At 61.8% G+C, this 122041-nt stretch overlaps 3 protein-coding genes across 7 annotated transcripts; all 3 read right to left on the bottom strand.

Annotated features, from left to right (window-relative positions):
• Positions 1-16905: 16905 nt before the first annotated feature.
• On the bottom strand, positions 16906-54499 carry LOC125443211 (meckelin-like). 5 transcript variants are annotated; one of them, XM_048515154.1, is made up of 24 exons: positions 54240-54499; positions 52586-52650; positions 52385-52450; positions 50543-50643; positions 49690-49768; positions 49099-49176; positions 48323-48388; positions 47413-47557; positions 45454-45571; positions 43184-43274; positions 41713-41769; positions 40207-40305; positions 39070-39168; positions 38677-38775; positions 37483-37585; positions 32814-32947; positions 25756-25896; positions 24541-24621; positions 23399-23515; positions 22453-22569; positions 20754-20849; positions 19656-19758; positions 18696-18838; positions 16906-17567 (listed from the first exon to the last, which is right to left on the bottom strand). In XM_048515154.1, exons 1-24 carry the CDS (start codon positions 54445-54447, stop codon positions 17487-17489), a joined length of 2487 nt encoding a protein of 828 aa, XP_048371111.1. In that variant the 5' UTR covers positions 54448-54499; the 3' UTR covers positions 16906-17486. The 5 variants fall into 5 exon arrangements, with proteins under 5 accessions (XP_048371111.1, XP_048371112.1, XP_048371113.1 ...); XM_048515155.1 differs by lacking the exon at positions 38677-38775; XM_048515156.1 differs by lacking the exon at positions 22453-22569.
• A 3511-nt stretch (positions 54500-58010) lies between these two features.
• KIAA0513 (KIAA0513 ortholog) lies at positions 58011-77997 on the bottom strand. Its single transcript, XM_048515314.1, has 12 exons — positions 77918-77997; positions 77143-77242; positions 76617-76690; positions 75487-75557; positions 74075-74276; positions 72678-72718; positions 72312-72396; positions 70684-70761; positions 69100-69129; positions 63768-63848; positions 63206-63300; positions 58011-61160 (listed from the first exon to the last, which is right to left on the bottom strand). Exons 1-12 carry the CDS (start codon positions 77995-77997, stop codon positions 61111-61113), a joined length of 987 nt encoding a protein of 328 aa, XP_048371271.1. The 3' UTR covers positions 58011-61110.
• A 9291-nt stretch (positions 77998-87288) lies between these two features.
• Positions 87289-98628, bottom strand: LOC125443479 (basic proline-rich protein-like; the record flags this gene model as incomplete). The annotated part of the gene is made up of 2 exons (XM_048515624.1): positions 87289-88270; positions 98426-98628. Coding segments are annotated over 2 exons (1185 nt in total), but the record flags the coding sequence as incomplete, so codon positions are not given.
• Positions 98629-122041: the final 23413 nt, after the last annotated feature.

Raw genomic sequence — 122041 nt, forward strand, 5'->3', positions numbered from 1 at the left:
TGGGGGGGGGGGGGGGTGGGGGGGGGGGGGGGTGGGGGGGGGGGGGGGTGGGGGGGGGGGGGGGTGGGGGGGGGGGGGGGTGGGGGGGGGGGGGGGTGGGGGGGGGGGGGGGTGGGGGGGGGGGGGGGTGGGGGGGGGGGGGGGTGGGGGGGGGGGGGGGTGGGGGGGGGGGGGGGTGGGGGGGGGGGGGGGTGGGGGGGGGGGGGGGTGGGGGGGGGGGGGGGTGGGGGGGGGGGGGGGTGGGGGGGGGGGGGGGTGGGGGGGGGGGGGGGTGGGGGGGGGGGGGGGTGGGGGGGGGGGGGGGTGGGGGGGGGGGGGGGTGGGGGGGGGGGGGGGTGGGGGGGGGGGGGGGTGGGGGGGGGGGGGGGTGGGGGGGGGGGGGGGTGGGGGGGGGGGGGGGTGGGGGGGGGGGGGGGTGGGGGGGGGGGGGGGTGGGGGGGGGGGGGGGTGGGGGGGGGGGGGGGTGGGGGGGGGGGGGGGTGGGGGGGGGGGGGGGTGGGGGGGGGGGGGGGTGGGGGGGGGGGGGGGTGGGGGGGGGGGGGGGTGGGGGGGGGGGGGGGTGGGGGGGGGGGGGGGTGGGGGGGGGGGGGGGTGGGGGGGGGGGGGGGTGGGGGGGGGGGGGGGTGGGGGGGGGGGGGGGTGGGGGGGGGGGGGGGTGGGGGGGGGGGGGGGTGGGGGGGGGGGGGGGTGGGGGGGGGGGGGGGTGGGGGGGGGGGGGGGTGGGGGGGGGGGGGGGTGGGGGGGGGGGGGGGTGGGGGGGGGGGGGGGTGGGGGGGGGGGGGGGTGGGGGGGGGGGGGGGTGGGGGGGGGGGGGGGTGGGGGGGGGGGGGGGTGGGGGGGGGGGGGGGTGGGGGGGGGGGGGGGTGGGGGGGGGGGGGGGTGGGGGGGGGGGGGGGTGGGGGGGGGGGGGGGTGGGGGGGGGGGGGGGTGGGGGGGGGGGGGGGTGGGGGGGGGGGGGGGTGGGGGGGGGGGGGGGTGGGGGGGGGGGGGGGTGGGGGGGGGGGGGGGTGGGGGGGGGGGGGGGTGGGGGGGGGGGGGGGTGGGGGGGGGGGGGGGTGGGGGGGGGGGGGGGTGGGGGGGGGGGGGGGTGGGGGGGGGGGGGGGTGGGGGGGGGGGGGGGTGGGGGGGGGGGGGGGTGGGGGGGGGGGGGGGTGGGGGGGGGGGGGGGTGGGGGGGGGGGGGGGTGGGGGGGGGGGGGGGTGGGGGGGGGGGGGGGTGGGGGGGGGGGGGGGTGGGGGGGGGGGGGGGTGGGGGGGGGGGGGGGTGGGGGGGGGGGGGGGTGGGGGGGGGGGGGGGTGGGGGGGGGGGGGGGTGGGGGGGGGGGGGGGTGGGGGGGGGGGGGGGTGGGGGGGGGGGGGGGTGGGGGGGGGGGGGGGTGGGGGGGGGGGGGGGTGGGGGGGGGGGGGGGTGGGGGGGGGGGGGGGTGGGGGGGGGGGGGGGTGGGGGGGGGGGGGGGTGGGGGGGGGGGGGGGTGGGGGGGGGGGGGGGTGGGGGGGGGGGGGGGTGGGGGGGGGGGGGGGTGGGGGGGGGGGGGGGTGGGGGGGGGGGGGGGTGGGGGGGGGGGGGGGTGGGGGGGGGGGGGGGTGGGGGGGGGGGGGGGTGGGGGGGGGGGGGGGTGGGGGGGGGGGGGGGTGGGGGGGGGGGGGGGTGGGGGGGGGGGGGGGTGGGGGGGGGGGGGGGTGGGGGGGGGGGGGGGTGGGGGGGGGGGGGGGTGGGGGGGGGGGGGGGTGGGGGGGGGGGGGGGTGGGGGGGGGGGGGGGTGGGGGGGGGGGGGGGTGGGGGGGGGGGGGGGTGGGGGGGGGGGGGGGTGGGGGGGGGGGGGGGTGGGGGGGGGGGGGGGTGGGGGGGGGGGGGGGTGGGGGGGGGGGGGGGTGGGGGGGGGGGGGGGTGGGGGGGGGGGGGGGTGGGGGGGGGGGGGGGTGGGGGGGGGGGGGGGTGGGGGGGGGGGGGGGTGGGGGGGGGGGGGGGTGGGGGGGGGGGGGGGTGGGGGGGGGGGGGGGTGGGGGGGGGGGGGGGTGGGGGGGGGGGGGGGTGGGGGGGGGGGGGGGTGGGGGGGGGGGGGGGTGGGGGGGGGGGGGGGTGGGGGGGGGGGGGGGTGGGGGGGGGGGGGGGTGGGGGGGGGGGGGGGTGGGGGGGGGGGGGGGTGGGGGGGGGGGGGGGTGGGGGGGGGGGGGGGTGGGGGGGGGGGGGGGTGGGGGGGGGGGGGGGTGGGGGGGGGGGGGGGTGGGGGGGGGGGGGGGTGGGGGGGGGGGGGGGTGGGGGGGGGGGGGGGTGGGGGGGGGGGGGGGTGGGGGGGGGGGGGGGTGGGGGGGGGGGGGGGTGGGGGGGGGGGGGGGTGGGGGGGGGGGGGGGTGGGGGGGGGGGGGGGTGGGGGGGGGGGGGGGTGGGGGGGGGGGGGGGTGGGGGGGGGGGGGGGTGGGGGGGGGGGGGGGTGGGGGGGGGGGGGGGTGGGGGGGGGGGGGGGTGGGGGGGGGGGGGGGTGGGGGGGGGGGGGGGTGGGGGGGGGGGGGGGTGGGGGGGGGGGGGGGTGGGGGGGGGGGGGGGTGGGGGGGGGGGGGGGTGGGGGGGGGGGGGGGTGGGGGGGGGGGGGGGTGGGGGGGGGGGGGGGTGGGGGGGGGGGGGGGTGGGGGGGGGGGGGGGTGGGGGGGGGGGGGGGTGGGGGGGGGGGGGGGTGGGGGGGGGGGGGGGTGGGGGGGGGGGGGGGTGGGGGGGGGGGGGGGTGGGGGGGGGGGGGGGTGGGGGGGGGGGGGGGTGGGGGGGGGGGGGGGTGGGGGGGGGGGGGGGTGGGGGGGGGGGGGGGTGGGGGGGGGGGGGGGTGGGGGGGGGGGGGGGTGGGGGGGGGGGGGGGTGGGGGGGGGGGGGGGTGGGGGGGGGGGGGGGTGGGGGGGGGGGGGGGTGGGGGGGGGGGGGGGTGGGGGGGGGGGGGGGTGGGGGGGGGGGGGGGTGGGGGGGGGGGGGGGTGGGGGGGGGGGGGGGTGGGGGGGGGGGGGGGTGGGGGGGGGGGGGGGTGGGGGGGGGGGGGGGTGGGGGGGGGGGGGGGTGGGGGGGGGGGGGGGTGGGGGGGGGGGGGGGTGGGGGGGGGGGGGGGTGGGGGGGGGGGGGGGTGGGGGGGGGGGGGGGTGGGGGGGGGGGGGGGTGGGGGGGGGGGGGGGTGGGGGGGGGGGGGGGTGGGGGGGGGGGGGGGTGGGGGGGGGGGGGGGTGGGGGGGGGGGGGGGTGGGGGGGGGGGGGGGTGGGGGGGGGGGGGGGTGGGGGGGGGGGGGGGTGGGGGGGGGGGGGGGTGGGGGGGGGGGGGGGTGGGGGGGGGGGGGGGTGGGGGGGGGGGGGGGTGGGGGGGGGGGGGGGTGGGGGGGGGGGGGGGTGGGGGGGGGGGGGGGTGGGGGGGGGGGGGGGTGGGGGGGGGGGGGGGTGGGGGGGGGGGGGGGTGGGGGGGGGGGGGGGTGGGGGGGGGGGGGGGTGGGGGGGGGGGGGGGTGGGGGGGGGGGGGGGTGGGGGGGGGGGGGGGTGGGGGGGGGGGGGGGTGGGGGGGGGGGGGGGTGGGGGGGGGGGGGGGTGGGGGGGGGGGGGGGTGGGGGGGGGGGGGGGTGGGGGGGGGGGGGGGTGGGGGGGGGGGGGGGTGGGGGGGGGGGGGGGTGGGGGGGGGGGGGGGTGGGGGGGGGGGGGGGTGGGGGGGGGGGGGGGTGGGGGGGGGGGGGGGTGGGGGGGGGGGGGGGTGGGGGGGGGGGGGGGTGGGGGGGGGGGGGGGTGGGGGGGGGGGGGGGTGGGGGGGGGGGGGGGTGGGGGGGGGGGGGGGTGGGGGGGGGGGGGGGTGGGGGGGGGGGGGGGTGGGGGGGGGGGGGGGTGGGGGGGGGGGGGGGTGGGGGGGGGGGGGGGTGGGGGGGGGGGGGGGTGGGGGGGGGGGGGGGTGGGGGGGGGGGGGGGTGGGGGGGGGGGGGGGTGGGGGGGGGGGGGGGTGGGGGGGGGGGGGGGTGGGGGGGGGGGGGGGTGGGGGGGGGGGGGGGTGGGGGGGGGGGGGGGTGGGGGGGGGGGGGGGTGGGGGGGGGGGGGGGTGGGGGGGGGGGGGGGTGGGGGGGGGGGGGGGTGGGGGGGGGGGGGGGTGGGGGGGGGGGGGGGTGGGGGGGGGGGGGGGTGGGGGGGGGGGGGGGTGGGGGGGGGGGGGGGTGGGGGGGGGGGGGGGTGGGGGGGGGGGGGGGTGGGGGGGGGGGGGGGTGGGGGGGGGGGGGGGTGGGGGGGGGGGGGGGTGGGGGGGGGGGGGGGTGGGGGGGGGGGGGGGTGGGGGGGGGGGGGGGTGGGGGGGGGGGGGGGTGGGGGGGGGGGGGGGTGGGGGGGGGGGGGGGTGGGGGGGGGGGGGGGTGGGGGGGGGGGGGGGTGGGGGGGGGGGGGGGTGGGGGGGGGGGGGGGTGGGGGGGGGGGGGGGTGGGGGGGGGGGGGGGTGGGGGGGGGGGGGGGTGGGGGGGGGGGGGGGTGGGGGGGGGGGGGGGTGGGGGGGGGGGGGGGTGGGGGGGGGGGGGGGTGGGGGGGGGGGGGGGTGGGGGGGGGGGGGGGTGGGGGGGGGGGGGGGTGGGGGGGGGGGGGGGTGGGGGGGGGGGGGGGTGGGGGGGGGGGGGGGTGGGGGGGGGGGGGGGTGGGGGGGGGGGGGGGTGGGGGGGGGGGGGGGTGGGGGGGGGGGGGGGTGGGGGGGGGGGGGGGTGGGGGGGGGGGGGGGTGGGGGGGGGGGGGGGTGGGGGGGGGGGGGGGTGGGGGGGGGGGGGGGTGGGGGGGGGGGGGGGTGGGGGGGGGGGGGGGTGGGGGGGGGGGGGGGTGGGGGGGGGGGGGGGTGGGGGGGGGGGGGGGTGGGGGGGGGGGGGGGTGGGGGGGGGGGGGGGTGGGGGGGGGGGGGGGTGGGGGGGGGGGGGGGTGGGGGGGGGGGGGGGTGGGGGGGGGGGGGGGTGGGGGGGGGGGGGGGTGGGGGGGGGGGGGGGTGGGGGGGGGGGGGGGTGGGGGGGGGGGGGGGTGGGGGGGGGGGGGGGTGGGGGGGGGGGGGGGTGGGGGGGGGGGGGGGTGGGGGGGGGGGGGGGTGGGGGGGGGGGGGGGTGGGGGGGGGGGGGGGTGGGGGGGGGGGGGGGTGGGGGGGGGGGGGGGTGGGGGGGGGGGGGGGTGGGGGGGGGGGGGGGTGGGGGGGGGGGGGGGTGGGGGGGGGGGGGGGTGGGGGGGGGGGGGGGTGGGGGGGGGGGGGGGTGGGGGGGGGGGGGGGTGGGGGGGGGGGGGGGTGGGGGGGGGGGGGGGTGGGGGGGGGGGGGGGTGGGGGGGGGGGGGGGTGGGGGGGGGGGGGGGTGGGGGGGGGGGGGGGTGGGGGGGGGGGGGGGTGGGGGGGGGGGGGGGTGGGGGGGGGGGGGGGTGGGGGGGGGGGGGGGTGGGGGGGGGGGGGGGTGGGGGGGGGGGGGGGTGGGGGGGGGGGGGGGTGGGGGGGGGGGGGGGTGGGGGGGGGGGGGGGTGGGGGGGGGGGGGGGTGGGGGGGGGGGGGGGTGGGGGGGGGGGGGGGTGGGGGGGGGGGGGGGTGGGGGGGGGGGGGGGTGGGGGGGGGGGGGGGTGGGGGGGGGGGGGGGTGGGGGGGGGGGGGGGTGGGGGGGGGGGGGGGTGGGGGGGGGGGGGGGTGGGGGGGGGGGGGGGTGGGGGGGGGGGGGGGTGGGGGGGGGGGGGGGTGGGGGGGGGGGGGGGTGGGGGGGGGGGGGGGTGGGGGGGGGGGGGGGTGGGGGGGGGGGGGGGTGGGGGGGGGGGGGGGTGGGGGGGGGGGGGGGTGGGGGGGGGGGGGGGTGGGGGGGGGGGGGGGTGGGGGGGGGGGGGGGTGGGGGGGGGGGGGGGTGGGGGGGGGGGGGGGTGGGGGGGGGGGGGGGTGGGGGGGGGGGGGGGTGGGGGGGGGGGGGGGTGGGGGGGGGGGGGGGTGGGGGGGGGGGGGGGTGGGGGGGGGGGGGGGTGGGGGGGGGGGGGGGTGGGGGGGGGGGGGGGTGGGGGGGGGGGGGGGTGGGGGGGGGGGGGGGTGGGGGGGGGGGGGGGTGGGGGGGGGGGGGGGTGGGGGGGGGGGGGGGTGGGGGGGGGGGGGGGTGGGGGGGGGGGGGGGTGGGGGGGGGGGGGGGTGGGGGGGGGGGGGGGTGGGGGGGGGGGGGGGTGGGGGGGGGGGGGGGTGGGGGGGGGGGGGGGTGGGGGGGGGGGGGGGTGGGGGGGGGGGGGGGTGGGGGGGGGGGGGGGTGGGGGGGGGGGGGGGTGGGGGGGGGGGGGGGTGGGGGGGGGGGGGGGTGGGGGGGGGGGGGGGTGGGGGGGGGGGGGGGTGGGGGGGGGGGGGGGTGGGGGGGGGGGGGGGTGGGGGGGGGGGGGGGTGGGGGGGGGGGGGGGTGGGGGGGGGGGGGGGTGGGGGGGGGGGGGGGTGGGGGGGGGGGGGGGTGGGGGGGGGGGGGGGTGGGGGGGGGGGGGGGTGGGGGGGGGGGGGGGTGGGGGGGGGGGGGGGTGGGGGGGGGGGGGGGTGGGGGGGGGGGGGGGTGGGGGGGGGGGGGGGTGGGGGGGGGGGGGGGTGGGGGGGGGGGGGGGTGGGGGGGGGGGGGGGTGGGGGGGGGGGGGGGTGGGGGGGGGGGGGGGTGGGGGGGGGGGGGGGTGGGGGGGGGGGGGGGTGGGGGGGGGGGGGGGTGGGGGGGGGGGGGGGTGGGGGGGGGGGGGGGTGGGGGGGGGGGGGGGTGGGGGGGGGGGGGGGTGGGGGGGGGGGGGGGTGGGGGGGGGGGGGGGTGGGGGGGGGGGGGGGTGGGGGGGGGGGGGGGTGGGGGGGGGGGGGGGTGGGGGGGGGGGGGGGTGGGGGGGGGGGGGGGTGGGGGGGGGGGGGGGTGGGGGGGGGGGGGGGTGGGGGGGGGGGGGGGTGGGGGGGGGGGGGGGTGGGGGGGGGGGGGGGTGGGGGGGGGGGGGGGTGGGGGGGGGGGGGGGTGGGGGGGGGGGGGGGTGGGGGGGGGGGGGGGTGGGGGGGGGGGGGGGTGGGGGGGGGGGGGGGTGGGGGGGGGGGGGGGTGGGGGGGGGGGGGGGTGGGGGGGGGGGGGGGTGGGGGGGGGGGGGGGTGGGGGGGGGGGGGGGTGGGGGGGGGGGGGGGTGGGGGGGGGGGGGGGTGGGGGGGGGGGGGGGTGGGGGGGGGGGGGGGTGGGGGGGGGGGGGGGTGGGGGGGGGGGGGGGTGGGGGGGGGGGGGGGTGGGGGGGGGGGGGGGTGGGGGGGGGGGGGGGTGGGGGGGGGGGGGGGTGGGGGGGGGGGGGGGTGGGGGGGGGGGGGGGTGGGGGGGGGGGGGGGTGGGGGGGGGGGGGGGTGGGGGGGGGGGGGGGTGGGGGGGGGGGGGGGTGGGGGGGGGGGGGGGTGGGGGGGGGGGGGGGTGGGGGGGGGGGGGGGTGGGGGGGGGGGGGGGTGGGGGGGGGGGGGGGTGGGGGGGGGGGGGGGTGGGGGGGGGGGGGGGTGGGGGGGGGGGGGGGTGGGGGGGGGGGGGGGTGGGGGGGGGGGGGGGTGGGGGGGGGGGGGGGTGGGGGGGGGGGGGGGTGGGGGGGGGGGGGGGTGGGGGGGGGGGGGGGTGGGGGGGGGGGGGGGTGGGGGGGGGGGGGGGTGGGGGGGGGGGGGGGTGGGGGGGGGGGGGGGTGGGGGGGGGGGGGGGTGGGGGGGGGGGGGGGTGGGGGGGGGGGGGGGTGGGGGGGGGGGGGGGTGGGGGGGGGGGGGGGTGGGGGGGGGGGGGGGTGGGGGGGGGGGGGGGTGGGGGGGGGGGGGGGTGGGGGGGGGGGGGGGTGGGGGGGGGGGGGGGTGGGGGGGGGGGGGGGTGGGGGGGGGGGGGGGTGGGGGGGGGGGGGGGTGGGGGGGGGGGGGGGTGGGGGGGGGGGGGGGTGGGGGGGGGGGGGGGTGGGGGGGGGGGGGGGTGGGGGGGGGGGGGGGTGGGGGGGGGGGGGGGTGGGGGGGGGGGGGGGTGGGGGGGGGGGGGGGTGGGGGGGGGGGGGGGTGGGGGGGGGGGGGGGTGGGGGGGGGGGGGGGTGGGGGGGGGGGGGGGTGGGGGGGGGGGGGGGTGGGGGGGGGGGGGGGTGGGGGGGGGGGGGGGTGGGGGGGGGGGGGGGTGGGGGGGGGGGGGGGTGGGGGGGGGGGGGGGTGGGGGGGGGGGGGGGTGGGGGGGGGGGGGGGTGGGGGGGGGGGGGGGTGGGGGGGGGGGGGGGTGGGGGGGGGGGGGGGTGGGGGGGGGGGGGGGTGGGGGGGGGGGGGGGTGGGGGGGGGGGGGGGTGGGGGGGGGGGGGGGTGGGGGGGGGGGGGGGTGGGGGGGGGGGGGGGTGGGGGGGGGGGGGGGTGGGGGGGGGGGGGGGTGGGGGGGGGGGGGGGTGGGGGGGGGGGGGGGTGGGGGGGGGGGGGGGTGGGGGGGGGGGGGGGTGGGGGGGGGGGGGGGTGGGGGGGGGGGGGGGTGGGGGGGGGGGGGGGTGGGGGGGGGGGGGGGTGGGGGGGGGGGGGGGTGGGGGGGGGGGGGGGTGGGGGGGGGGGGGGGTGGGGGGGGGGGGGGGTGGGGGGGGGGGGGGGTGGGGGGGGGGGGGGGTGGGGGGGGGGGGGGGTGGGGGGGGGGGGGGGTGGGGGGGGGGGGGGGTGGGGGGGGGGGGGGGTGGGGGGGGGGGGGGGTGGGGGGGGGGGGGGGTGGGGGGGGGGGGGGGTGGGGGGGGGGGGGGGTGGGGGGGGGGGGGGGTGGGGGGGGGGGGGGGTGGGGGGGGGGGGGGGTGGGGGGGGGGGGGGGTGGGGGGGGGGGGGGGTGGGGGGGGGGGGGGGTGGGGGGGGGGGGGGGTGGGGGGGGGGGGGGGTGGGGGGGGGGGGGGGTGGGGGGGGGGGGGGGTGGGGGGGGGGGGGGGTGGGGGGGGGGGGGGGTGGGGGGGGGGGGGGGTGGGGGGGGGGGGGGGTGGGGGGGGGGGGGGGTGGGGGGGGGGGGGGGTGGGGGGGGGGGGGGGTGGGGGGGGGGGGGGGTGGGGGGGGGGGGGGGTGGGGGGGGGGGGGGGTGGGGGGGGGGGGGGGTGGGGGGGGGGGGGGGTGGGGGGGGGGGGGGGTGGGGGGGGGGGGGGGTGGGGGGGGGGGGGGGTGGGGGGGGGGGGGGGTGGGGGGGGGGGGGGGTGGGGGGGGGGGGGGGTGGGGGGGGGGGGGGGTGGGGGGGGGGGGGGGTGGGGGGGGGGGGGGGTGGGGGGGGGGGGGGGTGGGGGGGGGGGGGGGTGGGGGGGGGGGGGGGTGGGGGGGGGGGGGGGTGGGGGGGGGGGGGGGTGGGGGGGGGGGGGGGTGGGGGGGGGGGGGGGTGGGGGGGGGGGGGGGTGGGGGGGGGGGGGGGTGGGGGGGGGGGGGGGTGGGGGGGGGGGGGGGTGGGGGGGGGGGGGGGTGGGGGGGGGGGGGGGTGGGGGGGGGGGGGGGTGGGGGGGGGGGGGGGTGGGGGGGGGGGGGGGTGGGGGGGGGGGGGGGTGGGGGGGGGGGGGGGTGGGGGGGGGGGGGGGTGGGGGGGGGGGGGGGTGGGGGGGGGGGGGGGTGGGGGGGGGGGGGGGTGGGGGGGGGGGGGGGTGGGGGGGGGGGGGGGTGGGGGGGGGGGGGGGTGGGGGGGGGGGGGGGTGGGGGGGGGGGGGGGTGGGGGGGGGGGGGGGTGGGGGGGGGGGGGGGTGGGGGGGGGGGGGGGTGGGGGGGGGGGGGGGTGGGGGGGGGGGGGGGTGGGGGGGGGGGGGGGTGGGGGGGGGGGGGGGTGGGGGGGGGGGGGGGTGGGGGGGGGGGGGGGTGGGGGGGGGGGGGGGTGGGGGGGGGGGGGGGTGGGGGGGGGGGGGGGTGGGGGGGGGGGGGGGTGGGGGGGGGGGGGGGTGGGGGGGGGGGGGGGTGGGGGGGGGGGGGGGTGGGGGGGGGGGGGGGTGGGGGGGGGGGGGGGTGGGGGGGGGGGGGGGTGGGGGGGGGGGGGGGTGGGGGGGGGGGGGGGTGGGGGGGGGGGGGGGTGGGGGGGGGGGGGGGTGGGGGGGGGGGGGGGTGGGGGGGGGGGGGGGTGGGGGGGGGGGGGGGTGGGGGGGGGGGGGGGTGGGGGGGGGGGGGGGTGGGGGGGGGGGGGGGTGGGGGGGGGGGGGGGTGGGGGGGGGGGGGGGTGGGGGGGGGGGGGGGTGGGGGGGGGGGGGGGTGGGGGGGGGGGGGGGTGGGGGGGGGGGGGGGTGGGGGGGGGGGGGGGTGGGGGGGGGGGGGGGTGGGGGGGGGGGGGGGTGGGGGGGGGGGGGGGTGGGGGGGGGGGGGGGTGGGGGGGGGGGGGGGTGGGGGGGGGGGGGGGTGGGGGGGGGGGGGGGTGGGGGGGGGGGGGGGTGGGGGGGGGGGGGGGTGGGGGGGGGGGGGGGTGGGGGGGGGGGGGGGTGGGGGGGGGGGGGGGTGGGGGGGGGGGGGGGTGGGGGGGGGGGGGGGTGGGGGGGGGGGGGGGTGGGGGGGGGGGGGGGTGGGGGGGGGGGGGGGTGGGGGGGGGGGGGGGTGGGGGGGGGGGGGGGTGGGGGGGGGGGGGGGTGGGGGGGGGGGGGGGTGGGGGGGGGGGGGGGTGGGGGGGGGGGGGGGTGGGGGGGGGGGGGGGTGGGGGGGGGGGGGGGTGGGGGGGGGGGGGGGTGGGGGGGGGGGGGGGTGGGGGGGGGGGGGGGTGGGGGGGGGGGGGGGTGGGGGGGGGGGGGGGTGGGGGGGGGGGGGGGTGGGGGGGGGGGGGGGTGGGGGGGGGGGGGGGTGGGGGGGGGGGGGGGTGGGGGGGGGGGGGGGTGGGGGGGGGGGGGGGTGGGGGGGGGGGGGGGTGGGGGGGGGGGGGGGTGGGGGGGGGGGGGGGTGGGGGGGGGGGGGGGTGGGGGGGGGGGGGGGTGGGGGGGGGGGGGGGTGGGGGGGGGGGGGGGTGGGGGGGGGGGGGGGTGGGGGGGGGGGGGGGTGGGGGGGGGGGGGGGTGGGGGGGGGGGGGGGTGGGGGGGGGGGGGGGTGGGGGGGGGGGGGGGTGGGGGGGGGGGGGGGTGGGGGGGGGGGGGGGTGGGGGGGGGGGGGGGTGGGGGGGGGGGGGGGTGGGGGGGGGGGGGGGTGGGGGGGGGGGGGGGTGGGGGGGGGGGGGGGTGGGGGGGGGGGGGGGTGGGGGGGGGGGGGGGTGGGGGGGGGGGGGGGTGGGGGGGGGGGGGGGTGGGGGGGGGGGGGGGTGGGGGGGGGGGGGGGTGGGGGGGGGGGGGGGTGGGGGGGGGGGGGGGTGGGGGGGGGGGGGGGTGGGGGGGGGGGGGGGTGGGGGGGGGGGGGGGTGGGGGGGGGGGGGGGTGGGGGGGGGGGGGGGTGGGGGGGGGGGGGGGTGGGGGGGGGGGGGGGTGGGGGGGGGGGGGGGTGGGGGGGGGGGGGGGTGGGGGGGGGGGGGGGTGGGGGGGGGGGGGGGTGGGGGGGGGGGGGGGTGGGGGGGGGGGGGGGTGGGGGGGGGGGGGGGTGGGGGGGGGGGGGGGTGGGGGGGGGGGGGGGTGGGGGGGGGGGGGGGTGGGGGGGGGGGGGGGTGGGGGGGGGGGGGGGTGGGGGGGGGGGGGGGTGGGGGGGGGGGGGGGTGGGGGGGGGGGGGGGTGGGGGGGGGGGGGGGTGGGGGGGGGGGGGGGTGGGGGGGGGGGGGGGTGGGGGGGGGGGGGGGTGGGGGGGGGGGGGGGTGGGGGGGGGGGGGGGTGGGGGGGGGGGGGGGTGGGGGGGGGGGGGGGTGGGGGGGGGGGGGGGTGGGGGGGGGGGGGGGTGGGGGGGGGGGGGGGTGGGGGGGGGGGGGGGTGGGGGGGGGGGGGGGTGGGGGGGGGGGGGGGTGGGGGGGGGGGGGGGTGGGGGGGGGGGGGGGTGGGGGGGGGGGGGGGTGGGGGGGGGGGGGGGTGGGGGGGGGGGGGGGTGGGGGGGGGGGGGGGTGGGGGGGGGGGGGGGTGGGGGGGGGGGGGGGTGGGGGGGGGGGGGGGTGGGGGGGGGGGGGGGTGGGGGGGGGGGGGGGTGGGGGGGGGGGGGGGTGGGGGGGGGGGGGGGTGGGGGGGGGGGGGGGTGGGGGGGGGGGGGGGTGGGGGGGGGGGGGGGTGGGGGGGGGGGGGGGTGGGGGGGGGGGGGGGTGGGGGGGGGGGGGGGTGGGGGGGGGGGGGGGTGGGGGGGGGGGGGGGTGGGGGGGGGGGGGGGTGGGGGGGGGGGGGGGTGGGGGGGGGGGGGGGTGGGGGGGGGGGGGGGTGGGGGGGGGGGGGGGTGGGGGGGGGGGGGGGTGGGGGGGGGGGGGGGTGGGGGGGGGGGGGGGTGGGGGGGGGGGGGGGTGGGGGGGGGGGGGGGTGGGGGGGGGGGGGGGTGGGGGGGGGGGGGGGTGGGGGGGGGGGGGGGTGGGGGGGGGGGGGGGTGGGGGGGGGGGGGGGTGGGGGGGGGGGGGGGTGGGGGGGGGGGGGGGTGGGGGGGGGGGGGGGTGGGGGGGGGGGGGGGTGGGGGGGGGGGGGGGTGGGGGGGGGGGGGGGTGGGGGGGGGGGGGGGTGGGGGGGGGGGGGGGTGGGGGGGGGGGGGGGTGGGGGGGGGGGGGGGTGGGGGGGGGGGGGGGTGGGGGGGGGGGGGGGTGGGGGGGGGGGGGGGTGGGGGGGGGGGGGGGTGGGGGGGGGGGGGGGTGGGGGGGGGGGGGGGTGGGGGGGGGGGGGGGTGGGGGGGGGGGGGGGTGGGGGGGGGGGGGGGTGGGGGGGGGGGGGGGTGGGGGGGGGGGGGGGTGGGGGGGGGGGGGGGTGGGGGGGGGGGGGGGTGGGGGGGGGGGGGGGTGGGGGGGGGGGGGGGTGGGGGGGGGGGGGGGTGGGGGGGGGGGGGGGTGGGGGGGGGGGGGGGTGGGGGGGGGGGGGGGTGGGGGGGGGGGGGGGTGGGGGGGGGGGGGGGTGGGGGGGGGGGGGGGTGGGGGGGGGGGGGGGTGGGGGGGGGGGGGGGTGGGGGGGGGGGGGGGTGGGGGGGGGGGGGGGTGGGGGGGGGGGGGGGTGGGGGGGGGGGGGGGTGGGGGGGGGGGGGGGTGGGGGGGGGGGGGGGTGGGGGGGGGGGGGGGTGGGGGGGGGGGGGGGTGGGGGGGGGGGGGGGTGGGGGGGGGGGGGGGTGGGGGGGGGGGGGGGTGGGGGGGGGGGGGGGTGGGGGGGGGGGGGGGTGGGGGGGGGGGGGGGTGGGGGGGGGGGGGGGTGGGGGGGGGGGGGGGTGGGGGGGGGGGGGGGTGGGGGGGGGGGGGGGTGGGGGGGGGGGGGGGTGGGGGGGGGGGGGGGTGGGGGGGGGGGGGGGTGGGGGGGGGGGGGGGTGGGGGGGGGGGGGGGTGGGGGGGGGGGGGGGTGGGGGGGGGGGGGGGTGGGGGGGGGGGGGGGTGGGGGGGGGGGGGGGTGGGGGGGGGGGGGGGTGGGGGGGGGGGGGGGTGGGGGGGGGGGGGGGTGGGGGGGGGGGGGGGTGGGGGGGGGGGGGGGTGGGGGGGGGGGGGGGTGGGGGGGGGGGGGGGTGGGGGGGGGGGGGGGTGGGGGGGGGGGGGGGTGGGGGGGGGGGGGGGTGGGGGGGGGGGGGGGTGGGGGGGGGGGGGGGTGGGGGGGGGGGGGGGTGGGGGGGGGGGGGGGTGGGGGGGGGGGGGGGTGGGGGGGGGGGGGGGTGGGGGGGGGGGGGGGTGGGGGGGGGGGGGGGTGGGGGGGGGGGGGGGTGGGGGGGGGGGGGGGTGGGGGGGGGGGGGGGTGGGGGGGGGGGGGGGTGGGGGGGGGGGGGGGTGGGGGGGGGGGGGGGTGGGGGGGGGGGGGGGTGGGGGGGGGGGGGGGTGGGGGGGGGGGGGGGTGGGGGGGGGGGGGGGTGGGGGGGGGGGGGGGTGGGGGGGGGGGGGGGTGGGGGGGGGGGGGGGTGGGGGGGGGGGGGGGTGGGGGGGGGGGGGGGTGGGGGGGGGGGGGGGTGGGGGGGGGGGGGGGTGGGGGGGGGGGGGGGTGGGGGGGGGGGGGGGTGGGGGGGGGGGGGGGTGGGGGGGGGGGGGGGTGGGGGGGGGGGGGGGTGGGGGGGGGGGGGGGTGGGGGGGGGGGGGGGTGGGGGGGGGGGGGGGTGGGGGGGGGGGGGGGTGGGGGGGGGGGGGGGTGGGGGGGGGGGGGGGTGGGGGGGGGGGGGGGTGGGGGGGGGGGGGGGTGGGGGGGGGGGGGGGTGGGGGGGGGGGGGGGTGGGGGGGGGGGGGGGTGGGGGGGGGGGGGGGTGGGGGGGGGGGGGGGTGGGGGGGGGGGGGGGTGGGGGGGGGGGGGGGTGGGGGGGGGGGGGGGTGGGGGGGGGGGGGGGTGGGGGGGGGGGGGGGTGGGGGGGGGGGGGGGTGGGGGGGGGGGGGGGTGGGGGGGGGGGGGGGTGGGGGGGGGGGGGGGTGGGGGGGGGGGGGGGTGGGGGGGGGGGGGGGTGGGGGGGGGGGGGGGTGGGGGGGGGGGGGGGTGGGGGGGGGGGGGGGTGGGGGGGGGGGGGGGTGGGGGGGGGGGGGGGTGGGGGGGGGGGGGGGTGGGGGGGGGGGGGGGTGGGGGGGGGGGGGGGTGGGGGGGGGGGGGGGTGGGGGGGGGGGGGGGTGGGGGGGGGGGGGGGTGGGGGGGGGGGGGGGTGGGGGGGGGGGGGGGTGGGGGGGGGGGGGGGTGGGGGGGGGGGGGGGTGGGGGGGGGGGGGGGTGGGGGGGGGGGGGGGTGGGGGGGGGGGGGGGTGGGGGGGGGGGGGGGTGGGGGGGGGGGGGGGTGGGGGGGGGGGGGGGTGGGGGGGGGGGGGGGTGGGGGGGGGGGGGGGTGGGGGGGGGGGGGGGTGGGGGGGGGGGGGGGTGGGGGGGGGGGGGGGTGGGGGGGGGGGGGGGTGGGGGGGGGGGGGGGTGGGGGGGGGGGGGGGTGGGGGGGGGGGGGGGTGGGGGGGGGGGGGGGTGGGGGGGGGGGGGGGTGGGGGGGGGGGGGGGTGGGGGGGGGGGGGGGTGGGGGGGGGGGGGGGTGGGGGGGGGGGGGGGTGGGGGGGGGGGGGGGTGGGGGGGGGGGGGGGTGGGGGGGGGGGGGGGTGGGGGGGGGGGGGGGTGGGGGGGGGGGGGGGTGGGGGGGGGGGGGGGTGGGGGGGGGGGGGGGTGGGGGGGGGGGGGGGTGGGGGGGGGGGGGGGTGGGGGGGGGGGGGGGTGGGGGGGGGGGGGGGTGGGGGGGGGGGGGGGTGGGGGGGGGGGGGGGTGGGGGGGGGGGGGGGTGGGGGGGGGGGGGGGTGGGGGGGGGGGGGGGTGGGGGGGGGGGGGGGTGGGGGGGGGGGGGGGTGGGGGGGGGGGGGGGTGGGGGGGGGGGGGGGTGGGGGGGGGGGGGGGTGGGGGGGGGGGGGGGTGGGGGGGGGGGGGGGTGGGGGGGGGGGGGGGTGGGGGGGGGGGGGGGTGGGGGGGGGGGGGGGTGGGGGGGGGGGGGGGTGGGGGGGGGGGGGGGTGGGGGGGGGGGGGGGTGGGGGGGGGGGGGGGTGGGGGGGGGGGGGGGTGGGGGGGGGGGGGGGTGGGGGGGGGGGGGGGTGGGGGGGGGGGGGGGTGGGGGGGGGGGGGGGTGGGGGGGGGGGGGGGTGGGGGGGGGGGGGGGTGGGGGGGGGGGGGGGTGGGGGGGGGGGGGGGTGGGGGGGGGGGGGGGTGGGGGGGGGGGGGGGTGGGGGGGGGGGGGGGTGGGGGGGGGGGGGGGTGGGGGGGGGGGGGGGTGGGGGGGGGGGGGGGTGGGGGGGGGGGGGGGTGGGGGGGGGGGGGGGTGGGGGGGGGGGGGGGTGGGGGGGGGGGGGGGTGGGGGGGGGGGGGGGTGGGGGGGGGGGGGGGTGGGGGGGGGGGGGGGTGGGGGGGGGGGGGGGTGGGGGGGGGGGGGGGTGGGGGGGGGGGGGGGTGGGGGGGGGGGGGGGTGGGGGGGGGGGGGGGTGGGGGGGGGGGGGGGTGGGGGGGGGGGGGGGTGGGGGGGGGGGGGGGTGGGGGGGGGGGGGGGTGGGGGGGGGGGGGGGTGGGGGGGGGGGGGGGTGGGGGGGGGGGGGGGTGGGGGGGGGGGGGGGTGGGGGGGGGGGGGGGTGGGGGGGGGGGGGGGTGGGGGGGGGGGGGGGTGGGGGGGGGGGGGGGTGGGGGGGGGGGGGGGTGGGGGGGGGGGGGGGTGGGGGGGGGGGGGGGTGGGGGGGGGGGGGGGTGGGGGGGGGGGGGGGTGGGGGGGGGGGGGGGTGGGGGGGGGGGGGGGTGGGGGGGGGGGGGGGTGGGGGGGGGGGGGGGTGGGGGGGGGGGGGGGTGGGGGGGGGGGGGGGTGGGGGGGGGGGGGGGTGGGGGGGGGGGGGGGTGGGGGGGGGGGGGGGTGGGGGGGGGGGGGGGTGGGGGGGGGGGGGGGTGGGGGGGGGGGGGGGTGGGGGGGGGGGGGGGTGGGGGGGGGGGGGGGTGGGGGGGGGGGGGGGTGGGGGGGGGGGGGGGTGGGGGGGGGGGGGGGTGGGGGGGGGGGGGGGTGGGGGGGGGGGGGGGTGGGGGGGGGGGGGGGTGGGGGGGGGGGGGGGTGGGGGGGGGGGGGGGTGGGGGGGGGGGGGGGTGGGGGGGGGGGGGGGTGGGGGGGGGGGGGGGTGGGGGGGGGGGGGGGTGGGGGGGGGGGGGGGTGGGGGGGGGGGGGGGTGGGGGGGGGGGGGGGTGGGGGGGGGGGGGGGTGGGGGGGGGGGGGGGTGGGGGGGGGGGGGGGTGGCTGATGGGAATTGTAGTCCATAACATTTGGAGTGCCAAAGGTTCGCCACCACTGCCCTATAGGGGGGGCATAAATTGGCAGCAATTTGACGTTACCTGATGCACGGACCAAAACAAACAAGGCTGATGACGTGGTTAACGCATTCTCTTTTTCCCACCCTGACTTTTCTCCCAAAACTGGGGATAGGACTGGCTACAGATTTTAATATCTTGAAGCAGACGGGCATTTAGGTAGTTTTGAGACTTGCCTGTTGGGGAAATTCTCAGAGGGGTGCAATCTTTTATTAACTTATTTATTTTTACATTTTTATCCCACCCTTTTCACAAGGAGCTCAGCAGATACGTCTCTCCGACAATATTTGGTCTTGACAATAAACCCTGTGAGTCTGTTGAGATGCAGAGATAATTGCGTCCAAAGATCAGCCAAGGAATGTCATGATGGAACAGGGGAGCCGGGTCTTCACCCCGCCATCTCAAAATCCACACAGATGAAAAGCAAATCCCTCGTTGTCGAGTCCAACAAAGAGCAAACTTTCAGTCCCATCTCATGCCACCACCCCCCACCCCAAGATGACAGATCTCACTTAATCGCAAGTATGTGAAAGCTGGCTGCTACCATTCACTCCTGCTCTGGAGAAAGTACTTGGCACATGGTCAGAGGCACTAAAGCATCAACAACTTCATGTAGTTAAAGACCGGGTCTTGGCAGCTTCCAGGGCGGGTCTGGACCACCTCACATGCCACAATCAAAGGGATGACAAGATTGAAAGTCCCCAGTGGCTCACAGCAAGGGCCACGTTTAATAACCCAGCACAGCTCCAATCCATTTGCTTGCTGTTTGGTTCTAGATCAAGAACTGTTTCTCCACCAGGGTTTTCTCAGCCAGGTTCCTCTTTCCGAGCACCCCACGTAGAATTTGCGCAAGCTGCAGAGATCAAAACACAGACTGTCTGAGGGGTATCATTAGTCAACGCTCTTCCTCTCGTCTTGGTAAGATTCCCGCCCCTAGCCCCCAACAATGCAGAACTGTTTTTAGGGGATTTTCTTTAACCAACCCCACCCCACCCCCAATTTTCAAAATGACAGAGAGGTTTTGAAATAACTAAGACCCCTTCAGCCCTGACCTGGCTATCCGAGTCTCATCAGATCTAAGAAGCTAAGTAGTGTCAGACCTGGTTCCTGGATGGAAGACGTTCACCAAGGAAGTTATACAGAGGCAGGCAATGGCAAATCACCTCTGTACATCTCTTGATTGCAAAAACCCCTCTGGGGTTGCCATAAACCAGCTGTGACTTGACGGCACGTTCCACAATCAATTCCATAAGGAACCTGCAGGCTTTAGCGCAGTGATGGCGAACCTATGGCACGGGTGCCAGAGGTGGCACTCGGAGCCCTCTCTGTGGGCACGCGCACACAGAGTTTGTCATGTGGGGGCTGGAAAATCACACACACACACCCCCCACACACACACATCTAGACTGGCCTGGGCCACTGAGCACGACATGCGCGCACCGCAGTGAGCAGGGAGGACTTGGCTGGCAGGCCTGGTGCTTGTGCTCCGGGTGGCTGCTGCCCAAAGGGTGGGGCACAGAGGAGGCAGAGATGCTAGAGAGGCACAGAGCAGTGCACAAGGGACTTGCTGGAGGCTAGAGCAGGCTGGCCCCTGCTGGAGCGGGTGGGGCAGGGGAAGAGGTTGCCAACTGTTTTTTTCTAAACTAGAGCCTCAGCATTCAGGTTAAATTGCTGGGTTGGCACTTTGCAATAAATAAGTGGGGTTTGGGTTGCAATTTGGGCACTTGGTCTCAAAAAGGTTCGCCATCACTGCTTTAGCAGCTCCCGCAGTGTCACATGGGAGCAAAGAACTCACGCAACTGAGACGCTCAGCTTCCATGCAGAGGGAGAGCTATCTTTCCAAAGCCTCTCCTCAGCTTGGATCTGCAGCGGCTACACCCATTCCCTTCTCCCGTGCATCACTGCTCTCATGAGCAGACCCTCGGCAGAACTGCAAACGGCACAGGTCGGAGGCAGCACCTTCTCCGTCAAGTCCCTTTACCTTTTGCACAACTAAGGTGACAAGAGCCCCTAGCACGAAATCCTGCGCCCCCAGATCCACCGAACAGAAGACCAGGGTTTCAAAGATGAGCAGCGTGAGCTCATGATTGTAGAAAAGAACTCTGCCAAACAAAGCATTTTCATCTGGAGGAAGAGGAAGAGGAAAGGACGTGTTCTCAAGACAGCTTTCCCCACTTGTTTCCACCTGTTCCTGGTTTCAAATCCCCACAATGATGCGGCTGGCCTCCACGCGGGCCAGGGCCTTTACGGCTCTGGCCCCGGCCTGGTGGAACACTCTTCCTCCAGCCGTCCGGGCCCTGCGGGACCTTGTCGAGTTCCGCAGGGCCTGTAAGATGGAGTTGTTCTGCCGGGCCTTTGGAGGGACCAGCTGCTGAAGGTGCCCCCCCCTTTTAGCTCTTAACATCTGGGTCCTCCCATCTAATGGGACTCGCCGTTCTCTCCCTCTTGGGGAGGATTTAAAATTAGGGTTTCTTGGACGCCTCTTACTATCTTACTGCTGTTTTTAAAGGTTTTAACTATATTTATTTGTATCGAGATTTGTGTTGTACACCGCCCAGAGCCCCTCGGTATAAAAGATTAGGATGGATGGATGGATGGATGGATGGATGGATGGATGGATGGATGGATGGATGGATGGATGGATGGATGGATGGATGGATGGATGGATGGATGGATGGATGGATGGATGGATGATGGATGATGGATGATGGATGATGGAAGATAGATAGATAGATAGATAGATAGATAGATAGATAGATAGATAGATAGATAGATAGATAGATAGATAGATAGATAGATAGATAGATAGATAGATAGATAGATAGATAGATACTGCTTAGCTTCTGAGTTGTTTGCACCCCAAAGCGGCGTCTGTCTTACATGCATCGGCCGGTACAAGGCAACAAACAAATTTGCACAAGAAGAAGAGTAAAAAAAATACCATTGTACAGAACAGACACCTCTCCTGGCTCTTGGAATTCCACATCCAGGATCCGTTCCAGCAAAAACTTGTTTTTCACCACATAGTCCATATCTTTGTACCTCTGGTTTGAGACAGAAAAAATAAAAAAGGTGTTTAAATTCTCCCTATTCTTTGGCCAGTCATATACCTTCAGCCTAACCTACCCCACAGGGTTGTTGTGAGGATAAAAGGGAAGAGAACAGTGGCCCTTTCCCCACTTACCTTAAGCCCCGCGCTATTCTCCTCAAGTAGCGTGGGGTCCAGCTGCACTCCCCACTTCAGGGGCGGCGAGAACGCAGCCGCCCTGACGCTGCCTCTCTCGCGCCCCCTCAGTGCGCGTAATTCCTGGCGCCTTTTAAAATGGCGCCTTTTGATGACCCTGCGCAGAGCGCAGGATCATGGGGAAGCCAGGGGGCGCGCCAGGAATTGCGCGCGCTGGGAATTGCGGGCAGCAACCCTCGGAGAAAGGTGAGTGGGGAAAGGACCTGCAAGGGCTTTCTGCACAGGTAGTTTCCCATCCAAATGCTAACTGATTTTGCTTCGCTTCTGAGATTGGGCCAGTTTCGACCATACAGGTATGGTCAACTTCAGTGGGTTCCAATACAAAATATTATATGATTTGTTTTGGGACCAGAAACTCTGGTTTACATTAACCACAGTTTAGAATTGTTTGGGTTTCCTAAGCATCGATGAGCCACAGTTTAAAAGTAATAAAACTATCATTGAAGGCTTTCATGGCCGGAATCGCTACGGCATTGCGGGTTTTCCAGGTTGTATGGCCGTGTTCCAGTAGCATTTTTTCCTAATGTTTTGCCCGCAGTAGAAAAAAAGGCTACTGGAACACGGCCACACAACCCAGAAAACCCACAACACCCCAATAAAAATATCCCCTGACATCAGTTGCTGGAAAGTGCACTGCTGTGATTATGGGGACCTGCAGCCCCGTTCACCTGGGATTGCACTATCCACAATCTGTGGATGGTTTTGCCAGCTATCTTATGTTAAGGACTTCATCAGAGAGACAAACCCCAACCACACGACATGCATGTGTTTAGATCAAGGCATCCCAAGTCTCACGTGCTCCAGGAAAGAGGTCAGAAAGCGATTCAAGGCATGGTAGCTTCTCAATCTCTGGTCGTGGATGTCAGACCGGATCTGTGTCCCTCTTGGAGCCTGCCACACAGGAAGAGTTTGCAAAAAAAGTTTCATAAATCCAGGCCAGTTATTCTACAGAGACACGACGGAGGCAGAGAATCTGAAAAGTGTGCATGCGTGTTTGTTAGCTCAGATTTTCACACTGGCAGCAGGCAGCATTTCGGCTCAATTTTCACCTGCTGCTCCGGAGCCCTCAGCTCCACAGACAAACCGACTTGTCAATTAGGAGGGTGGGGAGAGAGAGAAAGGAAATGCCCCTAACATTCATTATTCCCTGGAAGGACAGAACTAGGTGCTATGGTGAGCTTCCAAACAAGGTGCAGAAAAGAATCTGAGGCGCCTCCGATTCTTTTGGCAGAAGATATATTGGTAACTTTGCAGGTCAGAATCTGCTAATAACCACCTTTTAAAATTTCTTCCTCCAGCAGCGTCTGGATGCGATGTAGCAGCTTGCCTCGCTTCAAGGCCTCGGATCTTGCTGCGACTGCAAACGCACCCACGTTTGCAGACGCGTCACGGAAGCCAAGTGTTGGCTTCTCCTCTTGTGCATGTCTGCAGACTGGCAGCTCCAGAAGTAAAACTTGGCCCAACTTGACCAATATCTTTGCCCAGCAATCAGCATACCACAAACACAGCTAGAACCAGGCTTTCTCCAAGTTTTTCTATCATCATCATCATCATCATCATCATCATCATCATCATCATCATCATCATCATCATCATCATCATCATCATTATTATTATTATTATTATTATTATTATTATTATTATTATTATTATTATTATTATTATTATTATTTAATTTTAATAGACCGCCCTACCCCCGAAGGGCTCAGGGCGATTTACAAAACAATCAACATTTGAATGCAGCAAATAGTTTCAATTAAAACAATAAATAAATCAAACATTAAATAAATTAAACATTAAAACACTAGCAGCAGTGATCTTCCACAATTAAAATAAGTAGATGATGTCCGGCATTTACCGAAAATAACCAAGCTATTCAGTAGAGTCAAATAGTCCTGGTGTCAAAAAAGCCAAATATGAGCTTTTGGGGGGTGCTTTTTGGCTTTTAGACTAGAGCTCGGTGCTGGAGTTTGACATTCAGTTGACGCTTTCCCCGCTGCCGATTCGCAGATCTGTACGAACTTGGGAAACAGCAGCAGCGGAGTAGAGTGGTTAGAGCTTTGACTGAATCCACACAGACTCAGGGAAACAGTAGTGGGGCGGGGAGGGGGGAGAATTTTTAAATTAGATAAATTTTGGGCTCGGGTTCTAACACTTCAAAATGTTTAGTAAAAAAGTCGAATTGCCGAAAGAGGCGGTGGCATGCTCGCTCTGGGAAAAGCCGTCTTTAGACCCTATGGATTTGGCCAACTACCACCCAGTTTTGAACTTCTTGTTTCTGGGAAAGGTAGCTGAGAAAACCACTGCAGCCATTTCCGGAAGACTCGTTGGTTCTGGATCCCTTCCAGTCCTGTGAGTATTGGCTTTATTTGGCTGTACCAAAAAATTCTGGGTTTTTAATAACCTGAAATTTACAAAATTTAAAAAGAATGTGCTCACCCCTAATTAGAACAGAAAAGTGCACCGATATCAGAAACGGGACAAGGGATCGTACCTCCGCTAAGGGCAGATTTATTTTGTCATAGAGTGCGCGGGTTCTGTCAGTGAGAAGCACTTCAAACGTCTGGATGTCTGAGTTGGCCTCCAGGCCTCTGAGGGGGCAAAGATTCTCCTGCGGGGGGGGGGGGGGGCAAAGTGACAACACAGTTATGCTGAAGAGCTTTCCTTATTACGTGGTCCCCCTCACTTTCTACCACCTGCTATGCGATCCTTTAAACTGGAGATCAAGCCTGGGGATCAAACCTGGGACTTTCTGCAGGCCACGCAGATGATCCCCCACTGAGCTGTGGCCCCTCCCTTTCTCCTAGGACTTTAAGCCAACCTATAGCATCCTCTTTCATTTTATACTCACAACATAGTGTCCTGTGAGGTAGGACATACTGAGAAAGAGAAAGAGTGAGGTAGGGGATACTGAGAAAGAGAAAGCTCACATGGCCCCCAGTGAGTTTCATGACAATGGCTGGGAAAACAAAAAGGAGGGAGGCGGAATGGAGATACTTGCAGACTGAAGGCAGAGCTAGCGTGGTGTTGTGCTTAAGAGCAGGTGGACTCTAATTTGTAGAACCGGGTTCGATTCTCCACTCCTCCACATGAGTGGCAGACTCCAATCTGGTGAACTGGATTTGTTTCCCAACTCCTACACATGAAACCTGCTGGGTGACCTTGGGCTACTCACAGTTCTCTCTGAACTCTCTCAGCCCCACCTGCCTCACAAGGTGTCTGTAGTGGGGAGAGGAAGGGAAGGAGTTTGTAAGCCCCTTTGAGAATCCTTAAGGTTGAAAAAGCAGGGTATAAATTCAGACTCTTCTTCTATAGCTTGTCTCCTGCCAGACTCACTCGATAAAGGCAAACCTAACAGGTAAAGGACTTGTCTATGTTGCAGCCACAGTTGCTAGCAACTGGGAGGGTGGCAGGGAAGCTGAGCAAACATCCCAGCTTACCTCCTCCTTCTGGAGGTAAGAGTGCATAGTGTCCATGTCGACATCGGCGTGGCCGTGGACGCTTCTTCCGTGGATGTAGAAACCGTAGCACCTGTGCATCAAGATGAACACAGACACCTGCAGGTATAAAGAGAAGAAGTACATGAAGCCCAAATTCATGTGGCAACTGAACACAACAGTTTCTGAAGCTCATGCAACATAAGGCTTAAAAATTTGCGCATCACAGCAGGTAAACGCCTACCCATGGCCAAATGCCCAACGCTTCAGAAATTGTGGTATACATCTTGGATAGCCTACAGAGCTCTGCATTTGTCCACAAGGTGATGGGTCAGATGTCAAGCAAAATAAAATACCACTGAGATATCACAGCCCTGCAAGACTACTGTGGCCCCTGGTGAATCATAAGAACATAAGAACTAGCCAGCTGGATCAGACCAGAGTCCATCTAGTCCAGCACTCTGCTACTCGCAGTGGCCCACCAGGTGCCTTTGGGAGCTCACGTGCAGGATGTGAAAGCAATGGCCTTCTGCTGCTGCTGCTGCTCCCGAGCACCTGATCTGCTAAGGCATTTGCAATCTCAGATCAAGGAGGATAAAGATTGGTAGCCATAGATCAACTTCTCCTCCATAAATCTGTCCAAGCCCTTTTTAAAGCTATCCAGGTTAGTGGCCATCACCCCCTCCTGTGGCAGCATATTCCAAACACCAATCACACGTTGCGTGAAGAAGTGTTTCCTTTTATTAGTCCTAATTCTTCCCCCCAGCATTTTCAATGAATGCCCCCTGGTTCTAGTATTGTGAGAAAGAGAGAGAAATTTCTCTCTGTCAACATTTTCTACCCCATGCATAATTTTATAGACTTCAATCCTATCCCCCCTCAGATGTCTCCTCTCCAAACTAAAGAGTCCCAAACGCTGCAGCCTCTCCTCATAAGGAAGGTGCTCCAGTCCCTCAATCATCCTCGTTGCCCATCTCTGCGCTTTTTCTATCTCTTCGATATCCTTTTTGAGATGTGGCGACCAGAACTGGACACAGTACTCCAAGTGCGGTCGCACCACGGCTTTATATAAGGGCATGACAATCCTTGCAGTTTTATTATCAATCGCTGGCCCATTTCCTTCTTCCTGCAGAGTCCTGACTCACATTGCTCAAGGAACAAAGGTCGGCGAACTGCTGGATCTTGTTCCCCACAAAACGCTCACATAGCCCCACTGAAATCAGCACCTGCAAGAAAACAGCATTGCATGAGGTGGCACGCAAGGATACTCCAAAGTTTCTTCCACCTCTCCAGCAGGGTGTTGTGGTTAAGAGCAGGTGGATTTTAATCTGGAGAACTGGGTTTGGATTCCCCACTCCTCCACCTGAGTGGCAGAAGCTTATCCGGTGAACCAGATGTGTTTCTGCACTCCTACATTCCTGCTGGGTGACCTTGGGCTAGTCACAGTTCGTCAGAGCTCTCTGTTGTGGGGAGAGGAAGGGAAAGGGGCTTGTAAGCCACCTTGAGGAGAGAAAGGTGGGATATAAATCCAAACTCTTCTCTTCTTCTTCTACTTCTTCTTCCATCCCTCTTCTGTCCCTCCATGGTTCAGGCTCTAGCTGCTAAATACCATGCAGCCTTGACTCCAGATATCCAACAAAGGCATCACACCCTGCCCAGAAGAATCCAGGGGTAACTTCTCAGATCAGCTGAGATATAAAAGCTGCTTCTCGCTGGCTGGGCCCTTCGCCCTGAACCGCTCCATCAGTAAGAACATAATAACATAAGAACAAGCCAGCTGGATCAGACCAGAGTCCATCTAGTTCAGCTCTCTGCTACTCGCAGTGGCCCACCAGGTGCCTTTGGGAGCTCGCATGCAGGATGTGAAAGCAATGGCCTTCTGTGGTTGTTGCTCCCGATCACCTGGTCTGTTAAGGCATTTGCAATCTCAGATCAAAGAGGATCAAGATTGGTAGCCATAAATCGACTTCTCCTCCATAAATCTGTCCAAGTCCCTTTTAAAGCTATCCAGGTTAGTGGCCATCACCACCTCCTGTGGCAGCATATTCCAAACACCAATCACACGTTGCGTGAAGAAGTGTTTCCTTTTATTAGTCCTAATTCTTCCCCCCAGCATTTTCAATGGATGCCCCCTGGTTCTAGTATTGTGAGTAATGAAAAGAGTGCTCAGCAATTTATAGGAAGCTATGAAATCTGCTTCCTTTATCTCTGAAGGCAACAAAGTGCCTCTCCAAAGATGCCCAGGCTCTCCTCCCCGTCACGTCACGCAACCTGAACCCTGTCCCCAAACCAGCATCTCTCTGTGGATATTTGGCCTCATCCAGACGGTCAGTTCTTATGTTCTGAGAGCACAAAAGGACCTGCACGATCCCGATGGCCAGCCGAACTGAAGCAGCTATTCCAAAGCGAAGGATGGGGCTCCACGGAGCCAGGGGGGCATCTGAGCCCGGGTACAGATTCACATTCAGGTCTCTTGAGGCCAGGTTCTTCAGTCCCACCACCTAGAAAACAGAAGCAACCAACGTGGCTCCCTCAGTTGGATACCGTTGCTCTTTTTTTTTTTTAATTTTTTGATTTTATTAACTTTATACCAAAAGCAATAAAATAACAATTTCATTTCCCATTGTACAGTAATGTAATCCAATAATAAAACAATATATAGAATATTAAAACATAAAAACAAAAAATAGAAAAGAAAGAAAAAAGAGAGGAATTAGAGAGAAAAGTTTAGGGGGGAAAATAAAAAGAGCATGAACATTTTTTTGAAAAAAGTTCATCTTGTTATAAAAATACTGATGTTTAGAATTTGAGTTTCTTCAAAGTCTTCTCCTTCTATGCTTCAACGAGATAGATTCTTTCCTTAGGTCTTTATGCGAAGTATTTCAATTTCTAGTCACTATTTATTATTTACCTATAGATGACTCTGAGTTCATAACATCTTAATATAATAAGTAAATAATATAAATCTTATGTGCCCTCTATCAACAAATTTACATCTTTACATAAATTTACATACTCTGGTTTCTCTTCAGATACCGTTGCTCTTGAGCCTAGGAGGCATGGGTTCGAATCTCTCTTTAGTTACGACCTAGGTGGGTGTCCATGGACAAGGAATTATTTGCCCTCCCTTGCCTTCTTTGTAAAATCTCAGGACTTACAGGACTGAGCTACAAGCATGAAAGAGGATCAGGTAGACTTCACCTGGCCAAAGCTGAACATCATAATCATGATCTGGTCTATTTATGGCATTCCAGTAACATGTATGTTTTGTTTCTTTCACATGGGTCGATTCTGCACTTGAGTTATCGATCTAAGTTCGAGCTGCATTCGACCTAAGTGCTCCGCACAACCAGTGGGATTGACGTGGTTTTGTACCAGCTTCGCCCCGTGTAATGGTCAAATTTCTGACTCCAGTTGGGAACTACTACTTTTTCAGGGAACCACGCTCCAACTCAGCTCGATTCCAGGAAAGTGCGGAATCTCTGGTGCCAGGAGTCCCCCATTCAGCCAATCACAGCTGAGTGTTTTGGGCGTGCGTACAGCTGGCCAATCAAAAAATGCCACCTTCGTCCCTCCATTCCTGTAGCAGTTTTTTTTATAACGTGTGTGGGGATAGATGGAACATGGCCGTAGAACAGTAGCCAATCGGAACGGAGCGGCGAAGAGGCACAGGATGATTCCAGCCCTCGAGGCTGGGATCAGAAGCTGGTTGCAGTGAGGGAACAACAATGAAAGCCGACCCTAGGTCAGTACCCTTCTCAGGGAACTGGGTCGAACCTATTTTACTCATGTGCGGAATCGCCCATGGTCAGACATGAAAGCATAAGCATAAGCATAAGCATAAGCATTTTATTGTCATTGTGCGCTGTGAAATTTACAGCAGCATTCCTCGATGCACACAATTTCAGACTCATACAATTTCAGACTCATGCAATTTCAGACTCATACATCATCATCCTCCACCCATCCCTACATAGCCCCAAATACATCAATATGGGCTTAGCGGATTTTAGCATAGCCTGGCTCTAGAGTAGAAGCTGTCTCACAGCCTCTTTGTCCCTAGTTCTGGAGGGCCCTGTATGCGTCTGCCAGATGGTAGCAGTTTAAAAAAAAAAATTAGTAGCTGGATGGGGCCAGGTCCCGCCAGAGAATAATTTTGGGCTTTATTTAGACTTCGAACATTATAGATTTCTTCCAAGGAGGGTGGCCGATAATCCTTTGTGCAGTATTGATCACCCTTTGGAGCACCTTCCTATCCGCCACTGTGCAACTGGAGAACCATACACAGATGCAGTAGGTTAGGACACTCTCTATAGCACAGCGGTAAAAGGACACCAGAAGTTTTCCATCTAGTTGTTGCTTCCTTAAAAGTCTCAGAAAGTACAGTCTTTGCTGGGCTTTCTTAACCACCCTTGATGATCTGTACTCCCCAGGTCAAATCCTCTTTAATCATAACGCCCAGGAATTTAAAACTAGCCACCCGCTCCACTTGATCTCCATTTATAGTCAAGGGCTGAATTTCTGAGCTATTCCTTCTATAGTCCACTATGAGCTCCTTTGTCTTGTTAGTGTTAAGAACCAGGTTATTTTCCCTGCACCATGAGAGCAGTCGGTCCACTTCATTCCGATAGGCATGAACCTGCATTGCACTGAATGACCCAAATTCAGCCCATTAAACACACACAATTACAATTAGCTAGCTTAAAACATTAACGAATTACAATAAAACATAATAAAACAATAAGATGGTGATTGGTCGGGTATCCAAAGACTCCAATACAGCCTAAAATCCCACATACCATGTCTTGTTATCCTGCCCTCCCTACTATAAAGTGTTAAATAAATGAAATTTTAAAAACAGGTTATATTGTGAATGTAAACTGTGAAATCTGATCAGACTGGCCTGCAGGTAAACTGAATTATGAATCTTGCAAATGGAAGGGCCAGGGAGCCAAAGTTGAACGGTGCTTAAGGCATCAATCGAATTTAATCTGGCTCTGGGAAGGGAAGAAAAGGGGACTGTAAGCCGCTTAGAGACAATGCTAGAAAAAAAGTGTGATATAAATCCAAACTCTTCTTCTACCCTGTGGCGTCTGCTGCAGAGCAGGGGGCCAGGTGGGTTTCACAAACAACAAACGCGCTGCATCAACCGCTACTTTATCAATTGCGCTAAGCCCACATATAAAGTGCAATACATAAAGTGCAACCAGTGAAAAGTGCAAACAACATCAGAGCCTAGACTCTTACAGTACTACACATATCACATCACCCTACAACATATACTGCATTCCATTGCAGTATATGCAGCTATTGATAAGTGATTGATTATCTTCAAAGAAGAGGTCCTGATCAGAAAGTACCTATCACAGTTGAACCTTAGGACCAGTGAAAGAAGACATTGTTTAGTCACCTTGACTATGTTGTAGGGTGATGTGATATGTGTAGTAGCCACGGCGCTAAGCAGTGAAGTAGCCACGGCGCTAAGCAGTGAGGCCTTTGAGTCCAAAAGGCTGAATATAATAAACTCAGAGCTAAGTGTGATGGAAGAATATGATGAGATAATCAATGGCCTCAAACCGATACTTGTTTACTCTAATGCTCCAACACAATATAAGCCTGCCCATAAGGGCTGGTTTGACCAGGAGTGCAGAGCACTAAAGAGGAGATAAATAATAATTTAAAACTTTTACGGCATGACAGGGATATAGACAGAAATTCCCAAATACTCATACTAAGATCTGGTATAAAGCTTTTAATTAGGCAGAAGAAAAAAGCATATTCTAGATGCCAATGGGAAACACTGTAGCCCAAACCGTGACCACGAAGAGAAAAGCGAAGCATTTTGGGCTCTGGTCTCATCTGGGATGGGTTCATGTTTCACTGTTTTATTTGCACAGATACCTGGTGATATTTGGTTTAAGCATTTCTCCCAAATTTTGATTCCTCCTTGATCCCTAAGTTACTTCCAGACTTAACAAGAAGGGTGCCCTTAGTGACTAGCCTATCTCCAAATTGGCCTCAGGAAGGGAGAAAGAAATAGAGAACTTGATCAGTTCTATGAGCAGGGAAGGCTCCTGGTGAGATACGATTCGAATGATGTGTTCAAAACATTTCCATCTTGGTGGGTACCAATTCTTGCCAAACTTTTCCTCAGATTAACAATACTGGCAGTTTCCCAGTGGATGGAAAACCAGCATAATTGTCCCTATACATAAAAAAAGGACAAAAATGACCCAAAGAACTATGCGTAATAAGCCTGTGAACACTGCCTCCTAAAATATATGGTAAATATCTCCTTGGAAAATTAGAAGATTGGGAAATTGAGAATCACATATTACACCCACAACAGGCGGGATTTAGGAAGGGACCAAGCTACAGTTGACCACTGCCTTGTACTATATCAATTAGCTCATTCAGCCATATAAGAGGCCAACGAAGCCTTATATATATCTGACATTGTTGGTTGGCCTCTACTTTTGATTCAGTATGTAGAGAAAGACTCTGGTGGAAATTGCTGAACACAAATATGGATAAGCAACACTTTCCTTATTAAGAGAGCTGCGAGGATACATGGATTAAAGTCAGAGTAAATACATCCAGGCTCTCTAACAGATGGGTTTTAGAGCAGGGAAAGGAGTCAAAGCAGGGCTGTTTACTTGCACCCCCATTTTATTCAATCTTTATATTAATGATGAATTCCTAAGCTGACTGGCCATGAATTTTATTTGCCCCTAAACTGGGAAAACAGAAATTTCAATTCTGCTTTATGCAGATGATATGGTCCTAGTTTCACTTACAAGGAATAGTTTATGGAGACTCCCTATATAGTTTGGGTGAGTACTGCAGAGGAGGCCCTCTCCATAAAACTATTCCAAACTAAAGGTAATGGTGTTCAAGAAAAGACCAAGAAAATACAGTTGGAACATCCATAATATTCCTATAGAGCAATGCAATTATTTTTAAATATTTAGGTGTTACATTCAGCCCCTTCACTAAATTGGAATGCCCATAGCAGTGGTCAAAGCAGCTACTTAAAAAATCTGTTGGGGCAATATTGAGATTTTATCATACAAAGGAGGTCATTTAGTCGATCCAGCCCTAAAAATCCTTAAACCTAACGTTAGATCTATGTTACTGTATGCCACAGAGATTTGGGGATGGAATGTCCAAGTCCTACATAAAATACAGAAACTATTCAAAGAACTCCTTCCTTAAACCGTTCTCCTACTCCCTAAAGGGCATGTAGCCCTCCTTAGAGACTGAACTACGGTTGCCTTCTATTAAAGCTTCGAGCTGAATTGGCAATTTTGAAATACGTTAAAAGGTTCACTAAAACCGACTTAGTTTGGAATCAAAGTCTGCAGATATTACTAAAGGCCTCAAAATTACATAATACCTCCCTAAATAATATATTGCTCCAGTTATTCATTTCCAGATCATTTATTCTCTTCACCAATTTTAAATCCGACCCAACCGGGACTGGATATTCAAAAGGAGATAACTGTATGGACAGAGATGTAATTTTACATTCAAGTTTGCTCCCTGGTATAGTCACCTTAAAAGGATCATCAATAGAGCCTCCTATCTTGCTGGCATTACTCAGTTTAAGATGAAGGCTATGACAGCAATACGATTTCAAACAATGCCAACAAATTATTTAGAAGGCAGATATGCCAAAATACCAGTTGAACTTGAATTTGTATCTGCAAACAGAGTAAGAGGATTTACCTCATTATGTTCTAGACGCTAGCCCCCTGTGCACTTAGAGCCTAGGGCTAAGTTTCTGAATAGTTTCCTTATCCTATCCCAGGTATATTATAGGAGTCCAGACAAATTATACCTTCTCCTTAGCAGTTTGGATCTATATATCCTATAGGGTTATTTCTTGCCATGCTTAGCCTTCCCTAAGATTCGCTCCAACAACGTAATAAAGTAAATGATCAAACCTAAATTGGTATAAGTTAGGTGGGAATACAATCTAGACATACTGTAGGGGGGAAAGTGAAAGACTTAGTGTTCACATGATGGATTTTTAGTGAATTTTTTTTTCTTTTTCTTACCTGTTGGAATAACAAGTTGGCTCAGAAGTTTTAATGTAATAATATTGTAATATTGTAATGGCCTATGGCTTTCAATAAAGTTGATTGATTGATTGATTGATTGAATTGCACTTTATATGTGGGCTTAGCGCAATTGATAAAGTAGCAGTTGATGCAGCACGTTTGTTGTTTGTGGAGTTGTTAACGTTGCATCCATTGATAAATTGGCCAGGTGGGTTTCCCAAATGCCACTTCCTGCAGGAAAGCTTCTCAATTTGGGCCATGATTTCCACACAGGATCGAGCCACGGTCCCTCTCAAAGTAACATTTCTTGGAGGGACTATAGTGCAAACAGGAGAGCTGTCCGTCTCTTCTTCTTTTCAAGCTGGCCTCGAGAGAGAGTCTGGCTGGCTTCCAGATTTGTACCATTGACTGTCTATACAGAGGGTCACGTCAACTCTTAAACTTGCCTGTCTCTCACTCAAGGTCACAGATCCAGAGATTACTTGGTGGGACTTTACATCTAATCAAGTTCAAGTTCAATAAGCCTTCATTGGCATATACACAATAATATAAAAATACAGTTCCAGTTAAAAAGTGAATAGTAAAAAACTCTGCGTTTGTCATACATTCAGTTTACAAACTTCTGACAAAAACTTTGCCACTATAAGGCAACAATGAAAATCCTGACAATTTAAAAGCATAACTACTTTATCTGATTCAGTATAATCAATCATAGGGTCTATAGCTTGGGATAGCAGGCTGGATCGGAGTTCTTGGTATAACACGCAGTTCAGGAGAATGTGTGGGATGGAATCCAGCTGTCCTATGCTACAGGTACAGAACCTCTTATCGCTTGGAAGACCTTTAAGTCTTCCTCTATGTAGCGGAGATGGCATGATGTTAAATCTAGCCAGGGTATAGGCTCTCCGGTGTATGGGATTTGTGAGCGCTGTAATATATATATATATTACATCTAATCACAGTGGATAACCTCCCCTTCCCTCAGAGGCGTATTTAGGGGAAATGGAGCCTGGGGTCAAAATCTGGGGAAAAACCCACCCACCCAGCAGCCAGGTCTACTGCTCGGCACCAGCACCTAGGTCCGTGGTGGCGAACCTTTGGCACTCCAGATGTTATGGACTACAATTCCCATCAGCCCCTGCGGTGGTGCGAGGTGGGAGTGCTCAATCCCATAACATCTGGAGATGCCAAAGGACCACCACCACTGATTAGAGTCTACCACCGAACCGATCCAGCTTGAGGCCCAAGGCCAGCATCCCCCGTGATTAGATGCCGTCAGCCCATGGACATGCTTGATTACCCGTGTCCACCTCTAGCGAGATGCAGCCTCTGCCTTTCCTCCATCTCTCACTCACCTCCAGAAGCAGCAAAGTGGCAAAAAGCTGAAAGAAAGGATTTGCTTTCCGGTGGGTCTGAAGCTCATTCCACTCATTAGCTATCAGGAAAGTTCTCCAGGCGCTCACCGAAGAAGCCGCTCTCTGATCTCCTCCTGGAGCAAGAGAGGGCATGGAAAAAAACCAAAACCGAACACAACGAAGCAGAAACAATTGGCTTTATGTGAAAACTCCAGTCGAGCTTATCGGATTCTTGGCAAACTGCAAAGCTCAATGGCCCTGAACTGCCCCTTGCTTATGTTGGTTTACTCTCCCGATGTAAATCATTACCTGTAGCCGAGGGCAGTGACTTCCCGGAACAAGCCCGCTGATTTCCCAGAAGTTACCGAAGGGTCTTGAAGTGATTTACCAACGCTAATTAAACAAGAGGATATCGCATAACAGCTGTGCGGGCCTGCTAGAGGCAACGTTGCCCTCACTTTTTTTTGAGAGCCCGAGATTTTTGATCTTCAAAAGCACTCTCTGCTTGTGACAATAGTTTCAGGTTCCGTTCCGCCAAGCGCAGGGAGACTTTGCTCGATTCTGCTCAAAAGCTAAATCGCACCTTAAACTCAAGGCCTGAGCAAGACCCTCATGCAGGGGGTGTGAACGTCATGGCGGGACATCCCAACCTATCAGGGGCTTCTGGGGAGAACCCCGATTGGTTTGCTGCCTCGGCAGTGCTGAGCCTGAAGTAGAACCTTCTTTACATCTTGATCCTAACTGAAGTCCCGTTTGTCAAAACGTTTCTCATGGATACGAGATCTACATGCATATATTTCATATTATTCCATGCCTCAACAGGGAGCAGCAGTGGCGTAGGAGGTTAAGAGCTCGTGTATCTGATCTGGAGGAACCGGGTTTGATTCCCAGCTCTGCCGCCTGAGCTGTGGAGGCTTATCTGGGGAATTCAGATTAGCCTGTACACTCCCACACACGCCAGCTGGGTGACCTTGGGCTAGTCACAGCTTCTTGGAGCTCTCAGCCAAACTGCTTACCTCACAAGAGGGCATTTGTTGTGGCTGTGAGGAAGGGGCAAAAGGAGATTGTAAGCCCCTTTGATCTCCTGCAGGAGAGAAAGTGGGGATATAAATCCAAACTACTACTACTCCCCCTCCCCCTCCTCCTCCTCCTCTGTTGGAAAAAGTGAGCGATAAACTGAAAAAAAATACTTTAATGGCAATTGCCCTACGAGGAGAGACTTTGGGAGCTGGAGATGTTTAGTTTGGTGAAGAGAAGGTGAAGAGGTGACATGATAGCCATGTTTAGATATTTGAAGGGATGCCATTTTGGTGAGGGAGCAAGCTTGTTTTCTGTGGCTCCAGAGACTAGGGCAGTGATGGCGAACCTATGGCACGGGTGCCAGAGGTGGCACTCAGAGCCCTCTCTGTGGGCACACACAGAGTCACCTCCACCCACCCCCCACATCTAAGCTGGCCTGGGCTGCTGGGCTTGGTTATTTATTTATTTATTTATTTATTTATTTATTTATTTATTTATTTGTTTGTTTGTTTGTTTGTTTGTTTGTTTGTTTGTTTGTTTGTTTGTTTGTTTGTTTGTTTATTTATTTATTTATTCCACTTTTATACCGCCCTCCCCCAAAGGGCTCAGGGCGGTTTACATCACAATATAAACAAGCGGATAACAAAATAGAATACTAAAAATTCATGTCAGTTAAAAGCAGCTCTTAATTTATAATCAGTTAAAACGAGATGAAAGTTTCAGCCACTGGCTCCAACTCCCCACAAGAACAAGCGGATCTTAGTTGTTAATGGGCACCTATCAGCAGCTGGCCTCCCAAAGCCAGTGAACCAACTCAGTCTTACAGGCCTCTTGAGGAACTCTTGTAGGAGTCCGCGGAATCTCGGTTGCTGGAGGAAGAACTTCCACCAGGCAGGGGCCAGGACGTAAAGCCTGGCCTGGTGGAGCCAACCGCATCATAGAGTGAGGGGATCTCAGTAGGTGGCCTCTACGGCTTAAGAGACCGGCGTGGGACATGGGGCCAGGCAGTTCCCTGAGGTACAGGGTCCCAGACGTAAGACCTTAAAGGTTAACACCAATACCTTGAAGGCGATTCGAGATTCAACTGGGAGCCAGTGCGAAGCGGTGCAACACGAGTGATGCTTGATCTCAGGCACCACCCGTGAGCAGTGAGGCAGCACTGTAGCATTAAACCTAAAGACCCTAGTTTTGGGAAGCAGTGCAGATAACTCTGATGGCCTTCATGAAACCATACCCCAGTTTTCATGGGATGATTAAAAGTGCAATCCTTTACCTGGGGGTAAAGCTCAGTTGCTGGCAGTGGGGCTTGCTTCTGAGTAAACCCTCTAGGGTGCATTGATTCACCCATTGGAAGAGTTCAAAGCAAAGCCACCGACTACCACCAAACTTGCCTCTGAGCAGGGGTTACCCAAACTCTGGCCGAGGGCCAAATGCTTAGCCCCTGAGGCAGCTGTTATCAGGCCCGCCAGGCAGCCAGCGATGGCTCCATTCATGTGAGTGGGGAACCGGGGAAGGGAACTAGCCTATGACCGTTATTGCAGTTATATGATGGCACCCCAAATCTCCATGCATTTCTGACAGAGTTGGAAACCTTACGTAGCAGCGCCTGCTCCGCCTTCCCTCTCAGCTACCCATGTGTTGCTCTCGGGCTTTTCTGTTCCGCCTCCCTCCACTGGCATCAGCCAGGCTGGTGGAGAAATAAACTCACTGGCTGCTAGGGAGGAAGAACCAGGAAGATACCTGATCCTGGGTTAGATGGAGATGCTTGTTGGGAAGTTCTGCTTTTTTTTTTTTACAGGGGGAAGGTATTCAGCCTCCCCAACAATATTTGGAGCCCACCCTGTACTTGACATACTTTGGTCACTGTTCTAAAAATAGACCATGACAGAAAGGCTGAGAGGTGAAATCAAACATTTTACAATCATTTGTGCATAGGAATTTGTTCATAGTTTTTTTTAGTCCGGCCCTCCAACAGTCTGAGGGACAGTGAACTGGCCCCCTGTTTAAAAAAGTTTGGGGACATACGAGTAGCATGCGCCTGGAGCCAACGTTTCGTGAAACCTCAGTATTAGAGGCTAGAGATGCCATGTTGGCACTTTGCGATAAATAAGTGGGTTTGGGGTTGCAATTTGGGCACTCGGTCTCGAAAAGGTTCGCTATCACTGGACTAGGGCCAGGAGTCATGGGTTCAAGGTGAAGGAAAAAGGATTCCAGCTAAACATCAGGAAAAATTTCCTAACAATAAGGACTGTTCGACAGTGGAATGCACTACCTCGGAGAGTGGTGGAGTCTCCTTCTTTGGAGATTTTTTAAAGAGAGGCTGGATGGCCATCCGTCAGGAATGCTTTGATTGTGCGTTCCTGCATGGCAGGAGGTTGGGGTGAAGGATCTCCATCTAACTTTTTTCTAGCTTAAACCACCTGGAGAACTTGTTTGATACATTTGGGGTCCCCCGTGTGGTTCCTGGGGCTGCCTGGGGGCAGCACGCTGCCCACCTTTTACTGGCACCTGCCAAGTGTTTTGAGTGAGTGGGCAGGGCCAGGTGGGCACCTGGGAAGGTTTCTGATTGGTAACTGAAGATGTGATTGGCTGGGCCACAGCTACACAAGATTCTTTGTTGTGTCACTGAAGTTCAGCTGCTGCAGCCGTTTTGTTGCTGCGCCCACTGTGCTGTGTCAGAATCCCAAAGGTGTCTGCAGGCTTAAAAAGCTAGGGGAGCTGAGTGTATTTATTGCCGTTCCTTGCGGTGTCCGATTTGGCTCAACTGCTTATGTAGTACAGCCTGGATGACTTTCCCCTCTTCCATTTGCCTAGTCAAGGAACAGTGCTATTATTTAAATTGATTTCAAACTGTACGTTTTTTATAATATTTTAATGTTTTATAATATTTTAATTTATAATATTTTAATGAGAAGGGCAACAAGGATGATTGAAGGATTAGAGCACCTTCCTTATGAGGAGAGGCTGCAGCGTTTGGGACTCTTTAGTTTGGAGAGGAGACGTCTGAGGGGGGATATGATTAGAAGTCTATAAAATTATGCATGGGATAGAAAATGTTGACAAGAAGAATTTTTCTCTCTTTCTCGCAGCTCTACTAGAACCGAGGGGCACACATTGAAAATGCTTTAGGGGAAGAATTGGAGACTAATAAAGGGAAACACTTCTTCACAAAGCGATGCGATTGGTGTGTGTGGAATCATGCTGCCACAGGAGGTGGTGATGGCCACTAACCTGGATAGCTTTAAAAGGAGGGCTTGGACAGATTTATGGAGGGAGAAGTCGATCTCCTGGCTACCAATCTTGATCCTCTTTGATCTGAGATTGCAGTACTTGAACAGTCCAGGTGCTAACAGGGAGGCAGCAGCGGCAGAGAGCCGTTGCTTTTCCACATCCTGCACATGAGCTCCCAAAGGCACCTGGTGGGCCACTGCGAGTAGCAGAGAGCTGGACTAGATGGACTCTGGTCTGATCCAGCTGGTTTGTTCTCATGTTCTTCTGTTCTTAATGTGATTAAGTAATGTACAGAAGACGTCCTGAGACTGGCTTTGCTGGGAAAGGGCAGGGTATCAAGTTCAACAAAATAAAATTAAAATTAAACACAAACGGCTGTGCAACTTTTCAAGAAGCAAAGACAGGTGGGAGAGCATACCTGTGGGCGTCCTCTGCACCCCTTTCTGCCTTGGTTTCTCCCAGTCTATCAGGAAGATGGAGACGGTCAGCTGGGTGATCAGCAAATGCACAAGGTCCAAGGACTGCAGGGAATACATCCAAAGAGGGTTAACATCTCAGTGAAGACAGACGGTGAGCAGGCTCTTCGGAATCCCAGAGCAGGCTATTTCCAACAGCAGCTCTCAAACACCGGACATGAGCATCAAACTATACACAGCCCCAGGAATAGCACAAAGACCTAACATTGCCTCATACCGAATCAGAGCCCTTGGCCACCAAAGCCAATACTGTCTACACCAGGGGTCGGTAACCTTTACCACCCAAAGAGCCATTTGGGTGATCTACTGAGCCAAAGAGGCGACTCCACATGGAACTGCCTCTGGTTTGGCCCCTCCACTCACCTTTCCTTCCAGCGCTGCTCTGGAGGGCTGGAGGGACATGCCCACGCTACCCTCCGACCTTCAGGCCAAGTGGAGCCGCAGTATAAGACTGAAAGAGCCGCATGCGGCTCCAGAGCCGCAGGTTGCAGACCCCTGGTCTACACCGACTGGCAACAGCTTGCCAAGGTCTTAGGCAGAGGTCTTGTATCTCCCACTGCCGGATCCTTTTGGCTGGCAACGCCAGGGACTGAACTCATGACCTTCCACGTGGCAAACAGATGCCCGGCTCTACCATTGAGACCACAGCTCCATCTTTTGACTCTCAAGTGTCTTGGAACGGCTGCAAAAGTCATTGGAGGAATTGGAGGCTTCGCCAAGGGGGTGGGAGGGTGGGGCGGTGGCCCATGGGGGGAGGGGGCAGAAAATTTAGAGTCTGCCCCGAGCTCTCCATTTTCCCTAGCTACACCCCTGCATCCAGGTCAGGGCAATGAGAACTACTCCTCCGATTGCTGGTGGCCACTGCCAAACCCACTGGGCATCAGTAATCAGAGAGGTAGTTCTCACTGGAGGACCGGAGCTCATCTCTTAGATCACAGGTGTCAAACTCACAGCCCTCCAGATGTTATGGACTACAGTTCCCATCATCCCCTGCCAGCGATGCTGGCAGGGGATGAACCGCTAAGGCTATAATCTAACATCTGGAGAAGCTGAAGTTTGACCGGTAACCTGCAATGTCTTCCCCATCACCCTAATGTGAGGCCTCTCCTCTACCTACCAATTACCAAAGCCCTTACCTTCAACACTAGCCCACACAGCACATAAATAATAAAGCGGGTTTCTATTGGCCCACCAGCAGGAGGGAGTGTCACTTCAACGGTGGAATGTTGTTGGCCCTGGGGGGGAAAAGAGGGTGAAAGCCAAGATTTATTCCCCTGCATGCAATATTGGATGCCTACATCTCATAATTCTCTTTTGTAGAGGGAGGACACTGAATGATGCAACAGAAAACCTGCATGCGGAGTCTTAAATTGAAGACACCACTTGGGGCGAAGGGCGTACTGTGGGGGCTGTTCCGGATCACCTCCAGGACATGCATCCCAGAAGAGTAAGCAAAGTACACCGTGCCAGATAACGGCAGGAGAATTCTATTCCCAAGCCTAAAACCTCTAAGCGACGCACTTGCTTACCTTGAAAACTATGAGCCAGTAAATACCAATTCCCAAGGTGATCAGGAAGAAGACGTTTGCTAGGGAACCAGCCAGGTAGGCAAAGAATTTCACTATGATCTGTGAACAAAGAGAAAATGTTTAGATATGAGTCCAGTAGCACCCTAGAGACCCACACGCTTGGGGGTATATGCTTTTAAGAGATAAACCTCCCACCGCCACGGAAATTTACCATCATCTAAAGATCAGACTGTATCACCAGGAATACCAATCTCTCCTGAGTGCTGCACAAAGCTCCTGTTCCCCTCTATACTTTGGGATCACACCCCCGAAATCTAGCCCTGCTGTATACTTAGAACAGCTTGTTAATTATAAGTGCAGATGGGTCACGACAAGAGCAAGGTGCAACTCATTCCCCTCTGTCTATCTTCAAGGTCGTTTCCTTAACATCCCACAAAGTGAGCGTTGCTGTCGGTACTGTCCCAATGCTATGGACTCAATCCCTCATATCCTGCTTTACTGTTCGAGGTATAATGATATTAGAACCGATCTGGGAGCTTTACTACCTCTAGAATTTAGACAAACAAAAAATGTCTAAGCTATTGAACAGCCCTAATGTAGAAATTTCTGAAGCAGTTGCTACATTTTTAATCCATGTTCTACATGATATGTAACAATGATCCTGTTTTTGTATTTGGAATGTATGGGACTTCTGGTTTATGCCTAATAAAGGTTTTTGGACTGGATTGGATTGGATTGGATAAACCTCCCTTAGAATCATAGAGTTGAAAGAGATCCCACGGGCCATCAAGTCCAACCCCCTGCAATGCAGGAAGACGACAATCAAAGCACTCCTGACAGATGGCCACCCAGCCTCTCTTTAAAAACATAAGAACATAAGAACATAAGAACTAGCCGGCTGGATCAGACCAGAGTCCATCTAGTCCAGCACTCTGCTACTTGCAGTGGCCCACCAGGTGCCCTTGAGAGCTCACAGGCAGGATGTGAAAGCAAGGGCCTTCTGCACCTGCTGCTCCTGAGCACCTGAAAACCTCCAAAGAAGGAGGCTCCACCACACTCCGAGGTAGTGCATTCCACCCAAGCCATTGCAGCTTTTTGGAGGCAGCAGAGATGCCAAGTGTGGAAACTCATCCTTACCATAAGATTTATGTTCTGAAGTCGGGAGCGCCGGGCCCAGCTGCTGACCTTCAGCAAAGAGTACAAAACTGCAAGAGAACTGAAGACTCCAAACGATATCTGTCAAGAGGGGGAGGAAGGAAAGGTGGATGTCCTTCATAATGGAACACAAAGGGGAACCAGTTACAGGGGTCTGCAACCTGTGGCTCTCCAGATGTTCATGGACTACAATTCCCATCAGCCGCCGCCAGCATGGCCATGCTGGCAGGGGCTGAGAATAAAAAGGAGCCAATAGTCCCATGAGCTATCTGGAAAGAAACTTTCCCAAATTCTAGACAGATAGAAGGTCTTGTGTTGTCCATTCCATCTTGAGATGCTGCATACTGCACGGCTAGTGCCAAAATAATAACAGCCAGAAAGCCAGTGTAGCAAAGCAGTTAAGAGTGTTAGGCTAGGACCTGGGAGAACAAGGTTCAAATCCCCACTCTGCCATGGAAGTTTGCTGGGTGGCTTTGGGCCAGGCACATAATAGAAGAAGAAGAAGAAGAAGAAGAAGAAGAAGAAGAAGAAGAAGAAGAAGAAGAAGAAGAAGAAGAAGAAGAAGAAGAAGAAGAAGAAGAAGAAGAAGAAGAAGAAGAAGAAGAAGAAGAAGAAGAAGAAGAAGAAGAAGAAGAAGAAGAAGAAGAAGAAGAAGAAGAAGAAGAAGAAGAAGAAGAAGAAGAAGAAGAAGAAGAAGAAGAAGAAGAAGAAGAAGAAGAAGAAGAAGAGAGCTCCAAGAAGCTGTGACTAGCCCAAGGTCACCCAGCTGGTGTGTGTGGGAGTGTACAGGCTAATCTGAATTCCCCAGATAAGCCTCCACAGCTCAGGCGGCAGAGCTGGGAATCAAACCTGGTTCCTCCAGATTAGATACATGAGCTCTTAACCTCCTACGCCACTGCTGCTCCACCCGTAGACTAAGATACCTCACGGGTGGCTTTATATCCAGCATACCTCCCTGCAGATTTAAATGGCAGGTTTTCATGATGGGACACAAACTAGTGTAATATAGAATTGATCACTAGATCACTACCCCAAATATCCAGGGATTTCACAACTCAAAGTTGGCAACCTTATCTCGAGTGCCTTATCAGGCTAGTTTGCCTTCCACACCAAAAAATGCACTCAACAACATCCATCACCCTAACATTTGAGACAGCATAAACTTTGGTGGATTAGGAGCCTGTATCCCAATTATGGCAGCTACAGCACTAGCGCGTTAGAGCAACTTGGAGCTGGGGGGAAACTTCTTGTATCAGTCTGGGTGCAGGAAAGAAGGAGAGAGAGAGTCCACCAGCTCCAAAATAATTCAGGTTTTTGCTTATTACAAACAAACTTGTTTCTTAATTGAGTCCAAGAGGTCACAAACAAGTTTACGCCGTAACGAATCTGCAAAGCTGTTGTGTCGCAGCAGCAACACCGAAGAGACTTGTGGAATCTGAAAATCTACCCTGGCTTCCCTCCTGGCATCTTGACATTACAATGACTCACGTCGGTGGTCTGCTGAGCTGTTCCAGGACTCTGAATATACGTGACAGAAAATGATGCCTGCAAAGAAAAATGACAAAGGAATAAGGGGGGAATTCCTGTGGGTGGCTGGAAGGTTTCTCCTGCAATCAGTCTCTCCTGCAGCTCCGGAAAACACTTCTGCAAAATGAAGGCAGCTGACCAAAATCTACCCAAAATGCTTTGGTGCCCTCCTTAGTACCTGAAGTCGTTACGGTCGGCGCAAGGAATAGGCGGGATGCAGCGATATCATCCGGTGGAGAGAAGCCAGTGGCAATATAGCGTGATCCGTGGATCTGGCTACTCTGCCGAGCTGGCGGTCCCTGGCACCTTTTATTAGGGTTTTAGGGAAGGCGGGAGAGCGGGAGAATGTTGCGCAATACATGAATCATAGGGGCTGCGTACGTGCGGAAGGAAACGTTCCTGTCTGGGCCTAATCCATACCTGGGGGTATGCACCTTTTGTCCCTTTGTCCAGGACATCTTGTGACCCGTGAGTCACGGGGGGTCTTGTGACCGGTGAGGGTGCTTGCCCAGAGGGCAACAGATGGCGCAGGCATTCCTGTGCTCTGTCTGAAGCTCTGCTGGGTTTGCTGGCTCACCCCAACAGTACCCCTCTCCCCCATCAAGTTATTTTGACACTCTTTCGATCAGAGTCTGGAGCACAGCATTGGAGCATGATTAGAGCAACTTGGTGCTGGGGGGAAAACTTCTTGCATCAATCTGGGTGCAGGAAGGAAGGAGGGAGAGAGTCCACCAGCTCCAAAATAATGCAGGTGGAAGTGCATTATTCCGCACGTGTGGGAGGGACCCTCAATGTGGTCAGAGAGAACTGCCAACACTTGGGTGCTCTGAGCATACAGCCCAAAGGGTCTTTGCCCTGCCTAATCTTGGGCGACCTCCTTTCTCAACAAAGGAGGGTTTCACCTCTTCATGCCTCTGTTCTTGCTCGCCACCTTGCAGCTCGGGCGCTCAGGCAAGTGGCAGTGAAAACTTGCCTTTGACCCTGAAAATATCCCCGGGCGCTGGGGCCGGCTTCTAATTAACACCTGCCGAAGCAGCAGCTGCCAGAGGCCACGGATGCAGGCGGGCTGGGAGAACACGGAAGGAGGAAGCTGGCCGTTTCAGTGGCTCAGCTGCTACCCTGTTTCCCTGAATATTCGAACATCGAGGAGAAAAATAAGGCATTAGTAGGAGGTTTTGCTGAAGTGCGAAATATAAGGCATCCCCCAAAAGTAAGACGTAGCAAAGTTTTTGTTTGGAAGCATGCCCGACGAACAGAATACAGAAATATAAGACATCCCCTGAAAATAAGACATAGCACATCGTTGGGAGCAAAAATTAATATAAGACACTGTCTTATATTCGGGGAAACACGGTACAGTGGACATGAATTCCCTCCCTCCCACCCCCACCCAAGGAGAGGGGCAGACCCTTTCGCCCCACACCACACTTGCCTGCACGATCCCAGGGTTGCTTCGCTGCACATATTCCACTGTCAAAAGGAAAGGGGGTTGGTTTCCTGGGTTACTAGTTGGCAGGTACACGCTGCAGAAAGCCAAGAGAAGGGGGGGGCAGGTCAGGGGGGACAAAGCAAACAATTAGAGGGATGAGTGATGAATCTTCAGCTTCGGCGGGGAAACCGAGCCGCTGTGCAGAAGAAGGGTGTTAACTGGACAGAAGGGGACGCAAGATTAATCTATTAAAACATCCAAAATCTCATTACGCTGGGTCTGGTGCAGATGCCCTTGGGCCCGCGGGGAAAGGGCATGTCAAACTGAAAGAATGAGCTACAGATAAATAGGGCAGTGCCCGGCTTCCACATTTAGGAAACTCGTCGCTCAAACTCCTGGGCCTGTTCCAAGAGAGCCAGCGTGGTGTAGTGGTTAAGAGCAGGTGGGTTCTAATCTGGAGAACCGGTTTGATTCCCCACCCCTCCGCCAGAGTGGCGGAGGCTTATCTGGTGAATCAGATGCGTTTCCGCACTCCTACATTCCTGCTGGGTGACCTTGGGCCAGTCACAGTTCTCTCAGGACTCTCTCAGCCCCACCTACCTCACAAGGTGTCTGTTGTGGGGTGAGGAAGGGAAAGGAGTTTGTAAGCCACCTGGAGTCTCCTTACAGGAGAGAAAAGTGGGGTATAAATCCAAACTCTTCTTCTTCTGGTTTTGGTGGGTTTTCCCGGCTGTGTGGCTGTGGTCTGGTGGATCTTGTTCCTAAAGTTTCGCCTGCATCTGTGGCTGGCATTTTCAGAGGTGTATCACAGAGGGAAGTCTGTTACACACCGTGTAACACGTTAGGAACAAGATCCACCAGACCACGGCCACACAGCCCAGAAAACCCTCCAGAACCAGTTGAATCCGGCCGTGAAAGCCTTCTTCTTCTTCTATTCCGCCTTGGAAGCTTCTTTCCCTACGGGCTGTTTGCTTTCCTGGGGGCATGGGATGGGGTTGCCAACTCTGGGTTGGGAAATCCCTAGAGATTTTAGGGGTACAGCTTGAGGAGGGACTGGACCTCAGCAGGGTATAACGTCGTACATTCCACTCTCCAAAGCTGCTGTTTGGTCAAGGAGAACCAATCTGTCATTTGCAGATCAGTTCAAATTCTGGGAGGTCTCCAGGTCTCACCTGCAGGTGGGCAGCCCTATTGCAGGAAGATGTTCTGTATAAGGGCTTTCCAACGTGTGCAAACACAACATATTTGGGTGTTTGTTTGTTTTTCAGGAAAAAACGGTGGAGTTTCAAATGGACATCAAACATTCAAGGTTTCTGCTTTAATACCGTCAAATTCTCAGTTCTGAGGACTTAATTCATGCTTAAGAACATAAGAAAGAGCCTGCTGGACCAGACCAGAGTCCATCTAGTCCAGCTCTCTGCTACTCGCAGTGGCCCACCAGGTGCCTTTGGGAGCTCACGTGCAGGATGTGAAAGCAATGGCCTTCTGCTGCTGCTGCTGCTGCTGCTGCTCCCGAGCACCTGGTCTGCGAAGGCATTTGCAACCTCAGATCAAGAAGGATCAAGATTGGTAGCCAGAGATCGACTTCTCCTCCATAAATCTGTCCAAGCCCCTTTGAAAGCTATCCAGGTTAGTGCCCATCACCACCTCCTGTGGCAGCATATTCCAAACACCAATCACACGCTGCGTGAAGAAGTATTTCCTTTTATTAGTCCTAATTCTTCCCCCCAGCATTTTCAATTGATGCCCCCTGGTTCTAGTATTGTGAGAAAGAGAGAAAATTTTCTCTCTGTTGACATACCCCATGCATAATTTTATAGACTTCAATCATATCCTTCCTCAGACGTCTCCTCTCCAAACTAAAGAGTCCCAAACGCTGCAGCCTCTCCTCATAAGGAAAGTGCTCCAGTCCCTCAATCATCCTCGTTGCCCTTCTCTGCACTTTTTCTATCTCTTCAATATCCTTTTTGAGATGTGGCGACCAGAACTGAACACAGTACTCCAAGTGCGGTCGCACCACTGCTTTAGATAAGGGCACGACTATCTTCTAACTATCATGGAATATGGCCATTCAAGACAGCACCAGCGCATACACAAGGAACATACACAGGTATGCAAATTACAATCATGTACCACCGCGTATTTGCATGTTTTCCTTTTGAAACCGCCTCCTCTGAACATGCTGATGAATACTAATTGCATTTACAAGATTTCTAAATCTACCTCTCTTCCCTGCTGCACTCCTAAATCACATTTGATTTATTTTCATTTACCTGAGTATCAATCCAGCCGCGAGTGTCACAGTTTCCGGGGGATCAGTCAAGTTGTGTTTCCTGCCGCTCAGCCCATCAACAAGAAAAAATCTTCTAAATGCCCAAGAGCTTAGTGACGCTGATAGAAACATTGGGGGACAAAGGGTTACGTCAGAGCTGAAGAACTTGTGCTTCTGTTTGCAAATGTTACGACGAATTTTAGGATAAGCGGTTTTAATTTGATTGTGTTTAGATCTAATTGGGATCTGGGAAGAACTGGACATCAGAAACACTGTCTTAATAACTGCACCGTAAACTCCCGTAAACTTCTGCTCGACTTGTATATTTGTACACGCACTATTGCACAGCTTGGAGAAGTCTGATTGTGAATATTTGGCAGCCAATGTTCAGATTAGATGGAATTTTGGGATAGAAGGAGATTTGGAAGGGGACCTAGAGGCCATCTAGCCCAACCCACTGCTCAATGCAGGATCAGCTTAGAGCATCACTGACAAGTATCCCTCCAGCTGCCACTTGGAGACAGTCAGAGAGGAGGATCTCTCCACCTGCCCAGGTAGTTGATTCCACTGCTGAACTATTTTCACTGCAGAGGCAGGGCGCTCACGGAGACACCGGGCGCACGCCAAATGGTCACGAGGGAGGGCGGAGCAGGTGTTGTCTCGGGCGCCATTTTCCGCCCCAAAGCATCTGTAAACATTTTTCCTGATGTCCAGCCAGTACCTTTCTACCCGTAATTCACACCCTTTCTTGTGAGTCCTGTCCTCAGCTGCCAACAGAAACCCCTACCCTCCTCTAAGTGATAGTCCTTGAAATACTAAAGAACATAAGAACTAGCCTCCTGGATCAGACCGGAGTCTATCTAGTCCAGCACTCTGCTACTCACAGTGGCCCACCAGGTGCCTTTGGGAGCTCACGTGCAAGATGTGAAAGCAATGGCCTTCTGCTGCTGCTGCTGCTCCCGAGCACCTGGTCTGCTAAGGCATTTACAATCTGAGATCAAGGAGGATCAAGATTGGTAGCCAGAGATCGACTTCTCCTCCATAAATCTGTCCAAGCCCTTTTTAAAGATATCGAGGTTAGTGGCCATCACCACCTCCTGTGGCAGCATATTCCAAACACCAATCACACGCTGCGTGAAGAAGTATTTCCTTTTATTAGTCCTAATTCTTCCCCCCAGCATTTTCAATTGATGCCCCCTGGTTCTAGTATTGTGAGAAAGAGAGAAAAATTTCTGTCAACATTTTCTACCCCATGCATAATTTTATAGACCTCAATCATATCCCTCCTCAGACGTCTCCTCTCCAAACTAAAGAGTCCCAAACGCTGCAGCCTCTCCTCATAAGGAAGGTGCTCCAGTCCTCCAATCATCCTCAAATTTGCCCTTTCTCTGCACTTTTCCTATCTCTTTCAATATCCTTTTTTGATGATGTGGCGACCAATTGTGAACTGGACCACAGTACTCCAAGTGCAATCGGCACCTACGGCTTTTATATAAGGGCAGCTGACGAAATCTTTTTGCAGTTTTATTATCAACTCCTTTCCTAATTATCCCCAGCATAGAGTTTGCCTTTTTCACAGCTGCCATGCATTGAGTTGACATTCCCATGGAACTATCAACTAAGATGCCCAACTCCCTTTCCTGGTCTGTGACTGACAGCACTGACCCTGATAGTACTGATTTGAAGAGGACAATCACGTCAACCTCCTCTTTTTCAGATGGGTTATTCCCAAGTCCCTCACCCTTTCATCATGGGGCTTCATTTCCAGACCCCTGATCATCCTGAACTCTGATCCAGTCCCTTGAAAAGGGATGGGGGGTGGGCGGGCAGGGGGAATATGTGGTCTGTCGAGACCAGGCCAGACCTGAGAAGGGAAGCCATAATAAGGGAGGAATAAGGGGATGCGCTGACCAGCAAGCATTTTAACCTGGAGCCAAAGAGGAAGGTGGGTGGGCCTCACCTGAGCTGCTTGTTGTTATGGCGGGATTCTCCACAGGGACCGGCCACCATTGAGCATTCCCCTTCTCATCATCGTACTGCAAGAACAGCTCGTAAAAGGTGGGCTCTGGATCTCTTTGCAGCAAGCGTGAGATGTCCAGAGAGCACTACAACAGCGTAGACAGAAAAGAGAAAGACAACACCCATCACTCCTCCGTGCCTAACCGAGTCTGCAGGAGACGCTTATTTCACAAACCTCTTCTGAAGCATCTTCAGTTACACATTTAAAAAACCAACGAGGGCATAAGAAGTCTCAGCATCACATTCGCCGAGGCAGCAATTCTACCTATCTTTACTTCTATGTAGGTTCTACGGACTTGGCACCCTGTCAGGGATTGTACCTAGTTGATTGAGATGCATTCCCACCTCAATGTAATCACTACAAGATATACGTAACCAGCCTGCTATATGTTACCACTGCTGTAACGGGACATTATTTCCTTGATCTTTACTTTATGGCTTCACATGCTGAGTAGATAACTAGGCTTACTCCTGACACTTCTGGTCTCACTGGAAACGGGATGTTTCCGTTGTCCTGTGGGGTCAGGAGGCCAGGTGGCTTTATATCTGTCGCTGACCTTGGGGTGACTTGGCTCCGAAATAACTCTTTTTCACATTCTTTGGGAAAATGCGAGGGGGGATTGCTTCTGGATAAAGGGGACAGCAAAAGCCAGGTTCCCCAGAACAGGCTTTACTAAGCTGGGTGCTTTGATGCCGGCCCATAAACGCCCCTGGTCAACAATACAGAGTCCGTTTCTTGATTCAAGGTCTGAGACCTAATACACCCTCCCTTCTCCCTTCCTACACAGCAACACCACAACTGTTGTAAGGAGCTTAAAAGGAAAAGCCTTTCTACGAAAGACGACACTCACCGACCGATTGTACGAAGTTCCAAACATGAACGCAGCATTCAAGACATTTTGGCTGCCTGGACAGAGCTAGAAGGAAGGCGAAAAGGCAAGAGGTAGAAACGATGTTCATCGGCCTCGTCCAACTTTTGCCTGAGACCTGGAGAGCCCCAGCCAATCAGAGTAGACAAGACTGCCCTTGATGAACGGACAGACTGATTCAGTATAAACAGTGGTGGGATCCAAAAATTTTAGCAACAGGTTCCCATGGTGGTGGGATTCAGTGGCATAGCGCCAATGTGGCTGGGCGGGGCACGGCGGGGGCGGGCATTCCAGGGGCGGGGCATTCCTGGGTGGGGCTGTGGCAAGGACGTAGCCGCTGCACTGGTCCTTGGGCGGGAAACGAATGCACGCAGGCGCAGGCTGCCACGCGCGCCGGTGCACCTCCTGCTAGACTGCTTCAAGTTCTGCACGCTACTGCTGAGAGGAGGGGCGTAACTAAGGCAAAAGTCACGTGGCAAAATCACCAAATAGTAACCCCCTCTCGGCACACACAAATAATTAGTAACCTACTCTCGGGAACCTATGAGAACCTGCTGGATCCCACCTCTGAGTATAAGTCAGGTTCATGTGTCCACGTGATATGGGCTGCCCCAGTAAAGAGAACAATGCTTAGGTTGGATTTCCGGTCTTTTCAATGTTTCGTGTATTGACTCAACACTTCTCACTGCAGCTGGGCAGAAGAGATGTATGTTGTTATTCCCATTTCACAAACTGGGCCAAAGAAGCCCCTGGCTCACCTGCAGTGTCTCTCCACTCACGTCTTCCCAGCCTAAAAAATTCCCTCTTGCATCATACTTCGTAGCCTTTAAGCGGATCTATATGAGAGGAAGAAAAGAAAAGCAGGCTGTCTGTGTGGCTGGATGTAAGTCTCTTTCGCAAAGAGAAGAAGAAGAGTTTTGGATTTATACCCCAACTTTCTCTCCTGTAAGGAGACCCAAGGTGGCTTACAAGCTCCTTTCCCTTCCTCTCCCCACAACAGACACCTTGCGAGGCAGGTGGGGCTGAGAGAGTTCAGAGAGAACTGTGACTAGCCCAGATAAGCCTCTGCCACTCAGGAGGAGTGGGGAATCAAACTCAGTTCTCCAGATTAGAATCCACCTGCTCTTAACCACTACACCACGCTGGCTCTCTAAATGCACAGAAATTCTTCTGCAACGGCCCAGGAGGCAAAGCAGCACGGCAAATCAGCCTGACCCATTTCCACAACAAGCCACTGGATTTAAACAGCTGGACACAAACAGAAACTCAGTTTAGAAGACCACATGGATCCTCGCCTTTCATCCTCCACTCCCCGTTCCAAATAGCAGTGTGGGCCCACTTGGACTTACCTGGGAATTCCTCCCAAAAGACACCCGAGGAAAAGATGTTTCCGACCTGCTGTACCATAATTGTGGAAGGTCTGGGCTTCTGAAAAGAAAATCCAGCTGTGTTTCCCCAGAAAATGGTAATTTTCTCACACTCTCTCACTCAAAAAATAAACAGCAGGATTCAAGAGCTGTAGGCGAGCAATGGATTTCCCTCATGTTGCACCACATGGTATGGATAATAATTCCAAAGGGTCAGGTTTGTAGCCAGACAATTTTTAACAGTGATGGCGAACCTATGGCACAGGTGCCAGAGGTGGCACTCAGAGCCCTCTCTGTGGGCACGCACAAAAAGAGTGCCCCCCACCCCACATCTAGGCTGGCCTGGGCCGCTGGGCTCGATTATTAGCATTAAACCTAAGACCTAGTTTTGGGAAAGCAGTGTAGGAAACCCTGTTAAGCACTGTTAAACCTCACTGATTTTCATGTGAAGAACTAAAGCACAATCCTTTACCTAAGAGGAAGCTCGGTTGCTGGCAATGGGGCTTGCTTCTGAGTAAACCCTCCTAGGGTCGTGATTCACCCGTTGGAAGAGTTGCACGGTTGCTTCAAAGCAAAACCACCGACTGCCACCAAGCTTACTCCTGAGTAATGCACGCCTCTGAGCCAACTGTTTTTTCTAAACTAAAACCTCAGTATTCAGGTTAAATTGCCATGTTGGGACTTTGCAATAAATAAGTGGGTTTTGAGTTGCAATTTGGGCACTCGGTCTCGAAAAGGTTTGCCATCACTGATTTTTAATGACCTCCCCCAGCTGCACACCCAAATGTCGAGTATTTCCCAACCTGGAGGTTTCAACCCTTATGTGGAGACTTACTTAGTTTTTGTGTAGAGATCATAGGCCCTGTTTTGCAAAGAGAAAGCCTGCAGAGTGACCATGTTGGTGAGCATCTGACACGCTGCTTCGTTGCAGGTATTCTGGGGAGAAAGAAAGTCGAGGCACGGTCAGGAACAGTTGGGGGTTTGACTTGGAAGGGGACCAGGGAGAAAGAATCTGAAAACACCGCAGAGACCTCCCTGTACAAGGCACGGACTCCTCCATTCGGCTTTAAATGTGCAAAGAGGTGAAGCCAAGTGCCACAGATGTGCATAGAGATAGCAGGTGATAGCAGAGGAAGAACTTCATGTACCAGCACCTGAGTTTGCCTCTGACCCCAAGATGGTCCACAACCCTCTAGGTGGGAGAAACCCTGGGGGGCAATACTTCAAAGACAGGCAAAACCCTTTGCCAAGCTGGGGTCAGGTGACATTTGAATATGGTAGCAAAATGCAAAGTGATGCACATAGGAGCAAAAAATCCAAACTTCACATACACACTACAAGGGTCAGTGCTATCAGTCTCAGACCAGGAAAGGGATTTGGGCGTCTTAGTTGATAGTTCCATGGGAATGTCAACTCAATGCATGGCAGCTGTGAAAAAGGCAAACTCTATGCTGGGGATCATTAGGAAAGGAGTTGATAATAAAACTGCAAAGATTGTCATGCCCTTATATAAAGCCGTGGTGCGACCGCACTTGGAGTACTGTGTTCAGTTCTGGTCGCCGCATCTCAAAAAGGATATCGAAGAGATAGGAAAAGTGCTGAGAAGGGCAACGAGGATGATTGAGGGACTGGAGCACCTTCCTTATGAGGAGAGGCTGCAGCGTTTGGGACTCTTTAGTTTGGAGAGGAGACGTCTGAGCGGGGATATGATTGAAGTCTATAAGAATTATGCATGGGTGTATGTGTCAACAGAGAGAAAATTTTTCTCTCTTTCTCACAATACTAGAACCAGGGGGCATTCATTGAAAATGCTGGGGGGAAGAATTAGGACTAATAAAAGTTAGTCCTTCACACAACGTGTGATTGGTGTTTGGAATATGCTGCCTCAGGAGGTGGTGATGGCCGCTAACCTGGATAGCTTTGAAAAGGGCTTGGACAGATTTATGGAGGAGAAGTCGATCTATGGCTACCAATCTTGATCCTCTTTGATCTGAGATTGCAAATGCCTTAGCAGACCAGGTGCTCAGGAGCAACAGCCGCAGAAGGCCATTGCTTTCACCTCCTGCACGTGAGCTCCCAAAGGCCCCTGGTGGGCCACTGCGAGTAGCAGAGAGCTGGACTAGATGGACTCTGGTCTGATCCAGCAGGCTAGTTCTTATGTTCTTATGTTCTTATGGTGCTGTGGTGTTAACTTTTGGGCTGGCACAAATTACTCTGCAAGCTGGAAACTTACAAAAAAAATCAGCTCTGTCTTCCCAATTGCATTCACCCCCCACCCTGATTTCCCTCCCCCCATGGTTTTGATCGCGCAAGAGTTTGTTTCTGCCAGCGGTCAATAAAGCTTAGCATTGGCATTTAAGTACCACGCCAGGATGCAGACCCGAACCTGGAGCAGAAGACTGAGGGCATGTGCAGAGTGCTTTCCCCTCATAGCCTTGCATCACGGAGCTGGGATTAGACGTTAAGAACTTCAGGTTGCAGAAACAACTTTAGAGTCAGCAAGAAATGAAGGGGGAAGGGTGCAGAGCTCTGAAGTAGGTAGGAAGCCAAAGTGAAATTGAATTAAGGATGATTTGCTGCGCTGAGCTCTAAGGGGATTACCAGGGTGTAGAACCAGAGACAGAAAACACCAATTTGTTCAAAGAGAGAAGGTGGGAACCGAGCAAAAACCACTTACGTTGCAAGCCAGAAAACTGGAATCTAGGAACAGGGTCTCCCAAAGCGTCCGGAGTGGAAAGGTGTTCTGCAGGGGAGGGAGGAGCAGATGGAAGCAGAGTTAATATCAAAGGTTTCCACTAAGTGTCAGGGGTAAGCCTAGTTATCTACTCAGCATGTGAAGCCATAAAGTAAAAAAAGAAATTAAAGTGTCATTTCTTACACAGTCCCTGCAATCCACTGGAGGAGGTCTTGGACTGGGCCCAGGTGCACAGACACATCTCAAACCTGGAAGCAGAAAAGATGCAACAGAACCAGGTTCCCCTCGCTGGCTCCCTACTAGATAACTCAGCCTCTAACACTGCAGCCCTCAATATTTTCTTGGCACCTAATGCCAACTGCCAAGCATTCAACAAATGTTGGAGCTTTGATTTAAAAAAAACACACAACCCTCAACAACTCAATGATGCGGCTGGCCTCCACTCGGGCCAGGGCCTTTACGGCTCTGGCCCCTGCCTGGTGGAACACTCTACCACCAGCTGTCCGGGCCCTGCGGGACCTTGGAGAGTTCCGTAGGGCCTGCAAGACCGAATTGTTCCACCGGGCCTTCGGAGAGACCAGCCGCTGAGGGTGCCCTGCTTTCATCCTCCCCCCTGCTGTATTGGGTCCCTAACATCATCGGGACCCATCATTCTTCTTGGGAGGGTTGCATATGGGTTCGTGGGATACTGTTTTAGAATGAAAATTTTAAACTTTTATATGTTTATGTTTATATATGCTTTTATATTGTTCACCGCCCTGAGCCCTTTGGGGATAGGGCGGTATACTAAATCAAATAATAAATAAATAAATAAATAAACTACATTTCTATCCTTTGTGGAGGAATGACTGCTCCGAAACTACACACCAAAAGTGAATACACCTGACATTTAAAGTTATTTCTGCCCTCAATCTAGGAGTGGGACAACCATCAACATGTGAACCACGTTGTTTGGTATAGCCTGAATGGCGGTGTCTCTCAATCTCTGGGCTTTCTCCACACCACACATTGACAAGTTTCTATGTGAGAAACCCAGAGGCTGTAGTTGTATGAAAAGCCTGGGGATCCAACTACCGTGTTTCCCCGGAAATAAGACAGTGTCTTATATTAATTTTTGCTCCCAAAGATGTGCTATGTCTTATTTTCAAGGGATGTCTCATTTTTCTGTATTCTGTTCGTCGGGCATGCTTCCAAACAAAAACTTTGCTAAGTCTTACTTTCGGGGGATGCCTTATATTTCGCACTTCAGCAAAACCTCTACTACGTCTTATTTTCAGGGGATGTCTTATATTCGGGGAAACAGGGTAGCAGAATTTCTGGGGGAAATGCCGTACTATGGATTCAGGCCGAAGACTCCTAGATTCAGGTCTGGGAGAATCTTACAGACCGACAAGATGATGATGATGATGATGATGATGATGATGATTATTGTATTTATAAACCGCCCTCCCCCGAAGGGCTCAGGGCGGTGAACAAAACATAGAAATTCAGGGAATAAGCTTTCAGGAGTCAAAGCTGAGCTCCCTCCGTCAGATACAAATACCCGAGTCCTCCCCAAATGCAGATTTACTGAATTTGGCTGAGCCCTTTGGGGGCAGAGCGGTCTATCAAACAAATGAATGAACGAACGAACGAACGAACTGTGTTTATTGCTAATAAGCCATTAAGATCACAAAACACCAAGTGCTGGAAATGCTCTGTATAATTCATCCACTCACAACGCAAATTAGCAAGAATGTTTAAAACCCAGGACAATCACACACCCACACCCTTAGGCTCCTCCTCAATTGTTTCCTCTGGGCCCTGCAACCCTTAGTTGACTATGTTTTCCACTCACCATCGGGGCTCTTCATCAGATTCGATGCACATCGTCTGCATTTGCCCGATCCAATATCGAGGATTTCTTCGTTCCCACATTTTCCTGGAGGGGCAGATGAGTCAGGGGTGACCCCTTCCACTTGAGCAGAACACGGAAGGGAGCAGCTGAAGAGGAGACTGCCGGCCAATAAAGGCAAGACACCCTGGCTAAACTTCTTTGGCCTCATTGTCTCTCTTTCCGTTCAGTTCTCTGGGGGTTCTGGAACTCTGTATGGGCCGGGGAAGGCTCCTTGTGTGTGTGTGTGTGTATGTGTATGAGAGCATCCATGGTAACCAAACACTGTTGTGGCTACCCTTATACAACAGGAAACTGTTAACACATTACCTGAGCTAACCAACAGCCAAAGCAAAATATCTACACATCAACTTCTCTCTATGCTTGTCTTTATTATAACAGAGTTATGGAGAAGGCTCCGTTGGTTGTGCTGTGTGGTTTCATGGTAAGCAATCTGGATTTGGGAAAAGGATGAAATTAGCACACTCCTTCATCCATCAAAGAGGCTGCCAGCTGCAGGAACGTTCGTGGAGAAAGACCCAGACGGAAGATCCGAATTAAAGCTGAAAGGAAAGCAAAGAAAAGCACGCTGGAAAAGTTTAACCTAAAAAAGCTTGCAACTTTGGTAGCTGATCCTGATAAAGGCGACACTATTGTGGTTTTCGGCTGTTGTACAGCAGGCGGCAGGCGGCGCCTGTTTAGGCATCGCTAGGCTGGAAAAGTGGCAGCCGCTGGGCTGCACAGGCAGATTTCTCTTTGCATAGAAAGAAAGGGGGGGGGGTCACCCAAATCAAATAGTAATTAGTAATAGTAATAGTAAAGAACCAGGGGGCATCCATTGAAAATGCTGGGGGGAAGAATAAGGTCTAATAAAAGGAAACACTTCTTCACGCAACGTGTGATTGGTGTTTGGAAGATGCTGCCACAGGAGGTGGTGATGGCCACTCACCTGGATAGCTTTAAAAGGGGCTTGGACAGATTTCTGGAGGAGAAGTCGATTTATGGCTACCAATCTTGATCCTCCTTGATCTGAGACTGCAAATGCCTTAGCAGACCAGGTGCTCGGGAGCAGCAGCAGAAGGCCATTGCTTTCACCTCCTGCCTGTGAGCTCCCCAAGGCACCTGGTGGGCCACTGCGGGTAGCAGAGAGCTGGACTAGATGGACTCTGGTCTGATCCAGCTGGCTTGTTCTTAATTGTCGGGGGTCTAGTCTATATGTCTCAGTCCAGGCAACTGTCTTCCATAACAGTTCTGAGCCCTAAAATGCAAATGAAAAGGTCTCTGAGCACGTGTGGAATGTTTTCTCCTTATCATGGAACAAATGCAGTCTGTTTCTCCTCATTCAGAGCAGCCATATGCCTGGGCCTCCAGGTCAGGGGGTGCTCAGTTCCTGCAATCCATGCTTGGCTTTTTATTTATTTATGTTTCTCCCCCCATTGAAGTTAGCTGCTCATACGCACAGTGAGACCTTTGCAGCCACAGGAACGGCCCATCCTTCCCCCAATCCCAATTTAAATCCCCACCTCAAACCCACAAAGCTGCTTTTCAAGATTCACCCTCACAGATGCTTTGTGACACCTTCCTTGTTGAGTGAAAGCAGGGTGGGTGTGAAATACGTATCAGCTGCACCACCTCCGAGTGCGAATCACGCCCATGAACCTTACAGCCCCAGTCTGCCTTCTCACAGGCCGCAGAAAGCATTTTGAAGCAGTAAGAATGACAACATATATCACAGGACATTTCTGGATTCTTTTATTTATACTTTTCTCTGAAGTCAAATCTGACTTTTAAAAAAATTATTTTTGCTGCTAAAGCTTGATCAAATGTGTGACTATTGATTCCTTGTGATCTGGCGATGTTTTGGTAGGGGTGGGAAATGCCTGGAGATTTGGGGGTGGGGCCTGGAAAGGGGAGGGTTTCGGGAGGGGTGGGGTCACAAAGGAGGACAATACCAGAGTCCACCCTCCAGGGGAACCGGTTTCTGTAGTCTGAAGATCAGTGGCAATTCCAGATCTCCTGGGCCCGCCTGGAGAATGGCAACCCCCTTCTCTAATCATATCCAGGTTAGATTACTGTAATGTGATTCAGGTGGAGCTCCCTTTGAAAACTGGATGGGAACACCAGCCAGTCCAGACTGCAGCGATCAGACCATCCTCAGGGGTGGGATAGAGAGCTCCCGTGACTCCTGTACTGGAAGATCTGTACTTGCCCATCCATTTCCAGGCACAATTCAAAGTTCACTCTAACACCAGCGTGGTGTAGTGGTTAAGAGCAGGTGCACTCCAATCTGGAGAACCAGGTTTGATTCCCTGCTGTGCCACTTGAGCTGTGGAGGCTTATCTGGTGAACCAGATTAGCTTGTGTGCTCCAACACAGGCCAGCTGGGTGACCTTGGGCTAGTCACAGTTCATCGGAGCTCTCTCAGGGGAGGGGAGGAAAAGGAGTTTGTAAGTGTAAAGTTGCTGCTTAACCTTGGAAGGTCCTCTTCTGACAAGGTTGGCGGGACGCCCAGAACGGGGAATGTTTCTATTATCTGTATCTCCTTTTTCTTTTGCCTGTCTGTGTGAAACTGTTTCAAGGAGGTTTTCGGATGGGAACTAAAGGTGATTATCTAACTTTGGCGGGAACTGGTGGGGAGCCCGTAAAAGAGGCTGTTCGAACGTTGGGGGGTCAGTTCCCGCATTGCTTGTGATCGACTTAGAATGCCAGCTCAATAAAGAACTTGAAAAGTTACTTTTGGCCTGGACTTTACTGGTTCCTTACAGTAAGCCCCTTGGAGTCTCCTTACAGGAGAGGGGGGGTATAAATCCAAACGCCTCTTCTTATTATTCTTAAATGGCTTGAGGCTGGGGTAGTCTCCTACTGTCCAGCCCACCAGCAGAAGTTCTTCTCCCAAACCTTCCTCTCTGTGCTCACGTCCACAGAGATGAGGTGCGCAGCAACCAGGCATGGGTTTTTTTTTCAATGGTGGCACTTTGGTGGCCTTTGGAATGCCCGCCTTTTGAGATTTGCTGTGAGCCAGCACGGTATAGTGGTTAAGAGCAGGTGGACTCTAATCTGGAGAACTGGGTTTGATTCCCCACTTTCCCACACGAGTGGCAGACTCTTATCTGGTGAACTGGATTTATTTCCCCCACTCCTACACATGAAGCCTGCTGGGTGATCTTGGGCCACTCGTGGTTCTCTCAGAACTCTCTCAGCCCCAGCTACCTCACAAGGTGTTTGTTTTGGGGAGAGGAAGGGAAGGAGTTTGTAGATCGCCTTGAGACTCTTTACAGTTGAGAAAAGCAGGTTATAAATCCAAACTCTTCCTCTTCTTTATCAACCTCGCTGTGTTTTACGATCGTGTTTCTCTTTTGCCTGGTTTTAAACTGAGATCAGCTTACGGGGTTTGCCATTTGAACATTCAGACACACCGGCTTCCTTCTCCTGCTAATTTTCCTCCCAACCATTTTTTTGGGGGTGAGACAGAACCTAATTCAAGTTTATCTCCCTCAAGTAAGCAGATCTTAATCGTATTGCTGAGACACAAACAACTGCTTTGCTTCTAGGCGACAAAAGATCACGGCCTCTTGCAAAAGGAGTCCACAAAGCCTGAAACATCCTTTTTTCAAATGAAAAGGATCCCTGGAAGGCCAAACGTCTGAAGAAAAAAAGCAGCAGGTAGCAGGTAAATGTCTGTTCCTTTCCCTGTTGGCTATTTTTCCATTATAAAAACAAAGCACAGAACGCAGGTGAGGTTTTTAAAAAGGTTTTTATTTCACATCTTCATTTCCCAGCTCCTTTCATAACCAAAAGCTCCGCGTGCCCTCAAAGCACATTTTCAAACAGCAATATTCCACAAAAGGGTACAATCACACAGTCTCAACACAACACATCAGTCGCTGAACAACCACACCCGATGCACCACAACGTGGCAACGCACAGTATCAAACAACAGAACTTGGATGAAGAGAGATATATCTATTGCCATATATAATATATATATTCTTAAAAAACCAAACAGAGCATTTCGGACTCCAGTGAAAGCCACGAACGGATGTTTAACACTGAAACACTTGGTTTGTAATTGCATTAGAAAGATTCAAGACTTTCAAGAAACGATGGAGATTTTTCACCGCTAGATACTGCTAAGAAGATAAACAGCAGGGGGGAGGGAAAGGGGAAACGTACACGAGATGACACATTAATAAAAATTCAGCAGGGAAAAGGAGCAAATGGATACGCAGCTGAGATGCCCACCTTACAATCATGACCAAGAAACGACGTGGACTTGCCCCCTTTCTTGTGCCCTGCAAGAAATGCAATACCCCCAACCCCCCCACAAAAAATAGCATCTCAAACCAACTTCCTGGAGACGCAATAAATACATCCACTTTCAAAATAGCATCCCCAAAATAGACCCCAAAAACAGCATCTCAAATCCACCTCCTGGAGATGCAATAAATATGTCCGTTTTCACGCAGACAACATTCATTCACAATCAGTGACCCAGCTCCGAGTGGAGACCACGGTCCCCGTTCACACGTGGCTCAGTGTGTTCCCCCTCCAAATTGAATAATGGAAGCAGGGAGGGAAAAGCTCAAGGTCCCGGAGGAAATAAGGTATCACCACATGACAATATGCATAGAGTTTTAAATATAGCCCTGGAGCCTTCAACAGGGCGGAGAGAGAGAAAGTTTTCTCCCAACGGGACCGACGGTGCACTCAGCGTCCAGAGTCCAATGGACAATCCATGCCAGGTAGAGATGGGGATTCCGCTCCTCCTAAGCCACAAACTCACAGTATTTTGCCCAATGTGTCTGTGCACCCATTTTGCTATGCAACTTGAAAGGAGGGCTACTAATCTCGCCCTGCTCTGCACCAGCGAAAAGATTCTGGCAGGATCCCTGGAGATCCCAGAGATGGTGAAGGGTTGCCTGTCAAACTTTCTGGAAAAGGTGCTTGTGTACCTTTAACAAAAGCATGTTTGTTCCTGAATCTGTCATAACAAGAGCTGGGAATCTGCAGTTTAGCCTGGTGGATACGTGCACAATTTAGCTGTGATTCCTCTGGCCCCATCAGATCTCTTAGATAATCACAGATAATCGTTTCCATGGCACACAAAAGCCAGCTTCAAATGAGATGGCAGTTTCCCCGCAATGTCCATCCATTGGCCGTCGGTTGGGAAAACATAACAAGCACCTTTTCATAGCTTAAACCAACCACAGGCTGAATTTTTCATGCCCAATGAAGTGGAAAAGAATTCCTAAACCTGCTCTTGGGTACCCTCTACTGAACACAAGGGAAGTTACAGGTGTGTGACAAAAGAACCAGAAGGGAAATCTCAGGGTCTCCAGAGTTCCTGAGACACACACGCACACGCGCACACACACGTGCACACACACAGAGACACAGCCCTTTGCTCATTACCACTCCCTCCAAGGAGTCAAGCAGTATACAATAGGTAGCTACATATTTCCATTGTACAGGTAGTCACTGAATAACTCTGGATTCACACACGCCCCAGTATACTTTGAAATGGCATCCAAGAGTAAGTTCACACAACCTTTTTTTGGAAGTACAGTGAAAGAAGACTGGGTTGCCCACAAACCACGATTGAGGATGAATCTGGAGGGCATAATGAACTACACCCTCTACGTTGCCTTGGCAAAGTGGGTCCCAACAAGATGGTCCAAGAAACGATGCTCAAATGCTCCCGTCACTGAGAAAGACCACAGCTTAAGATTAAAAACGGCCCCTGTGAGCAGCGGTTGAATTCCTACGAAGATGGCCACAGACCAGTCTACTTAAGGAGAAGGAAATCAAGGGAACCACTGAAACGCCTCACCTCAGCTTCTGCTGAATCTAGGCTTGAAACACGGCTATTCTTTGCAGGTTCACCACTCAAAAAACATCACAGCAAAGGCACCAGAAGATTCACACTTACAGGGAGAAACGTAATACGGCTCTGAATAAACACTGCCAAAGATATGGAGTTGGGTGCTCCAAAATTAGACCCTCCCCTTGCTGACGTCTAGAACGGATCCACCTGATTATTTGGGGGGGAGGGAAAGAGTTCCGGACCCTCTCGACAGCTTGTCGGGGCTTTTCTGCAACTTTTTCACAGCAAGGGACCAGACAGGGGAAAGGTCCCTGGGAAAAATGTCCTTATAATACTCCTGCAAACAAACACACTCTGCAGGAAAGATATGAAAACAGTTGCAAGCGGCCACATTTGGATTCACCAAAGGGTCTCTAAACCCAGAGCACGCAGCAATCCCCTTCCTCTAATTGCATCAGCTCCCCTGAGCCTTCAGAAGCCCTGGCTTTCTCCGGTATGGAATACAGCAGCAAGGAACTAGCTACGCTCTTCCCGTCCCTCGCGCACATTTTCAAGCTGAACCAGTTGTTTGCTATTGAACGTGGAGCAGCACAAGCCAGGGAGAAAAGTTTGGCAACAACGCCGGGGAGGTGGCCCACCTCAAAAGCCCAGCCTCCCACCTCTGCAGAGTTTCCCGCAGTGACCGCTTTGTCTGCCTCCCGGACGGAAGATTCCCCCAGAATACTATTCAGGTAGTTCGACGTGAAAAGGCTGTAAGGATAGCAGGCGGCAGTAGAACCGGGCGGGAGTCTTGGGCGGCTGAGCTCCTAACATCTACGGGCTGCCCGGAGCAGCTCTATACAGTTGAATGACGATCATGCAGGTTTATTGCAGTAAGTTGGTTATTTTTTTGTTGGTTTTTTTTGTTAAAAGCCCATCTTCGCTTCCCAGCAGTCTCAGATGGGTTTCCACCCTCTCAACCCTTGCTGGCTTCCGCACTCAATTCCCGGTTGCAGCCGGCCAGCTGGGTTGCTACTCGGTGGCCATTTGCTCGATGTGGTCGCTCAACAGCTTGTACTGCTCTGCAAAAGGAAGATACGACAGGGTTGCGGATGGATATATCTGCAGTTTGGGAGAGATGTGTTTTTGGGGAGGGATCTGGGGGGAGACTAGAGAAGAAACAATTCTCTCCCAGACCAGGAAACACTCAACAAGCTGAATGAAATAACCATCACTGACCACTAGGGGAAGCAACTGACTCTGAGTCACGCATAAAACACAGAAATGTTGCCCTGTTTTTCAATATAAAATTGTTAATTTTTACCACCAGAGGGTGCCATTTACAAAGTCTGATTCCAGCACCAAAATGATTTGAGTATTGCTGCGAAAAGGGCGCCAGGGCAAACTTTTCAAAAATCTTTTGGGGGAAAAAGATTTTTTTATTCATAGGTAATAAATACAAATGGAGCAGCAGTGGCGTAGCAGGTTAAGAGCTCGTGTATCTAATCTGGAGGAACCGGGTTTGATTCCCAGCTTGGCCGCTTAAGCTGTGGAGGCTTATCTGGGGAATTCAGATTAGCCTGTACACTCCCACACATGCCAGCTGGGTGACCTTGGGCTAGTCACAGCTTCTCGGAGCTCTCTCAGCCCCACCTACCTCACAGGGTGTTTGTTATGAGGAGGGAAGGGCAAGGAGATTGTAAGCCCCTTTGAGTCTCCTGCAGGAGAGAAAGGGGGGATATAAATCCAAACTCTTCTTCTTCTTCTAAAGATAGCCCCTTATGCAAGCATTGGGTCATTACTGACCCCTGGGGTGAAATGACATCATGATGTTTACTAGGCGGACAATTATTTATGGCATGGTTTGCCAACGCCTTTTCCAATCGTCTCCTCTTTAAAAGAAGAAAAAGAAGCAGATATTGGATTTATACCCCCCCTTTCTTTCCTGTAAGGAGATTCAAAGGCGCTTACAATCTCCTTTCCCTTCCCCGCAACAAACATCCTGTGAGATAGGTGGGTGGGGCTGAGAGAGCTCCGAAGAACTGTGACTAGCCCAAGGTCACCCAGCTGGCATGTGTTGGAGTGCACAAGCTAATCTGGTTCACCAGATAAGCCTCCACAGCTCAAGTGGCAGAGTGGGGAATCAAACCCAGTTCTCCAGATTAGAGTGCACCTGCTCTTAACCACTACGCCACTGCTGCTCCTTTACCCCTGGCGAGCTGGATACTCATTTTACTGACCTTGGAAGGATGAAACCCTGATATGGCTCCCTGCAACCAACTTCTGTTGGGGATGAACTGGGGTTCATGAGCAGAGCTCGGACTGCAGCTTACCACTGTGCGTCACAGGGCTTTCATGGGTAGTACCCCCCACCCTCCCCCAAAAGCAGCCCTAACCAGTGGCAAATCAGGATAGTTAACAATATAATCCTTGCAGGTTTGAGTGGCTGGGAATTTGGATCTCAGTGTGGAGAAGCAGTGCAGTCGTTTTGACAGCAGGGAACACGACACCAGGAAATGCAGAAAAATGACTAACTTGGGTTGCCATATTTCACCTTGCCCATGTTAAGTGCCTGTGAATGAGCAGACTGGCATGTTCCCCGTGCCACAGGAGCCCTTTCTTCGTGGACTCCTTTGGACCACCTGGTTCCACTAGACCAGCCATTCTCAACCAGGGTTCCCTGGTACCCTGGGGTGCCATGAGCATGTCCCAGGGGTACCGCGGCAACACTACCGCCCCCCCCCCCCCTCATTTTTGTGGTGTCTCCCACTGGCACCAGCAAGGACATGGAGCTGGCCCATGGGGCAGGGCCTGCCACAAGGTCAGCAGCCACCACCACCCCCAGTGCTTCCCTTCACCCTGGAAAGGGAAGGTGGGGGTGTGGCAAGCAGGGGCAATGGGAGGGGACGGTGGAGGGTGGCGGCAGGGGTACCGTGAGATATGAAGAGTGAGGTCAAGGGTACCCTGACCTCGAAAAGGTTGGGAAACACTGCACTAGACGTTTACAGCAGAGTCAAGTGAACAAGCATGCCAGATCCCCAAAACTCTGGCCCTTTTTGGCCTCCGACTCCCGGAGCTGATTGTGTGTGAAATACACACACGCATGATCCTCCCATCCCTACCTTACCTTCATCCAGGTTTCCAATGACCGCCTGCTTCTTCAAGAAGTCATTACAAAGCTTCTTGTTCAACCCAAAGGCCAGCATGTTGTGGGTGAAGGTGCTGCAACAGAGAAAGACACACAAACATATCACAAGGAAGGCTCTGCTGGATCTGACCAAAGATTCACTGAGACCAGCAAACTGAGCAGAATAGAATCCTAGACCCGCACACGCAAAATAATGCATTTTCAAATCACTTTCATAACTGTTTGTAAGTGGATTTTGCTATTCCGCACAGCTTCAAAGATCATTGAAAGCAGTTTGAAAGTGCATTATTCTCCATGTGCGGAATGAGCCCTAGAGGCCCCAAGGGCCATCCAGTCCAACCACCTGCAATGCAGGAACACACAATCAAAGCACTCCTGACAGATGCCCATGTGTTGGAGTGCACAAGCTAATCTAGTTCACCAGATAAGCCTCCACAGCTCAAGTGGCAGAGCGGGGAAATCAAACCCAGTTCTCCAGATTAGAGTGCACCTGCTCTTAACCACTACACCACGCTGGTTTCCCAGCTTCTTCCGAGCTTACCCCAGCTGTCCAAAGGTGATATTCTCATTAAATCGCAAGCTGTCATCTCGCTCTTCCTGAGTCATGTGGCACCATTTCTCCCTGAAAACAGACGAAGCCAGATGTCAACACACAACGCACATGTGTGTGTGTGTATGCACGGGTCTGTGTGTTTATTCAGTATCAACCAAGATAGCAGAAGTTGCGAAGAACAGGGTAGAATTGGGGTAACAGCAAGGACAATGTCGCTCAGCACCCTCCTGTTCCAAATTGGATCAGGAACGGCAGATGCCCACAGGACATATTTCCTGTTGCCAACTGCAGGTTATCTGGTGGAACTTCTCTTCATACAACCAGACTAAAGCTACAAAAAAAACCACAAATCCCCATTCAACAGTTGGAGGAAATCTTGCAACCGCTACACTTCCTCTATTGAACAGGAACCAACTGATTATCCGAGCCACACATCCCAGTTGTCACAGGGGCCATGTGTGAATGCCTCCGGAGTTACCACTACATGGCTATTAACTCACCAAATGCTGCTTCCGCAGCCTTCAGACATTTATTATGGCAGCATTTTACTATGCACTAGAGATACAAGAAATACCCTACTGATTACAGAGGCCGTTTCGTGCGAATGGTCCCAGAAAGAACCGGGAAGACCGCTCCGGCATCGCAGGGCAGGGGGGGCGTGTCCCCAGGCCTCAGCGATGTGCCGGACGGCCGCAGAGATGGTAGGTCGACTGGTCACAGGGGGGAGGGATGGCACCTTCGAGCGGCTAGAAGCCGCCGTTTTCCAGTGAAACCTTGCTTTGGAAACGAGGTCGGAAAACGGCAGCTTCGCGCCGCTTGGGAGGCGCGGCTGCACAGCAGCTGCGCACCCCATCCGAACAGCTCCCTGGGGATGGTGTTTTTGCCGTCCCCAGGACACTGTTTATGGCCCGTGCGGAAAGGGCCAGAGAGTGACACTACACCATCTAGTACTCATGTTATATACCCTTCTGCTATTAGGGAGTTCCACAGGTTAGCCAAATACCAAGACACATAATATTCTGCTTGTAGAATCATAGAGTTGAAAGAGACCCCAAAGGCCATCAAGTCCAAGAAACACACCATCAAAGCACTGCTGACAGATGGCCATCCAGCCTCTCTTTAAAATCCTTCAAAGCAGGAGACTCCACCACACCCTGAGGCAGTGAGTTCCACTGTTGAACAGCCCTGTTTATTTTCACGAAGTAGTCAGGGCTGCCCTCCAGTGCATCCCCCCACCTCACCTATTATTTCACTAAATTTAATTTAATTTAATTATTTATTAATTATTTATTGTGCACTATTGTTTTAGCTGTTGTTCTGCTGTACACCGCCCAGAGCCCTTTGGGGGTGAACAGTTTATCAAGTTCAATTAATAATAATGATAATGATAATGATGAAGATGATGATGATGCTGATGATGATGATGATGATGATGATGATAATAAAGAACAACAGTAATCCCACCAGTAGTTGGTGCTCTAGGAGGAATCCCAAGAAATCTTAAAAAACATCTGGAAAGCCTAAACTTGGACAGAACATCAGTCCACCTGCTGCAGAAAGCAGCACTTCTAGGAACTGCACATATTCTACGCAAATACCTCTAATATCCTAGATCCTTGGGAAGGACTCGATATTCAGAGATTAATTCCAGACACTTGTGCTGTGTTGTTATGTGTATAATAATAATAATAATAATAATAATAATAATAATAATAATAATAATAATAATAATAATAATAATAATAAAGATCCTTTCTGCTCCTGCATCCTTTTGAGCCTTTGCAGTGTTTCCTTTCTCCTTCTTCCCGTTATTGTCAGCCACTCTTGAAGTGGATGGCAGCCCTCAACACTCAACCTTCTTCTTCCTCTTCTTCAAACTCTCTCCACACGCTGGACTCGAGGGGAAGAATCAGACCGTACCCTCAATATTGCTGATGCTTCTTTGGTTCTGGGAGCCCCCAAGCCCATGAGCTTAAACAGCCCTGCCTCACAATTGCATGAGTTCCCAAACACTGGACCTTCCACTTGAGATTTGCATGGGGTGTAAAAGAAGGGCGCAAGAGTTTCAAACCCAGCTGGAATTATGCAGATTCGTGTTAAGCGTAACCAAGAACGGAAGTCTAGAGCCCAGTTGGGTGCTCAGCAAAGCCAGAAAACGAACTACAGAACTTCATACGGTGTTTACACAGAGGGGAAGCGGAGACAGCATTTCTTAATTTCCCGGAAGCAAACATATAAATAAATCCTTTTATACAGCACAGTAGGACATCAAAGTGACAGCTAGGTTTTCATGCAGTACTTTTTTTAAAAGGCAAGGACCGTGTGCGGTCACAAGAGTTAGGAAATGCCATCTCCTGCCTGTACGATCTCGGTTTGGGAGGGATGCTGCCATTTGGCTGCGAGTCACATCTCAAACACTTGGACTTAAAAAAAACACACGTTAAGAGGAGGAAAAGGAAGGCAAGGACGTGAAGAAGGAAGTCAGTGGAGGAGAAGCAGTCAGAGAAAAAGAAAGGCCGGCGAGAAAAATGGCAAAGATGGAGTTGCCCTGAATGAGAAACGGAAGGTGGCGTTAGGATCCCGTGGCAGGGAATTCAGGAAAATTCAACGTGAACATAACCCAGACCCACAGGTGAAGCTACAGATACTTGGAGTCCACTCTCTCTGTTGTCCAGATGAAAATATAAAACTTAACATGGAAGTCTTTGTACGAAGCCAGGAAATACAGCTGACCCAGCCAGGCCTATCAGGCCAAAGTGGCTTCCTTGGCTGGTGTAGCTGACCTCCCCCTTGGCTGCACTGAGGCAAATTCCTGCAGCCCCATCCAGAGACAATCCAATGCCCTTTGTATCAAGTCTTTGTACGAAGCCAGGAAATACAGCTGACCCAGCCAGGCCTATCAGGCCAAAGTGGCTTCCTTGGCTGGTGTAGCTGACCTCCCCCTTGGCTGCACTTAAGGTGAAATTCCCTGCAGCCCCATCCAGGGGAACAATCCAATGCCCTTTGTATCAGTCTTTTATGCTGAAGCCAGGAAGTCTTTGTACACAAGCCAGGGGCTACAAGCTGGCCAGCCAGGCCTATCAGGCCAAGAGAGAAACTTCCTTGGCTGGGTGTAACCCCGGCCTCCCCTTGGCTGCACTGAGGCAAATTCCTGCAGCCCCATCCAGAGACAATCCAATGCCCTTTGTATCAAGTCTTTGTACGAAGCCAGGAAATACAGCTGACCCAGCCAGGCCTATCAGGCCAAAGTGGCTTCCTTGGCTGGTGTAACTGACCTCCCCCTTGGCTGCACTGAGGCAAATTCCTGCAGCCCCATCCAGAGACAATCCAATGCCCTGCAGGGATTTTTCTCCCTCAGCCTTTGGAGCTGCTGTTTCAAGTGCATGCAAAGAGCAGCCTTCCATCAGACAACACTGAAAGAGCCATTCATCAGCCTGGTCAAATAAAACAGGAGGCCACACAGACAGGAATAAGGGAAGAGGAGCGGGAAAGTCATGTACAGCCACACAACAGATATAGCTAAGTTCAGATGGTTCCAGATAAATGAGGGTGGGGGGGGGCGGAGATGGGGTTCTGCAGGGCCAAAAGGAGCAAAAAGGAAAATTTGGGAAGGGCGCGAGAGGGGACAGAAAGAGCCACATCAAGAACCTTTTGTAAATGTGAAAGAGCCTGTTTGTGTCCAAAAACATACCATGATGGATGACGTGAAAATAGCAAGAGAGACCAAATTCATTAAGCGCTTTTACACTAGATTTTCAGGGTTTAGACAGCACTCAAACAAACTGCAACACAACCTGTGCTGCATCCAGAACGAGGGATCGGCTGTTGTCAGCAAAGCAGACTTCGGCTGAAGCCAAACAATAACAATTAAGAGGACTGGGAGCCAACTTTGAGTGTGATAGCGTATACATCTACACAGACACCCCACAACACACAGCTTACATCTCAGCAAGGGTCACACATGAAGAAGAAGAAGAAGAAGAAGAGTTTGGATTTATATCCCCCCTTTCTCTCCTGCAGGAGACTCAAAGGGGCTGACAATCTCCTTGCCCTTCCCCCCTCACAACAAACACCCTGTGAGGTGGGTGGGGCTGAGAGAGCTCCGAGAAGCTGTGACTAGCCCAAGGTCACCCAGCCGGCATGTGTGGGAGTGCACTGGCTAATCTGAATTCCCCAGATAAGCCTCCACAGCTCAGGCGGCAAAGCTGGGAATCAAACCCGGTTCCTCCAGATTAGATACATGAGTTCTTAACCTCCTACGCCACTGCTGCTCATGTTGATACATGTGTACATCTCGTTTGTTAAAAAAAAAGAAGAGCTAGCACATGTTCACTTCAGAAATGAAGCTGGCACAGTGCCCAGATAAATGTGGGTTTGTTCAGTTGTTCATGTGTTGACTGCAACGTAAGAATTACTTAACACACAAAGATCCAGGGGTACACAGTACATGAACTGTTATCTGCATTTACTGTAACTTGTGAATAGGGCTAGTGTCCTGTCTGTTCAAACACATTTTTGAAACACACACAAAAACTCCCTGAAAAAATGGTTTTACTATAAGAAAGAAGATTTTGATTGCCTAGGCTAACCCAATCTTGTCAGATCTGGGAAGCTAAGCATGCTGCCACAGGAGGTGGTGATGGCCATTAACCTGGATAGCTTTAAAAGGGGCTTGGACAGATTTATGGAGGAGAAGTCGATCTATGGCTACCAATCTTGATCCTCCTTGATCTCAGATTGCAAAGGCCTTAACAGTCCAGGTGCTCGGGAGCAACAGCCGCAGAAGGCCATTGTTTTCACATCCTGCATGTGAGCTCCCAAAGGCACCTGGTGGGCCACTGCGAGTAGCAGAGAGCTGGACTAGATGGACTCTGGTCTGATCCAGCTGGCTTGTTCTTATGTTCTTATGTTCTTAGGGTTGCCCCTGGTTAGTATTTGGATGGGAGAGTTCTTTTCCACTGTTAGAAATACTTTCCGCCAATGGAAGGTTTAGTCTGGGATCTAGCCCCGTACATGTAAGTGAAATGCAGACAATGACTTTCTCAGCAATTCCGTTGTTGGATGCTGTACACATTTGGCCCCCCCTTCTCTGTTCCCCTTCCTCCAGCCTCTCTTTGTTTGGCTCCAGCTGACCATGATCCCCCAGACTTTGATCAGAGCCCTTTTCTTTGAATGGGAATTTTGTCACGCAGCAGACACCCGGAGCTCCTTTGCAACTGGCGAGTCACGTTTTTGGACCCAAAGAAAGCAGGCAGAGTTACCATTCAGAGAAGAAGAAGAAGAAGAAGAAAAGTCACCAAGAAAATGCAGACAGACACACCTTGTTTCCTCCTCCTCTCCAGCATTCCCTCTGGAGCGGCAGCAGAAAGAGCCGACAGAAGGTGGACATGTTAAAGATCATGCAAGAAAGATGGGTGGAGAGAGAGACAGCATGGGAGGAGAGAAAAGAGAAGAAACCGAAAGAGAAAGAAAGAGAGAAATTAGTTTCCACCCATCCCTCCCCACAAAAGCAAAAGAGAGGCCTCCCTCCCTTGTCTAGCTCTCAACCAGTCTCCCTCTTGGGTGTCCTCTATCAAAACAAACCACCAAGTGTGTGAAATGAACCTTTGGCTAAGCCTTCCCTTGAGCGCTCAGAAAGCTCAACTCAGGGGGCTTCCCCTGCCAATCGACAGATCTGGAACACAAAGATCAGTCTGATATCCGGGCTGTATGGCCATGTTCTAGCAGCATTCTCTCCTGACGTTTTGCCTGCATCTGTGGCTGGCATCTTCAGAGCCCTTTGGGGACGGGGCGGGATAGAAATTTAAAGTATAAATAAAATAAAAAATAAAATCTGATGTTGGGAAAGCAAGTGGAGTATATATACCTGTTGGAGTGTCCAAAGTGGGTGAAGAAACACCAAACGCAGCGCTCAGACACGTATCTGACGAGGAACCACCAAACTCAGACAAGGAACCACCAAACGCAGCGCGCAGACACGTATCAAAGAACACGAAAGGCACTGCAGACTATTTCAGCCAGAAAAATCAGCAATAGCAGAACACATGATAAACCAACCTGGACATAGAATATTATTTGAAAACACAGAAATTCTGGACCACTCTGACAACCACTAGGTCAGACTACACAGAGAAGCCATTGAAATCCACAAGCACATGGACAATTTCAACAGAAAGGAAGAAACCATGATAATGAACAGAACTTGGCTGCCAGTGTTGAAAAAATACTAAGAGTCAAGACAGTGACTAATCAGCTCCCACACAAACATGGGGATGACTATAGACAAAGGAAACCAAAGGCCAAGGATACTTCTATTCAGATGCTCCCTTACCTATCTGACCTTGCTATCTTCACTGTTACTCCCATGCTATAGACTTCATTGTTACTCATACTTCTATTCAGATGCCCTCACCTATTGACCTGGCTGTCTTCTTTGTTACTCACAGACAATGTTTCTTCACCCACCCTGGACACTCCAACATGTATATATACTCCACTTGCTTTCCCAACATCAGATCCTCTGAAGATGCCAGCCACAGATGCAGGCGAAACGTCAGGAGAGAATGCTGCTAGAACACGGCCATACAGCCCGGAAACCACACAGCACCCCAGTGATTCCAGCCGTGAAAGCCTTCGACAATACAGCAGTCTGATACCTTAACACAGAAGTGTCCAACTTTGGTGCCCCAGATGTTCGTGGACTACGATTCCCACAGTTGGCCATGCTGGCAGGGGCTGATGGGAATCGTAGTCCATGAACATCTGGGGCACCAGAGTTGGACACCCCTGCCTTAAGAGGACAAAATGAAGCTTTTACAGATGTAACGGCAGGGGGAGGGGGGAGTTTATCCGACCCCCTTCTGACCCACCCCTCTAAGGCCCCAAAAGGAAGTGAGATTCCTACCTGGTGGTAGGAGAGCGTTTCCGCCTCTCGCAGTGGACTGCATCAAAGAAAGCTGCGTTCCAAAACCTCAGCGTGTGCCTGCAAAGTGGGGAGTGACAACAGATGCTGGGGACTTCTCAGGCAAAATCAAGTATGTTTCTATTCTACTCTTTCTCCAAGGAGTTCAGGCCAGAACGCATGAATCTCCCCTCCCCAATTTTATCCCAACAACCGCCCTATAAGTTAGATTATGTACAAATATTGCCTAAAGGAGGAGAAGGTGGAGAGCAAAAGGACTAGCCCATGGTCACCCAGGGAGCTTGGTGTCAGAGTGGGGCTCTGAACCCCGGATATCCAGATCCTATCTGAGAGCAGCAGTGGCGTAGTGGCTAAGAGCAGGTGCACTCTGATCTGGAGGAACCGGGTTTGATTCTCCGCTCTGCTGCCTGAGCTGTGGAGGCTTATCTGGGGAATTCAGATTAGCCTGTGCATTCCAACACAGGCCAGCTGGGTGACCTTGGGCTAGTCACAGATTTTCGGAGCTCTCTCAGCCCCACCCACCTCACAGGGTGTTTGTTGTGAGGGGGGAAGGGCAAGGAGATTGTAAGCCCCTTTGAGTCTCCAACAGGAGAGAAAGGGGGGATATAAATCCAAACTCTTCTTCTTCTTCTTCTTCTTCTTCTAGTTGAACACACAGGCTGCATTCGTGTCTAGCATATTTTAGGGAACTATTTTTAATGCAAGGGAAAGTTGGAATGTAGCAGGATAAGAGGAAGACCCAGCATGAGAAGGAGAAGAAGGGTTTGGATTTATATCCCACATTTCCCTCCTGTAAAGAGACTCAAGGTGGCTTCCAAGCTCCTTTCCCTTCATCTCCCCACAACAGACACCTTGTGAGGCAGGTGGGGCTGAGAGAGTTCAGAGGGAACTGTGACTAGCCCAAGGTCACCCAGCAGGAATGTAGGAGTGCGGAAACACATCTGGTTCACCAGATAAGCCTCTGCCACTCAGGGGGAGGAGTGGGGAATCAAACCCGGTTCTCCAGATTAGAATCCACCTACTCTTAACCACTGTACCACGCTGGCAATCATGAAGATGGATTTACTCAATCCAGGAAGCCCCGGGCCTCAGTTTGCAAAACCTGCGCAAGGCTGTTAATCATGGAACATTCGGCAGGACATAAATTCATAAGGTTGCCCTAAATCAGAAGCACCCTTCGTGGCACACAACCCTGTTTTCAGTCAGTGCTTGTGCTGGTCTCTGTTGGGGCATTTTATTTATTAAAACGTACCCTGAGAACTCTGTTGACTGCAGGCTATTTTTCATGTCGTCCCTATAAATGAAACTCTATACTCAGGACTGTCACCAGGTGTGCAAATATTGTCTAAAAGAAAGAATGGCTTAGAGCACAGGTGTCAAACTCGCAGCCCTCCAGATGTTATGGACTACAGTTCCCATCATCCCCTGCCAGCATCATGCTGGCAGGGGACGATGGGAACTGTAGTCCATAACATCTGGAGGGCCGTGAGTTTGACACGTATGGCTTAGAGTGTCCCAGGTGCTGATGAGAAGGAATAAGAAGAGCCCCACAAATGAAGGGGCCGTGGGTTTTTGCCCCAACGTGCCAGCTGTGAGCAGCCGAGTCTTACCAGATGGGCTGCTGCTTCAGGTGCATGTACAGGTAGATCTTATCGCCCGTCTTTTCTTCCTCCTCCTCAGGAGTGTACAGAGAAACTGCAAGGGGAGGCAAGAATAGGTCAAGGAGGTGTTTTTTTGGACACACACACTTCAACCAAAAAAAAGCATCCCGCCCTCCATGAAGCAGCCTGTTAACTGGCGATGCCGGGAACTGAACCCGGGGTTTTCTGAATGCCAAGCAGATGCTCTTCCACTGAGCTGCCTCATTTCATACCAGGATCTACCTCCCTCTGACCTACAGGAAGCTGAGCTGTTCAGAATATTTTGAAGACAAACTTTTAAACATCCCCACACAGGACCTCAATAGTTGCACTTACCTGATTTCTGGATTCTCTCTTTCGGCTTCTCTTCTCCATCCCTAGAAAACATACAAACAGATGCCAACCAGGCAGGGAAAGCACTGGCCGAATGTGGAACAGCCCTCCCCTCCCAGACTAAAGTCTTTTCACAATTCTCAGGGCAAAGAGCAAATTCTCTGCCTTCCTGGCAAAGCAGGAACAGGGACAGGACTCATTCTGGATCGTAGTAGTAGTAGTAGTAGTAGTAGTAGTAGTAGTAGTAGTAGTAGTAGCAGTAGTAGTAGTAGTAGTAGTAGAAGAAGAAGGAGAAGGAGAAGGAGAAGGAGAAGGAGAGGGAGAAGAAGAAGAAGAAGAAGAAGAAGGAGGAGGAGGAGGAGGAGGAGGAGGAGGAGAAGGAGGAGGAGGAGGAGGAGGAGGAGGAGAGGGAGAAGAAGAGGGAGAGGGAGAGGGGGAAGAGGAAGAAGAAGAAGAGGAAGAAGAAGAAGGAGAAGAAGAAGAAGGAGGAGGAGGAGGAGGAGGAGGAGAGGGAGAGGGAGAAGGAGAGGGAGAGGAAGAAGAGGAAGAAGAAGGAGAGGGAGAGGGAGAAGAGGAAGAAGAAGAAGAGGAAGAAGAGGAGTAGTAGTTTGGATTTATATCCCCCCTTTCCTTCCTATAAGGAGACTCAAAGGGGCTGACAATCTCCTTCCCCCCTCACAGCAAACACCCTGTGAGGTGGGTGGGGCTGAGAGAGCTCCGAAGAACTGTGACTAGCCCAAGGTCACCCAGCTGGCATGTGTTGGAGTGCACAAGCTAATCTGGTTCACCAGATAAGCCTCCATAGTTCAAGTGGCAGAGCGGAGAATCAAACCCGGTCTTCCAGATTAGAGTGCACCTGCTCTTAACCACCACACCAACACATGAAACTGCCTGACACTGAATTGGACCATTGGTCCACCAAGGTCAGTATTGTCTACTCAGCCGGCAGCATCTCCCTGGGTGGGTCAGGCTGAGGTCTTTCACATCACCTACTGCCTGGTCCTTTTTAACTGGAGATGCCATAGATTGAGCCCGGGGCCTTCTACATGCTGAGCAAACGCTCTACCACTGAGCCACAGTCCTCCCCTTCACTGAGGCTGATTCCGCATGGGCCAAAAACAGCAGTGTGAAAATGGTTTGAAAATGGTGTAAAAGGGTTTAAAACGGTGTAAAAGGGTTTATACTGTTTTCACACCGTTTTCACACCGCTGTTTTTGGCCCATGTGGAATCAGCCTGAGATTCCAGGTGTGACCTCGCACGAGCTGCCCCAGGCGGCCTGGGAAGGAGCTGGCTGCGGTCTTCAGGAAGAGCTGGATCTGGCTGCCCCTTGAGCAATCTGCCAGCGGTGGCTATTGCAGAAACAGATCGGGCAACGCTGGTCTCCAAGCACGAGACTCACTCGTTTTTCTTGGCCGTGGGAGATTTCATCTTGGATTCGAAGCTTCCGAAGAAGCCTTTCATGTTCTCAGACTTGGTGTTTTTTAGGAGCCGTTCCGCAATGTCCTTCTTCTCAGCCAGCCAGCTGTTGGCGGACTTCAGGTATGAGTCGATGCTGCCGGTGGCCTTCTCTTTGGCCTCGGAGGGCAGGGCTTGCAGCTTGCCTATCGGAAAAGATCAAAAACAAAAACCCTGAACTTAAGATGCTGCCTTACACCAGGGTCCATCGGACTCAGCGTGGTCTACTCTGAGCAGCAACAACTCCCCAGGGCACAGGTGTCAAACTCACGCCCCTCCAGATGTTATGGACTACAGTTCCCATCATCCCCTGCCAGCATGATGATGGCAGGGGATGATGGGAACTGTAGTCCATAACATCTGGAGGGCCGCGAGTTTGACACTTATGCCCCAGGGTCTCGGCACAGAAAGATCTCTCCCAACGCCCCAGATCGGAGGTCCCAGAGAATGAATGAATCTGAAATCTTCTGCATGAACCACACCCTCTATCAGCGAGGCCCGGCCGCTGCTTTTAAACATAATTTCATTCGTCCCCTAGAAATCGATTCCACACCAGTCCTGGTTTTAACTCCTTCTCATTGCCAGTTTCCAGTCCTCATAATTCAAACTGAGGATTAGATTTTAAAACGTAAGAAATGATTAACGTCAGGGAAGCAAGTCAAAGCTACATCTCATTCGTGACCCTTCTGATATTTCTTCAACCTCCAAAACCTCGTATAGTTTTTTCAAAGAAAATTATTTCAGCAAAATTGGAGGTGTTTACTATCACATTCTATAACGCTACAGAATAAGTATGATAGTCTGGCCAGAAACTGAATCCACTTTTCCTAGAGGCCTCTCCTCTGAAGATCCTGGGCCCCAAGGTAAGCTCAAACCTTTTGCAGAAAACAGGAAAGTATTTTCCTGACGTATCCAGTGATGAGAGGAAACACTTCTTAACGCAACGTGTGATTGGTGTTTGGAATATGCTGCCACAGGAAGTGGTGATGGCCACTAACCTGGATAGCTTTAAAAGGGGCTTGGACAGATTTATGGAGGAGAAGTCGATCTATGGCTACCAATCTTGATCCTCTTTGATCTGAGATTGCAAATGCCTTAACAGACCAGGTGCTCGGGAGCAACAGTCGCAGAAGGCCATTGCTTTCACATCCTGCACGTGAGCTCCCAAAGGCCCCTGGTGGGCCACTGCAAGTAACAGAGAGCTGGACTAGATGGACTCTGGTCTGATCCAGCTGGCTTGTTCTTATGTTCTTATGTTCTTATGTTCTTATTAGAGCGGGAGGATCAATCCAAAGGAGTAGTTGTGTTATGTACAAAGAAAAGGTATTCAACAGGCAGATGGAATCAGCTGCTTACCAATATAGTAGTAAGTGAAGCACATCGTCATGAGATTCTTCGCAGGACTGAAGTCATCCATTTGATAACACCTGAATGGGCAAAGGATATAGAACAGTTTCTCTGCTGTAAAGAGACTCAAAGGGGCTTACAATCTCCTTTCCCTTCCTCCCCCCCCCCCCACACAACAAACACCCTGTGAGGTGGGTGGGGCTGAGAGAGCTCCAAAGAACTGGGACTAGCCCAAGGTCACCCAGCTGGTATGTGTTGGAGTGCACAAACTAATCTGGTTTGCCAGATGAGCCTCCACAGCTCAAGCAGCAGAGCAGGGAATCAAGCCCATTTCTCCAGATTAGAGTGCACCTGCTCTTAACCTCTACACCTTGCTGGCTCTCAGAAGGAAGTCCAGTGTTGCCGTGAAGAGGCAGGCAATGGAACCACCTCTGTTTGTCTCTTGCCCTGAACAGGATGGTCCAAGGCTAGCCTGATATTATCAGATTCCAAAAGCTAAGCGGGTTCAGTCCTGGTTAGTACTTGGATGGGAGACCACCAAATAAGGGGATATTCCTCCGCCCAGTCCTCTTGGGGGCTTTCCCTCTGCCATGGCGTCTTGGGCAGAGGTGGGATCCAGCAGGTTGTCACAGGTTCCCGAGAGTAGGTTACTAATTATTTGTGTGTGCTGAGAGGGGGTTACTAATTGGTGATTTTGCCACATAATTTTTGCCTTAGTTATGCCCTCCTCTCAGCACGCAGAACTTGAAGCAGTCTAGCAGGAGATGCACCGGCGTGCGTGGTAGCCTACGCCTGCGTGCATTCGTTTCCCGCCCAAGGACCGGCGCAGTGGGTGCGGCCTTGCCACAGCCACGCCCGGGAATGCCCCGCCCCCGGAATGCCCGCCCCCGCCCCATCGTGCCCCACCCAGCCCCATTGGCGCTACGCCACAGTTTGAATCCCACCACCATGGGAACCTGTTACTAAAATTTTTGGATCCCACCACTGGTCTTGGGCCCTTCCTTCCAATTAAGAGCCCAGCCAAAATGAAGCCGGAATCAAAGCCTCTCCCTCTCTTGTCGTCCGGAACAGTTTGTGCCGCAGGATTCTCCGGATTGCTGCTACTAAACGAGTCCTTTTCCACGTCTGGCGTTACTCACTCAAAGAGCACCACGGCGAAGGACTGCACCAGCCGGTAGAAGGTCTGCTCCGAGACACACTTGGAGTTGCAGCGCTGTGAAAACACAGATGGCAGAGCGCGTTGGGCTGTTTGTTCTAATGGGAGCCAAAAGCATCCTGCATTGAACACGATGCTCTCTCTCACCCAGGGACTTCACAGAGCACCAGAAGGAACCTCAGGACCTGCTTATTCGTTCCGCAGAGAAGCGATAAAAGTTTTCCTGGCCTGAAAACTTCAGGATGCAGGTTGGGAGGCGGCATATCTGAATGCTACCCCTGCAAGGTTGTTGTGCGGGAAAGCTCTTCATGGGGAGGATAATCAAGGCAGCGAACTGGTCACATGGAGAAGCTGCTGCGCCTTCTTTTGTAAAGGAAATTCAGACATGGTAAGAACTACACAGGAAGCAGCTTTACGCTGAATCAGACCTTGATCCATTAATGCACTAGAAGGCAAGGGGGAAAATATGACCCCTGCCACCTGCTATTACGTTCCATATTTCTTCTTACCTGGGCACTCACGTATCTTGCAAACCACTCCCGGCCCTTCGCGTTCTCTCCGCTGCAGAGTTCCCCAAACCGTGCCTTTTCCTCTTGGTCAAATTCCTCTCTGGAATCATAAAACAAAACACAGAAAAGCTCACAGATGCTTAAAGCTGGCACAACAAAGATAAGGAGAAAATGAGCTGGGTTTAAAATCTTGCCACAATAGACACTCTGCTAGGTGACCTCAAGCAAGTTCTCATTTGACAGTCCTATCCTCACGACTGTCAAATGCATAAAGCACAGGTGTCAAACTCGCGGCCCTCCAGATGTTATGGACTACAGTTCCCATCATCCCCTGCCAGCATCATGCTGGTAGGGGATGATGGGAGCTCTAGTCCATAACATCTGGAGGGATGCGAGTTTGACACCTATGGCATAAAGCAATGGGATTTTACAGCATTACTGTTTTATTAATAGCTTATTATTTTAGTAGGAATACTGATAACTCCTCCTATTATTAACAATGACATAGGGAGGGAAGGTAGCATGGTATAGCCCTAACTTGGATGGGAGACTTCCAAAGAAGACTTTGCAGAGGAGGGCGACGGCAAACCACCTCGGTGTCTGTGCATGTGAGCTTGGCCAGGATGGAGGCTTTTTGATTGCAATAGACAACGGGGAGTGGCACTTGGAGAAGACCTTTGACACTTTCCTCTTCATGCATCAGAACCAGCTGTTTCAAGTGAGATGATATCTATAGGACGTCCAGCTGAGCAGGAAAAGAGCTGCCCCGAATTACCTAAAGCATTCTGGTGAACTTAAAAGTGTGCCCCAGGTTGGGTCATTTATTTGCTTCATCCATACCACATCTAGCTCCATTACTGGGAACACTAAAAGGCTCATGTTGTTCTCCTCCTGTCCTCCATTTTATCCTCACCAGAGGCGTAACAAGGAGGGGTCCAGGGGCACTAAAGTCCTGGGCGTCACTTCTTGGGGTCATGTGCGGGGGCACATTGCACAGCCGCCCCTAGCAACTGCACCCTGCCCTCGAATGCCCCATGGAGTTCAGAGCAGAGGTACAGAGGAACACTGGCCAGCGGGGCTTGTCCCAACCCTGTGGATTTTGGGAGCAGTGAGGGTTGTTTGATGCTGGCCTCAGCTCACCCGGGTCCAGCTTTAAACTGCAGGCTTGGAGCCCGGCTCGGGCTGCGCTACTCCAGAACTCTATATGGAGTTTGGGGGCAGGAGCCATTGTGGGGGGTGGGGGGGCAGCAACTAAAGGTGAGCCCTAAGCATATTTTACACAGCTACACCCCTGATCCTCACAACTACCACCCTGCAAAGTAGGTTAGTGTGAGAGGGCATTACTGGTCCAAGATCATCCAGCAAGATGCTATGCCAGGGTGCGGGTTTGAATCTGGCTTTCCCAGATCCTAGCCCCGTGGTGGCGAACCTTTGGCACTCCAGATGTTATGGACTACAATTCCCATCAGCCCCTGCCAGCATGGCCAATTGGCCATGCTGGCAGGGGCTGTGTGGGGGGGGGGGGGGTTGGGGGGGGGGGGGTGGGGGGGGGGGGGGGGGGGGGGGGGGGGGGGAGGGGGGGGGGGGGGGGGGGGGGGGGGGGGGGGGGGAGGGGGGGGGGGTGCCGGGGGGGGGGGGGGAAGGGGGGGGGGGGTTTGGGGGGGGGGGGGGGTGGGGGGGGAAGGGGGTGGGGTGGGGTGGGGGTGGGGGGGGGGGGGGGTGGTGGGGGGGGGGCGTGGGGGGAGGGCGGGGTGGCGGGGGGGGGGGGTGGGGGGGGGGGGGGGTGGGGGGGGGGGGGGGTGGGGGGGGGGGGGGGTGGGGGGGGGGGGGGGTGGGGGGGGGGGGGGGTGGGGGGGGGGGGGGGTGGGGGGGGGGGGGGGTGGGGGGGGGGGGGGGTGGGGGGGGGGGGGGGTGGGGGGGGGGGGGGGTGGGGGGGGGGGGGGGTGGGGGGGGGGGGGGGTGGGGGGGGGGGGGGGTGGGGGGGGGGGGGGGTGGGGGGGGGGGGGGGTGGGGGGGGGGGGGGGTGGGGGGGGGGGGGGGTGGGGGGGGGGGGGGGTGGGGGGGGGGGGGGGTGGGGGGGGGGGGGGGTGGGGGGGGGGGGGGGTGGGGGGGGGGGGGGGTGGGGGGGGGGGGGGGTGGGGGGGGGGGGGGGTGGGGGGGGGGGGGGGTGGGGGGGGGGGGGGGTGGGGGGGGGGGGGGGTGGGGGGGGGGGGGGGTGGGGGGGGGGGGGGGTGGGGGGGGGGGGGGGTGGGGGGGGGGGGGGGTGGGGGGGGGGGGGGGTGGGGGGGGGGGGGGGTGGGGGGGGGGGGGGGTGGGGGGGGGGGGGGGTGGGGGGGGGGGGGGGTGGGGGGGGGGGGGGGTGGGGGGGGGGGGGGGTGGGGGGGGGGGGGGGTGGGGGGGGGGGGGGGTGGGGGGGGGGGGGGGTGGGGGGGGGGGGGGGTGGGGGGGGGGGGGGGTGGGGGGGGGGGGGGGTGGGGGGGGGGGGGGGTGGGGGGGGGGGGGGGTGGGGGGGGGGGGGGGTGGGGGGGGGGGGGGGTGGGGGGGGGGGGGGGTGGGGGGGGGGGGGGGTGGGGGGGGGGGGGGGTGGGGGGGGGGGGGGGTGGGGGGGGGGGGGGGTGGGGGGGGGGGGGGGTGGGGGGGGGGGGGGGTGGGGGGGGGGGGGGGTGGGGGGGGGGGGGGGTGGGGGGGGGGGGGGGTGGGGGGGGGGGGGGGTGGGGGGGGGGGGGGGTGGGGGGGGGGGGGGGTGGGGGGGGGGGGGGGTGGGGGGGGGGGGGGGTGGGGGGGGGGGGGGGTGGGGGGGGGGGGGGGTGGGGGGGGGGGGGGGTGGGGGGGGGGGGGGGTGGGGGGGGGGGGGGGTGGGGGGGGGGGGGGGTGGGGGGGGGGGGGGGTGGGGGGGGGGGGGGGTGGGGGGGGGGGGGGGTGGGGGGGGGGGGGGGTGGGGGGGGGGGGGGGTGGGGGGGGGGGGGGGTGGGGGGGGGGGGGGGTGGGGGGGGGGGGGGGTGGGGGGGGGGGGGGGTGGGGGGGGGGGGGGGTGGGGGGGGGGGGGGGTGGGGGGGGGGGGGGGTGGGGGGGGGGGGGGGTGGGGGGGGGGGGGGGTGGGGGGGGGGGGGGGTGGGGGGGGGGGGGGGTGGGGGGGGGGGGGGGTGGGGGGGGGGGGGGGTGGGGGGGGGGGGGGGTGGGGGGGGGGGGGGGTGGGGGGGGGGGGGGGTGGGGGGGGGGGGGGGTGGGGGGGGGGGGGGGTGGGGGGGGGGGGGGGTGGGGGGGGGGGGGGGTGGGGGGGGGGGGGGGTGGGGGGGGGGGGGGGTGGGGGGGGGGGGGGGTGGGGGGGGGGGGGGGTGGGGGGGGGGGGGGGTGGGGGGGGGGGGGGGTGGGGGGGGGGGGGGGTGGGGGGGGGGGGGGGTGGGGGGGGGGGGGGGTGGGGGGGGGGGGGGGTGGGGGGGGGGGGGGGTGGGGGGGGGGGGGGGTGGGGGGGGGGGGGGGTGGGGGGGGGGGGGGGTGGGGGGGGGGGGGGGTGGGGGGGGGGGGGGGTGGGGGGGGGGGGGGGTGGGGGGGGGGGGGGGTGGGGGGGGGGGGGGGTGGGGGGGGGGGGGGGTGGGGGGGGGGGGGGGTGGGGGGGGGGGGGGGTGGGGGGGGGGGGGGGTGGGGGGGGGGGGGGGTGGGGGGGGGGGGGGGTGGGGGGGGGGGGGGGTGGGGGGGGGGGGGGGTGGGGGGGGGGGGGGGTGGGGGGGGGGGGGGGTGGGGGGGGGGGGGGGTGGGGGGGGGGGGGGGTGGGGGGGGGGGGGGGTGGGGGGGGGGGGGGGTGGGGGGGGGGGGGGGTGGGGGGGGGGGGGGGTGGGGGGGGGGGGGGGTGGGGGGGGGGGGGGGTGGGGGGGGGGGGGGGTGGGGGGGGGGGGGGGTGGGGGGGGGGGGGGGTGGGGGGGGGGGGGGGTGGGGGGGGGGGGGGGTGGGGGGGGGGGGGGGTGGGGGGGGGGGGGGGTGGGGGGGGGGGGGGGTGGGGGGGGGGGGGGGTGGGGGGGGGGGGGGGTGGGGGGGGGGGGGGGTGGGGGGGGGGGGGGGTGGGGGGGGGGGGGGGTGGGGGGGGGGGGGGGTGGGGGGGGGGGGGGGTGGGGGGGGGGGGGGGTGGGGGGGGGGGGGGGTGGGGGGGGGGGGGGGTGGGGGGGGGGGGGGGTGGGGGGGGGGGGGGGTGGGGGGGGGGGGGGGTGGGGGGGGGGGGGGGTGGGGGGGGGGGGGGGTGGGGGGGGGGGGGGGTGGGGGGGGGGGGGGGTGGGGGGGGGGGGGGGTGGGGGGGGGGGGGGGTGGGGGGGGGGGGGGGTGGGGGGGGGGGGGGGTGGGGGGGGGGGGGGGTGGGGGGGGGGGGGGGTGGGGGGGGGGGGGGGTGGGGGGGGGGGGGGGTGGGGGGGGGGGGGGGTGGGGGGGGGGGGGGGTGGGGGGGGGGGGGGGTGGGGGGGGGGGGGGGTGGGGGGGGGGGGGGGTGGGGGGGGGGGGGGGTGGGGGGGGGGGGGGGTGGGGGGGGGGGGGGGTGGGGGGGGGGGGGGGTGGGGGGGGGGGGGGGTGGGGGGGGGGGGGGGTGGGGGGGGGGGGGGGTGGGGGGGGGGGGGGGTGGGGGGGGGGGGGGGTGGGGGGGGGGGGGGGTGGGGGGGGGGGGGGGTGGGGGGGGGGGGGGGTGGGGGGGGGGGGGGGTGGGGGGGGGGGGGGGTGGGGGGGGGGGGGGGTGGGGGGGGGGGGGGGTGGGGGGGGGGGGGGGTGGGGGGGGGGGGGGGTGGGGGGGGGGGGGGGTGGGGGGGGGGGGGGGTGGGGGGGGGGGGGGGTGGGGGGGGGGGGGGGTGGGGGGGGGGGGGGGTGGGGGGGGGGGGGGGTGGGGGGGGGGGGGGGTGGGGGGGGGGGGGGGTGGGGGGGGGGGGGGGTGGGGGGGGGGGGGGGTGGGGGGGGGGGGGGGTGGGGGGGGGGGGGGGTGGGGGGGGGGGGGGGTGGGGGGGGGGGGGGGTGGGGGGGGGGGGGGGTGGGGGGGGGGGGGGGTGGGGGGGGGGGGGGGTGGGGGGGGGGGGGGGTGGGGGGGGGGGGGGGTGGGGGGGGGGGGGGGTGGGGGGGGGGGGGGGTGGGGGGGGGGGGGGGTGGGGGGGGGGGGGGGTGGGGGGGGGGGGGGGTGGGGGGGGGGGGGGGTGGGGGGGGGGGGGGGTGGGGGGGGGGGGGGGTGGGGGGGGGGGGGGGTGGGGGGGGGGGGGGGTGGGGGGGGGGGGGGGTGGGGGGGGGGGGGGGTGGGGGGGGGGGGGGGTGGGGGGGGGGGGGGGTGGGGGGGGGGGGGGGTGGGGGGGGGGGGGGGTGGGGGGGGGGGGGGGTGGGGGGGGGGGGGGGTGGGGGGGGGGGGGGGTGGGGGGGGGGGGGGGTGGGGGGGGGGGGGGGTGGGGGGGGGGGGGGGTGGGGGGGGGGGGGGGTGGGGGGGGGGGGGGGTGGGGGGGGGGGGGGGTGGGGGGGGGGGGGGGTGGGGGGGGGGGGGGGTGGGGGGGGGGGGGGGTGGGGGGGGGGGGGGGTGGGGGGGGGGGGGGGTGGGGGGGGGGGGGGGTGGGGGGGGGGGGGGGTGGGGGGGGGGGGGGGTGGGGGGGGGGGGGGGTGGGGGGGGGGGGGGGTGGGGGGGGGGGGGGGTGGGGGGGGGGGGGGGTGGGGGGGGGGGGGGGTGGGGGGGGGGGGGGGTGGGGGGGGGGGGGGGTGGGGGGGGGGGGGGGTGGGGGGGGGGGGGGGTGGGGGGGGGGGGGGGTGGGGGGGGGGGGGGGTGGGGGGGGGGGGGGGTGGGGGGGGGGGGGGGTGGGGGGGGGGGGGGGTGGGGGGGGGGGGGGGTGGGGGGGGGGGGGGGTGGGGGGGGGGGGGGGTGGGGGGGGGGGGGGGTGGGGGGGGGGGGGGGTGGGGGGGGGGGGGGGTGGGGGGGGGGGGGGGTGGGGGGGGGGGGGGGTGGGGGGGGGGGGGGGTGGGGGGGGGGGGGGGTGGGGGGGGGGGGGGGTGGGGGGGGGGGGGGGTGGGGGGGGGGGGGGGTGGGGGGGGGGGGGGGTGGGGGGGGGGGGGGGTGGGGGGGGGGGGGGGTGGGGGGGGGGGGGGGTGGGGGGGGGGGGGGGTGGGGGGGGGGGGGGGTGGGGGGGGGGGGGGGTGGGGGGGGGGGGGGGTGGGGGGGGGGGGGGGTGGGGGGGGGGGGGGGTGGGGGGGGGGGGGGGTGGGGGGGGGGGGGGGTGGGGGGGGGGGGGGGTGGGGGGGGGGGGGGGTGGGGGGGGGGGGGGGTGGGGGGGGGGGGGGGTGGGGGGGGGGGGGGGTGGGGGGGGGGGGGGGTGGGGGGGGGGGGGGGTGGGGGGGGGGGGGGGTGGGGGGGGGGGGGGGTGGGGGGGGGGGGGGGTGGGGGGGGGGGGGGGTGGGGGGGGGGGGGGGTGGGGGGGGGGGGGGGTGGGGGGGGGGGGGGGTGGGGGGGGGGGGGGGTGGGGGGGGGGGGGGGTGGGGGGGGGGGGGGGTGGGGGGGGGGGGGGGTGGGGGGGGGGGGGGGTGGGGGGGGGGGGGGGTGGGGGGGGGGGGGGGTGGGGGGGGGGGGGGGTGGGGGGGGGGGGGGGTGGGGGGGGGGGGGGGTGGGGGGGGGGGGGGGTGGGGGGGGGGGGGGGTGGGGGGGGGGGGGGGTGGGGGGGGGGGGGGGTGGGGGGGGGGGGGGGTGGGGGGGGGGGGGGGTGGGGGGGGGGGGGGGTGGGGGGGGGGGGGGGTGGGGGGGGGGGGGGGTGGGGGGGGGGGGGGGTGGGGGGGGGGGGGGGTGGGGGGGGGGGGGGGTGGGGGGGGGGGGGGGTGGGGGGGGGGGGGGGTGGGGGGGGGGGGGGGTGGGGGGGGGGGGGGGTGGGGGGGGGGGGGGGTGGGGGGGGGGGGGGGTGGGGGGGGGGGGGGGTGGGGGGGGGGGGGGGTGGGGGGGGGGGGGGGTGGGGGGGGGGGGGGGTGGGGGGGGGGGGGGGTGGGGGGGGGGGGGGGTGGGGGGGGGGGGGGGTGGGGGGGGGGGGGGGTGGGGGGGGGGGGGGGTGGGGGGGGGGGGGGGTGGGGGGGGGGGGGGGTGGGGGGGGGGGGGGGTGGGGGGGGGGGGGGGTGGGGGGGGGGGGGGGTGGGGGGGGGGGGGGGTGGGGGGGGGGGGGGGTGGGGGGGGGGGGGGGTGGGGGGGGGGGGGGGTGGGGGGGGGGGGGGGTGGGGGGGGGGGGGGGTGGGGGGGGGGGGGGGTGGGGGGGGGGGGGGGTGGGGGGGGGGGGGGGTGGGGGGGGGGGGGGGTGGGGGGGGGGGGGGGTGGGGGGGGGGGGGGGTGGGGGGGGGGGGGGGTGGGGGGGGGGGGGGGTGGGGGGGGGGGGGGGTGGGGGGGGGGGGGGGTGGGGGGGGGGGGGGGTGGGGGGGGGGGGGGGTGGGGGGGGGGGGGGGTGGGGGGGGGGGGGGGTGGGGGGGGGGGGGGGTGGGGGGGGGGGGGGGTGGGGGGGGGGGGGGGTGGGGGGGGGGGGGGGTGGGGGGGGGGGGGGGTGGGGGGGGGGGGGGGTGGGGGGGGGGGGGGGTGGGGGGGGGGGGGGGTGGGGGGGGGGGGGGGTGGGGGGGGGGGGGGGTGGGGGGGGGGGGGGGTGGGGGGGGGGGGGGGTGGGGGGGGGGGGGGGTGGGGGGGGGGGGGGGTGGGGGGGGGGGGGGGTGGGGGGGGGGGGGGGTGGGGGGGGGGGGGGGTGGGGGGGGGGGGGGGTGGGGGGGGGGGGGGGTGGGGGGGGGGGGGGGTGGGGGGGGGGGGGGGTGGGGGGGGGGGGGGGTGGGGGGGGGGGGGGGTGGGGGGGGGGGGGGGTGGGGGGGGGGGGGGGTGGGGGGGGGGGGGGGTGGGGGGGGGGGGGGGTGGGGGGGGGGGGGGGTGGGGGGGGGGGGGGGTGGGGGGGGGGGGGGGTGGGGGGGGGGGGGGGTGGGGGGGGGGGGGGGTGGGGGGGGGGGGGGGTGGGGGGGGGGGGGGGTGGGGGGGGGGGGGGGTGGGGGGGGGGGGGGGTGGGGGGGGGGGGGGGTGGGGGGGGGGGGGGGTGGGGGGGGGGGGGGGTGGGGGGGGGGGGGGGTGGGGGGGGGGGGGGGTGGGGGGGGGGGGGGGTGGGGGGGGGGGGGGGTGGGGGGGGGGGGGGGTGGGGGGGGGGGGGGGTGGGGGGGGGGGGGGGTGGGGGGGGGGGGGGGTGGGGGGGGGGGGGGGTGGGGGGGGGGGGGGGTGGGGGGGGGGGGGGGTGGGGGGGGGGGGGGGTGGGGGGGGGGGGGGGTGGGGGGGGGGGGGGGTGGGGGGGGGGGGGGGTGGGGGGGGGGGGGGGTGGGGGGGGGGGGGGGTGGGGGGGGGGGGGGGTGGGGGGGGGGGGGGGTGGGGGGGGGGGGGGGTGGGGGGGGGGGGGGGTGGGGGGGGGGGGGGGTGGGGGGGGGGGGGGGTGGGGGGGGGGGGGGGTGGGGGGGGGGGGGGGTGGGGGGGGGGGGGGGTGGGGGGGGGGGGGGGTGGGGGGGGGGGGGGGTGGGGGGGGGGGGGGGTGGGGGGGGGGGGGGGTGGGGGGGGGGGGGGGTGGGGGGGGGGGGGGGTGGGGGGGGGGGGGGGTGGGGGGGGGGGGGGGTGGGGGGGGGGGGGGGTGGGGGGGGGGGGGGGTGGGGGGGGGGGGGGGTGGGGGGGGGGGGGGGTGGGGGGGGGGGGGGGTGGGGGGGGGGGGGGGTGGGGGGGGGGGGGGGTGGGGGGGGGGGGGGGTGGGGGGGGGGGGGGGTGGGGGGGGGGGGGGGTGGGGGGGGGGGGGGGTGGGGGGGGGGGGGGGTGGGGGGGGGGGGGGGTGGGGGGGGGGGGGGGTGGGGGGGGGGGGGGGTGGGGGGGGGGGGGGGTGGGGGGGGGGGGGGGTGGGGGGGGGGGGGGGTGGGGGGGGGGGGGGGTGGGGGGGGGGGGGGGTGGGGGGGGGGGGGGGTGGGGGGGGGGGGGGGTGGGGGGGGGGGGGGGTGGGGGGGGGGGGGGGTGGGGGGGGGGGGGGGTGGGGGGGGGGGGGGGTGGGGGGGGGGGGGGGTGGGGGGGGGGGGGGGTGGGGGGGGGGGGGGGTGGGGGGGGGGGGGGGTGGGGGGGGGGGGGGGTGGGGGGGGGGGGGGGTGGGGGGGGGGGGGGGTGGGGGGGGGGGGGGGTGGGGGGGGGGGGGGGTGGGGGGGGGGGGGGGTGGGGGGGGGGGGGGGTGGGGGGGGGGGGGGGTGGGGGGGGGGGGGGGTGGGGGGGGGGGGGGGTGGGGGGGGGGGGGGGTGGGGGGGGGGGGGGGTGGGGGGGGGGGGGGGTGGGGGGGGGGGGGGGTGGGGGGGGGGGGGGGTGGGGGGGGGGGGGGGTGGGGGGGGGGGGGGGTGGGGGGGGGGGGGGGTGGGGGGGGGGGGGGGTGGGGGGGGGGGGGGGTGGGGGGGGGGGGGGGTGGGGGGGGGGGGGGGTGGGGGGGGGGGGGGGTGGGGGGGGGGGGGGGTGGGGGGGGGGGGGGGTGGGGGGGGGGGGGGGTGGGGGGGGGGGGGGGTGGGGGGGGGGGGGGGTGGGGGGGGGGGGGGGTGGGGGGGGGGGGGGGTGGGGGGGGGGGGGGGTGGGGGGGGGGGGGGGTGGGGGGGGGGGGGGGTGGGGGGGGGGGGGGGTGGGGGGGGGGGGGGGTGGGGGGGGGGGGGGGTGGGGGGGGGGGGGGGTGGGGGGGGGGGGGGGTGGGGGGGGGGGGGGGTGGGGGGGGGGGGGGGTGGGGGGGGGGGGGGGTGGGGGGGGGGGGGGGTGGGGGGGGGGGGGGGTGGGGGGGGGGGGGGGTGGGGGGGGGGGGGGGTGGGGGGGGGGGGGGGTGGGGGGGGGGGGGGGTGGGGGGGGGGGGGGGTGGGGGGGGGGGGGGGTGGGGGGGGGGGGGGGTGGGGGGGGGGGGGGGTGGGGGGGGGGGGGGGTGGGGGGGGGGGGGGGTGGGGGGGGGGGGGGGTGGGGGGGGGGGGGGGTGGGGGGGGGGGGGGGTGGGGGGGGGGGGGGGTGGGGGGGGGGGGGGGTGGGGGGGGGGGGGGGTGGGGGGGGGGGGGGGTGGGGGGGGGGGGGGGTGGGGGGGGGGGGGGGTGGGGGGGGGGGGGGGTGGGGGGGGGGGGGGGTGGGGGGGGGGGGGGGTGGGGGGGGGGGGGGGTGGGGGGGGGGGGGGGTGGGGGGGGGGGGGGGTGGGGGGGGGGGGGGGTGGGGGGGGGGGGGGGTGGGGGGGGGGGGGGGTGGGGGGGGGGGGGGGTGGGGGGGGGGGGGGGTGGGGGGGGGGGGGGGTGGGGGGGGGGGGGGGTGGGGGGGGGGGGGGGTGGGGGGGGGGGGGGGTGGGGGGGGGGGGGGGTGGGGGGGGGGGGGGGTGGGGGGGGGGGGGGGTGGGGGGGGGGGGGGGTGGGGGGGGGGGGGGGTGGGGGGGGGGGGGGGTGGGGGGGGGGGGGGGTGGGGGGGGGGGGGGGTGGGGGGGGGGGGGGGTGGGGGGGGGGGGGGGTGGGGGGGGGGGGGGGTGGGGGGGGGGGGGGGTGGGGGGGGGGGGGGGTGGGGGGGGGGGGGGGTGGGGGGGGGGGGGGGTGGGGGGGGGGGGGGGTGGGGGGGGGGGGGGGTGGGGGGGGGGGGGGGTGGGGGGGGGGGGGGGTGGGGGGGGGGGGGGGTGGGGGGGGGGGGGGGTGGGGGGGGGGGGGGGTGGGGGGGGGGGGGGGTGGGGGGGGGGGGGGGTGGGGGGGGGGGGGGGTGGGGGGGGGGGGGGGTGGGGGGGGGGGGGGGTGGGGGGGGGGGGGGGTGGGGGGGGGGGGGGGTGGGGGGGGGGGGGGGTGGGGGGGGGGGGGGGTGGGGGGGGGGGGGGGTGGGGGGGGGGGGGGGTGGGGGGGGGGGGGGGTGGGGGGGGGGGGGGGTGGGGGGGGGGGGGGGTGGGGGGGGGGGGGGGTGGGGGGGGGGGGGGGTGGGGGGGGGGGGGGGTGGGGGGGGGGGGGGGTGGGGGGGGGGGGGGGTGGGGGGGGGGGGGGGTGGGGGGGGGGGGGGGTGGGGGGGGGGGGGGGTGGGGGGGGGGGGGGGTGGGGGGGGGGGGGGGTGGGGGGGGGGGGGGGTGGGGGGGGGGGGGGGTGGGGGGGGGGGGGGGTGGGGGGGGGGGGGGGTGGGGGGGGGGGGGGGTGGGGGGGGGGGGGGGTGGGGGGGGGGGGGGGTGGGGGGGGGGGGGGGTGGGGGGGGGGGGGGGTGGGGGGGGGGGGGGGTGGGGGGGGGGGGGGGTGGGGGGGGGGGGGGGTGGGGGGGGGGGGGGGTGGGGGGGGGGGGGGGTGGGGGGGGGGGGGGGTGGGGGGGGGGGGGGGTGGGGGGGGGGGGGGGTGGGGGGGGGGGGGGGTGGGGGGGGGGGGGGGTGGGGGGGGGGGGGGGTGGGGGGGGGGGGGGGTGGGGGGGGGGGGGGGTGGGGGGGGGGGGGGGTGGGGGGGGGGGGGGGTGGGGGGGGGGGGGGGTGGGGGGGGGGGGGGGTGGGGGGGGGGGGGGGTGGGGGGGGGGGGGGGTGGGGGGGGGGGGGGGTGGGGGGGGGGGGGGGTGGGGGGGGGGGGGGGTGGGGGGGGGGGGGGGTGGGGGGGGGGGGGGGTGGGGGGGGGGGGGGGTGGGGGGGGGGGGGGGTGGGGGGGGGGGGGGGTGGGGGGGGGGGGGGGTGGGGGGGGGGGGGGGTGGGGGGGGGGGGGGGTGGGGGGGGGGGGGGGTGGGGGGGGGGGGGGGTGGGGGGGGGGGGGGGTGGGGGGGGGGGGGGGTGGGGGGGGGGGGGGGTGGGGGGGGGGGGGGGTGGGGGGGGGGGGGGGTGGGGGGGGGGGGGGGTGGGGGGGGGGGGGGGTGGGGGGGGGGGGGGGTGGGGGGGGGGGGGGGTGGGGGGGGGGGGGGGTGGGGGGGGGGGGGGGTGGGGGGGGGGGGGGGTGGGGGGGGGGGGGGGTGGGGGGGGGGGGGGGTGGGGGGGGGGGGGGGTGGGGGGGGGGGGGGGTGGGGGGGGGGGGGGGTGGGGGGGGGGGGGGGTGGGGGGGGGGGGGGGTGGGGGGGGGGGGGGGTGGGGGGGGGGGGGGGTGGGGGGGGGGGGGGGTGGGGGGGGGGGGGGGTGGGGGGGGGGGGGGGTGGGGGGGGGGGGGGGTGGGGGGGGGGGGGGGTGGGGGGGGGGGGGGGTGGGGGGGGGGGGGGGTGGGGGGGGGGGGGGGTGGGGGGGGGGGGGGGTGGGGGGGGGGGGGGGTGGGGGGGGGGGGGGGTGGGGGGGGGGGGGGGTGGGGGGGGGGGGGGGTGGGGGGGGGGGGGGGTGGGGGGGGGGGGGGGTGGGGGGGGGGGGGGGTGGGGGGGGGGGGGGGTGGGGGGGGGGGGGGGTGGGGGGGGGGGGGGGTGGGGGGGGGGGGGGGTGGGGGGGGGGGGGGGTGGGGGGGGGGGGGGGTGGGGGGGGGGGGGGGTGGGGGGGGGGGGGGGTGGGGGGGGGGGGGGGTGGGGGGGGGGGGGGGTGGGGGGGGGGGGGGGTGGGGGGGGGGGGGGGTGGGGGGGGGGGGGGGTGGGGGGGGGGGGGGGTGGGGGGGGGGGGGGGTGGGGGGGGGGGGGGGTGGGGGGGGGGGGGGGTGGGGGGGGGGGGGGGTGGGGGGGGGGGGGGGTGGGGGGGGGGGGGGGTGGGGGGGGGGGGGGGTGGGGGGGGGGGGGGGTGGGGGGGGGGGGGGGTGGGGGGGGGGGGGGGTGGGGGGGGGGGGGGGTGGGGGGGGGGGGGGGTGGGGGGGGGGGGGGGTGGGGGGGGGGGGGGGTGGGGGGGGGGGGGGGTGGGGGGGGGGGGGGGTGGGGGGGGGGGGGGGTGGGGGGGGGGGGGGGTGGGGGGGGGGGGGGGTGGGGGGGGGGGGGGGTGGGGGGGGGGGGGGGTGGGGGGGGGGGGGGGTGGGGGGGGGGGGGGGTGGGGGGGGGGGGGGGTGGGGGGGGGGGGGGGTGGGGGGGGGGGGGGGTGGGGGGGGGGGGGGGTGGGGGGGGGGGGGGGTGGGGGGGGGGGGGGGTGGGGGGGGGGGGGGGTGGGGGGGGGGGGGGGTGGGGGGGGGGGGGGGTGGGGGGGGGGGGGGGTGGGGGGGGGGGGGGGTGGGGGGGGGGGGGGGTGGGGGGGGGGGGGGGTGGGGGGGGGGGGGGGTGGGGGGGGGGGGGGGTGGGGGGGGGGGGGGGTGGGGGGGGGGGGGGGTGGGGGGGGGGGGGGGTGGGGGGGGGGGGGGGTGGGGGGGGGGGGGGGTGGGGGGGGGGGGGGGTGGGGGGGGGGGGGGGTGGGGGGGGGGGGGGGTGGGGGGGGGGGGGGGTGGGGGGGGGGGGGGGTGGGGGGGGGGGGGGGTGGGGGGGGGGGGGGGTGGGGGGGGGGGGGGGTGGGGGGGGGGGGGGGTGGGGGGGGGGGGGGGTGGGGGGGGGGGGGGGTGGGGGGGGGGGGGGGTGGGGGGGGGGGGGGGTGGGGGGGGGGGGGGGTGGGGGGGGGGGGGGGTGGGGGGGGGGGGGGGTGGGGGGGGGGGGGGGTGGGGGGGGGGGGGGGTGGGGGGGGGGGGGGGTGGGGGGGGGGGGGGGTGGGGGGGGGGGGGGGTGGGGGGGGGGGGGGGTGGGGGGGGGGGGGGGTGGGGGGGGGGGGGGGTGGGGGGGGGGGGGGGTGGGGGGGGGGGGGGGTGGGGGGGGGGGGGGGTGGGGGGGGGGGGGGGTGGGGGGGGGGGGGGGTGGGGGGGGGGGGGGGTGGGGGGGGGGGGGGGTGGGGGGGGGGGGGGGTGGGGGGGGGGGGGGGTGGGGGGGGGGGGGGGTGGGGGGGGGGGGGGGTGGGGGGGGGGGGGGGTGGGGGGGGGGGGGGGTGGGGGGGGGGGGGGGTGGGGGGGGGGGGGGGTGGGGGGGGGGGGGGGTGGGGGGGGGGGGGGGTGGGGGGGGGGGGGGGTGGGGGGGGGGGGGGGTGGGGGGGGGGGGGGGTGGGGGGGGGGGGGGGTGGGGGGGGGGGGGGGTGGGGGGGGGGGGGGGTGGGGGGGGGGGGGGGTGGGGGGGGGGGGGGGTGGGGGGGGGGGGGGGTGGGGGGGGGGGGGGGTGGGGGGGGGGGGGGGTGGGGGGGGGGGGGGGTGGGGGGGGGGGGGGGTGGGGGGGGGGGGGGGTGGGGGGGGGGGGGGGTGGGGGGGGGGGGGGGTGGGGGGGGGGGGGGGTGGGGGGGGGGGGGGGTGGGGGGGGGGGGGGGTGGGGGGGGGGGGGGGTGGGGGGGGGGGGGGGTGGGGGGGGGGGGGGGTGGGGGGGGGGGGGGGTGGGGGGGGGGGGGGGTGGGGGGGGGGGGGGGTGGGGGGGGGGGGGGGTGGGGGGGGGGGGGGGTGGGGGGGGGGGGGGGTGGGGGGGGGGGGGGGTGGGGGGGGGGGGGGGTGGGGGGGGGGGGGGGTGGGGGGGGGGGGGGGTGGGGGGGGGGGGGGGTGGGGGGGGGGGGGGGTGGGGGGGGGGGGGGGTGGGGGGGGGGGGGGGTGGGGGGGGGGGGGGGTGGGGGGGGGGGGGGGTGGGGGGGGGGGGGGGTGGGGGGGGGGGGGGGTGGGGGGGGGGGGGGGTGGGGGGGGGGGGGGGTGGGGGGGGGGGGGGGTGGGGGGGGGGGGGGGTGGGGGGGGGGGGGGGTGGGGGGGGGGGGGGGTGGGGGGGGGGGGGGGTGGGGGGGGGGGGGGGTGGGGGGGGGGGGGGGTGGGGGGGGGGGGGGGTGGGGGGGGGGGGGGGTGGGGGGGGGGGGGGGTGGGGGGGGGGGGGGGTGGGGGGGGGGGGGGGTGGGGGGGGGGGGGGGTGGGGGGGGGGGGGGGTGGGGGGGGGGGGGGGTGGGGGGGGGGGGGGGTGGGGGGGGGGGGGGGTGGGGGGGGGGGGGGGTGGGGGGGGGGGGGGGTGGGGGGGGGGGGGGGTGGGGGGGGGGGGGGGTGGGGGGGGGGGGGGGTGGGGGGGGGGGGGGGTGGGGGGGGGGGGGGGTGGGGGGGGGGGGGGGTGGGGGGGGGGGGGGGTGGGGGGGGGGGGGGGTGGGGGGGGGGGGGGGTGGGGGGGGGGGGGGGTGGGGGGGGGGGGGGGTGGGGGGGGGGGGGGGTGGGGGGGGGGGGGGGTGGGGGGGGGGGGGGGTGGGGGGGGGGGGGGGTGGGGGGGGGGGGGGGTGGGGGGGGGGGGGGGTGGGGGGGGGGGGGGGTGGGGGGGGGGGGGGGTGGGGGGGGGGGGGGGTGGGGGGGGGGGGGGGTGGGGGGGGGGGGGGGTGGGGGGGGGGGGGGGTGGGGGGGGGGGGGGGTGGGGGGGGGGGGGGGTGGGGGGGGGGGGGGGTGGGGGGGGGGGGGGGTGGGGGGGGGGGGGGGTGGGGGGGGGGGGGGGTGGGGGGGGGGGGGGGTGGGGGGGGGGGGGGGTGGGGGGGGGGGGGGGTGGGGGGGGGGGGGGGTGGGGGGGGGGGGGGGTGGGGGGGGGGGGGGGTGGGGGGGGGGGGGGGTGGGGGGGGGGGGGGGTGGGGGGGGGGGGGGGTGGGGGGGGGGGGGGGTGGGGGGGGGGGGGGGTGGGGGGGGGGGGGGGTGGGGGGGGGGGGGGGTGGGGGGGGGGGGGGGTGGGGGGGGGGGGGGGTGGGGGGGGGGGGGGGTGGGGGGGGGGGGGGGTGGGGGGGGGGGGGGGTGGGGGGGGGGGGGGGTGGGGGGGGGGGGGGGTGGGGGGGGGGGGGGGTGGGGGGGGGGGGGGGTGGGGGGGGGGGGGGGTGGGGGGGGGGGGGGGTGGGGGGGGGGGGGGGTGGGGGGGGGGGGGGGTGGGGGGGGGGGGGGGTGGGGGGGGGGGGGGGTGGGGGGGGGGGGGGGTGGGGGGGGGGGGGGGTGGGGGGGGGGGGGGGTGGGGGGGGGGGGGGGTGGGGGGGGGGGGGGGTGGGGGGGGGGGGGGGTGGGGGGGGGGGGGGGTGGGGGGGGGGGGGGGTGGGGGGGGGGGGGGGTGGGGGGGGGGGGGGGTGGGGGGGGGGGGGGGTGGGGGGGGGGGGGGGTGGGGGGGGGGGGGGGTGGGGGGGGGGGGGGGTGGGGGGGGGGGGGGGTGGGGGGGGGGGGGGGTGGGGGGGGGGGGGGGTGGGGGGGGGGGGGGGTGGGGGGGGGGGGGGGTGGGGGGGGGGGGGGGTGGGGGGGGGGGGGGGTGGGGGGGGGGGGGGGTGGGGGGGGGGGGGGGTGGGGGGGGGGGGGGGTGGGGGGGGGGGGGGGTGGGGGGGGGGGGGGGTGGGGGGGGGGGGGGGTGGGGGGGGGGGGGGGTGGGGGGGGGGGGGGGTGGGGGGGGGGGGGGGTGGGGGGGGGGGGGGGTGGGGGGGGGGGGGGGTGGGGGGGGGGGGGGGTGGGGGGGGGGGGGGGTGGGGGGGGGGGGGGGTGGGGGGGGGGGGGGGTGGGGGGGGGGGGGGGTGGGGGGGGGGGGGGGTGGGGGGGGGGGGGGGTGGGGGGGGGGGGGGGTGGGGGGGGGGGGGGGTGGGGGGGGGGGGGGGTGGGGGGGGGGGGGGGTGGGGGGGGGGGGGGGTGGGGGGGGGGGGGGGTGGGGGGGGGGGGGGGTGGGGGGGGGGGGGGGTGGGGGGGGGGGGGGGTGGGGGGGGGGGGGGGTGGGGGGGGGGGGGGGTGGGGGGGGGGGGGGGTGGGGGGGGGGGGGGGTGGGGGGGGGGGGGGGTGGGGGGGGGGGGGGGTGGGGGGGGGGGGGGGTGGGGGGGGGGGGGGGTGGGGGGGGGGGGGGGTGGGGGGGGGGGGGGGTGGGGGGGGGGGGGGGTGGGGGGGGGGGGGGGTGGGGGGGGGGGGGGGTGGGGGGGGGGGGGGGTGGGGGGGGGGGGGGGTGGGGGGGGGGGGGGGTGGGGGGGGGGGGGGGTGGGGGGGGGGGGGGGTGGGGGGGGGGGGGGGTGGGGGGGGGGGGGGGTGGGGGGGGGGGGGGGTGGGGGGGGGGGGGGGTGGGGGGGGGGGGGGGTGGGGGGGGGGGGGGGTGGGGGGGGGGGGGGGTGGGGGGGGGGGGGGGTGGGGGGGGGGGGGGGTGGGGGGGGGGGGGGGTGGGGGGGGGGGGGGGTGGGGGGGGGGGGGGGTGGGGGGGGGGGGGGGTGGGGGGGGGGGGGGGTGGGGGGGGGGGGGGGTGGGGGGGGGGGGGGGTGGGGGGGGGGGGGGGTGGGGGGGGGGGGGGGTGGGGGGGGGGGGGGGTGGGGGGGGGGGGGGGTGGGGGGGGGGGGGGGTGGGGGGGGGGGGGGGTGGGGGGGGGGGGGGGTGGGGGGGGGGGGGGGTGGGGGGGGGGGGGGGTGGGGGGGGGGGGGGGTGGGGGGGGGGGGGGGTGGGGGGGGGGGGGGGTGGGGGGGGGGGGGGGTGGGGGGGGGGGGGGGTGGGGGGGGGGGGGGGTGGGGGGGGGGGGGGGTGGGGGGGGGGGGGGGTGGGGGGGGGGGGGGGTGGGGGGGGGGGGGGGTGGGGGGGGGGGGGGGTGGGGGGGGGGGGGGGTGGGGGGGGGGGGGGGTGGGGGGGGGGGGGGGTGGGGGGGGGGGGGGGTGGGGGGGGGGGGGGGTGGGGGGGGGGGGGGGTGGGGGGGGGGGGGGGTGGGGGGGGGGGGGGGTGGGGGGGGGGGGGGGTGGGGGGGGGGGGGGGTGGGGGGGGGGGGGGGTGGGGGGGGGGGGGGGTGGGGGGGGGGGGGGGTGGGGGGGGGGGGGGGTGGGGGGGGGGGGGGGTGGGGGGGGGGGGGGGTGGGGGGGGGGGGGGGTGGGGGGGGGGGGGGGTGGGGGGGGGGGGGGGTGGGGGGGGGGGGGGGTGGGGGGGGGGGGGGGTGGGGGGGGGGGGGGGTGGGGGGGGGGGGGGGTGGGGGGGGGGGGGGGTGGGGGGGGGGGGGGGTGGGGGGGGGGGGGGGTGGGGGGGGGGGGGGGTGGGGGGGGGGGGGGGTGGGGGGGGGGGGGGGTGGGGGGGGGGGGGGGTGGGGGGGGGGGGGGGTGGGGGGGGGGGGGGGTGGGGGGGGGGGGGGGTGGGGGGGGGGGGGGGTGGGGGGGGGGGGGGGTGGGGGGGGGGGGGGGTGGGGGGGGGGGGGGGTGGGGGGGGGGGGGGGTGGGGGGGGGGGGGGGTGGGGGGGGGGGGGGGTGGGGGGGGGGGGGGGTGGGGGGGGGGGGGGGTGGGGGGGGGGGGGGGTGGGGGGGGGGGGGGGTGGGGGGGGGGGGGGGTGGGGGGGGGGGGGGGTGGGGGGGGGGGGGGGTGGGGGGGGGGGGGGGTGGGGGGGGGGGGGGGTGGGGGGGGGGGGGGGTGGGGGGGGGGGGGGGTGGGGGGGGGGGGGGGTGGGGGGGGGGGGGGGTGGGGGGGGGGGGGGGTGGGGGGGGGGGGGGGTGGGGGGGGGGGGGGGTGGGGGGGGGGGGGGGTGGGGGGGGGGGGGGGTGGGGGGGGGGGGGGGTGGGGGGGGGGGGGGGTGGGGGGGGGGGGGGGTGGGGGGGGGGGGGGGTGGGGGGGGGGGGGGGTGGGGGGGGGGGGGGGTGGGGGGGGGGGGGGGTGGGGGGGGGGGGGGGTGGGGGGGGGGGGGGGTGGGGGGGGGGGGGGGTGGGGGGGGGGGGGGGTGGGGGGGGGGGGGGGTGGGGGGGGGGGGGGGTGGGGGGGGGGGGGGGTGGGGGGGGGGGGGGGTGGGGGGGGGGGGGGGTGGGGGGGGGGGGGGGTGGGGGGGGGGGGGGGTGGGGGGGGGGGGGGGTGGGGGGGGGGGGGGGTGGGGGGGGGGGGGGGTGGGGGGGGGGGGGGGTGGGGGGGGGGGGGGGTGGGGGGGGGGGGGGGTGGGGGGGGGGGGGGGTGGGGGGGGGGGGGGGTGGGGGGGGGGGGGGGTGGGGGGGGGGGGGGGTGGGGGGGGGGGGGGGTGGGGGGGGGGGGGGGTGGGGGGGGGGGGGGGTGGGGGGGGGGGGGGGTGGGGGGGGGGGGGGGTGGGGGGGGGGGGGGGTGGGGGGGGGGGGGGGTGGGGGGGGGGGGGGGTGGGGGGGGGGGGGGGTGGGGGGGGGGGGGGGTGGGGGGGGGGGGGGGTGGGGGGGGGGGGGGGTGGGGGGGGGGGGGGGTGGGGGGGGGGGGGGGTGGGGGGGGGGGGGGGTGGGGGGGGGGGGGGGTGGGGGGGGGGGGGGGTGGGGGGGGGGGGGGGTGGGGGGGGGGGGGGGTGGGGGGGGGGGGGGGTGGGGGGGGGGGGGGGTGGGGGGGGGGGGGGGTGGGGGGGGGGGGGGGTGGGGGGGGGGGGGGGTGGGGGGGGGGGGGGGTGGGGGGGGGGGGGGGTGGGGGGGGGGGGGGGTGGGGGGGGGGGGGGGTGGGGGGGGGGGGGGGTGGGGGGGGGGGGGGGTGGGGGGGGGGGGGGGTGGGGGGGGGGGGGGGTGGGGGGGGGGGGGGGTGGGGGGGGGGGGGGGTGGGGGGGGGGGGGGGTGGGGGGGGGGGGGGGTGGGGGGGGGGGGGGGTGGGGGGGGGGGGGGGTGGGGGGGGGGGGGGGTGGGGGGGGGGGGGGGTGGGGGGGGGGGGGGGTGGGGGGGGGGGGGGGTGGGGGGGGGGGGGGGTGGGGGGGGGGGGGGGTGGGGGGGGGGGGGGGTGGGGGGGGGGGGGGGTGGGGGGGGGGGGGGGTGGGGGGGGGGGGGGGTGGGGGGGGGGGGGGGTGGGGGGGGGGGGGGGTGGGGGGGGGGGGGGGTGGGGGGGGGGGGGGGTGGGGGGGGGGGGGGGTGGGGGGGGGGGGGGGTGGGGGGGGGGGGGGGTGGGGGGGGGGGGGGGTGGGGGGGGGGGGGGGTGGGGGGGGGGGGGGGTGGGGGGGGGGGGGGGTGGGGGGGGGGGGGGGTGGGGGGGGGGGGGGGTGGGGGGGGGGGGGGGTGGGGGGGGGGGGGGGTGGGGGGGGGGGGGGGTGGGGGGGGGGGGGGGTGGGGGGGGGGGGGGGTGGGGGGGGGGGGGGGTGGGGGGGGGGGGGGGTGGGGGGGGGGGGGGGTGGGGGGGGGGGGGGGTGGGGGGGGGGGGGGGTGGGGGGGGGGGGGGGTGGGGGGGGGGGGGGGTGGGGGGGGGGGGGGGTGGGGGGGGGGGGGGGTGGGGGGGGGGGGGGGTGGGGGGGGGGGGGGGTGGGGGGGGGGGGGGGTGGGGGGGGGGGGGGGTGGGGGGGGGGGGGGGTGGGGGGGGGGGGGGGTGGGGGGGGGGGGGGGTGGGGGGGGGGGGGGGTGGGGGGGGGGGGGGGTGGGGGGGGGGGGGGGTGGGGGGGGGGGGGGGTGGGGGGGGGGGGGGGTGGGGGGGGGGGGGGGTGGGGGGGGGGGGGGGTGGGGGGGGGGGGGGGTGGGGGGGGGGGGGGGTGGGGGGGGGGGGGGGTGGGGGGGGGGGGGGGTGGGGGGGGGGGGGGGTGGGGGGGGGGGGGGGTGGGGGGGGGGGGGGGTGGGGGGGGGGGGGGGTGGGGGGGGGGGGGGGTGGGGGGGGGGGGGGGTGGGGGGGGGGGGGGGTGGGGGGGGGGGGGGGTGGGGGGGGGGGGGGGTGGGGGGGGGGGGGGGTGGGGGGGGGGGGGGGTGGGGGGGGGGGGGGGTGGGGGGGGGGGGGGGTGGGGGGGGGGGGGGGTGGGGGGGGGGGGGGGTGGGGGGGGGGGGGGGTGGGGGGGGGGGGGGGTGGGGGGGGGGGGGGGTGGGGGGGGGGGGGGGTGGGGGGGGGGGGGGGTGGGGGGGGGGGGGGGTGGGGGGGGGGGGGGGTGGGGGGGGGGGGGGGTGGGGGGGGGGGGGGGTGGGGGGGGGGGGGGGTGGGGGGGGGGGGGGGTGGGGGGGGGGGGGGGTGGGGGGGGGGGGGGGTGGGGGGGGGGGGGGGTGGGGGGGGGGGGGGGTGGGGGGGGGGGGGGGTGGGGGGGGGGGGGGGTGGGGGGGGGGGGGGGTGGGGGGGGGGGGGGGTGGGGGGGGGGGGGGGTGGGGGGGGGGGGGGGTGGGGGGGGGGGGGGGTGGGGGGGGGGGGGGGTGGGGGGGGGGGGGGGTGGGGGGGGGGGGGGGTGGGGGGGGGGGGGGGTGGGGGGGGGGGGGGGTGGGGGGGGGGGGGGGTGGGGGGGGGGGGGGGTGGGGGGGGGGGGGGGTGGGGGGGGGGGGGGGTGGGGGGGGGGGGGGGTGGGGGGGGGGGGGGGTGGGGGGGGGGGGGGGTGGGGGGGGGGGGGGGTGGGGGGGGGGGGGGGTGGGGGGGGGGGGGGGTGGGGGGGGGGGGGGGTGGGGGGGGGGGGGGGTGGGGGGGGGGGGGGGTGGGGGGGGGGGGGGGTGGGGGGGGGGGGGGGTGGGGGGGGGGGGGGGTGGGGGGGGGGGGGGGTGGGGGGGGGGGGGGGTGGGGGGGGGGGGGGGTGGGGGGGGGGGGGGGTGGGGGGGGGGGGGGGTGGGGGGGGGGGGGGGTGGGGGGGGGGGGGGGTGGGGGGGGGGGGGGGTGGGGGGGGGGGGGGGTGGGGGGGGGGGGGGGTGGGGGGGGGGGGGGGTGGGGGGGGGGGGGGGTGGGGGGGGGGGGGGGTGGGGTGGGGGGGGGGTGGTGGAGGGGGGGGGGGGGGGGGGGGGGGGGCGGCGGGGGGGAGGGGGGGGGGGAGGCCGGGAGGGGGGGGGGCGGGGGGGGGGGGGGGGGGGGGGGGGGGGGGGGGGGGGACATACAGGCGGGGGCTGATGGGAATTGTAGTCCATAACATCTGGAGTGCCAAAGGTTCGCCATCACTGGACTAGGAGAAAAGGACTCCAAGACCTCCACTTCTATTCATGGGTGTTGAGGGAGTTTTGGCTTTCGAAAGCTTGTACTCTGGAAATCTTGCTGATCTCTAAGACACTGCTAGACTCGAATCTAGCTCTTTCACTCTAGACCGACACGGTTACCCTCTGAATCTTGTCAGATCGTATGCCAGCCGAGAGCACTGAAGCAGTGGATTAAAAGTCCAGCTTATTGTTAACTCAGTTATAGACCCCCAAACACAATAATCGGGTGGGTTAAAGACAGACCCAAACCCACCTCTTCCCCTCCCCCCTGGATGTACCAAAAGGTAGGGGTCACTCTGGCCCAAGCAGCTGATTTGGCCAGCGTCAGTGAGCGAATAGTGTTCACAGAAGTGCCAAATGCGAAAGAGGGAACCACACACCAGAAAACAAACAAGCTCTTCCGAGATGCAACAGACAGACTCGGACACGACGACTCAGACTCATCCCCCGCTGCAGTGAATTCACAGCCTGGGGCACATCACACACACACACACACACACACATTCTGCCTCAGTGTATTGTCAAAGGCTTTCATGGCCAGAATCACTGTGGTGCTGTGTGGTTTCCGGGCTGTATGGCCGTGTTCTAGCAGCATTCTCTCCTGACATTTCGCCTGCATCTGTGGCTGGCATCCTCTGAAGATCCTTTGAAGATGCCAGCCACAGATGCAGGCGAAACGTCAGGAGAGAATGCTGCTAGAACACGGCCATACAGCCCGGAAACCACACAGCACCACATTCTGCCTCAGTCTCTCCATCTGTAAAATAGGAATTGAAGAAGCCTCCGACACAAGACAGAGATTTACAAACACAGTTATGGCCACGGAAGTGGTGATCACCGCTGAATTCCTACAGGCAACCCCGCACACAGAAACACACGAAGCAGAAAGACTTGGCAATCTTTAAACAGCCGGCTTGGCATTAAATAGGGCTACTGTAGGACTTTCTGCTGGGGCAGATGTTGCTTGCATCAGCCGCAATGGGCAGGAAAGGCAGTACATACCAATGTGTCCCAGTCCCCACATAGCCCTCATAGCATGAAAAACTGAGGTTGCCCTCACAGGAATGGGGGACACTGGTCTGGCAGGGAGCTCTGCGCTCTGAGGGGCTGGCCCGTGCACCCCGTGCAGTGTTGCTGGAAAGGGGGAAGCGTGCTGCATGTGACCACCCCACTGCCAGAATGGCCGCTCTCTCTGCATCCTGCTCGGCACAGTGGGCCAGAGGCCTTTTGCTGATTTTTCCTGAAAGGCAACCTTGCTCCGAGCCCAGGATCAACAACGCATGAGTGTACCCGCTCCGAATGCAAACACAACAGCCCCTCGATCCACGGAAGGGAGCCTCTGCAGAGAAATCTGGCGCAGCCACGTCAGAGGAGGAAAAATTATACTCTCCGTGACTCACAATCAGTGACATTTACACAGAAAAGAAAACCTTATCAGGACTTAGTGGAGCGGCACCCGCTGCTTCCTCCTTCCGGGTGGAATTTGAGAGGCTGCTTTTGATGGGCCTCAGAAGGCAAGATTATTCCTGGCTGACAGAAGAACCCACCTCTCACCTGCCATGGGGGAGGACGTGGCGGGTGGGGGGGGGGAGGTATAAACTCCACAGACCAGGAGGCAGGAGCTAAACAGGAGAACCAGAGGTGCTGGCCAGGGACTTGCAGAGACACTCGCCCACAGACGAACCGTGAGGGACCGAGACTTATTCTGGGACCTCTCAGCATCAACTAAAAAGCAGAGAGGAGGCAGCAGAGATGGGAAAGCGCTACACAACACACCTCCCAAACAAAGCACAGCGCTAGTAGCTAGCACAGAGTCAGCGTGGTGTAGTGGTTAGAGTGCTGGAAGAGGATTGGGGGGGTTTTGGGATCGAATCCCCGCTTCTGCCACGGAAGCTGGCTGGGTACCCTTGGATCAACTGCATGCTCTCTACGTGGCAGGGTGTTGTGAGGGTAAAACGGGGGAGAAAGAGAATTACATATCGAGACCGCATCACCCATGTTACACGATATGTTCCCACACGGCCTCTTCGTTCAGCAGAGGCCAGCCTACTGGCGATCCCTGGCCCCTCGATGATGCGGGGTTGGTTTTCCACACGGGCTTGTGGGCTTTTACAGCCCTGGTCTGGGCCTGGTGGACTGGCCTCTCTCCCAATTAGTTGTCCTGGTCTCCAAGGGACCTTGCGAGTCTCCGCAGAGGCCTGCAAGATCAAGCTTGTTCCATTGGGCCTTTGGAGGGACCAGCCGCTGATAGTGCCCCCCCCCTTTTCTGGCTCCTACATCTGGGCCTATAACATCTGATGAGATCTGCCGTTCCTCCCTTGGGGGAAGGATTTAATAGTAGGTTAAAGGGCGCCACCTACGCTTATATTCATGCTTTTATTCTAAGTGTTAATGTTTAGTTAGCCTCCGCTGCTTTTATAAGTTTTAGCCAATTTATGATGATTTTATGATTGTATTTATTATATGCTGTACACCGCCCAGAGCCCTTCAGGGACGGGGCGGTATAGAAGCCCAAAGTGTGTGCGTGCGTGTGTGTGTGTGTGTGTGTGTAAATAAATAAATAAATAAATATGCCACTTTGGGTCCTTACTTGGGAGAAAGGTGAAGTATAAATGGTTAATAAATATCTGCAAGACTGCCTCACCCGTTATTCCCCGTGGAGTGTTGGCGCTCAGCAAACAACAAGGTACCAGAGATCCCTGGTCCGAAAACTGTCCAGCTATCCTCAACCAAAGCATTGTCGGCTCTGGTTATGGTCTGGTGGAAAGCTCTAGTCTAATGAGACCAAGATCTGTCATCTTGAAGAAGAAGAGTTTGGATTTATATCCCACCTTTCTCTCCTGTGAGGAGACTCAAGGTGGCTTACAAGCTCCTTTTCCTTCCTCTCCCCACAACAAACACCTTGCGAGGCAGGTGGGGTTGACAGAGTTCTGAGAGAACTGTGTCTAGCCCAAAGCCACCCAGCAGGAACGTAAGACTGCGGAGACACGTCTGGTTCACCAGATAAGCCTCAGCCACTCAGGTGGAGGAGTGGGAAATCAAACCCAGTTCTCCAGATTAGAGTCCATTGGCTCTTAATCACTACACCACGTTGGCTCATCTTGCAATATCTGTCACAGTTCCGCAGACAGAACTGCTCCCCGCCCCCTGCCTATGGTTGAGGGCAATAATTTATTGCCATGCACCGTTCTGAGTCCACTTGTCAGGGAGAGCAGTTCACGAGTCTAATAGATGATGATGATGATGATGATGACGACAACAACAACAACAACAACAACTGATGAGAAGCAACTGGAAAAACTTACACAATATGAGGATTTAAGGATTGAACTACAAAGACTCTGGCACAAACCAGTAAAGGTGGTCCCAGTGGTGATCGGCACACTGGGTACAGTGCCTAAAGAACTTGGACGGCACTTAAAAACAATCGGCGCTGACAAAATCACCATATGTCAGCTGCAAAAGGCCACCCTACTCGGCTCTGCACGCATTATTCGTCGATACATCACACAGTCCTAGATGCTTGGGAAGTGTCCGACGTGTGATGTAATACAAAATCCAGCATATTGATCTTGTTTGCTGTGTATAACTGTTTTTGTATCAATATAACAACAACAACAACAACAACAACGGGAGCTTTGATTCTCAAAAGCTCACACCTTGGAAATCTCGGTGGTCTCTCGAATCTGACTGTTGGCTACAGATCAACGCAGCTCCCCTCTGAAGGCGGGTCTCTGTGTTTCTTCGCCCATCACATTCCCCGCTTGAGGCAAACTAATTTCGTTTTGGGAGCAGGCTGCTGTGGTGGAACTAACAGTTGACTTAGAACATGAAGATTCACACTCCTTCTGCTTTGCTCTGGGCAAAGGCTTTTTATGGCTTTTCCTTAAAAGAAAGGGGGACCACCTCCGGGCCAGGTTTGAAATGTAAACACAAGCAAGAATAAGTTAACAGGACACAACCTGAAATCCTCAAGAGGAGAGGGCTAGTTGTTGTTTCTCCGACAGATAATGTTTGGACAGCCCTGGCTCCCAAGTGCGGAATTCCCACACTCCGGGAGGTTCACCAGAGTTCTAACCTGAGCATATTTCAGAAAAATGAAGGACCCACACATCCAAGTCAGCTACTTCCATGGATGCAAATTAGCCACAATACCTCTTGGCAGCCAGGTAAATATATATATATATAAAATCTGGAACAAGATACTATTTCAGATACATGCAAAAACGCAGAATTGGAAACATGACATGAAGTCACACAGACAACACAACATCTGAGAAATGGCACACTGAATTTTTTTTACTGGGTCCTAAAATAAACCGTTTCCTGGGGAAATGATGTTCTTTGCCAGCCCAATAAAAGAGGGAAATGTGGAACAACTCCTTCAGTAGGGTGTTGTGGGTTTTTCAGGTTGTATGGCCGTGTTCCAGTAGCATTCTCTCCTGATGTTTCGCCTGCATCTGTGGCTGACATCTTAAAGATGCCAGCCACAGATACAGGCGAAACGTCAGGAGAGCATGCTACTGGAACACAGCTATACAACCTGGAAAACCCACAACACCCTAGTGATTCTGGCTGTGAAAGCCTTCAACAATACAACTCCTTCAGTGTTTGCTCCAGAGGTGTCCCCCACCCTCCATCACAAGCAAGAACAGAACTTGCTTCCACAGTTTCCTGCCCCACTCACCTAGCTGGGGGCCATCTCATTTCTTTGCACGTCAACCTTTGTGTTACCTCTGGGAAATTAACACGGTTACAGTGAGTCGGAAGAGCGACCATGCCCGTGTGCTATTTCCATTGCTCCCTGAAACTTTATAGGCTAATAAAAATAATTATGTGCAATCAGACGGGAAATGAAGAGGCAGGCAGTCAAGGCATAACTTCATTTGCGCACGCCCTGATGCAACTCAGCACAGCCTCGAACGCATAGCCCACACAAAGACATAAAGTTCCCATTTGGCACCTGGATTGCTAGTTTCCGCCAGCGGCAGAAGAGCTCCCTCATCTAAACCCACATCTGAAGAGCTGGGATTTTGTCTGTGCTCAAACCTCTTTGTTACAACGCAAACTTCGTATCCCAGGCTTGAATTATTCAGACACGTTTTGAAGATTTTTCTAGTAGGAGCAGCAGTGGCGTAGCAGGTTAAGAGCTCGTGTATCTAATCTGGAGGAACCGGGTTTGATTCTCTGCTCTGCCGCCTGAGCTGTGGAGGCTTATCTGGGGAATTCAGATTAGCCTGTGCACTCCAACACACGCCAGCTGGGTGACCTTGGGCTAGTCACAGCTCTATGGAGCTCTCTCAGCCCCACCTACCTCACAGGGTGTTTGTTGTGAGGGGGGAAGGGCAAGGAGATTGTCAGCCCCTTTGAGTCTCCTGCAGGAGAGAAAGGGGGGATATAAATCCAAACTCTTCTTCTCTTCTTCTAGTAAGTTGCAAGCTGTGTGAGCATAACATGCCAGGTTTCTGTGAGATAGTGTTACAATTTGGGGGCCCAATTTGGACTTCCACATTCTGAGGAAGAATGCCGCATGCACAGATCTGTTGCTGTCATTAGAAACAATCTGGGGAATGTGTTGCTTGTATTGGTCCATTCTGCGCAATCCGCCTTGAATCCCAGTGAGAGGACTATAAATAATGGCAATAAAATAAATTTAAGTGGGGGTGCCAGGAACTGACCCATTTGACACTGGGGATGACAGACTTTTGCTCGAAAAGCATGCTGTCCACAGACCCTTCCATGCCAGGATCAATATAGTGGCTAAGAGCAGGTGGGCTTATAATCCAGAGAACCGAGTTTGATTCCTCCCTCTTCCACCTGAGTGGCAAAGGCTTATCTGGTGAACTTATCTGGAGCAGCAGTGGTGTAGGAGGTTAAGAGCTCGTGTATCTAATCTGGAGGAACCGGGTTTGATTCCCAGCTCTGCCGCCTGAGCTGTGGAGGCTTATCTGGGGAATACAGATTAGCCTGTGCACTCCCACACACGCCAGCTGGGTGACCTTGGGCTAGTCACAGCTTCTCGGAGCTCTCTCAGCCCCACCTACCTGACAGGGTGTTTGTTGTGAGGGGGGAAGGGCAAGGAGATTGTAAGCCCCTTTGAGTCTCCTCAGGAGAGAAAGGGGGGATATAAATCCAAACTCCTCCTCTTCTACTCTTCTTCTTCTAAAGATGTGCTTCCGCACTCCTACATTCCTGGTGGGTGACCTTGGGCCAGTCACAGTTCTCTCTGAGCTCTCTCAGCCCCACCTACCTCACCAGGTGTCTGTTGTGGGGAGAGGAAGGGAAAGGAGCTTGTGAGCCATCTTGAGTCTCCTTACAGGAGAGAAAGGTGGGGTGTAAATCCAAACTCCTTCTCCTCCTCCTTCTCTGCTTTGTAGCACTTCAAACCACTGGTCCCCCTGGGTCCAGCGATATCTACTCCGACAGCAGATTCCCAGTTTCAGTCATCCTGAACCTCTTTTCAAATGGAGGGGAAGGTCTACTGTGTGCAACAGGGCGGTCCTGTCTCTGAGCCACAGCCTCACCTTCACCAGAGAGTTTCCAGCAGAAAGGCACGGCAAGGGACATGCTGACCCCTTCCTCCTAACACAAGATGCTCTCCAAAAAACTACCTGCAAAGAAGCAGAACAGACCCTGCCGAGGCCGCCCTGGCAGCCGCTGCCCAGTCAGATTGCTCAGTACCTGGCCCCCAGGAAGCTCCACCTCATCCAGGAAAGGAGAGGGAGCACATTTCTGATCTTATGTTTGCTGGCACTCCCCCTCCCACCCAGTGTGTGTGTGTGTGTGGGGGGGGAGGCCAGAGTAGCCTCGGGACCAAGGGACGGCTCACTGCTACCAGGATGTGAAATCATGTGAGAGATTTCAAGCTTTCCACTGCGCTGGATGCGTCAAGATGAACTTAGCCCGTTCGGAAGGATGTGCCGGCTTCCCAACTGAACGCTGCAGAATAACAGAGACTTGGGAGTGGGGGGCGGGGGGGGGAGCAGCTTCCAATCAAACGAACATCCATTCACCCTTCGGCAAGGTGAGCTGCCTTACCCAGACATGTCGCAAGACATTTCCGGCGTTCCTCCTTTTCTATGCAGTGCCCAGAGCACAAAAACCCACAATAATTGTTTTTTTTTAAGTTGGGGGGTACTGGATAAAATCTGTTTACAACTAGATTGGAGTCCAGGGGCTCCTTAAAGACCAACAACATTTTCAACGTATAAGCTTTTGAGAGGCCAAATTCCCTTTGTCAGATAACAGTCAGAAAGAGGAACACTTAGTACTTATATCTCAGTCAGAAGCTGGTATGTTGGGGTTAGAAGAGGAGGGTTGCCCAAAAGACAGGGGTGTCCAGCTCTGGTGCCCCAGATGTTCATGGACTACAATTCCCACCAGCCCCTGCCAGCATGGCCAGTTGGAACTGATGGGAATTGTAGTCCATGAACATCTGGGGAGCCAGAGTTGGACACCCCTGCCATAAGAGATGCAGAGGTTCAACTGAGGGTGCCGTCACCTAGATTAGAGCAGAGACCCAGTTTTTAGGGGCAGAGATTCAAATCTAGCATTTCTACTGCAGACCAACATATCTACCCTTGGTGACTCCATTATATTTACATTTCCAGCTAATTCCCATCCTATGCAAAGAGTTCTAAAGAGACTGACCTTCAGACACCAGACTTCCCCAGAACTGTTTTGCTCCTGCAAATGTTATGTTAAATATTCATAGTCCATAAATATTTATAGTCCATAAAACTATATTCAAGGCAGTTTACGACGGGAGGTAATTTAATAAAAATCAATAAAGCCTCAAAGAAAAGAACAGATAAAAACAGGAACCCCACCACACATTGGTTTAAAACAGGGTAAAAAAAAAATGATGTATCCTACAGCCAATGTCAAGTACCTTTAAAAACACAGCCTGAGAACAGTAACAACCGGAGGAGGTAGCTCAGAAAGCACAGGCTGTGGTCTCGGAGACTTAAGCGAAGACATTGGGTGTTTCCTCACTTGCCACGACCCCCCGTATGCCCCGCGCTGCTCTCAGCGTGCGTCATTTCTGGCGCGTGCCCGGGCTTCCCCACGACCCTGTGCTCTGTGCGGGGTAATCAAAAGGCGCCGTTTGGAAGAGCGCCAGAAATGACATGCGCTGAGGGGGCGTGACAGTGGCAGCGTCAGGGTGGCTGTGTTGTCGCCGCCCCTGTAGTGGGGAGTGCCGGGGGACCCCACGCTACTTGCCTACAGTAGCGCGGGGCAGAAGGTAAGTGGGAAAACGCCCATTAAGAGAGCTCTGCCTAGACCCTAAGACACAGGTGTCAAACTTGCAGCCCTCCAGATGTTATGGACTACAGTTCCCATCATCCCTTCCAGCATGATGCTGGCAGGGGATGATGGGAACTGTAGTCCATAACATCTGGAGGGCCGCGAGTTTGACACCTATCCCCTAAGAGATTTAGGGAGAGAACCTCCTGCCTGTCCCACCAAAGAAGCTGATCTGGTAGGCACAGTAGAGAGGACCTTTTTAGTGGTAGCCCCAAAATTATGGAACAACCTCCCTGGGAAGGTGAGTTTGGGCCCCTCACTTTTGATTTTCAGAGGGGGGCTGAAGACAGTTTTATTCAGAATCGCACTTAACTTATTTATTATTTTAATTCAAGTTCTAATTGGAGATTTAAAATTGTGGCCTTTTATGTGTTTCTATCGTCGTGGTTTTATTTGCATTGTAAGCCCCCTGGAGTCCCACAAGGTAGAAAGGGGGGCTAACAAATCCATTAAATCCATTAAATCACAAGTAAAGTAAGCACAGAGAACCTCTGTCACGCAAGAAATTTCAGAGCATCCAGCCCAGCCAGTTCACCGGGGGACGCGGCATCCCAATTTTGGCATGAGAAGACTCTAATGTATTAAAAGCAACACGAAACAGATTAGCATGCTCTGCCTTTTGGAACAAAGAGCTACACTGAGTCACCGCTGTGTTTTGCTGCTTGCATGATGACTCGCCGAAGGCATTAAACAACATCCCTTTATGCTGGATTCTAGTCTCCGTCCGCACGTGGACAGAGAACTCCTCTATCAAATTAGTATGAAACCTTTCCAAAAAGTCAAAAGCAGGAACTCCCGTGGTGAGATCCAACAGGGAATGCCACTGCACATAACTGAACGCACACAGCTCTAAGCTATAAGCCATGATGTTCACAAAGACGGGTAGAAAATCACCCATTCCTTCTCTCCCTTCCCCCCAGCCTTCCAGCCGCCCATGGAGAGATCCACATGAGTGCTTACTTGTGAACGGCTACTGCTCAGGTTAACGGGAGGGGCATTGGATGCCCATTAGTAGCGTTGGGAAAGCTTCCAGATGCGCCCACGACTCTCCCAAGTACTGGGGACACGCATAAAACGGCCTGGTGTCGGGTCAGCGTGGTGTAGTGGTTAAGAGCAGGTGCACTCTAATCCGGAGAACTGGGTTTGATTCCCCGCTCTGCCACTTGAGCTGTGGAGGCTTATCTGGGGAACCAGATTAGCTTGTGCACTCCAACACATGCCAGCTGGGTGACCTTGGGCTAGTGCTAGTCACAGTTCTTCGGAGCTCTCTCAGCCCCACCCACCTCACAGGGTGTGGGGAGGGGGACGGGAAAAAGGATTGTAAGCCCTTTTGAGTCTCCTTACAGGAGAGAAGGGGGGGGGGATAAATCCAAACTCTTCTTCTTCTTATATTGAACCAGACCATCAATTTGTCAAGATCTGAACTGTCTATTTAGACAGGGACCAGATCTCTTTCACAGGACTTCCTGCCTGGTCCTTTTAACTGGAGATGCCGAGGATTGAACCAGGAACCTTCTGTATGCCATGCCAAGGCTCTACCACTGAGCCACGGCCCCTGCCCAAGTCCTGCCCAACGTCCATCAACTTTTCTCTGACAACACACACAGGGGGAGGGAGGGAGGGAGGGAGGGAGGGAGAAAGCACTGTGATTCCCTACGACAGTGGTGGTGAACCTTTTGCATTCCAGATGTTATGGACTACAATTCCCATCATGATGGGAGCTGATGGGAATTGTAGTCCATAACATCTGGAGTGCCAAAGGTTCGCCACCACTGCCCTATGACAACTTGAGTTGGAGGGAGAATCCCAAAGGACCCTCCATTACGTAGCACACCGAAAACTCTGCACATCCTTGAGTGAGAAGGTTTTTATATGGTACATTTTTATCTTCTCACCCCTCCCCAGAGTGCTCCATGGCAGCATACAGTCCCCCTCACACTGTATCCACACAACCATCCTGTGAGGTAGATTTGACTGATAAAACACGACTGGTCCCAAGTTTCACAGCAAGTGGGAGTTTGAACCCGCATCTCCACAGCTTCCTAGGCCAAAGTTCTAAGCCTTAATGATACCCCAAATATACATGGACAGAAGACAAGGCTGTTCCTTTATGAAACTCGAACACTTAAAAAAGACTGCCCTTCATTCAGCCACCTGTATGTAAACCTGCCAACACGGCTCTGGCATACAAAACAGGAGTTCGGTGTTACTGGAAGCTGCTTTTGTGAATTTGCTTTGAAGTGGCATGAATTATTAAGAATACAGTTGTCGGAATAATGGAACAAGGCTGAGGACTTGTCAGAGCCCCCCTCGCAGGGAAAACAAGCTGACTCCTAGATCAAGACTGGTAAAGCAGAGACTTTGGCGTGGATGTAGCGGTTAAGAGCAGGTGGATTCTAAGCTGGAAAACCGGGTTTGATTTGTGGAGGCTTATCTGGTGGACCAGATGTGTCCTGCTGAGCTAGTCACAGTTCCCTCTGAACTCTCTCAGCCTCACCTGCCTCAAGGTGTCTGTTGTGGGGAGAGGAAGGAAAAGGCCTCCTTACAGGAGAGAAAGGTGGGTTATAAATCCAAACTCTTCTCCTCCTCCTCCTCCTCCTCCAATTGGTGCAAAAGAGGCTGTTTCAGCTAATGATTAGTGCACACTGATGGTTAGGACACCTTGAAAGAGCTACCTGAGTTTCAAGGTGGTTTTGACATTTAAAGCCCAGTGCAGCCTGGGACCAACTCACCCGAGGAATGAACACTCTCCCATTTGGAGGGTTCGCCACCTGAGATCTTCCAGGAAACACACCTGTAGATTTTGAAGCATCCATCAAATTGCACACAAAGCCCCTGGGACTTGGCTGTTACGGCTGTTCTTTTCAAAGGGCCTGAATCAATTTATCAGGGCTATATTAATAGTTGAACAGCCTCTACAAATGCTGTAAAGATGGACTCGCATCAGGAGCAACACTCAAGAATTCGCAACACTCAACACTCAACAACTTCTCCGTGGAAACCCAACATAGTAATCGGACCTCCACTTTGGATACAAGTACATGCATCCGCCAGCCGCGAAGAGCTCAACGTTTGCTTTCGAGCTCATACCTAATGTCTAAAGTGAAGCAACGCGAAAACAAAACAAGCACGCAAAACAAAATAAGAGCAGGGCAAATAAAAAAGATCCACAAAATGATCTTTTGGAACATAGGTGTCAAACTCACGGCCCTCCAGATGTTATGGACTACAGGTCCCATCATCCCCTGCCAGCATCCTGTTGACTCAAAAGTCACCAAAGCGACACCACCTCGTCTCACAACGAGGAGCGTTGGTTGCATCCAGAGACCGCAATGTGGTGCAGTCTACCGTTTTCTGCTGCACCAGATGCCACCTGCACCGAGTTAGGTCAGCTTCACCAAAAAGCGCAGCGAAATTGCTGCAAGACTGTTCGTTTCATCATCCACTGGACGCTTCCAGAAACCTCTGCAAGGATCTTTCTAAAGAGTTCATCTACAGCAGTGGTGGCGAACCTTTGGCACTCCAGATGTTATGGACTACAATTCCCATCAGCCCCTGCCAGCATGACCAATTGCACGTGCTGGCAGGGGCTGATGGGAATTGTAGTCCATAACATCTGGAGTGCCAAAGGTTCGCCACCACGGATCTACAGCAAGGGTGTCCAACTCTGGTGCCCCAGATGTTCATGTACTACAATTCCCATCAGTCACTGCCAGCATGGCCAACTGGGACTGATGGGAATCATAGTCCATGAACATCTGGGGCGCCAGAGTTGGACACCCCTGATCTAGAGAAACAATGAGGGACTTTTGCTTCTCTCGGATTTCTAGTGACCTTAAGTAGACACAGCCCACAATCTGGCACTCCGGGCAGCCAGACGTAGCAAAAGGACATTGTTACACAAGTCACCCCGAGATCTTTCTAGTTCAAACCAGGCTTTGGCAGAGGAGCTTTCGGCTGTCCTGAGGTTGTGGGCGCTTCCTCATCTCCAAATTACTTCTGCTACTATTTTTAAGGAGATGCTTAGTTCAAATTGGGAGCAAAGCCCTGGCCTTTGACCCCGTTCGCAATCTTGACTCTCCTCTTTTAAATTAAAAAAAGAAGTCTGGTGAGGCGGCAGCCGACACAGCTCCAGCTATGCAGTTAACCACAAAGGTTGGGAAGGTGCCAAGCTGTGGAGTCCACCAAGCCAGCCTCCCTTGTCTAAACCCCTGTTCTGGCCGCTAAGCCTTCCCTCTGGAGCCCCGTGCGCTGCCCCAGTTTTCTCCACACGCGCTCGTCGTCGTCGTCTCCAGCAAAATGACGACAAACTGCAGCAGCTGCGCACTCCGATCACCATTGGCCTGCTTCGTTACTAGGCTGATGCTGGAACCAGTGGCAACCGACCGGGGAGGCGGGAGAGGAAGGAGGAAGAACAGGGAAACAGGGATGCTCACCCAACTGCCTACACCTTTAACACAACCCTTGCTGGCTGCAGAGTTTAATTGGCTCAAGGATGGAGCACAAGCACTTCAGAAGAATCCCCCGGCTCTGCAAAAGGAGAAGGCGGAAGCCGATGGAAAAGCTGCTGCCATCTGTATCACAGCAGGGAGAATCCCACGCTCACACAAAAAGAGCTAAGCAAACTTGCGTCTGGAAGTGCAGAGAAAGAACATTCAGGATCCGTGCGGGGGAAAAGGCAAACCAGAAGGTGCAGGCTGATCTCTGAGCAGCCAAAAGAAGGGAGGAATCCCTTTGGAGCTCCAAAGTCAGCGGTGGGATTCAAATAATTGAACAAGTGGTTGTTTACAAGCGCCATTTTGACAACCGGTCCTGCCGAAGTGGTGCGAACCGGCTGAATCCCACCACTGTCCAAAGCCTCCTCGTCCAACTGATCCGACCCATCATTCACTCTGGTGATGTGTGAATGTGGCTGGAAAGAACGGGCCCTTGGCTTCTGCCCCGTGCAATAATTCAAGCTGAATGCAGTCCCGGAAAAGAAAGGGAGACCCTTGAAGAATCAGCTGGCTATTGTGGGTTTTCTAGGCTGTGTTATGGTAGCTTTTGCTCCTAATGTTTCGCCCACATCTAGGGCCGGCATCTTTAGAAGCATGTCATTGTAAGATGTATCAGCCATAGATGCGAACAAAATGTTTGCAGCAAAAATAGTCACCCCAGCTGATAGCCACTGACAAACCACTCTCTCTTCCATGAATCTCTCAAATCCCCCTTTAAAATGATCAGTGGTGAGGAGATGAGGTTAACTTCTTGTGGCAGGGAGTTCCACAGTCTTGGAGGTACTAGGGAAACCACGCTCTGCGCTTCAAATGGGAGACTGAATGATACATGTGTCTGTAATGCATGAAGAAGAGACTGAATCTACTAAGACCCTGGGTAGATTCACACAGGAGGAACCGGTCCTTTGGAAATTTTGGCCTGACATAATCAGAACACTGGACTGTGCCCAGGAACTCTCTGGGAGGCTGTGCAGACGGTACACAACTGGAATTACACGCTCCAAGCAGGCTCTACTACTGGCAACATCATGGAAGTCGCTGGAATGGGGACCCCTCTCTGCTTTTACAATTTTCTCTGCTTTTTCAAGACCCTTCCTTGGCAGGGCACGAGGGTGTCTTTCCTAGCAAAATGATTCTGCTTGCTATGGCAGGGAGAAGCAAACGCGTTGTGCAGGGCTCGACGGGGTGCAGGATTAGATTAACCAAACGCGCTGCAGAACCTCAGCAGGAAGCCGGCGTGCTGCTTCAGAGTTGCCACTTTGCTGCAAGATCTTACAGGGCTCCCATCCTGTCCCGCCTCCCTCCTTCGCTGCGTTTCCTCTGTGTGAGTGTCATGAGCAAACACACAAAACAAACAGCCGCTGCATGCTGAAACACTGCTCTGTGTATTTTACAACTTCCCTGTTCCCCTCTTGATGGCTCCACAAATATGCAGAAAAACCTGTTAGGTCTTCATCTCTGCTACCTGAGTGGAGAAAAGCAGAGGGTAGCCCCCCTCTCTCTTCCTTATAGTCAATAAAGCCAACAGTGTTACAACAGCATCTGTAAGAGGAAAAGGGTCACGGTGCATCCTGGAAAACCAGTCTGTAGCAACAGAGAGATTAAGCAGACAGGAAAGAGTCATTCTCTTTAGATGTCATGCAAGCAGGCAGTGGAACTCACTGCTGCATGATGCTCTGATGGTCAGTGAGGAGTTTGTGACCACTTATGAGAACAGCTACCACTATGCAGGGTGGAAATTAATCCCAACACTGAACTCTGCTGTGCGTGAAGAAATAAACCCTCTGGACTGTCTAGTAAATGCCACTATCTTTAGAAGAAGAAGAGTAGAAGAGGAGGAGTTTGGATTTATATCCCCCCTTTCTCTCCTGCAGGAGACTCAAAGGGGCTTACAATCTCCTTCCCCCCTCACAACAAACACCCTGTGAGGTGGGTGGGGCTGAGAGAGCTCCGAGAAGCTGTGACTAGCCCAAGGTCTCCCAGCTGGCATGTGTGGGAGTGTACAGGCTAATCTGAATTCCCCAGATAAGCCTCCACAGCTCAGGCGGCAGAGCTGGGAATCAAACCCAGTTCGTCCAGATTAGATACACGAGCTCTTAACCTCCTACGCCACTGCTGCTCCTTTAGAAGCAAGCATCTTAATTTTTATATATAATAGCATGCACATGCATATATATACATACACATTTTTAAAAAACATCTTTAAAATAATAGAACTTAGAAGCCAAGACTTAAAATTCATCATCTAAAAACTGAATGCACACTTCTAAAACATAATAATAGTAAAATAAGAGATCTTGTTTTTGTTAGATTTTTTACTACAGGATAAAAATTCTAAGATAACTGTCGATTGCAAAGTTTTTATCTGAAATATTGAAAAATATGTCCTAACTTGTGACATTGATATCAGTGAAACGGGGATGTTTTTGTGCAGTTTTCAGTGTTTTACTGTTTGGTTTATCTGTGAATGTTGGGTCTTTGGATGACAAATACATTTATATATATATATGTAAAATAGAGAATCTCTGAAAGACTTTTCTCGCCCTCGGTATCAAACTGGATCGTCTGGCCTCAGATCAGAGACCTTTTTTATCAGCCCGATCCATTCCCTCAGTCCGAACTGTCCCTCAGGGTGCTGATATATCCCCAGGCTTCAATACTTGGAAATTATTTGAATTGAGAACAAAACGACAAGGGAAACAAAATCCCCAAGCCTTTTTCTGACAAACACTTCCTTCCAGATTTGCACACACTTGACAGGGTGAATTGTGTTGTTGCTGTGATCTCCCTCGGGCAGTGGAGGGAATGTGCCCGTTCTTTGGCAGTCAGAACACAACTTCAGAACATGCCGTCTCTTAACTTCCATCACATCAGAAAAGGAGCTGGTTGTCCTAGTAGAGACCAGAAGCATCAGTCCAAAAGGATCGCTTCTGAGAGACCTGGGAAAGGAGCAGGTGCGCAAGAGAGGCAGGGGTGCAAAGTCCCTGGAGCCAGGTGGTAATGCAATTCCCAGATTCACAACAGGTTCACTGTCATACATCGGTGAGATGTGACGTCTGTCAGCTTCCCAGGCTGAGATGCACAGACAGAAACAGCCACACATAGAAGAGCCTGAGCTAAGTTTCTGGGGATTCTTTACAGCCATGAACACATACATGAAATTGCCTTCCCCTGGATCAGCCGTGAGAAAAAAAGATAGGTACACCCAGTGGTGGGATCGAAAATTTTTAGTAACAGGTTCCCATGGGGGTGGGATTCAAACTGTGGCGTAGTGCCAATGGGGCTGGGCGGAGCACGACGGGGGCGTGGCCGGGCATTCCAGGGTGGGGCATTCCTGGGCGGGGCTGTGGCAAGGACCTTGGGTGGGAAACAAATGCACGCAGGCGCAGGCTGCCACGCACGCCGGTGCACCTCCTGCTAGACCGCTTCAAGTTCTGCGAGCTATTGCTGAGAGGAGGGGCGTAACGAAGGCAAAAATCACGTGACAAAATCACCAATTAGCAACCCCCTCTCGGCACACACAAATAATTAGTAACCTACTCTCAGGAACCTGTGAGAACCTGCTGGATCCCACCTCTGGGTACACCTGTAGGTAATCAAAAAGAATATTCTGTACCTTTAAGGCTAAAGTACTGTGAAACACAGTTTCCTTAGATAATACTTAACAACATAGGTATAATACCTTCACAATGATTTTTTTTACTACAGTAATAATTTTATGCCCTTACAATGACATATCTAAAACAAAAAAAAAATATTTACATGAATGTAAGATAAGCATACATTCATGTTTAGAGATTATTATTGGTCTTTGTATTGTTGAAGGCTTTCACAACCGGATTCAACTGGTTGTGGTGGGTTTTCCGGGCTGTGTGGCCACGGTCTGGTAGATTTTGTTGAGGAACAAGATCTACCAGACCACGGCCACACAGCCTGGAAATCCCACCACAACGATTATTGGTCTTGTTTAATGTAGGTGTTTACTATAAGGTTAATGTTTGCAATTGAATTTTATGTTTTATTTTGTAGGAGAGGCACCATGTTGGGAAAACAAACTAACAAATCAAGTCCAACCCCCTGCCATGCAGGAACACACAGTCAAAGCACTCCCGAAATATGTTCATCCAGCCTCTGTTGAAAAACCTCCAAAGAAGGAGACGCCACCACTCTCCGAGGCAGTGCATTCCACTGTTGAACAGCCCTGACAATCAGAAACTCCTTCCTAGTGTATAGGTGGAATCTCTTTTCCTGCACCTTGAATCCATTACTTGGGAGGGCAGGATTTGGGGAAGGGAGGCCTTCAGCCGGGTATAATGCCCAAAAGGCCAACCTTCAAAGCAGCCATTTTCTCCAAGGGAAGAAAGCAGCTGTAATTCCAGGAGATCTCCAGGAAGTTGGCACCCTGATCTCTTATGCCGTTTAACCAGCATGGCTGACCCCACAGAATCCTGGGAATTTTGGATGATGAGAACTCTCAGGAACTCTAGCCCTATCAACAGAGGAGCTATGGTTCCCAGGCAATAGGCACATCTGAAGTGTGAAACAGATCTCTCTGGGAATACCTGTGGATAGATTAATTGTAGCCCAGTACCTTTATCTCCTGGTTGAGGCCAGGTGGCGTAGAGCAATCACCTTAGCTAGGTATAATGCCCTGCCTTCCTCCTTTAGCCTTGGATGCCACCTTGGAATCCCACATAAAGAAAGGAAATGCCCGAGTGGCATGGGTTCTGTGGAAACAGTATCTCATATGCTGTTGAATTGTCCTTTTTATGAGATAGGTAGGAAGAAGCACATAATCCCCTTCCTGCATGGAAGTGAAGGCATTACAGATAAACAGAAGGTTATATATCTTTTAAACAGCCACAACTACGAGCTGTGGGAAGCGGTGGCTAAATTTTTAAATGGTGTTATTTTAACTCGTCAGAAGTTGTAAAGCTGTAAAGGCTGTTATTACCTTGCTAAGTTAATCTTAAACTATTTATATGCCATTAAAGGTATTCGAAATCGAAGTGTGAAACAGACCCCTTGGGGAAAGGGACACAAATCAATCGGTTTTCTGTCCCTTCCTCTTCCGGTCTCCATGTGCCCTTCCTGTCGGCCTTCCAGTTGGTCATTTTGAGGAACGTGATGCTGCCCTAGAGATGGAGCTTCAGAGGGGTCCAGCAGGCCTTTTCTTACATTCTTAGCCAGGAGCAACCGCAAGAATTGAAACGGCTAATCCCAGAAAAGATCCATCACGAGACGGGCTTGGAATCCAGGAGACGTGAAAGCCAACTTAGACCTCTTTTCTTCTGCTTTCTAACCCTCCAGGATTTGTCACGACTGAAGCTTAGAAGTTCTCTCCGCTGGCCTGAAAATTATACACTTGGTATGAACACAAAAGATTTCCACTTTTGTTTCTGAGTTTTCTTTTTTTTAAGGGAGCAAATTCGGTAGACGAAACATGGAGATCCCAAGAAATCAGCGTGGGTGCACTCGGCTTTCCCTAATTCGGTTTCCAGCTTCAAGAGATGAAGAACGCAAAGCATCGTTAATGCGATGCATTATTGTGCAGTTGAGCATTTTTAATGACTCTGGGCTGCAGTGCACGGGTAGATGGACCAGTACACACGGTTTTCCCATCTAAGCCACTACCATGGCACCCCTTTCTCCCCAAATAACTGAAGGAGGAGAAGAAGGAGAAGAGGAGGAGGAGTTTGGATTTATGCCCCACCTTTCTCGAGGTGGCCTGCAAGCTCCTTTCCCTTCCTCTCCCCACAACAGACATCTTGTGAGGAGCAGCAGTGGTGTAGGAGGTTAAGAGCTTGTGTATCTAATCTGGAGGAACCGGGTTTGATTCCCAGCTCTGCCGCCTGAGATGTGGAGGCTTATCTGGGGAATTCAGATTAGCCTGTACCCTCCCACACACGCCAGCTGGGTGACCTTGGGCGAGTCACAGCTTCTCGGAGCTCTCTCAGCCCCACCTACCTCACAGGGTGTTTGTTGTGAGGGGGGAAGGGCAAGGAGATTGTAAGCCCCTTTGAGTCTCCTGCAGGAGAGAAAGGGGGGGGGGATATAAATCCAAACTCTTCTTCTTCTTCTAGGTGGGGCTGAGGGAGTCCTAAGAGAACTGTGACTAGCCCAAGGTCACCCAGCAGGAATGTAGGAGTGTGGAAACACATCTGGTTCACTAGATAGGCCTCTGCCACTCAGGTGGAGGAGTGGGGAATCAAACCCGGTTCTCCAGATTAGAATCCACCTGCTCTTAATCACTATACCACGCTGGCTATTGGACCTCCTCCCTGGTTTTGGAATTGTTTGTTTATATGCTTTTATCAAATTATTTAATCTATTGTTTTAAATGTTATTTTAATGTCCAAATGTTTTCACGTTTGCCGCCTTGGGGGTCCTAATTTGGTGGAAAGGTAGAATAAAAATGAAATGAATGAATGAATAAACGTCTCTCCTGTTTCATCAAGACAGGTCAAACAAATAGCATTCCTGATGCTCAAACTTTAGTGAAGTTGACAGGTATGGACTTGAGCTGGTATCTGGCAGCCCCATACAGAAACTAATGAGTAAATACTTTTTTTAATATAGTATGCTGTGTCATATTTAAGCAACAGCAATTTTTTTTAGATCCAAAGACACCTTACAGAAATGGATCCCAATGCCCAGGAAATCTACAATTTCTTCAAAATAATACGGTACTCCTCTTCAACCAGCGCACTCGATCACAGCCCCTCTACGGCAAAAGACCCCCCTCCCTTCAGCCTCAGAACTCAGACCTAGTGCAAAAACAGACTTCTAAGATTTGCTCAGCACCTGGGCCTCTTCCTGCCCGATGTTGTTGTGTGCCAATTGCTACAGAGCTCTGGCATTCCTTTCTCTACAAAACCACAGCCAGCCAAGTTAAAGAACAATCCGGGCTCAGAAAGGACTTTGCCAGGATCAAAGGCAATTTTCACTTATTAAGAGTAACGGGGGCAAAAGGTGACCAGGAGAACAAAGTCGTAGCCATTCCGGGGAAACCATTGCAATCTGAGAGAGGCCGTGCTTCTGGACTCGTTTATTCTAAGATTAGAAAAGCACAGCATCGTGTTGAATCAACCATAAGGATACGAGTGCACCAGAGCAGTGGTGGGCCACTGCGAGTAGCAGAGAGCTGGACTAGATGGACTCTGGTCTGATCCAGCTGGCTTGTTCTTATGTTCTTAACAAATGGAACCTCCATTTTCAGAAGCAATATACCTCACAGAGCCAAATACCAGCAGCTGAACAGCAACAAGAAGGCCATCATTGTATATGAGGAAACACTGAATACTCTAAAAGTGTCACAGACGTATTATTATTAATGCCCTTTGGGAGTTTCCTAGAATCATGACAGGTGGTAGCAAACTGGATTCTGGTCTAGAGGGGTCCTTCTAACTCGAGAGTTCTATCTGTAACCAGGGTGTACATCAAATCAATCAGGTAGATGTCCCCCACAAATCTTCAACCGCTGATGTAAGCAGAGGTTACGGATATTCAAGATAACTGCCGCTGAAACTCAAGATTTTCACCATTCAGATAGACTGCTCCTACTCAAGAAGTTCTTGCATACCAAACCTCAAAAGGGAGTGGGTACCTGACTTGCTATCTACCCCCGGACAGGCATTCTTAATTACAGCCTACTGAAAAGGAAGAGGGTTTTGCCCCCACAAAACTCATGCTGGAATAAAAACTTGCTTGTTTTGAGCTGCATGCAGGACACAGAAGCTAAGCAGGGTTGGCCCCTGGTCAGAATTGGAATGAGAAACCACCAAGAAAGTTTCACAAGTCACTGTGTAAAAGGACGCAACTCTTGCTTTGCATACTCTATGTGGTCGCCGTAAATTGGTTGTGACTTAACAGCTCTCTACACACACAAACACATCCCATTTAGATAATCTCCGGTCCTCACTGGGTTACGGCAGGCTCATTTGTTTCTTCTTGTGTTACCCTATTAGGCTTTGTTTTTTAAGCCATCTGTTTTATAGTTGTTATTTTTAAACTATGACACTTATGATGTTTTGAATGGTTTTATGCTTATTGTATTTGTTTGTATGCTTGTTGTGAGCTGCCTTGAGTCTCAGGAGATATGGCGGGGCCCAATATTTAAACAATCAATAAATACGCCGCGTGGCGTAGTGGTTAGGTGCTTGCAATGCCACTCACATGGTCAGGAGTTCGAGCCCTCTGTGGGTCAGATATCCTGGCAACTGGCTCTTGGTCAACTCAGCCATCCATCCATTCCTTGGTCGGTAAATGAGTACGGGTAAAGAATAGCCGGGGAAAGCAATGGCAAACTACCCCACAAAAGAGGCTTGCCTATGAAATCACTGCTCGCAGTGGTACCCCAGGGTCGGACACAACTGAAAGGGAAACTTTACCTTTACCTAAATACATAAACGAACACACAGTCTTTTACAACACTGCAACAATACACCTGCAATTTCCCCTGCGCAGCTGAACATTAATAGCTGTCAACATAGCGCATGGTATTGCACAAAAGCTTTGCACATCAGGTCAAATTGCACCAAGGCAGATTTTTGCACAAGCACGCACGGGTGCTCTGGTACGGTGCCGACTTTGAACCCGCTCACCGAGAAAAAGCCATTCTCCACAACAGAACAGCTTCCTGAGAAACTACGCCAGGTTTGGGGAACTTCAGGGTTATCACCGATACAGGATTTCCTCTGTAGGAGCATTTCCGGAACAGTTAGACGGCACAGAGGCATAAACTGCTGCAACGCCCACCAAAATTTAACTGTGTAACTCCCACGTATTCGTGGATCCTCTTAACTCTCTAAAGAGCAAATGTGATTCTTCAGAGACACTGAGCGATTCAGAACATTTGCACTCCCTAAAAACGTTGTCTTGAGCACTATAACATTCTGGAAACCCACAAGTCAACATGTATACTGGAGTCTCACTGAACACACACAGTGCAGAGATCCAGGACACGCCTCCCTAATCCCCAAATCATGCAAGTCTCCAAGGTGCTACTGGGTTAAAACAACTGGATGGCCACTTCGGGGTTCAGTCCAGACAACCTGGAAGGCAGCCCAGAGCCCCAGAGATGCGAGAGGCACAGAAGATGCTCGGCGCCTAGTGCAAAAGCATTCCCAACCTGCCACATTCCCTGGGGTGGCCAGATCCCCCCTGGGCACCACAAGGGCATAGGGGTGCCACAACCAGGTTGGGAAACGGCTGGAGATTTGGGGATGGGGCCCGTGGAGCCCCACAGAGTCTCCCCCCCCCCCCAGCATCCTTGTCCTCCTGGAGAACTGACCTCTGTAGTCGGAAGAAGAACTGTCACTTCAGGGGATCCCCAGGGCCCGCCTGGAGGTTGGCATCCGCGGCATTCACCGGTTAGTCCACATTGATATTATGCCGGGGGGGGGGGGATTCATTGTATTGATGCCGTTCCCAGCGAAACAGCTCCGTTGTTGTTTTAAAAAAGCGACACACACACCCCCAAACCGGACCCTTGTCCTCGCAACTGTGCAATTCACACGTTCACGCCGGAGGTCTCACCCCCCACCCCCCACCCCCCCAGGCAGCAAGAGGCCGAGCAGCTGAACCGGGCTTGAGCTCTGGGGACGCCGAGGCGCCTCCTCGGAGCGGGACCTTCCCCAAGAAGACCCAAGCAAAGCGCGCCCTCTGAGCACGTGCAGAGCGCCCTCTCCCCGGCCGCCAGCCTCCCTCCGGAACCTGCCAATGGGCACGCCATGGCACCCGGCCGGCACCTTCCCCACCCCCTCTGGCCCAACGTAGGGCTCCCACCTGGCGACAGGGCAGGAGAGGCGCGCTGGCGTCCCTTACCTGGGCGCAGGGGGGCTCCGGGGCTGCTGCTGCTGCTGTGGCGGCCGAGGGCAGCGCGTCCGAGCGGGGCGGCTGCAGCGCGCAGGCTCCGAGCCGGGCGGGGGCGGGGGCGGGGTGGGGGAGGAAGAAGAGGAGGAGGAAGCACCCCGGCTGCTGCCACGTGAGAAGGCGGCGAAGAGGAGGAGGAGGAGGAGGAGGAGGGACCGGCGGGGACGAGCTCCGGGGGCCCTTTGGCAGCCACCTGGGCGCTTGCAAAGAGCCTCGGGGGCGCGCTGCAGCGGCCGGAGGGCAACCCTCACGGGGCCGCCCCTTGGGGGCAACTGGGGCGGAAAGGCCGACCCCCTCCAAGCCCCCGGCGGTTCTGGGGGCCAGCAGGAGCAGCAGGCGGACCGTTCGCCTCTGGCACAGCCACGCTGTAGCGGTTAAGAGCAGGTGATTGTAATCTGGAGGATTCCCCTCTCCTCCACCTGTGCGGCAGAGGCTTGTCTGGTGAACCAGATGTGCTTCCGCACTCCTACACTCCTGCTGGGTGACCTTGGGCCAGTCAGGGGTCTCTCAGGACTCTCTCAGCCCCACCCACCTCACAAGGTGTTTGTTGGGGAGGGGGGGAAGGGAAAGGAGATTGTAAGCCCCTTTGAGTCTCCCGACAGGAGAGAA

Source organism: Sphaerodactylus townsendi, linkage group LG14 (genome assembly GCF_021028975.2).
Source record: "Sphaerodactylus townsendi isolate TG3544 linkage group LG14, MPM_Stown_v2.3, whole genome shotgun sequence".
In the NCBI taxonomy this organism is placed as follows: Eukaryota; Metazoa; Chordata; class Lepidosauria; order Squamata; family Sphaerodactylidae; genus Sphaerodactylus; species Sphaerodactylus townsendi.

Bases quoted from the DNA above. Each gene is read 5' to 3' on its own strand.
- KIAA0513 (XM_048515314.1), bottom strand. From the start codon at position 77,997: ATGGAGCTAGATGTGGTATGGATGAAGCAAATAAATGACCCAACCTGG. The intron at 77,243-77,917 runs GTAATTCGGGGC...TTATGATTCCAG, and splicing joins AGTTCACCAGAATGCTTTAG to AGAGGAATTTGACCAAGAGG. The intron at 75,558-76,616 runs GTGAGTAACGCC...TTGCCCATTCAG, and splicing joins TTCGCCGTGGTGCTCTTTGA to GTGTTATCAAATGGATGACT.
- LOC125443211 (XM_048515154.1), bottom strand. From the start codon at position 54,447: ATGAGGCCAAAGAAGTTTAGCCAGGGTGTCTTGCCTTTATTGGCCGGC. The intron at 52,651-54,239 runs GTGAGTGGAAAA...TTCTGCTTCCAG, and splicing joins TCTGATGAAGAGCCCCGATG to GTTTGAGATGTGTCTGTGCA. The intron at 40,306-41,712 runs GTGAGTCATTGT...CCCTCTTGACAG, and splicing joins CAGCTCAGCAGACCACCGAC to ATATCGTTTGGAGTCTTCAG.